At 43.8% G+C, this 121896-nt stretch overlaps 2 protein-coding genes across 8 annotated transcripts in view; one reads left to right on the top strand and one right to left on the bottom strand.

Annotated features, from left to right (window-relative positions):
- The first annotated feature begins 2278 nt into the window (after positions 1–2278).
- OCRL (OCRL inositol polyphosphate-5-phosphatase) lies at positions 2279–64760 on the top strand. 7 transcript variants are annotated; one of them, XM_072817393.1, is made up of 24 exons: positions 11415–11588; positions 11869–11939; positions 17621–17700; positions 21138–21176; positions 29745–29855; positions 30471–30557; positions 31214–31334; positions 31424–31585; positions 32757–32858; positions 33635–33749; positions 35042–35158; positions 35263–35450; positions 37657–37768; positions 39118–39227; positions 40910–41045; positions 46476–46586; positions 47228–47393; positions 47656–47891; positions 55824–55847; positions 58615–58731; positions 59625–59709; positions 60331–60458; positions 62007–62118; positions 62299–64760. In XM_072817393.1, the coding sequence occupies exons 1-24, from the start codon at positions 11550–11552 to the stop codon at positions 62418–62420; spliced, it is 2691 nt and encodes an 896-aa protein (XP_072673494.1). In that variant the 5' UTR covers positions 11415–11549; the 3' UTR covers positions 62421–64760. The 7 variants fall into 7 exon arrangements, with proteins under 7 accessions (XP_072673498.1, XP_072673497.1, XP_072673496.1 ...); XM_072817392.1 differs by having other exon boundaries at positions 11860–11939; XM_072817391.1 differs by having other exon boundaries at positions 11857–11939.
- A 49188-nt stretch (positions 64761–113948) lies between these two features.
- The window catches only part of APLN (apelin), an 8570-nt gene continuing 622 nt past the window's right edge, over positions 113949–121896 (bottom strand). Inside the window, exons 2-3 of the mRNA XM_072815363.1 lie at positions 115961–116132; positions 113949–115299 (exon numbers count right to left, since the gene is read on the bottom strand). Coding sequence (XP_072671464.1) covers positions 115966–116132 — 167 coding nt within the window. The 3' untranslated portion in view covers positions 113949–115299; positions 115961–115965. The remainder of the gene's footprint in view (positions 115300–115960; positions 116133–121896) is intronic.

Here is a 121896-nt window from a genome sequence, read left to right as displayed (position 1 = left end):
TATGATGGCTCTCAAAGAAAATGGATTAGATCTTTGTCCAGCGCCTAGACCAGTGGTCTCAAACTTTAACACATCAGCATCACCTCGAGGGCTTGTCAAAACACAGGTGGGTTGCCCCACTCCCAGAGTTTCTGAATCAATAGGTTTGGGGTATGGCTAGGAATTTGCCTTTCTAACAAGTTCCCAGGTGATAATGAAGCTGCTGGCCCAGGGACAACAACTTAGAACCAGTGACCTAGAATAGAGATCAGCCAACTTTTTCTGTAAAAGGCCAGATAGTAAATATTTCAGACTTCATGGCCCTTGAGGTCTTTGTCACAATAACCTCTGTTGTGGTAGCATGAAAGCAGCCATAGACAATAGGTAAACACATGAGTATGATTGGGTTCCAATAAAGCTTTATTTATGGACACTAAAATTTGAATTTCATATAATGAAATAGTATTACTCTTTTGATTTTTTTGAACAATTTAAAAATATGGAAACTATCATTAGGTTGAGGCGCATACAAATATTGGCATCAGGCTGTGCTCACTGATTCCTACCTGAAAAACGCTCATTATCTAAGGAAGAGAAATGGAAGAAAGAGACATAACAAAGCAGTAAATGTATGAGAAGGTGTTTAACTTCAATAGTCATCAGGAAAATGCAAATTGAAGCCACAATGAGATACTGTTACACATCCATTAGAATGGCTAAAATGTTTTAAAGATTAACAATACCAAGAGTTGATGAGGATGAGAAGCAATAGAAACTCTCATATAGAACAGGTGAAAGTGTAAATTGTACAACCACTTTGGAAACCAGTTTAATATAATTACCTAGAACTGAACACTTATGTACCCTATCACAGGTTGTGGTGGAGAAGCAGAGATATGTCACCCAGATTGCCCTTCAAGGAAGGACATTCTGCATAGGTATGGGGAATGGAACAACAAATAGCCTCCAGCTGCCAATTCCTTGAGAGTCTACCTTAGCTATAGAGAGTTGCTTTGCCCAAGGTCATGCTCATCCCAGGGTGAGTGATCAAGGCAGGAGAGTAACTGAGAGAGGTTCGACACAGAACACATGGATGGACACTACTTGTTCCAAAGCTCCAAGTCAAGTCAGCTCAAGCTTTGTCTTACTTGTATCACAGTTTATCTTCTTCTTCTGCTCAATCCTACTTCCTTCACCTTTCTTTCACAAGTGTTAGTGCCTAATAAACATCTTGCACTCAATACTCTATCTCAGCTTTTGCTTCTGGAGAGCCCAACTTGCAACACCTTTGTCCTAGTGATTCTACCAGGATAATATATCCTAGAAAATAATCATTCTTATGTACACCAAAATCCATATACAAAAATGTCCATAGCAGGTTTTATTTACATAGCCAAATACTTGAAACCATTCCAATGTCCATCAACAGGAGAATGAATGAATTATGATGTATTCATACAATGGAATATTATACATCAATGGAAATGGCAGTTATATACAGCTACATACAGGACATTATATTGAGTGAAATGAGCAAGACACAAAAGAGTGAATACTGTATTATGTCATTCATAGAAAGTTCAAAAACAGGCAAAGGCATTTATGGCTGCATCTGTAAGTGTGAAAACTATAAAGAAAAGCAACAAAATTATTATGACAGAAGTCAAGATAGTGGCTACCTATGTACAGGGGTGATCTTCAAAAATTTTAGCTGGTATGGCACAAGCCTTGACTAATCCAAATAGACAGAAGCTTTTACACCTCATCAGAGTATGTTGGCTCAGTACCAACCCTTGTTTAATTCTGGGTGGAAGAAGAAAGGGTGGTCAGAGAGAGAGGCATCTGCTTTGGGGGCATCTTCCAAAGTGCTAACAATATTTGCTTTCCTTTTTTTATTAAAGGTTTTATTTTTAAGTAATCTCTATACCCAAAATAGGGCTCAAACTCATAACCCTGAGATCAAGAGTCACATGATCTACCAACTGAGCCAGTGAGGCCCCCCCCGACAGTGTTTGATTTTTTGACCTGGTTAGAAGTTACATGGGCGTTCACTTTATAATCATTTGTTAACCTGTACATACATGTTTTATGCTCATTAAAGAAAGAGAAATAGGCATTCTATGGAAAATGTAACTACATGTTTTATAAACATTTACTTAAAAAAGTATAACTGCAACGTGCTGCAGAGATAGTGGGGGAGTGAAGATAAAAATTATTAGCACTCATCCTGTGCTTATTTGTCCTGTAACATTATGATACATGATAAGCCTTGAAAAGTTCCAAGAAGTTCTATAAGAGGTACACAGAGACACTGTTGTTGAGAAGAAGGAGTATTCTTTTCCAGCTGAAGGGTGACAGGGGAAAAGCTTCAAAAAGGAAGGACCATTTGAGGTAAGCATTGAAGAATAAATAGGATTCCAGCAGGTATAGTTGCAAAGAAAGTTGGGGAAAAGACACCATTAATAAGAAATTAAATAGCCAAATTGATTAAGGCAGCACTTCACAACTTGTTTTGATGCTTAACACCCTCAGGAAAATTCTAAATCACCCGTTATTTTCTGCAAGGGATAATTATACGTTTCACAGATACCTATTAAATAGCTACTGAGCTTGGTGCTAGGTGCTGGGTACACATTTATACCAAGATAGACAAGATTCTAGAGCTAACACTGCCTGTATCTGGACTTAATTTCTTTCTAAGGCATCATTCTTCCTGAGAGCAGAAAACAATCTAGCCTTATTCATGTAAATGAAATTCAATGTTTTGTGTGTGTGTGTGTGTGTGTGTGTGTGTGTGTGTGTATGTGTGTGTGTATATGATTTCATGTTAAACTCAATCAGATTTAAAAGTTACCTTTTCTGGACACCTGGGTGGCTCAGTAGTTGAGTGTCTGTCTTCGGTTCAGGGGGTAATCCTGGAGTTCCGGGATTGAGTCCCACATTGGGATCCTTGCATGGAGCCTGCTTCTCCCTCTGCCTATGTCTCTGCCTCTCTCTCTGTGTCTCCCATGAATAAATAAATAAATAATTTTTTAAAAGTTACCTCTTCCCTTTTTATGGCCCTCATGTTGATTTGGAACTCCAAAATTTATGCAAGATTGAAATAGTAATGGTGGGGAGGAGATGTCTACTTCTTGGGCTCTTGATATTTTCTGCACCAGCTTTCCTTGGGATATACAGTCACCCTCTTATCCATCCCTACTGCTGTTTATTAAGGTGGCCAACTCCCCATCAGGCCTCTAGTGGAATAGTCCCTACTGCTACCCGATGCTGCTTACTCTCATAGTAGCCAGAAGATCCCATCTTCTAAGTTCCTTTTTACTACTTGCCTTTTTCTCAGTTCTGAGGCTCTAATCTACTAGGGTGGAGGGATGGAGTAACATAACACATCTTGCCCAGCAAGTGTTCTTCCTAAATCTCTTATACCTTAGACTGAGACATAAAACAATAACCTAAAAACCAAGAGTATGCTCTGCCCTTCTTTCATGACACCTGTGTTGGAACTGAGACCAGCCTCATGTGTCATTGCCCTGCCTCGAGGAGGGTCACAGGGTTGAGGATAGAAGGGAGTTTAGGTAATCTCCATAGATCATCGCACTACATCTATCATAGTGTAGATTAAATGTCACAAATAGACAAAAACTCAGTTGAGTTTAGCCATAACTCTGTTTTCTCTTTTATAGTTTTTGAAGTATGTACTAAAGAGAAAGCTTTACATGCCATGTAAGAATTTTGATCAGATAAATGCAGTTTATGGGTCTGATGAGTATCACCTTGCAAATTTGTAGAATTTTTATCATTTTTATGGTCTGTATTTCAACATCAACATCTCTTTGATTTTTTTATGGATATATATTAAACAGCTTATTACCATTAAAAAAATTTAACACTCTATAAAGGTCAAGACCAAGATGACAAATTAGCAATATTCAGCTGAATGATCAATGGAATCCCTGAATCATGAGTACACCCATCTGATTGCCACTAACTGCTGCACATGTTCCGTTCTTAAGGAAAATCCTGTAGAACATAAGATTTGTAAAGAGTGGCCTTGGGAAGTAACTGGAAAGATATGTTCAGGACAGAATCCTTGGAACCTTAAATGCCAGGCTAATTTCATATTCTTTCAGTTCAGCATCTCCAGTTTCTGAGGGGAGAAGGAAAATAGGCCTGGGTGGGCAATGCCAGACCTGGCTATGGGATTCTCAAAGCAGAAAAGACAGTCTGGACTTAGAGAATGAAATAGGGGTGGTGGGCAAAGGAAATGAAACCAGCTAGGGTGGGAATTAATCAGCAAGTGCCAAATTCTGTAAGGAATGAAAAGTATAAATGGAAATATGTAAATAAAAATGAGTTCTTCTTGTGCTTCTTTGTCTGAAAAGCAGTATCTATGTTGGATTTGTGTATATGAAGAGTGAGGCTTTTCAACTAGTGGTGATTTAAAAATCTGTGAATCATTTATATTTCTGCTCAGCCTGCCTTTCAGCCTCTGGCTGCTGACTCACCTATGCGAAATCTTTCCCAGCCTCAATTTATGTTAAGCAGGCCTGTTTCTGCCTTTGCAGGCCCTAAGCTCTTTTACTTGTCAAGGCTTCAGCCAGTATCATATTAAACATATTAAAATGCATCCATGTCCTTCATTAAATATTTATATTTTTGCTATAAATTTTTGAAAGAGCTTTTGTAATTTTGCTCTTGAAATTATTTGCCTGTGCATAACTAATTCAATTTATAATGACTGTGATTATTCCATAATCATTATGCATACTCAGAAATTCTTGGGAAGTGAGAAGATCTAACCTAAAAATTGTTTTTGAAGACAGTGGATTTTTTTAATAAATAGAAATTTTAATAATTAATGAACATGATATGTTATATTTTGTAGCCATTTAATTAAATTATTATTTTTGAGCTTTCCCATTTTCATTTAGTATTTTATACTTTCTTCTTAAGGTCTCACTATTTTGTCTCTAAAAAGCCTATACATTCTAAGCTCTTAGTTACAGTTGCCTAATAGATAAAAGATAGGCACTGAGCACTGATTTGTGTGTGTGTGTGTGTGTGTGTGGTGTATGTTTGTTTGTGATGGTGGTGAAGATTGTGAGACTCATGTTTTCTTGAAGCTAGAATTTCATTTATTTGAATTTTGTTTAACAACCTGATTTAACTCTTTGCGTTGGATGTTTCTAGTATGTAAATAAAAGCATAAGGCATAAGACTTTTATTTAGTTAGGCAAAATGCTGGCTGATGATGATAGGTGAGAATGATCAAGGATATACATTAAGGAATTTACTATAGAACTAACAAAACTGGAGTTCTTGAATACTATCGATGAAGGTGAGCAGTTCACCAATAAACCTGAAGTTTCAAATTGGGGTGACTAAACAGTGGTATTATTCATAACCATAGCTAAGTCAGAAGGTGGTTGTAGATGAAATAATGATTTTAGGGACACCTGGGTGGCTCAGCGGTTGAGCATCTGCCTTTGGCACAGGGTGTGGTCCCTGGGTCCCAGGATTGAGTCCCACACTGGGCTCTCTGCATGGAGCCCGCTTCTCCTCCCTCTGCCTATGTCTTTGCTTCTCTCTGTGTGTCTCTTGTGAATAAATAAGTAAAATCTTTTTTAAAAGTGACAGGCACTGAGGGGGGCACTCGATGGGATGAGCACTGGGTGTTATTCTATATGTTGGCAAATTGAACACCAATAAAAAAGAAATCTATAAAAAAATTATGATTTTAACCAAGTTACAAAAATTACTTAACACCTACAGAAGCACATCAGCACAGTCCCTGAAGTGATTCTTAAAAAAATACAATAATTTGTTGCAGGATCAGACATAGGGAATGATCACATTGGTTAAGCTTGACTTCATTCTTTCTGCTGGCCCTAGGCTGAAGAGATACATGTGTTTACCTAACTTTGATTCCAGGATCAGCTATTCCAATGTATCACAACTGCTACTTTAGACTCCCTCACCCCACGACTTCTGTTTTGCCTGCTATACTAATTCCCAAGCTTATTGTACCTTCTTGGTATATTTTCTCTAGTCTTGCTTTTCATCTCCCAAGCATTGACAAAGAAAATAACAGACCTTTGCTGATTTGGACAGCCATAGAAATTCATGTTATCTGCCTCCAACTGGACTCTCTCTGTTCCTCTCAAACCCCTTATTTTTTAAAAAGATTGTATTTATTCATTTGAGAGAGAGAGAGCGAGTGAGCGTTAGTGGGGAGAGGGGTAAAGGGAGAAGGAGAAACAGACTCCCCAATAAGTGGGTAGCTGAACATGAGGCTCAATCCCAGGACCCCAAGATCAGGACCTTAGCTGAAGTCAGACACTTAACAGACAGCCACCCAGGCGCTCCTCTAAAATTCCCTTTACTTTTGGGCAGCCCCAGTAGTTTAGCAGTTTAGCGCCGCCTTCAGCCTGGGGCCAGATCCTGGAGACTAGGGATCCAGTCCCACGTCAGGCTCCCTGCATGGAGCCTGCTTCTCCCTCTCTGTGTCTCTGCCTCTTTCCCTCCCTCTCTCTGTCTCATGAATAAATAAATAAAATCTTTTAAAAAATCCCTTAACTTTTCTGGATTCAGTAGTACCTGTTCCTTCCTTCTCCACCTTATTCAAGTTCCCAAGCCCTCTCTCTCAACTTCAGTTTCATCAAATTAAATGTGATAATTCAGGTAAGGCAATTACCATAATGCCTGACACAAAGAGGGTTCTTGATAAACACTGTTGGTACTGTTAATACTGAATGAACAGCATAATGTGTTTGGTCAAATAGTTCGACTTTGAACTCAGACAAACATTAAGTTTGAATCTTGATTTTGACATTTACTAGTTAATGGGCAAGTTGCTTACCCTCTCCAAGTCTCAATTTTCTAACCTTTAAAATGGAAAACAATAATATTACTACTTTACAGGGATTTAGTGAGGATTAAATGAAAGTATGTATGTAAATCCATGCAGAGAGTGTCTGTCATATGAATATTCAACATTAACCACCAGGATTTTTTAAAAAGGTTTTATTTATTTATTCATGAGAGACACACAGAGAGAGGCAGAGATACAGGCAGAGGGAGAAGCAGACTCTCTATGGGGAGCCCAATGCAGAACTCGATCCTGGGACTCTGGGATCGCGCCCCGAGCCAAAGGCAGACACTCAACAGCTGAGCCACCAGGTGTCCCTAACCACAAGATTATTACTGTTAAATTACTATTGTAATATCCACTTATTACTTTTTCTGGAGAAATTCATCATCCCCCTTGTGAGAAACCAGTTTTAGTGTCCTCACTTCAATATATTTCCATTTCTTCACAACTTCTTATTCTTTACAACAAATATCTGAGTACCACACTATGTGCCGAGCACTGTTTTAGATGATGAGGAAGAAATCTCTCTCCTCCTCCCTAAAGTTGATTCCTCCATCTGTGGATCCTTATCCTTCCCAATCATTAGGGGATTTTTCTTTTTTAAAGATTTTATTTCTTTATTTGAGGGAGAGGGAGCACAAGTGGGGGGTGGGCAGAGAGAGAGAGAAAGAAAGAGAGAGAGGGAGGGAGAACAGGGACTTGATCCCAGTACTCTGAGATCATGACCTGAGCCAGAGGCAGATGCATCACCGACTGAGCCACCCAGGCACCCCTGGGGGATTTTTCTTGTAACTTTTCGGCTTCTCTCTTCTAGTATCTTAAATGTCTCCCTCTTCTCTGGCTCCTTACCCTTTGCTTTAAAATAGCTTCAAGGGGGGTCCCTGGGTGGCTCAGCGGTTTGGCGCCTGCCTTTGTCCCAGGGCATGATCCTGGAGTCCTGGAGTCCCGGAGTCCCGGGATCGAGTCCCACATCAGGCTCCTGGCATGGAGCCTGCTTTTCCCTCTGCCTCTCTCTCTCTCTCCGTCTTTTATGAATACATAAATGAATGAATGAATGAATGAATGAATGAATAAATAAATAAATAAATAAATAAATAAAATAAATGACTTCAAGTTTTGTCAAGAATTTCTGTTTGACTCTTCTAATTAATTTAATTAAAATTGTATTTCACTCCTTTGTATTTCCAAGCCACTTCAGTACATGGGATCTTGTTTCCATTTCCTCACAATATAGTCCCCTCTCAATTCCCTGTCATCTTGTTTCCATCCTCACTACTTACTGAAACTACTTGCTTAGTGGTCTCCAGTGACTTCCTTGACACATCCAAAAAGACTCTTCATCCTCATTTTTCCATGCAGCAGTTGACACTGCTAACCCTCCCCTACATATTACTTCTTTCTTTTTCATTTTCATCAATTACAATTTCAAATTCAGACAGCTGCATAAAATAATATAACCAATATATATACCCACCACCCAGTTCTATCAAATCTTACAACATCAACTTTCAGATTGTTTAAAGAAATAAATATTATAGATATAGTTGATATACCCTGTCTGCCCCTCCCTAGTCTCAATCTACTCCCTCCCTTGAATTTGGTGATGATTATGCCCTTTCATGTTTTATATACTATTACTATTATATCTATGTAGCCATAAGCAACAGATAATATTTTCAGACTTTATATAAGTAGTCTACTGCACATGTTCTCCTTTTTTTGCTCAACATTATATTTTGAGATGTAACTCTGTTAATACATAGTTCAAATTATTCATTTTAGTTTCCAAATAGTATTTAACTTCATGAATACTGTGATTTATTTATTCATTCACCTGCTGATGGACATTTAATTTGCTTCCCTTTTTTGAAAGTAGTGCTATAATGAACATTCTTTTTTTAAAATTTGAGAGATAGTGTGTGTGTGTGTGTGTGTGTGTGTGTGCATGTACACAATTGGGGGGAGCGATCAGGGAGGGGCAGAGGGAGAAAGAATCCCAAGCAGACTCTGCACTGAGTGTGGAGCCTGATGTGGGGATCGATCCCACAACCCTGAGATCCTGACCCTGAGATCACAATTGAGCTGAAACCAAGGGCCTTTGCCCAACCTACTGATTCACCCAGGTGTCCCTGCAATGAACATTCTTTTACATGTCTTCTTGTGCATCAAGTTTAGAGTTTTGCCCGGGTCTATACCTAGAAATGGAATTTCTGGGTTGAAGCATATTACATATTCAACTTTATTAGGCAATGTCAAATTTCTCTTCATAGCAGTTCTAACAGCTTATGCTCCTTTTAGCAGCAGATCAGTTTCATCAGTTCTACATCCTCAACAACACTTGGTGTTATCTGAATTTTAAAATTTTGCCAAACCAATAGTTGTGAAATCACCACAACTATCTCATCCTTTTAGTTTTCAGTTTCTTCAAATAGTAATGAAGTGAAACATCCTTTCTTGTCTTTTTTTAAAGTTTTTATTTATTTAAGTAATCTTTACACCCACCATGGGGCTCACAGGGCTTGAACTCATGACTCCTGAGATCAAGAGTCACATACTCTTCAGATTGAGCCAGCCAGGTGCCCCCATCTTTTCATGTCTTTATTGGTCATTTGGGTTTCTTTGACTATGAACTGCTTATTCAAAATATTCACGTATTTTGTCAATTTTTAAACTAGATTTCTTCCTTTTTCTCACTAGTTTATAGGAGTTCTTATATATTCTGGACACTAATTCATTTGTTAATTCAATCAATATTTTTAATATTGATTAAATTGGATTTAACAAATCAATATACTTAGTTGCAAGAATGGTTGTACGTGCTGGGAATGCAGCTATGAACAAAACAGACAAAATTTCTGCCCTCATGGAATTTACATTCTAGTGGGGGAAGGTAAACAATAGACAAAATTAATAAGTAAAATAAATAAAACAATAGAGAGTAATAGATCCTATGGGAAAAAATGAACATGGAAGATGAATGAAGAGGCATGTTTTTATGGAAGTGGATAAGGAAATTGTTGAATTGCATTTTTTGGAATTGCAATTTTATTTTTATTTTATTTTATTTTTTAAAGATTTTATTTATTTATTCATGAGAGACACGGAAAGAGAGAAAGAGGCAGAGGCAGAGGCAGAGGCAGAGGCAGAGGGAGAAGCAGGCTCCATGCAGGGAGCCAGACATGGGACTTGATCCCAGGTCTCCAGGATCAGGCCCTGGGCTGAAGGCGGCACTAAAAGGTTAAGCCATCTGGGCTGCCCTGAATTGTAATTTTAAATAAAGTTGTCTAGGGAGACCTCACTGAGAAAGTGACATTTGAGCAAAGACCCAAAGGTGGAGAGAATACAGGTAAACAGCAAATGCAAAGGACCTGAAGCAAGAGTGTGCCTAGAAAGTTCTAGGAATAACAAGGAGCAGTGTGACTACGCAGAGTGAGTTGCCAAGAGTGGTGGGAGAGAATTCTGTAAGGTGATGACAGCTAGAAGTGTAGAACCTCATAAGTTATCCTTCATCAGTTAAATGCATCAAAAATATCTTCTCTCAATCTATGGCTTGTTTTTTAACTTTTTTGCATTGTCTTGAAGTACATGCATTTTGAAATTTAATGTAGTTAAATGTATCTATCAATTCCTTTATTGTTCCTACTGTCTGGTGTCTTAAGTAGTCATTCTTATTCCTTATTCCAAGCTCATAAACATATTCTTCTATTTTCTTCTGAAAGAAGTCTTGCTTTCTAGTCCACTGTAGATTCTCGTGCAAGTAAAAACACAATTGAAACATTACTATGAGAAGAATGTTCTTATGATTATCAACAGAGCAAAATGGTCAAAGGAGAGATCACAAGGGCTACCAGTAAAGTGATGGGGGTGCAAATGGAGAGAAAACAGGGAATCTGGAAGTAATTCTGAAGAAAATATTAATAACGTTTGTTGACCAATTAGATACAGATAAATTCGGAGAAAGGAAGAAAGCACATGGCTTCGAAGTTTCAAGCCTGAGTGGCTGTGGTAAATGATGAGTTAGTTTTGTCATTCAGGATTGTGTTCACAGTGGGATATGTTAAGCAAGGGGGCTGGGCCTGGGAAGTGTAGTTGGTCGTTGTCTGCTTAGAGAGGACCTGGGGGGGGGGGCACAAAGGAAGAGCAAAGATCTGAGCTTTGGGGATTTTTCTATTTACTTGGTGGAAGGAAGAAGAAGGGGAAAACATCTGAGAGGTAGGATAACCAGTACGGTAGGTTATAACTTTAATGAGGACTTTTTTTTTTTTTCCGTATGATGTGGGTCCTATTGACCCAAAACATTTGAGTTCTCTCATAGGTATGGCTGTGTTTTGTTTCTGTGGCAATCTTCGAAGCCCACAGAACAATTCTGGTGTCACAGGGTAGCATTTAAAACGCACTCCTCCTTGGACGTGGTCGAGACGCCCCCGGTCCGTCGGGTCTCTCCCTGCAGTTCCGCAGGTTGGCCGCAGGGGGCGAAATCTGCGGCGGCCTGGAAAACCGGCGCGGGCGCGAGGCGCCGCTCTCTCTCGGGTCGGGCTCTAGGCTCTCGGCTCCGCTCCCGGCTCCAGGCTCCCGTTGCTCTGCGCGGAGCTGTTCCCCCAAACGACGCGCAGCCGAGGACGGTGGGTGAGGACGCTGGAGGCAGAGTCGTCGGATCCGCCCGCAGTCCGCAGCCCCACCGAGCCCGGAGTCCGCAGGGATGGAGCCGCCGCTCTCGGTTGGAGCCCAGCCCCTTGCAGTATCCGCCTAAGGGAAGGGGGAGGGGAAGCTAGCAAGGTGGGGTGGTGGTGGTGGAGTGGGGGTCGGGGGGAAGTGCAGAACGTGGTGGAGTGATTAGGGGGCGGTCGGGCCCAGAGGACCAGCCGAGCGGGGGATGGGGGCCAGCGCGGGAGGCGATGCCTTGGGCAGTGGGGAGGGCAGGCAGGGGGGTGGGAGCCTCCCTCTACCCCGCACCGCGCCACTTCTCCCTGGCCGCGCATCTGGAGGAGACCCTTGACTAGTGCCTGCATACTATCGAGGGTATGGAGATGAAGGGTACTCTCCGGGAGCCCTGCGCCCTGACGCTAGCCCAAAGGAACGGGCAATATGAGTAAGTAACCACCTGATTCCCACGGAGGAGGGGAGCCTGCCATTACCTCCCAACCCCAAACCGCGACAAGCCACCCATCCTCCTCCCCCTGAAGCCTTGTGGGCAACAGGTTCAGGCACAGGTGTGAAGTGCGAGTGCTGTAGCCTTGGGGTTTTGTCCCCAACTTCCAAGTCGCCAGATCTCTCCTGGCAGTGTGGCTCAGTGGAAGGACTCAACAGGCGGGCGTTGAAGCAGGAAGCCTGGGTTTTTAGTTCCTGTCTCTGCAACTGACATGTGTTGTGTAACCTTGGGCAAGTCAGTAATGCTTTCGGGCCTTGGTGTCCTCATCAGTTAAATAAAAACATTAACTGCCTTTGACTTAACAGGCTTTGAAGTTTTAACTGGAAGAATAAGAAATGCAAAAGTGGTTTGCAAAAAGTAAAAGTATTATAGAAACCCTTGGTTGTTAACCTTACAGAAGTGCCTTAACCCCATTCAACTGGTTCCTCCAGTCTCCCCACCCCCTTATTACACTTGCTTGAAGGCATTTATATTAATTCAGTAATGGTTTAGTGTAGGCCAGTAACTGCCTCACTTACTGACTTGACTGATAGAAAAAGTAATGAAATGTGTAGAAATATAAACAACCTTTGGCACTTTATCAGTGTGTGTTATCTTCCACTCTGCCTTGCATACAGAAGCTCAGTAAATACTGTTGACTGATTGAATAAAAGATTATTTTGAAAGGCTATCACTTTAGCTGCTGATCTCACTCCCTTTCCACTAATGCCTTATCCTGAAAGTATCCATGGTGACCACTTACATATCATAGACCCTATTCCTGTGTGCCCAAGCCACCTGCCTTGGTTGTTGATTGATTTCTCGACATCAGAGTTTAAAAATCGTTGTTCATTTATATCCCGTCTTCTCCCAACGTTGGATTCGGCCTAAAAGCAATTGTTCTCAGTCTCTGCTTTTAGATCATCCAGACTGAGTGTGTCTATGCTGTCTAATTAACACAGAAGAAATTCCTAACTAACTAACCTAGCCTGCCCTTTTCTGAGACTCTTGATCCGACTCTACCTGGACGCCAATTGGGCCTATGAAGTAGCTCTTCCCTAGGTCCTGTTCTGTCAGTTGTTAGCGTGGTAAATTCATGTTGTTTTCCCCAGATTTCATCAAACCCTGGAAGACTGGTTTAATAGTAAATGCAACAGAAATGTGAATTGAAAAGTGGAATACCAATGCCACTTCCAAAGGCTAGAATGAGATGGAGAGATGTGACCCTTGGATAAATCAGTAAATTTTTTGCACCTTGGTTTCCTCTTCTGTAAAAACAAAACGAGGAGTATTAAATAAAATTCTGTGGTTGAGAAGACCGCAGCCTAGGATGTGGTTCCTTGATTTGATAGGTTTAGAGCTCTAGTTAGCTATTACAGAAGTGAGCAGCTGGCATTGAGATAAATGCTTGGTTCTATCTGGCCTCCTGTACTTGGAGAACTTTTAAACTTGGAGTGGTAGCTCTCTTATTTGTGTCCTCTTCACAAAGAAATCAAAATCTTATGTTCCATTTCTGCTTAAGGCACGAGGGTATATCAACTACTAAGACTTAATGGCTTTGGTATCTGCCAGGTACTCTTCTAAGCACTTGCTTCTAAGCACTTCATTTAACTCTCCTGTGAGGGTTACTGTGAAATTATAATATTCTCATCATCATCCCCCTTTTCTAGATATAGGAATTGAGGCACAGAGAGATTAAGTCACTTGTTCACAGGAAGTAGCATACTTGAGATTCGAAGCCTGTAAAATTTCAGAATTACACTGAGAAGTTTCTTTTGAAAAATTTGTTGGGGACACCTAATACTGTCATACTGTCTATAATCCTCAGATTCTTGTCTCATGGATACCTTCCCTGATTTGGGTTCTTCTCAGAACTTTTTTTACTTTTGGTCTTTTTATCCCAGAAATTGAAGCCTGTTATAATCTTTGGTTCTGTAGTTCCTGCTGTCAACCATTGGAGAAATTTGGTTGAGGGAATAGAATTATAATTAAAAATAAGGGTTTTTTTGAGATAGAGAGTCAAACAGTATTCATTTTTTCTAAGGAAAATGGATTTTGATGCCACCTGTTGTTTCATCTTTAACATTCCTTGAACAAAGTAAAGTATTTCTTATGGATAATGCTGAGTCCGCGTTCACAATTTGTTACTCTTTTCTGTTTAACAACTACCAAATTCTAACTTCTATTTTTTTTGCCATATACCTATTATTTTTCATCTTCCTGTTCTGAAAGTAATGATTACATTTAGGAAGAATTTTTATACTTATTTTTAGCCCTATTCTTGTTGCAATTTATTTGGTGACTAACACATAGCAGAAATTAGGGAATTGACTTAAATTCCAAGTTTATCTTTGTTTTGTGATGGATTTTGGGGAAGTTGCATTTTTAAATTGAGGCATAATTGACATATTAGTTTCAGGTGTACAACATAATGATTTAATATTTGTATATATTGTAAAGTGATCACAATAAATCTAGTTAACATCCATTACCACACAGTTACAATTTTTTTCTTATGGTAAGAATTTTAAAAATCTACTCTCTTAGCACCTTTCAAATATGCAATACAGTGTTATTGACCGTTGTCACTATGCTGCATATTATATCCCCATGATTTATTTATTTTATAATTGGAATTTTGCACCTTTTGACCTCTTTCATCCATTTAACCCATCCCCCCCTGACAACCACTGATCTGTTCTCTGTATCTGTGATTTCAGGGATTTTGTTTTTGTTCTTAGATTCTACATATAAGTGAGATCATATGGTATTTGTCTTTCACTGACACATTTCACTAAGAATAATGTCCTCAAGGTCCATCCATGTTGTCTGTTTCATGATGGCTTTTATTTTTATTTATTTTATTTTATTTATTTATTTTTTAAAGATTTTATACATTTATTCATGAGAGAGAGAGAGAGAGGCAGAGACACAGGCAGAGGGAGAAGGAGGCTCCACGCAGGAAGCTCGATGCAGGACTTGATCCCAGGACTCCAGGATCACGCCCTGAGCCAAAGGCAGACACTCAACTGCTGAGCCACCTAGGCATCCGTCATGATGGCTTTTAACAGTACAATCCAGTCGATGTTTTACTGCTAATGTCCAATACTGTATTTCTCATCTTCATTTCTTTGAGATTTATATTGTTTTGTGTTCTTTTTCTCCAAAGTAAGCTCTTCTTCCTTCACTCTTGCCTTGTCAGTCTTTATCTCGTTTCTGATATTCATCTGGGTTTATAGAACTTTTTGCTCAACTCATGAACTTTGTGGGCTGAAAGAAACCTGCCCAAGGGCTCCTGGGTGGTTCAGTTGGTTAAGCATCTAACTCTTGATTTCAGCTCAGGTCATGATTTCATGGGTCCTGAGATTGAGTTCCATGTCCAGCTCTGCCCTCAGCGGGGGAATCTGCTTGAGATTCTCTCTCTTTCTTTCCCTCTGCCCCTCCTCCAACTCATGTGCACATGTTCTCTCTAAAATAAATAAATAAATCTTTTAAAAAAGGAGCCTGCCCCATATTCTTCTAGTCACCTAAAAATATGAACTCATGCAAATTAGATAAGCAGAATCAGAGCAGAAGGACAGCATTAATATTTTTATTTCCCTTAGTTTGTCTAAGCAATTACTTTCTCCATGATATCTCCTTTAAAGTTAACACATTTGAAAAAATTCATTAAGCTAAAATTCATAAAGCTGAAAAAATTATTAAATAAATAATTCATAAAAATTCATTCATAAATATATATATTGTGAAATGATCACAATAAATCTAGTTAACATCCATCACCACACAGTTACAAATTTTTTCTTGTGGTAAGAATTTGTAAAATCTATTCTCTTAGCACCTTTCAAATATACAATACAGTGTTATTGACAGTAATCACCGTGCTTATTTATTTATTTTAATCACCCATGACTTATTTATTTTATAACAGGAAGTTTATAGACAACAAACTAGAAATAAAACCCTTCAAACAGTGACATTTTTTAATGTCAGATTGAACAAATTATGTTAAGAAATTTATCTCTTTATAGTTTAAACTGGCTCATTTATTCAACCAATATTTATCAAGCATCTATTAGCAGGAGGCAAAACAGTATAGTAGGGTCTTTGTTTTCAAGGAGCTCAAATCAGTGAGGGAAATAAGTATAACTGCAATGGAGGGTATAAATACTCTATTAAAGGGGCAAACAAAGAGGATCAGGGTACTGGTTCCTCTTTGGGGAATTAGGAGAAGCTGCTAAGAGGAGGTGATATTTGAGCTAGGTCTCAGGGAGAAAAGAAGAGTGTTCCTGGCAAAAAGAACCACCTGAAGACTGCTTGATTTGGGGGAGCTAGGAGATGTTCAGAATGGTTGTTTACCAGTAGGTCATATCTCGAATCTGGGCCACTAAGGATAAGTACTAAATGAAAATTAATATTTCATGGGATCCCTTGGTGGCTCAATGGTTGAGCATCTGCCTTTTGGCTCTGCGTGATTCCGGGTCCGGGAATTGAGTCCCACATGGGGCTCCCTGCTAGGAGCCTGTTTCTCCCTCTATGTCTCTCTCTCTCTCTCTCTCTCTTCCTCCCCACCCCCCCTCCCCTCCCCCTCTCCCCTCTCCCCTCTCCCCTCTCTCCTCTCTCCCCTCTCCCCTCTTCCCTCTCTCCTCTCTCCTCTCTCTCTCTCTCTCTCTCTGTCTCATAAATAAATAAAATGTTTAAAAAAATTATTTCAGGAGTACATAGGAATTTAGAAGTCTTTTATTTCATACTGTGTGGGGAGGGCAAATTCAGTCATGTTTACCTAGAAATACCAGCATGAAGTTGGAAACCAGAGTAAAAACACAAGGAATATAAAGGCACTAGTTATGATATCTGCTACCTTGTTGGTCATGGGTTATTGTAACTGATCCAGCTGGCTGTGCACCTCTTCTTACTTCTCTCTCTCTCTCTCTCTTTTTAAAGAATAGACACTCTTGGATTTTATTTATTCATGAGAGACACAGAGAGAGAGGCAAAAGGAGAAGCAGGCTCCCTCCGGGGAACCTGATGTGGGACTCGATCCCAGGACCCCAGGAACACGACCTGAGCTGAAGGCAGACGCTCAACCACTGAGCCACCCAGGCACCCTCTTCTTACTTCTCCATGAACCTCTATACTTGTTTGAAGAGATAGAATCATTTTTTGGTAAAAGTCATGGGAATATAATCTGAAAGCTAATTTATGAAATTTCTAATTCATTTATTCAACAAACTTTAGTGAGTGCTAAGTGTCAGGCACTGTGTTAGGTGCTAGAAATACTATGGTGAAAAGACAACTGTAGTCTGCCCTCATGGAGTTCACACTTAACTACGCTTCACTCTGGTATGCATACTCTAAAGATGAATGCACTGTAATTCTTGCTTTTAAGATCATAAACTGTTTAGGACATAGACTGCTATATATGGCATAGGACAATGTCGGTATTCAGATATTGATCATTACTAATATCCTCTTAGATTTAGAGTAATTTCTAGCTGTCATGATGCTCAGATCCAGGGAATGAGATACAGTAAGTCTAATGAATATGGACTAGATATGTGTAACAACACAGCAATATATTTTGTTGCTAAATGTTTGAGTTTTTCAGTAGCTATTCGTTGATGCATTCTTCTGTTTCCTAGGCTAATAATCCAGTTGCACGAGAAGGAACAGCGTGTTCAAGAGGTCATTCCTATAAATAGCAACTTCAAATGTGTTCAAGGTACTAGCTTTAATTGCCTAGCTAGTTTTACAGTGTTTTTCCTTGGTCATTATTACATTATGTAATACCATACATATTTAAATTTGTCACTGCACATAACATGAAATGTATTACCCTTTGCATAAAATGATTACAATACTAAGCTACCATTGAGAAGATGGTAAATGCTTTGTAAGTGTTGAAGCGTTGCATTGAAATATGTATATAGTCTCATCTACTTCCCCGACTGGGAGTTAGAGATGTATGTAGTCTATTATCTGTCTAGGTTGTCTTTTATGCTTATGGACCTAATGTGGATTTAAATGACATTCTTGGGTTTAACAAACACACTGCTCATTGTAAAGTATCAAGGTCACTTGGATTCATACACATTCAGCATTTTCTCCCCACACTATTTGAAATTAAAACATTTGGCAACAAGTTTTACTAGCTTTTAATACCTTACACTCAATTGTGCTGATTCTCAGACCTTGACATTGGTGAATCATAAGAAAATAGACTCCAAGGAGGAAATACTTGGCTTCCTGCCCCCAAATTTGGGGACAAAGAACAGAAAATCTGTTGTTTCATCTGCTACAATGAGACTCAAAATTTGGGAGGTTTGTGTAGGAGGTATTGCTTCTGTTATCTCACATTGCTCTAGAAGGGAATTGATAATTGGAGAACAAATGCATTATGTTTCTAGTGGGTTCATTGGCTTCATCAGAAAGAAACATTCTGTATCAGCTGTAGCTTCTTGAAAAACTTGAATCTTACCTTGTGTGGATTTTTTGTTAATTTACATTAGACTTTTTTTTTTTTACATTGAACTTTTTTTTTATCACAAAAGTAATACATATATCTGTAGAAGGTTTGGAAAGAACAGAAAAAGTATAAAGAAAATAAGTACATTCCCATCCTTCAGAGGTAAACACTGAACATTTTCCTTTTTTCTACACATGTAACTTTTAGGGCAGGTAGAACTCACAATATGCAGTTTTTTGTGTGTTCTGCATGCCCTCATATTATGATTGCTTTTCCATGCTATTGATAGGCATATATTATGCCATTTTATGAATAGTCCATAATATAGTTATTCCTGTGTTTGACATTTGGGTTTTTTTTTTTTGCTAGTTTAAATAGTAATGTGATGAATATCTCTATACATAAATCTTCTTGCACATCTCTCGTTAAGATTTATTCCTGTAAGTAGAAATGCTAAATGGGTATGACTTTTTAATACAATATATATTAAGAATTTAAAATACTTGTAATGAATAGCATCCACATTTATAGAAGAATGAGATTATAGCCATTTAGCTTCCCCTGTGTGAAAAGGACATATTGAATGAGGCACCTGCATGCCATAGTAAGTTGCTGTGGTCATTTCACTTTTCATGGTGGTAGCACCCTTTATTACATACTAGCTCTTTAAGAAAGAGAAAAGCCAAAGAACACAACCTTAGGTTTTAGTATACTATTAACTATACCTTTTTGTACTATTTCTACAGTCTCCTTTACCCTATTTCTCTTAGTATTCTTTTTAATAAGAAATAGATAGTGATTGTTAGATTGTAATCTAAGAAAATGTGTGTACATATAGTAGTTCCTCATAACAAAAGAAATGGTTACTTCCTTGAATTTTCTTTTTTTTTTTTTTACTTCCTTGAATTTTCACATCCTTTCTGTTTCTCAACCTGTGCATCTATTTTGATAAGTCTATAAATACTTGGGTTTTAAAGAATTAAAGTTACTGAAGAACAGTAGGGAACTTATAGTACTTATGTACTGATGCACTGTTGTCCCTTGCTTCATCATGCTAGTGAGAATATTGAGGCTATTTTTAAATATTAGACAATTTAACTCCTTGCCAGTTGCTACTGTAGTAACTGAATAATGGGGCCAAATATACAATCCAGGCTTGTGAGGGAGGTAGAAAAGGTTGAGACTACTCCATCTGGTAGATCCAGGCTAATCCTAATGAGCCAGTACCCATAGTTCATCTGGCCAGGAGGGTCGTACAGGTGCTGTTGGCCAAATTCAGGGAAGTCAGAGAGGAAGAGATGGGTTGCATGTAGACACTGGAGGTAAGGAAGGTAGTCCAGGAGAGCCAGCTGGGAGAAAAGAGAACTCTGAGCTCAGAGACTGTGCTTTGCCCTGTTTTATGCTTCCGTGTTAGGTGTGATAGGCCCGACCTCACATATTAATTGTAGCCTGAAGGTCAAGAAGTTTAGGTATTCTCTGATCCTAAACAGGGCAGAGGCAGAGGAAATGAGATCACTGGGCAGTTTTCAGAGACGAGATCTGGAGTTAAGAAAGTAATTCACCTCTGGGCCTTTGGGGTCACTTCCCTTGGCTTTTATTGTTTTAGATTTTAAAAATTTATTCATTTTTAAAGGAGGGGGCAGAAAGGGAGGGAGCCCTATGTGTGGAGCTGGATGCTGGCTGGGCTCTGTCTCATGCCCCTGAAATCATGACCTGAGCTGAAATCAACAGTTGGATGCTCAACCAGCTGAGCCACCCAGATGCCCCGTGGCTTTCTTTCAGAATTATCTAGGGGCACTTGGCTGGCTTAGTCGGTAGAGCATGTGACTCTTGATATTGGTGTTATAATTCCTTTTTTTAAAGATTTTATCTATTTATTCATGAGACAGAGAGAGAGAGAGAGAGAGAGAGATCGAGAGAAAGAGGCAGGCATAGACACAGGCAGAGGGAGAAGCAGGCTCCATGCAGGGAGCCCGATGCGGGACTTGATCCCAGGACTCCAGGATCACTCCCTGAGCCAAAGGCAGATAGTCAACCACTAAGCCACCCAGGCGTCCCTAGGTATTATAATTCGAGCCTCATGTTGGGTGTAGAGATTACTTAAAAATAAAATATTTTCTTAAAAGATTTATTTTTTTATTCATGAGAGACACACAGAGAGAGAAGCAGAGATATAGGCAGAGGGAGAAGCAGACTCCTTACAGAGGGCCCACCCAATGTGGGACTTGATCCCAGATCCTGGGATCATGCCCTGAGCCTAAGGCAGATGCTCAACTGCTGAGCCACCCAGGCATCCCAAAATCTTTTTTTTTAAGAGTTAACTAAATGACACAGCTAGACTATATTAAATCAGTATATTATAGTTGAGGGGAATTAAACTCACCTTCACTTGGATTAACATCTTCTTACATTGCCTACTATTGTCATTCCTTGATTTGCTTTGAGGTATTCCATTTGGTTATTCGTTCAGTTTAGTTTTCTTATAGTTGAATTGCTCCTAATCTTTAGAAGCCAGTACTTTCAAAATCCATTTTTAAAAATGCTAAAGAAAAAAGGAAAGGATTTTTTAAATGTTTTCTAAGACCTAGGACTGGTGACTGAGAGAAGCAGTTATTTACTTAGGCATATACTTCTTTTAGTTGTAATGAGTGGTTTTCTCTTCCCTGATTCTGGTCTTTCTTCTTTTCCCTCAGAAGCAGAAGAAACTCTTTTGATTGATATAGCTTCAAACAGTGAGTACTATTCTGAATGGAATTTATTTTCACTCAACACATATTTAATTGAATACCCACTATATTTAAGAACTCTTTTGGCACGTTTTTATTTTACCATCTTATCCTGTATTCTTCATTTTCTTAAGGCAGCCATACAAATTAACTTTGTCCCCCCAAAACATTTAGACTAAACATAAGAAAAAGCAGGTGGCTGGCAAGAACCTTTAGAAGTTGAAGATGTGATCTGCTTCTCTAAAGCTGAACTTCTTTGAGCCATCAGTATTTTTGCCATTAGTTAAATCATTGCTGTGGAATTGAAATTGTAGGAAGGGCCAGAAAATGTTGAAAGCACATAAGGTTTATGAGTGGTTTTATGTTTTTTAAAAACTGTTATATTTAAATTTTTTTCTCACTCACTTTTTATTTTTGCATATTAAATCATAATGTTTTCCTTTATTCATTATATCATTTTGGGAGGCTATAGAGTCCCTCTTGTACTAGAGATGCCTTGCTTATCTTAGACTACTTTTTTTTCCTTAAAATAATTTTGGTCTTTTATTTAACTCTGTCACCTCAGGCATGGTGACAGAACATGGTCTTTCTCGCTGTTTCAGTTTTCTTATTTTTTATCTGTTTGAAGCAAATCATTATTGACTTTTTGTGCAAGCTGTTCTCTGTTTATCATCTAATTGTACTGCATTACAGAGAGGAGAAAATGGGCACTTGAATGCTACCTTGACTACTTGGTAGTTGCTATGGAAAAGAGTTTGTGACCACATGAATGTAAATCAAACTGCTTGCTTATCTCTTGGTTGAGTCCTTGGATGAGTGGGGTGTAGCCCTTAGCTTGGGGCCAAGGGTTATACATAATTTTGTTTAGAAACAGTCCCTATCCTTGCCACCATTCATTTATATTTAACAGTTTAGGTAGGATTTTTCTGGTTTGGGTCTTATTATTCTTTTCTTTGCTCATGGATTCTTGAAGTCTTAAGGGTTGATTCTGAAAAGCTAAATAAACCCAGCTGCTGCCTTGTGCAGGTATCCAAGAGAGCAAATAACTTGCTATTATCTATGTCTTACTGTGCTTAGAAAGAAGGCAGAAACAGCACTGAAAAAGCAGAATTTGAGCCCCAGCAGTTCAGTGGTGACTGACATTGCTGTCGAAATAAGATGCCAAAATGTCCTGTTCTTGCTCTAGAAATGGATATTTGATCCAGAGCCGAAAAGTTAAACTGAGCTGTGCCTTTTCTCTTATAAACACCTATTTATGGCATTAGTTCTATTGGTCTCTACTACATAGAAATTGGCCAGAGTTTGAGTTACTGGATCATAGCAGGTTAATAGTTGAGTAGCCACTTGAATACAATCCTTTGTTATTTCTCCCCATTTAGTAATGGTTGCAGTGAAACCAGATTTTATCTGGATCCTGGGGCTTCATACATAAACCTTTTTTTTTCATACATAAACCTTTAAAGCACATGATATGTTGCAGGAGGAAGGCCCTGGGTTTGCTAGGCAGGCCTGATTTTAATGTAAATATGTGTTTTCTTTTGTGTGGATCTTGATATTAAACATTAAATTTTTTTTCTGATTATTGATGTAATAAATATATCTTCATTATATATAATTTGGAAAATTGAGAAAAGTTTGAAGTATCAAATTAAAATTAAGCTCCTGTAATCTAGAGACCACTACTGTAGTTAACATTATTACATATCTCCTTCAAGTCTTTTATTTATATTTTTATATGTTTGGAATCTTTATATGTAACTTTTGTGCTATATTTTCATTTAACATTATATTGTGACCTTTTTCCATGTAATTTAAAATTATTTAAAAACATGATTTTTAAGAGATTTTATTTATTTATTCATGAGAGACACAGAGAAAGGCAGAGGGAGAAGTAGGCTCCATGCAGGGAGCCCAATGTGGGACTCGATCCTGGGATTCCAGGATCACACCCTGAGCCTAAGGCAGATGTGCTTAACCGCTGAGCCACCCAGGCGTCCCTAAAAACATAATTTTTAATGACTAATATTTCACCATAGGTATGTGCCAAATTAAGGCCTTTATAAAATTAAGACACTGTCAAGGAACATGGTCTACTAACTTACTCATAGTCCTTGAGTTTTAGATATTTATCTTTTATCCAGCCACTTTATAGAATTATATTTTTAAATTTTGGGGGTGCTGTTTGTTTTTTGGTTTTGATAGACAGCCCTAGTCATCTGCAAATAATAATTTTGTCCCTTTCTAGTACCTATAACTGTTAATTTTGTTTCATGTTTCATTATACCAATGAGAATTTTAAGACCAGTATTAAATATTGATGATAATCCTTGTTTAGCTCCTATTTTCAGTAAGAATGCCTCAGGTGATGCTTCATTGTTGAGGACATGATTGCTTGTTGATTTGGTAGAGTATTTTAAGAACCATATTCAGAAACTGCATTTATTTCTAATTTGTGTGGTTTTTAAAATCATAAATGTATATTCAATTTTATTAGATGTCTTTGCACTATTTATAGAGATGGTTATATTATTATTCCTTATTTGACCTGTTGATAGAATGTATTATACTAATTTCCTAATATTAAATCCTTCATTATTTATTCATTACTTAACAAGGATTTGTTGAGTGCCTTGTTTGCCGGGACTGTTCTAAGTGCTGCAGAATCAGTAGAGAACAACATAAATAAGATTGATGCTCCTGCTTTTGTTCTTGCTTCTGTGCTGTTTGGTACTAGATGTCTATAATCCATTAATTAATACTATAAAATATAAATACTTTTTATATACTAGGCACTGTGCTAGGCTCTAGGCATATATCAGAAAGCAATGTAGTCATGTTACATCATGAATCAGTTCAGTAAACAGGCTTTGAACGGATAGGCATAGATTCTTACATAATTGCAGTTTTGGTAAATGCTATCAAAGAGAAATACAGTTTGTAAGATGGTGGTCAGGGAAGGCCTCTTTAAGTGACATTTAAATTGAGACCAGAGGGGCTAAGTAAGAGAGAGGTAAAAATGGGGGGAGAGAAAACTATGCCGGGTAAAAGGAAACACATGTATAAAGATCCCAAATTGGGTAAAGATGTTGGTACTTTCTTTGAAATGAAAGAAGGTCAGGGTGGTTGGAACAAAGCTTAGGCATCAAGTTAGGATGGGCTAAGGCCAGATCCAGTGGGATCTTATAAGCCATGTTAAGGAACTTCGATTTTTACATTTAAAAAATGGGAAGAATATGAAGGATTTTATACCAGGATGTCATCATTTGCATGGAAGCCAGTTAGGAGGCTGTCAGAAGTTTAAGCTAGGGGGGCATCGAAGTGGCTCAGTCAGTTGGGTGTCTAACCCTTGATTTTGGCTCAGGTTGTGATCTCAGGGTAGCAGGATCTGGCTGCATAGCCTGTGGGCTCAGTGGGGAGTCTGCTGGAGATTCTCTCTCTCTCCCTCTGCCTCCCCCCAGCTTGTGCACACACTCTCTCTCATTCTCTATAATATAAATAAATATTTTTTTTTAATGTTTAAGCTAGAGAATAGGAGTATGGTGGCAGTATAAATGGAGAGAAATGGATAGATTTGATAAATGTTTTTGTAGGTTAAATCAATGGATTGGTTTAGACATGAGAGTGAGTTTAAGAGAAGTGTCAGAGGTGAATCTTAGGTTACTGGCATGAATGTGGATGATGGTACTATTTGCAAAAATAAGAACATTGCAGGAAGAATGAGTTTTCCTTTGAAGGAGTCATGAATTCAGTTTTGGCTATGTTTAGTTTGAGATTGCTTTGAGACATTTGAATGTAGATAATAAATTGGCAGTTGAATGTATGCATTTGAAACTCAGAAGAAAAGTCTGGGCCACTAGCGCATAGATGGTATTTGAAACCATGAAAAATGAAGTGATTGAAAATAGAGCTGTGCTGGGGCCCCTGGGTGGCTCAGCAGTTGAGTGTCTGCCTTTGGCTCAGGGCATGATCTTGGATCCCATGTCTGGGGATCCAGCCACACATCAGGCTCCCTGCAGGGAGCCTGCTTCTCCATCTGCCTGTGTCTCAGCTGCTCTCTTATGAATAAATAAATAAAATATTTTAAAAAAAGAAAATAGAGCTGTGGCATCAGATATGGTAGTTACTAGTTCCATGTGCCTGTTTAAGTTAATTAGAAATAAAATTAGAAGTTCACTTCTTTAGTCACACTAGTCACATTTCAAGTACTCATTAGGCACGTATGGTTATTGGTTACCATATTGGACAATGCTGATACCAAGTGAGTAAAAGGTTTTAGATTGAATTGTAAGGAACCCTGCTTTTTAAAGGTTAGCTAGAGGAGAAGATACCTCAAAGGGCACTAAAAAATTAGTGATCAAAGAGAGAGGCAAACTAAATAAGTACAGTATCATAGAAGCTTTCAGGAAAGATTATTCAAGAAGTGGTCAACAATTGATTTCTGCTGATAGGTCTAAGATGACTGAAGAGGATCCATTGGATTTAGCAACTTGGAGGTTATTGGTGACCTTAACAAAGATATTTTAGGGCATCCCAGGTGGCTCAGCGGTTTAGCGCCACCTTCAGCCCACGGCGTGATCCTGGAGACCTGGGATCGAGTCTCAGGTTGGGCTCCCTGCATGGAGCCTGCTTCTCCTTCTGCTTGTGTCTCTGCCTCTCTCTCTGCACCTCTCTGTGTCTCAAATGGATAAATAAATAAAATCTTTTTAAAAATTTTAAAAAACAGGGGATCCCTGGGTGGCTCAGTGGTTTAGCGCCTGCCTTTGGCCCAGGGCACGATCCTGGAGTCCCAGGATCGAGTCCTGCGTCAGGCTCCTGGCATGGAACCTGCTTCTCCCTCCTCCTGTGTCTCTGCCTTTCTCTCTCTCTATGTCTAGCATAAATAATAAATAAATAAATATTTTAAAAAATTTAAAAAACAAAGATATTTTAAACAGTTTTTTTTAAAAATTTATTTATGATAGTCACACACACAGAGAGAGAGGCAGAGACATAGGCAGAGGGAGAAGCAGGCTCCACGCACCGGGAGCCTGATGTGGGATTCGATCCCGTGTCTCCAGGATCGCGCCCTGGGCCAAAGGCAGGCGCTAAACCGCTGTGCCACCCAGGGATCCCAAAACAAAGATATTTTAGAAGGGTTATGGGAGCCAAGTCATGTTGGAATAGATTAACGAGAGAAATAGGAGGTAAGTAGTGACTGTTTTTCTTAAAAAAGCTTTACCGTGGAGGGGTATGTAGAGATGGACTGGAGTTGGAAGGAAATATGGGATCTAGGAAGGTTTTTTGTTTTTAAATAGGGAAGATTTATTATTTATTTTTTATTTGAGAGAGAGAAAGAGAGTGAGTGAACACACAAGTGGGTGGAGGGGCAGAGGGAGAAGGAGAAACAGACTCCCTGTTGAGCAGGGAGCCTGATGTTGGGCTCAAGCCAAGGACCCTGGGATCATGACCCAAGCTGAAGGCAACAACTTAACTGACTCAGCCACCTAGGTACCCCTAAAATAGGGAAGATTTAGACCACAATTTAATTTAATGCTAATGGGAAGGAGTCTGTGAAAAGGAGAGGTTAAAGATACTGAAAGGAGGTGTCTAGGGAATGATTATGATTTTAAGATTCCTGAAATAATCGGAGGGGTTATAAGTCAAAGAGGTGGTGGCCTTTCATAGAAGGACTCCTCTTCCTTATATCAAAAGGGAAAGGAGAAGTTGAGAACAAATACAGGTAGGTTTCCATGTGATGGCTTCCATTTTTTCTGAAGCATGAAGTGAAACAATCCACTTGGAATGAGAGGATTTGAGAAGAGAGATCCAAAAATTGAGGATAAATGAGGAGATGGGAAATGGTTGTTCCAGATAGTAGTGGGAGACTAGTTGACTGTAGAAACTTAGATGACTTTCTATCATAGAGGGCCCAATTGAAGTTTATAATCAGTTTATAATAATAGGTGTGTGTGTGTGTGTGTGTATGTGTGTGTACTCCCTCTGGAGTAAGCTGGATTTCTGAGGGTTGAAAGTTAACCAGGTAGGCACTGTGGAGGAATGGTAGGGTGATAAGGCACTTCTGGGCTTTTGCAGCAGAGTTTAATGATGACATCTGTTTGACAAAATATGAAGTGAAAGCAGGAGTGAGCAAATGGATACTGAGAAAGTAGAGGGATCAATGGGCTGGAGGTTCCCATATGGGAAAATAAGCTGGAAGTAACAAGTCAGAGTGGGATATTTGGATTAGAGATTTATGAGGTGATGGTGTTTCTGTGATGAAAAGGTTCAGGGTATATCTAAGGGAATCCCAGTAGGGATTGCAGGTCTTAGTGGCTGAGATGGTGGGGCAGGGTCATTGGATGAGGAAGTTTAAGATGTTGACTGTGTTTTCTGTGCTAATTTGGAAGGGACCCAAATTTAAGGCAAGAGTTTGAGTGGAGAGGAAGTCTTATGAGTCAGGTATAGAATCCTGGATTCAGAAGTTTTAGGGAAGATGGTACATGATCTCATGGAAGGAGGGAAGGGAAGAAGCCAGTATAGCCCAATGGATGAACCTAAAAGGAGAAAGGATTTGTCCTGAGGGAGGAGAAGAGAATGGTCTGGAGATGGCATTAGGACAAATAAGGACACCAGTCTTCAGTTCCATCGGGTGTGAGAGACCATAAACAGCATCCAGGGACCAGCCACTTGACAGGTGGCTTTTTGATTTTCAGTTTGGATGCACATTAGAATCACCTGCGGAGTATTTTAAAAATTACCAGTACTTGGGCCTCACCCCCTGAGATTTTGCTTTATTGGGCTGGGGTGGGACCCAAATGTCTATTTCCTAAAAATGCCTCTGATAATTCTAATACACTCATAGTTGACAATTACTGAGAGATGCAGGGAATGATCAGAGAAGTTTGAGGATATAGGAGTGTTTGCTGATCACAAAGAGGCTAGGGGGTTTTGGAAGGAAGAATAGTAGAAAGTTGGGTCATGGAGTAATTTGTCCTCTTTCCCACACAGCATGGTGAGAGAACATCCAGTGTTATTTTGTAAGCAATTTCTGGAATTTTCCTTTAAATGAGTCAGTGTATTTTTTATATTTGCTAAAATATATCTTTCAAGGATTGTGGGAGAAAGAGAATATGTGTTCTTGTTTAAGTTTCTATCAGAAACTGATCTTTTCTTTTCTTTTTAATGTAAGTTATCTGAGAAAGGGAAGACTACTTGTACCATGAAGGAGGTTTTCCCTGTATCTTCAAGGCTGTGATAATTGACAGCCTTTATTTATGCCCTTCGTTTTTTCTTCTCCCTCACTAATTTTCTTATCTGTGATCTACCTGAGTGCCGTATTTTTCATATTTTTCTCTATTTTTTTTATCTCTTTTCTTCTAATCATTAAATCTGTGAAGGTAGAAACATAAGGAAATGCAAAGGACGAAGAGAGATTCAGAAGTTGATTTCCACAATAAGAAATTAGGATTTTCATTTCATTTTCTCATCTCTTTGTCATTTCAAGTGTGAGGGAGTCCGGTTCAGCAGTCGCCTATTAAATGCCTTCTGTCTGTGAAGTCTGACAGCATTGTCACCAGTAAAGTCACCAACCATCCTGGTTTGCCTGGGACTTTCCAGTCTTAGCTTTGAAAGTCCCAAGTCCTGAGAAGCCCTTCAGTCCCAGACAACTCTGGGAGATCATCAAAAGTATTGTGTTGGATTACCTGTATGTGCAGCCTGCCTCTTGCTCTTGCTCTCAAGGAGCTTATGGTTTCCAGGGGCATGAGAAAGCAATATAGGTACTAAGTCGGTAAAAAAAAAAAGAATGTAAACAAGTATGTAGGTTTCCTGGATCACCATATCCAGATGATTGATACAAATCATAACTAGGGCATCAGAAAAAGGAATACAGTATGTTATATACATAACAAACTAAAGTCCTAGATCACTTTGCTGCTAATTCCACTGTTTTCCAATTGGCTGTGCTTGAACCAGACCACTCCTGATCATAGGTCGTTATATTGCTTTTGTACATTTTTCCAAGACATGCATTTTTTACTTGAGGTAATGAGGTATAGATGCTTCTTTTTAGAATAACTCAAAACAATCCCACCATTCTTTTCTTTTTAAATTAGTTTGTAAATTCAATTGCTTACATACAGTCTGTACCTAGGAGCAAACCATCTTGTTTTCTTTATTTCCTTTATGCTTCAGATACTCTTACTATGTGATCTGGATTTGAAATGGTAGGAATATCCAGCTAGGAGATGGGAGGATGATGGTTGGGGAATTGCCTTTTTGTTAGAATTTAGTCCCTACATTGACATTGGAGAAAGATATCAGAACATAGGAACACTGATTTTAGTATGTATCATACCACTCTAATTGGGCAGCTCCTTGACCCAGTTCATCAGCCCTTTAGATTTTTCTCCCTGTATTGTGTCCTCCACCACCCCCACACCAAATCCCCTGATCCTGTAGACGTATTTCCTACATTAGAGATCTTAGAATATTTGTGATCTGGACCTTTTCCTGTTAAACTGATAAGTTGAGAGTATGACCCCAAGAAAGTATGTATTCCATAGATATATGTGTGTGAATTTCACTTCTTTTTAGGTGGCTGCAAAATTCGGATTCAGGGGGACCGGATCAGAGAGCGGTGCTTTGAAATTCCTGATGAGGAACACTGCTTGAAGTTCCTCTCAGAGGTCCTTGCTGCTCAGGAAGGTAACTCAAGACTCAGCAGTTTTCTTTCTGTTCTTTGAGTGGCAGTGAAATGCTGACATGCTGACACAGAGGCAAGCAGCCATTAACAAAGTACATTACCCCTTCAGTCTTCGGTGCTGAACTTTCTGCCTTCAGGAATGAACCCAGGATTAGGTTAGGAAACAAGTCTACTCAGCTATAAGGACACTGAGCCATTTTCCAGAATCTTCAGTGTCATGCATGGACAACTTACTGAAGACTATATGATCCCAGATGATCCCAGAGTTGCCCTCATTTTCTTAGTCTCTTCCTTTATATTCAAGAATGCTCCTGGGGGATCCCTGGGTGGCGCAGCGGTTTGGCGCCTGCCTTTGGCCCAGGGCGCGATCCTGGAGACCTGGGATTGAATCCCACATCGGGCTCCCGGTGCATGAAGCCTGCTTCTCCCTCTGCCTGTGTCTCTGCCTCTCTCTCTCTCTCTGTGTGACTATCATGAATAAATAAATAAAATCTTAAAAAAAAAGAAAGAATGCTGCTGGCCCCTGCATTTGAGGAGTGCTGAGTGAATTTTGGTTATGGTAAATTCCATTCAGTGAAGGGCTCCCCTGTTTCTGACAATGACTCTTATCTCTCTAGCTCAGTCACAACTTCTTGTTCCAGAGCAAAAGGACTCATCTAGCTGGTACCAGAAATTAGACACTAAGGACAAACCTGTTTTTTCAGGTACTGGGACGATTCTCTTTTGCCTGGTTGCTATGATCATTGAAGAGTAAATAGATTTTATCTAGACAGATAAGATAAAATGGATTAATGTCAATCCTAGACACCTTCTCCTGTTAAGTGGTTTTACTGAGTCCATGCCCACTGACTACTGTTCATTTCTGATCATTTCTGTGGCATGTTAGCTCCTCAGGAGCCTGCTTAGCAGTGTGGTAAAAATTGCAGGCTCCAGGGCCTAACTGCTTGGGTTTAAACCCCAATTCTACAACTTGCTAGTTATGTATGACCTTGGTCAATTTACTCAACAATGCTGAGCTTCCATGTCTTTTTCTGTAACTTGGGAAGATTTTTTAATAATGCTGGCCTTGTGGGGTCTTTGTGATGATTAAAAGAGATAATGATAAAATCCCTTATTATCAGTCATTATGCTAAGTTTTCAATAAATGTTAGCTGTTATTATTCAGATTACGAATTTATGTAACTTGCTATTGTTCTAGTTAATATGTCAAGTCCTTCAGGATATCCTTATATTTGGTAATGCCATTGAGCAAATAGTGATCAAATAAAACCACTGATCAAAGTAAAGCTCTGTCTATCTTGAATAAGTTGAATATTATTTTTATTTTTCCCCCTTCGACTCTGGGTTATGTGTACTTTAGGGCTTCTTGGATTTGAGGATAATTTTTCATCTATGAATTTGGACAAGAAAATTATTTCACAAAATCATCCTACAGCAATTCATCGGGAACCCCCGCCCCCACCCCCTTCAGTGAACAGAATGTAAGTCCTATGTCAAAACATATTTCTCATTTTGGAGACCTTTTTATTATAAGGCAGTTTCACTTTTGAAATTCTCATTTATTTGCTAGGCTTCCACGTGACAAAGAAGGTTCTAACAAGGAACAACCCAAAGTGACCAACACCATGAGAAAGCTCTTTGTACCAAATACCCAGGCTGGGCAGCGGGAGGGTCTCATCAAACATATCCTGGCAAAGCGAGAGAAAGAGTATGTCAACATTCAGACTTTCAGGTTAGTCTCTTTTCTACCTACTGAGGTATGGCAAACAATGGCCATTTGTTATTCAAGGTATTTAATTAGCTTAATTAAGAATCAAAGCTTAATAATAGGAATGGTCAACTAGCTCAAGCCCCTGTCTCTATATTGGTCAATAATATACATATTCAACATAATGCAAATGCTACAATTTCCCTTGGATTTTCTATCTACTAATGATACTGTGTCTACTAATGGTACTAGCCACTCAGAACTAAATCAAGCTCACATGGATTAGAGAATTGTCTCCTAGCACATTCCTTAAGCAAGTGTGTTTATCTTTCTGGTCTGCTGAATTTTTTTTACTAATATTGGAAGATTAATGTCTGCCATTACCACTAGCTTAACTGACTTAGTACAGAAAATTTTACCCAGTCCTCTTGATTGAGAGATCTTAGATTCTTTGTATCATATTTTTCATTTCACCTTTACTTCTTGCATCTTTTCTGGACCAGGTGTGTGCGGTGTGGCATGGCGCATATTCCGGTGTGCAAAGCAGCAACACTTCTCTTTGTTATTTGTGAACAGCATGTACCCTTAATAGTCTAAGATTCCAGCCCCATCTGCTTGCTATCCCATTATGCCTCATTTGTTCTAATTCAATTGTAATTATATCTCTATGTTAAAACCTGTAGTTCCTTATATTCCCCATGATGCTTATTTTTGTATGTAAACAGTTAAGACAATTATGAGTTTTCCCTTCTGCTTTCCCCCTTAATACTATATCTACCTCAACAGAATTTCCTACACAGATGTCCTTGTAATCCTTCAGGAAATGAGTTTTTGGATTCAACTATAGCTCCTTATGGAACAGTTATCCACATTAGGTATATTTACAGCATGAAGATACCTTTTTCCCATCTACAAGCTCTCCCTTCAAGTATAAGTTTGGGTGGAACCATCAACTTTGTATTTTTTGAATGGAGACTTGGTCCTTTTTGTGGATTCACCTAATGTAAAATTTAGAGAATAAGCCTACTGCCTTTGTGTTCTACATGCAAGTGGTTTTTCTTATGTGCATAGCAAAACATTTTGAGAAATTATGTTGGCTTATTGTGAACATACCCTTGTATAAAAGTGAAGAGAGAACTTCATTGGTTCATACTTGAGCTTCATTTTAAAATAGTTTTTTGGTATTGTGTATTAGATTTTTTGTTGGAACGTGGAATGTGAATGGCCAGTCTCCAGATAGTGAGTTGGAACCTTGGCTGAACTGTGATTCAAATCCTCCTGATATCTACTGCATTGGGTAAAGAATACATCTGGAATTTCCTTTGGCTGTATGTTTGGTATTAGTTTATATGACATTTTGCCCTCCTTTTTTTCTTTTTTATCTATTTGGTAAAAAGCCACTGTAAGACTATATGTGAGAATTTACTTGTGGATCAAATTTGTGAGGTAAGAAAGGAATGATACCTGAAATGGTGAAAAGAAACATCTAGTCCTCTCAAAATGCAAAGAAAACTGCATTCTTAATACAAACTGAGACTTGAGGTCAATTGCAACAGTGACTGTTCCTAGGATATATTAAAAAAGCTCCACTGTTATCATTTGTGGAGGTTTTTTATTTGTTTTTTTTTTGTTTATGTTTTGCATAGTCTGTGCATATGCTTTTTTAAAAGATTTATTTATTTGAGAGATAATGAGAGTGCCTGAGTAGGGGGAGGGGCAGGGAGAGGAAAAATGTTTGAATTGGCTGTCCACTGAGCAGGGATCCCAGGACCCTGAGATGATGACCTGAGCCAAAATCAAGATTTAGCCTCTCAACTGACTGAACCACCCAGGTGCCTCTCCCCCACTTTTTAAAGATTTATTTTGCATAACATGTGCATATACTTATAGAAGGTCTTTTAAATAAGACACCTGCTTGTCCTTACTGATCATCTGGGTCAATAGAGCAGTTCTATAAAATTTTATCTCTTTTTCCATTTCCTTTTCACCTAATGTCTCTGAAAATGGGAGGTAGTCAGAGGTAATTATGGGATATGTATAGATCTCACATTTTCTTGTTTTGCTTTTTTGCAGATTCCAAGAGCTAGACTTGAGCACGGAAGCCTTTTTCTACTTTGAATCTGTGAAAGAACAAGAGTGGTCCATGGCTGTGGAGAGGAGTTTGCATTCCAAAGCCAAGTATAAGAAAGTAAGCTGCATTTAATTATCTTTTTAAATAGACACCTAAATAGAACTCACTAGAAGTTATTTTGTTATCTAGAACTTATTCCAAAAGAATGGTTTAATTGACTTCTTCCCTGTGTGTAATACTGCAATAGGCCAGACTAATCCTTTATACCTATTTTCTAGAAAAAAAATTTTCCTGAGCTTTCTGATCCTATATTTTCATTGCTTAGGTAGCTTTTAGGAGAAAAAAATTTTACTCTCAGAATGACAATTAGCTTAAAATAATTACTTGTAAGGTAACATTAAGAGTTTAAGATTGGAATTGTTCACTGACATGGTCAGAATGAGATGCTTTATGGAAAAGCAGTTTGAAGCATGTGGGTGCATAGGGTATGCTGTAGAATAAGCAAGAAGTATTGTAGAATTTAAATGAGTTCTAAAATTTGTTTTAAATTAAAAGTAGGGTTGACTTTAGTAAGGTGGGCCAGTTTGCTGGTCTTTAGAAAGCATGTGATAGAAGTTTCCAGAAGAGTTATTTTAATTACATGGCTACCGTAGTAAGCCCATTAAAAGCAGTCATCTGAATAATTTTCATCTACTTCTTCTAACAGTGGATATGGGTAATAAAAATCCTGAAGGTGTTACTCTCATAAAGGTCCCTGACTAACACATATTTCAGACATATTTCTAGCTCTAGTTCTCAGACTTAAAATAGTCAAAGTTAAAAAAAGATTGCTATTTTATAAATTTTAATTTCTTGAGAAATTGGAAATCAGAAACTAGGAAGGAAAGGCAAAAGGAGCAAGCTGGGATAGAGGTAGTATATCCTGGTAGGTTTAGACGTGATTAAAATAATTGGGATCCCTGGGTGGCGCAGCAGTTTGGCGCCTGCCTTTGGCCCAGGGCGCGATCCTGGAGACCTGGGATCGAATCCCACATCGGGCTCCCGGTGCATGGAGCCTGCTTCTCCCTCTGCCTGTGTCTCTGCCCCTCTCTCTCTCTCTCTGTGACTATCATAAATAAATAAAAATTAAAAAAAAAATTAAAAAAAAAGACGTGATTAAAATAATGGATCCTAAAGCTGAGTGTAGAACTTGTCCCCAAAGACTTTTAACTTCTACTGGTCAGAGTCAGATAAGAGCTTCCCCAGAGAGATTTTATTTCCTTTGTATAGGGTCCACTAGGAAATTAGAGAATTTGGACTCAGATTTGAACCTTATTAATATCTTCTTGGTGGAAAATTAGTTGTGGGATTAGATGTGTGGCAAAGAGTGGTATTAACATGAACCTTTTCTAACTCCCTGAAACTCATAGGTTCAACTAGTCCGCCTTGTTGGGATGATGCTTCTCATATTTGCCAGAAAGGACCAGTGGCGATATATCCGCGATGTTGCTACAGAAACAGTTGGCACTGGAATCATGGGGAAAATGGCAAGTTACTTTGGAAATGAGCTTGTTTATTATTTATGTCCATGTGAAGTTCAACTGCTAGTTGCATCTTTGTACTAACCGTGAATAATTACTCTTGCTAACAGGGAAACAAAGGTGGGGTAGCAGTGAGATTTGTGTTTCACAACACTACCTTTTGCATTGTCAATTCCCACCTGGCTGCCCATGTGGAGGACTTTGAGAGAAGGAATCAAGATTATAAGGACATCTGTGCACGCATGAGTTTTGTGGTCCCAAATCAGACCCTCCCACAGCTGAACATCATGAAACATGAGTGAGTGGTTAACTCTCCTTTGGCCTTTGAATAGTGGGGTTGAGAAGAGATTAAATAGGAAATTATAGAACTGTGAAGAGTGAAGGATTACCATTTAAGGATTGTGGTCACAAAGAGGGTTTTGGGGGAATAGCGGATTCCTTGAGGCAGAGAAATCAGATTTGTTATCGGAGGTAAGATAAGTTCTCTTAGTGGGCACCAGAGAGTAATGCTGGAGGTGCCTGTCAACTGGAGTCGGTTTTATTGTTTTTTTATTATAAAATAGAAATGTTCATTGTAAACATAATAAAAGATAAATGTAGAAATTACTCTGCTCTCCCCAGCCAGTCCCTCAAAGGAACCTGTTAGTTCTCTGTGTATCCTGGAACTATGCTGTCCAATGTAACAGTTAGTAGCCATAGGTGGCTATTGGATACTTGAAAGTAGGGGATCCCTGGGTGGCGCAGCAGTTTAGCGCCTGCCTTTGGCCCAGGGCGCGATCCTGGAGACCCGGTATCGAATACCACGTCGAGCTCCCTGCGTGGAGCCTGCTTCTCCCTCTGCCTATGTCTCTGCCTCTCTCTCTCTCTCTCTCTCTCTCTCTCTCTCTGTGTGACTATCATGAATAAATAAATAAAATCTTTTTTTTTAAAAAAGTAGCTAGTCCAAATTGAGATGTGCTATAAACATAAACTGTGCATTGGATTTCAGAGACTTGGTGGGAAAATTAAAATATCTCAGCTTTTCAATATTGATTACATGTTGAAATGATAATCTGGATATATTGAGTTAAATGAAATTTATCATTAAAGTGATTTTCACTTGTTTCTTTTACTTTTTAAATGTACCTACTAAAAAATTTAAAATTACGTTTGTGATGTGCTTTTTATTTCCTTTGAATAGTGCTGTTCTAGACCTTTCTCTATATGCATACAAACACATGCACTTTACTATATAGGACTATATTATCCTATTGTGGATCTCTTTTCAAGCCTGTGCGTGTGTGTGTGTGTGTGTGTACTATATTACATATATTAGTGTATATATTATGTATATATATTATATATATCTATATTCTTTTTAGTGGCTGTCATTAATAATAGGGGCAATGGAGATTTAGACAATGATGGATCAATAGAATAATATGAAAGGTTCATGGAGAATAGGACTTAATAAGGATAGAAGCAGAAATCAGTTGAGGGATGGGTTGGGTGGAAGAAAATGATTAGTTGTCAAGAAATTAATACTCATAATTGAAATTCTGAGAGTGGTTTGAGATGACAATTAGTAGGAAAACAAAAGATAGTTTAGAATATTAGAATCAGTAGAGTAGGGTAATTGAGGAAAGAGTATGGAAGGGTAGTAATATTGGCCTGTTACCATATTGTCTCAACAATTAGGATCATGTACAATTCTCTTTCATGGTAGCAAAGTCAAGGCCTTGACATTAATGGTCATAAAGTTGCCCTGAAATTCCTTAAATTTGTTTCCTCAGAATTCCAGAAATTTCGTGTTGCAGTTAAAATGAGCAAAGAGACCCATTCAAAACTTGAGAGAGCTCACAAGGAGAAACCCTTTTAGTGTAGTAATTTCAGGGTCTTCCCTATGGGGGTTCTCAAGACATCTAGGGGCCTGTTGCTTTGATTGGGAGCCTAAGAATCCTGGGGCAAGCCAGTCTCCTTCCTGCCTGGGACTTGGACTGTGGATCTGGGACAGGGGTAGGGAGATTGGCTATAGTAGAGAGCTGTGGACCTAGTTTGGCTTGCTAGGGTCCTGACTGGGAAGAGCTGTCACTCAGACCACACGGACCTTATTAGAGAGCCTGCAGAATGTCTGGGCTCAAAGAGGCAGAAAATGTTCAGATTCTCTTCCCCTGGAGACCTGGCAGGCAGCCAGACAAAATTTTGGCACTAGTTCAGCAAATAAACTACATGCTTCTTTTAGGCAATTAACTCCTTAGCTTCTGAATCCCACACATATGCTGTATTTCCCTGTCTTTGTTCTTTATGTATGGAGTGCCTATCTTCCCACCTATTTGGTAATCCCTAGTCTTTCTCATGTGTTGATAGTACTTCCCTCTGAAGGGTAAATTACAGCTTAAACCCCTTGTCTCAGTGATAAATAAATCGTTATCAATAATATACCTAGTTCTCTTCTCTCCATTTTCCCTGATTGACTTTTTATGCTAATTATTGCTACTTTGTTCATGTTTTTCTTGATTTTTCAGTGTTGTCATCTGGTTGGGAGATTTGAACTATAGACTTTGCATGCCTGATGCCAATGAAGTAAAGAGTCTTATTAACAAGAATGACCTTCAGAGACTCTTGAAATTTGACCAGGTGAGTAAATTTCATGTTATAGGTACTTTCCTAGATAGCAGATAAAATTGTTAGGTTTATGAAATATGTGTGTGGGAGCTGTGTCTTACTCTAGGAATAGATGGAAAGGTCTCATTGTCCTGGGAAAACAGTGTGACTGGTGATGCAGCGAATACCCACAAGGTTTGTAGTGCTTTTATTAAGTGCTTGTATAGAAATAGGGGAGATAAAAAGTAAATATAATATTTATTCATTGTCTTTTTCAAGAAGGTTCCAGAGATCTATATCCAATAAATTGGAGAATGGGTGGGGTTAATTGGAGAATACTTCCTGGAGGAAGTGGGCCTTCAGCTATGTTGATGTGGTTTGGCAGATGGAACAGGGAAAGTTGCTCTGTGATTACTTGGCAGGCTTAGCAGCAGTGTGGATGAAGGTAACAGAGGGAGGCCCTGGGAGGGGATTGGGAAGAACAGAAGAGAAGTGTGGGGCAAATAACACAGACTGTGGCCTAATGGGAACTGATTAAGAAGTTGGGGATATATGGCTTATAGATGTTAAAACCTGTGGGGAAAGCATTGATTAGGTAACATTTATATAAAACTTGATATTCAGGAACCTAGTTTTCTGTAAATTTGCTTTGGAACCTGGCACATGACTTGAATTTTTACTTCAGCTTGTGCATACTAGTTGCTAAAAGTGAATGCTTCTTAAGGGAAGAAAATGTTTCAACTTGATTTTAATGTCTTTAAATCCTTATGTAAGCCTTTTTGACCTTCAGACATGGTAAAAATTTAGGAGTTTTGCACTAGAATGGTTTTTCATAGTGAGCCTTTTTTGGCTGTATCTTTCTTCATATTGAGGTTGGCTGGTGGATTTCTTTTCATTTCTTCTTCTGTCATGCTTCCAAAGGGGGTACAGTTGCAATAAATTCTGAGTTTAGGTAATTTTAGCAAAGTATTTGAGTGAGCATAACTTTCAGAACGATCCGTAATAATTCACTGAATTTGGCTTTTGGAATTATCCATTCAACATTTGTGTGTTGTTTTTTTTTTAATTAAAATTGTGCTCGATGATTTCTGCCCAAATTTGGAGAATGTACAATTATTCATATTTCATTTTTCCATTTTACCCAATGACTATTAGCAATAAAAAATTAGCAGTGTGCTTATAATGAGCATCCTATCTGTGAATGAGTTAGATGCCTTGGGAATGGCAAGATTTTAATTCATAAGGTACGGAGATTTTATTTATGTATTCTGACATTTGCAAAAGCTATGGAACTAGATAGTTAGAAATGGCTGATCAACTTGATTATCACTTGTATTAAGATGGTGTTACCCTGCTTACATGATGCTTCTTTCTATCTCTAGCTAAATATTCAGCGCACACAGAAAAAAGCTTTTGTTGACTTCACTGAAGGTGAAATCAAGTTTATCCCCACTTATAAATATGATTCTAAAACAGACCGATGGGATTCCAGGTAAAGTAACAAAAACCTCCTTCTGGAGTGGATTCAGGCCTGGTCTTATTTCTTTCCCTCTGTGTTGGTAAAGGGCTAGGAATTTTTTCAGTCATGCTAGAAGGAGACATAAACTTAATGGCTCAGTGCTATTACAGAAGAGTTTTTAATTCATGTGTACTAAAGGTGAGCTTATCTTAAGAAAGTATTACTTATGTGATTAATTATACTGAAGTTTTATGGACTGCCTGCAATGCCTTATTTCTATCATCTCAATAGACTTACTTAGGTTTTTACTTTCCTGATCCCATCCCTATTTCCTTACCAATTATCCTGTTCTGATTGTTTTTTCCAAATTGCTTTGCAACTCTTTAACTCAGAACACCAGAAAGTGATCCAAGAAAGGTTCTTCCAGCACAGTGGTTCTCAATCCTAACTACACATTAGAATCTCTTGGGGGACTCTTAAAAAATACTGATGCCTGGGCCCAACCTCTCAACTGCCAGAGAAAGCTAAGAACCACTCTCTAAGGGTGGGGGGCTTTGATTTCTTAATTACCCCTAGTAAAGCACCCCTGTCAGTATGTTCCTAGTAACAGTCTTGTACCTACTATCTCTTGTTTCCTATGGTGTCCTAGCTGGTTGAGCCCAGAAGCTTGAAAGAGAAAGAAAATCTCTGGGCATGTTCAACTTCTTTAGACTCGGAGCACTGGGGTGGGGGTGGAGAGGAGTCTGTGTCCCTATGCCTGAGGGAGCTGGTTGGCCAGCAAGTGAAAAATGACACTGATATATCTTGTACACTTCACCTTGTTTCTTCCATCACCTGACTTGAGAGTCACTTGAAGAGCTACTGATAAGAACTTATTTGTGTCACCTTCTGGATCAGGTGTACAGGGTATTGCTTATTTTAATAGAATGATGAATAGGCTTTTTACCCTACCTTAGTAATCTATGGGCTGTTATATGTTCAGATTTGCATGCTGTTTAAATGTTAGTTCATCTCTATTTAAAGAAGCTAGACTGGTCATGAAAGTCCAGGTGTAAAGGAGAAATCTCTATTATTATTTCCAGAAATTAAGCCCAGTCTAGGAATATAGGATTGGATTTTTAGATTTTTTAAAAAGATTTATTTATTTATTTATTCATGAGAGACACACAAAGAGAGGCAGAGACATAGGCAGAGGGAGAAGCAGGGAGCCTGACATGGGGCTTGATACCAGGTCTCCAGGATCACACCCTGGGCTGAAGGCAGGCACTAAACCGCTGAGCCACCCAGGCTGCCTGGATATTTAGATTATTTATTAGTTGTCTGTCTGTTGTGAAATGTCATTGCAGTTCATTGAGCAAAGTGTGCTGAATACAATCCTGACCTTCTGAGGATATTTTAAGAAGGGGCTATTATATTTTCCCTGGGGCAATGTTGTTAAAGATGTAATGCTAATTTTGGGAGCATTGTTTATTCATTCATTAGATATCTATTCATTGAGCACCTACTTTGCCCAAGATAATGTGCTAGGGGTTGGGAATTCAGTGGCAAACAAGCAGACACAGATCCTTTCTTAAATATAGTAGGGAATATTATAGTTGGAATCATTAGGGAAGGAGAAGCATATAAAAGATAGCCTAACCCAGTCTGAATCAGTATGGTAGGTATTACATTCTTGTATGGTATGTTCCCTTTATACTTCCTTTCTTTATTTGCAGTGGGAAATGTCGGGTTCCAGCCTGGTGTGACCGGATTCTTTGGAGAGGAACAAATGTTAATCAGCTTCATTACCGGAGTCACATGGAACTAAAAACCAGTGACCACAAGCCTGTTAGCGCCCTCTTCCATATTGGGGTAAACACTTGTTTGTTCATTTATTTGTGTGTTAAGTATTCTTAGAACATCATTTAGACTCAGATCAGTAGTTCACTGAGCCATAAATGTTACCATAACCAAATAATCATTTGCAACATTGAGAAATGAGAAACCTCCCAAACGCTGTCCATATGGTTCTTAATGTGCTAAGCCTTTTAATGACACAGATGTTTCTCATGTTGCATAATGGCTGGGTGGTAACCTTAGCCTACTAAAGTTGTTATACATAAGGAATAATTAGAAGCTAGGTTTTACTTTTTTTATTTTTAATTTTTTAAAAGATTTTATTTATTCATGAGGGGCACAGAGAGAGAGGCAAAGACATAGGCAGAGGGACAAGCAGACTCCCTGCGGGGAGCCTGAACATGGGATTCAATCCCAGGACTCCAGGATTACAACCTGAGCCAAAGGAAGATGCTCAACCACTGAGCCACCCAGGTGCCCCTAGAAGCTAGGTTTTAAAGAATGAGTAGCCTCTCATTAGATAAATAGTAAGGAGGGGAAGCTCTGGGAGAGAGGTTTCAGGTGGAGGGGTGGGGACAGCAGGAGTAAAGGCATAGACTGATGAACATACAACCAAATCTGTATCTTACCTTAAAAGGCATGCTGTTGGGGTGCCTGGGTGGCTCAGTGGTTGGGCATCTGCCTTTAGCTCAAATCATGATCCTAGGGTCATGGTATTGAGTCTCACATTGGGCTCCCCATAGGGAGCCTGCTTCTTCCTCTGCTTATGTCTCTGCCTCTCCCTTTCTGTCTTTCATGAATAAATAAAAGCTTTAAAAAAATAAAAAGGCATGTTGTTAGCCGTAATTTTAGTGAAATTTTCCTGTCCTGGAGCATAAGTTTAAAATTTATTTTAAGATTTATTTATTTTAGAGAGAGAGAGCACGTGCACACATGAGCAGGAGGGGCAGAAGGAGAGGGAGAGAGAATCCCAAGCAGATCTCACACTGAGTGTGTGGAGCTTGATGTGGGGCTCAATCTCAGATCCTGACCAGAACCAAAACCAAGAGTCAGACACAACCGACTGTGCCACCCAGGTGCCCCCGAGAGTACAAGTTTTAAATTTTTCTTTAACTTTGTTTCATCCTGGGCTGGATTGATGGCCAGTTACTGAATTTTTATGTGTCTGTTGTGAGTAGTTTTCGTTTTCACATTGTATATTCTAGCTACATATTAATAGTATGTTAATAGTATGCAGGTTATGTCTTGGGATCTTATTGATTTATTACAGCTAGTATATTCAGATTATTTTGGTTTTTTTTAAAGATTTTATTTATTCATGAGAGAGAGAGAGAGAGAGAGAGGCAGAGACGCAGGCAGAGGGAGAAGCAGGCTCCATGCAGGGAGCCCAACACAGGACTTGATCTTGGGACTCCAGGATTACACCCTGGCCTGAAGGCAGGCACTAAACCGCTGAACCACCCAGGGATCCCCCATTTAGATTATTTTGTGTAGATTTTCCAGACCAACAGTCATGTAATCTGTCAGAATCTATATAGTGCTTAATAAGGTGGACTTGATAGACTGCTTGCATCCCAGTTCAACCACTTTCTAACTATGTAACCATGGGAAATTTATGTAACAGCCCCGTGCTTCAGTTTCCTCCTCTATAAAATGGGGATGACAATGGTACCACTTATGAGGATTAATGAGGTAAGACATGCAAAGAACGTATTAGGTGTATGTGTTGATTCTTTTGGCTTTTCAGATAGATTTTCGCCGATATATCTTGTGCTATTCCTGTCTTAAAGGGGGATGACTTTGGGGTATTTCCTTTATTTACAAAAGTAGGTCTTAGTCTTAGAATACAATCTAAATTTTACCGAGGCAATCATGACTTTTGTCCATTTTGAAATTTTAAAAGAATTGTAAATAATACTGTTTCTCAAATAATAGCTAGTATGTACCAGAGATGGTGATAGAGAATTTATACACATCTCATTTACTCCTTGCAGCAGTGCTTTGGGTTAAATATTTCTCATTTAACAGATGAGCAAATGGAAAACCAATGAGTTTAAATAACTTCTTTACAAGCATTCAACTAGAAGGAGAGCTTAGATTCAAATCTTGAATAACTCCTAAGCCTATTGAGGTTCTTTCCACCAACCTTATAATGCCTCTATAAGATCCAAAGAACTTATAGGCTAGATAAACCTTTAGATACTAATTTTAGCCCACCTAATTTCTCATTTGTACTGGCGGGCTGCCCTGTATTCTTCATTTGAGTTCTCTTAATCCATTTTTAAAAGGATGTCTTTCCCCAGACACTAACCATTTTGGTTTAATCAGCTATGCTTGGCTTTTTTGTTTGTATTTCTTTTCAGAACCTTGGAATGTTTGTAATATTACATATTAATCTAGAGCTCCTAGCAGGATATTTAAAAAATTTTCATGTTTCCTGTGTATTTTTGTATATCTTTGATAAAGGTCTACCTTTCTAGTTTTTAATACTATTTAAATTCCTTAGGAATTCAAAATTGCTTCTTTAAAATAAAAATGTAAGCAAAATCTACAGATAAGGCTGGAGTTCTTTAATCCCTGTTCTGTCCCCCACTCCCACCTTTGTCCCAAACCCCTACTTCCCAGCCAGGCCGACTACCGTTATGAATTTATGTCTCTCTAGACCAACAGTCCAATAGGAATAGGTCTTTCTGTGATGATGGAAATGTTATAGGTCTGTCCTGTCCAGTATAATACTACTAGCTTTAGGTGGCTCTTAATCACTTGAAGTGTGGCTAGTGTATCCAAGAGAGCTGAATTTTCTATTTAATTTGAAGTAGTGTAAATTTAAATGTACATTATGTGGCTTCTGGCTATTATCATGAACAACACAGTTCTAGACTTTTGCATATGCTTTTCTGTTGCGCCATACACATTAGAGTATTGTTCTGTGTTTTGGTGCATATATTATAAATGGTCTCGTACTGTATGTATTGGTCTGCAGCTTGCATTTTTAAAAAAAATTCAGTGGTGTGGCTTGGAGAACTATCCATGTTATTACATAAATATCTAGCTCATTAAAAAAAGATCTAGTTCATTGATCATCTAGCTCATTTTTAAATACTAATTTTGTTGGTAATTTCCTTTTTTAAAGGGTTATATCAGGTAGTGACATTCTATGGTGTTTTTCCCCTTCATTATCCTTGATGTACCATTAAGGAGTGTGATCTTGATAATCCATTGAGAAAAGGCTTTGAGTTTATTGAGTAACCACCCCATATTTTGGTCTCTTTGGCATGCTATGATTAGAGGTTTTAAAAACCACATTATATTTTTACCACCATTGTCATCAGTGACTGTTAAAAAAGAGACCAAATGTTCAATGGCCAATTAACTTTAGAAGACTTTCTGTGGGGTGGCTGAGATTAAGCTGAGATAGAGTTTCCACCCCAGTACTTGATAATAGGATCTGTTGCATTGGTTCTCAGACTTTGGTAGACATAGAAATTGCCTAGAGAGCTTTTAAAAAATGCAGTAGGCCAAGTCATCTGTATTGCCTACTTGAATTAATCCTGTTGTGTACCTGGTATTTTGGATCTTGTACTAGAGGTCCAGATACAACTTCTGGTATTAACTGTGGCAGTGAGCAACTTAGTTGATCTATTTGTATCTTGATATTTTCAACAATCAGAAGAAATCGTTGGTAGCTTTGGTAGCTTTGCAGGTTCTTGTGAAAAGATGACACATGTAAAATACTTTATGAAAACACAAGTTCTTGGGCAGCCTGGGTGGCTTAGCAGTTTAGCACCGCCTTCAGCCCAGGGTGTGATCCTGGAGACCTGGGATCGAGTTCCATGTCGGGCTCCCTGCATGGAGCCTGCTTCTCCCTCTACCTGTGTCTCTGCCTCTCTATCTCTCTGCATCTCTCATGAATAAATAAAAAATCTATTTTTTTAAAGATTTTATTTATTTATTCATTAGAAACAGAGAGGCAGAGACACAGGCAGGGAGAGAAGCAGGCTCCTTGCAGAGAGCCCGATGCAGGACTTGATCTTGGGACCCAGGGATCATCTCCGAGCCAAAGGCAGATGCTCAACCTCCTGAGCCACCCAGGAGTCCCAAAAAATCTTAAAAAAAAAAAAACACAAGTTGCAAAATTTTTTAAAAATTTTATTTATTTATTCATGAGAGACACAGAGAGAGAGGGGCAGAGACATAGGCAGAGGGAGAAGCAGGCTCCATGCAGGAAGCCCAATGTGGGACTTGATCCCGGGACTCCAGGATCACTACCTGAGCCAAAGGCAGACACTCAACTGCTGAGCCACCCAGGCGTCCCACAAGTTGCAAAATTTTATAAAAATACTTGAAAGTATAAAATTCTTCTTATAACCTAACACTATAGTATAGACTCTCATGACACTAGTGATTGCTTACTTCTCAGTTCTCCAGGCATTATGGTTTAGATATGTAAAAACCTTTCCAATCTTTGAGATATTTGGCTCAGCTTTGATACTCTTATTTTCCACATTTGATTTACAACCTCTTCTAAATGCATCAGTCCTTTTCTTTTGGCATTGAATTTGTGAAGTTTCCTTTTCACAAAAGAAACTGGGATTTCAATAAGTTAAAATGCTATGTTAATTATGACCCTTTTTTTGCATTGATCTGTATGAAGCTTTAATAGTGAAAAAACCACAGCTATATCGGGAAGCTGAAAGTGCTGTGTCAGATGGGAGATGTTTTTGATCTATTAGTTGAAATGATTTGTCCGTTGTCATACTTTTACTCTAATCTAGGGCATTTTGTATTGGCTGTTTTCTAAAATGGCCACAGGATCTATTTACTAACATGCTTTTATCATTATATAATCTGTGCATTGACATTATGATTTTTGGCATTATGCATAGCAGCTAATAGAATTTAATACTTTAATCATTTTTTTCTGCTGTTTCAATGCTTTGTGTTCAGTGTTAGAAATGGTATCAGGTATGTTTTGACACTTACTTTGTGCAATGCAGGAAATAATTTTTACCACAATTGTCACATTTCCCCCACCACTAAATAACTTAACATTGGATCAAGATAATATTCTTCCCAAATATGACTGCCAAGCTAGCACAGAGGTTTAACTTTCCCAGGATGTTACCCAATTAACCTTACCTTTACCATAAAGTGAGTAATGCTGTAATATTTACTTTAATTTATATTTGTTTTAGTGACATTTTAAAAATTGTTAGACTCTTAGAGATTCAGGCTGAGAGCACACAAGACTAAAATAAGGATCTGTTTTCTTTGAGGTAAAAGTTATGTATGGAATGATATTTAAGAGAGTATTTGAGGATGTTATTTACACCACAGTTTATTTTAAATGACTGTTGTAACAACCCATTTTAAATTGTTAGGTAATCTCAAAAAAAGATGAGCTAGGAACATATAAGACTGAAAAGAGGGTTTGTTTTCTTTCAGGTGAAGGTTGTGGATGAACGGAGGTATCGGAAAGTGTTTGAGGATATTGTACGCATTATGGACAGGATGGAAAATGACTTCCTTCCTTCCTTAGAACTCAGCAGGAGGGAGGTGAGCAAAAATACATGGCTTCCCCATTTACTGGCCATCATGTTTAGTACAGGGGAAATCATGTTTGTTAGAGGAGGCAGCACAACAAAATGGTAAAAACCATGTGTGCTGAAGTCAGACTGCCTCCATTCTGATTCCAGCACTGTCATTTAGTAGATGTGTGATCACAGGTACATGTCTGACTCTCTCAGAGCCACAGTGTCCTTTTCTGGTTAAAGGGGTGGTTGTGAGGATTACATGAGTTAATATATGTGAAGCTCTTAAAACAGCTCCTGATACAAAGCCCTCAGATGTTAGCAGCTCTTATTTAATATTTCAGACTTGCTGGTTAATTCATATTTCAGGAACTAGGACTTGGTCATGGGATGAATGTCCTGAACCCTAAGGTTCAGTTACCCTCTTAGGATCTCAGGAACAGTCAGAGAAGTAGCAAGAGCTGCCAAATTCCGTCTCTGCTGGTGTGAATACAGTAATAAATGAAAGGGCATGGTGTACAGCTGGCTCAGTTGGTGAATGCATATAGCAATTGCACACCTGGTTAATAATTACCTTATTCTTTATTCATATTCTCTATGGAATAATCCAACTGACATACCTCCCCTACTAGTGATGCATGTTTGTGTCTGTCTGTTATTCCCCAGTTTGTGTTTGAGAATGTGAAGTTTCGGCAACTACAAAAGGAGAAGTTCCAGATCAGCAACAATGGACAGGTTCCCTGCCATTTTTCTTTCATCCCTAAACTTAATGACAGCCAGTACTGCAAGCCATGGCTTCGGGCTGAACCTTTTGAGGGCTACTTGGAGCCAAGTGAGTTGTCCCTTTACCATTGTCTCTGCTTGCAACGTTCCATCTCCCCATGACTCCCATCCCTCCCTTTTTTAACTTCTTGTTTTCTAACCACATGTCTCTTACCTTCACTGTCATTATATTGGGGAGATATCTTTTGTGTGTCCAGTCTCTCTTCCATCACTTGGTGATTTTTAGAGGACACTACTTCTGTTGGTGCTTCTCTCCCTTTTCCTTTTCCACCAGAAGTTTCTGTTACCATGTGTCATTTCTTACATTTCAGATGAGACAGTGGACATTTCCCTTGATGTGTATGTCAGTAAAGACTCTGTGACCATCCTGAATTCAGGGGAAGATAAGATTGAAGATATTCTAGTCCTTCACCTGGACCGAGGCAAAGATTACTTCTTGACCATTAGTGGAAATTACCTCCCAAGTTGTTTTGGTACATCCTTGGAGGCCTTGTGCCGAATGAAAAGACCGATCAGAGAAGTTCCCGTCACCAAACTCATAGACTTGGTAAGAAACATCCTAAGACATGGAACCTCCTCTGGATGTAATTTTCACAATACTTAAGGAATGTCCTCATTGTCTCTGTGCTTTTTTCTCTTTTGTCAGGGTGGGGGGAATTGTCAGGTGAATAATAGCAAGAATGTTGCTTTACTCTAGCATTACTTTCATTAGATTAAGCCTAAAAGGAAAGAGGAGAGTGATCTGTAATTGGCTGTTGTCAGGAATATAATATATAATACTAAGTTCACTGAATTAAAGGCTCCCTTCTCAAAGGTCTAATGCTTATTTGTTATGCTCTTCATACTTTTGTAAAAATTAGCATGTATGCAAGGAACAGTAAGTGGCAGGGGGCAATATTATCCTCATTAAACACATCAGAAAGCTGAGGCATGGAGACGGTAACTTGCCCAAAGTGGAATAAGTTAGTGACAAAACTGTCCCCAGACTTTCTTTTTTTTTCTTTTTTTTAAAGATTTTATTTATTTAATCATGAGAGACACAGAGAGAGAGAGGCACAGGCAGAGGGAGAAGCAGGCTCCATGCAGGGAGCCCGATGTGGGACTCGATCCAGGGTCCCCAGGATCAGGCCCTGGGCTGAGGGCAGCACTAAACCACTGAGCCACCGGGGTTGCCCTGTCCCCAGACTTTCTGATTCTCAGTCAACTCCTCACTGTATCATCATATCTAATCCCAAACTTGGCTGCATGTTGCAGCCCAGACTTGTAAGTGAACCTCAGAGTACTCATCATATCTAATCCCAAACTTGGCTGCATGTTGTAGCCCAGACCTGTAAGTGAACCTCAGAGTACCTGTGTCAGAATCCCCCAGGGGTCTTTGGACAAGTACAGATCCTTCCCCCTCCCCCTGCTCACCTCTGGCAATGGAATCACAGTCTTGGGGTGCAGGGCTTAGGATCCTGCATTTTATCAGCATCCCAGATTATTATAATGTGCACTGAAGTTTGCTGCATGTTTAATGGGACTCACTTAAAAAGGGAAGGAGTAGGATTTCCCCTCCCTGACACCAACCTCTAATATCAGTGTCCTTAGGGAAGAAATGCTTATTATCTTCAGTAACATAAACTGATTGAGTAACAAGTTCATTCTATTAAGAACTTTTCCTCTAAATGAAAACATTGCTGGGTTTGTATGTGGACCTCTTTGAGCTATAAAAGCATACTCTTTGGTCTTTTACCAAAGAAAATGAGGTGATGTGACAGCCATACTTTATCATTAGTATTAGTATTCATGTTGATCCTTTCAGCCTCACCAGAGCAGTGACTTTATCATCTAGCAAGGAGGGCTAGACCAGCGGGTAAGCTGCTGGCTCGTCTGAGAGTGATCTGTTCTGTTGCCATGGAATTGTTTTAGCTATGACTCAAATGGCAGATTAAAACACTTGAGTCCAGTCCCAGCATTCTTTCTTGGAACTATACTTGTTTCCCTAGAGCCCTCATGACTGGGTGTATTACCTCTATTTAAAAGAGAACCATTTTCTTCAGAAATTCACATCCTTACATTCTATTATTTTTATACTTTTTTTTTCTCTTACCACTATATTCTGTCTTTCAAATTTACTATTTCACCATTTAGGATATATTCTAAATGAAGTTTCCTTTTTTTCCCTACCCCCATCCCTCCATCCTAAACACCATTTTCCAGCTTTCTTTTTCCCAAATTTTAATTATGAAAGTGGCAAATATGCAGAAAAGTGGAAAATAACAGTACAATGAACTCCTATATGCCTTACATATATAGACGTGTATTTTTTTTCTTGCTATACTATTTGCAATGAAGTAGTGATAAGTTATTTCACTGGTGAACATGTTAGCCTGCCTCTCAAGAAAAAAGACAATTTCTGTATTATCACAATACCATTATTATGCCTAAGAAAACTAGCCACTCCATATTTCAATTTTTCCAGTTGTCCTAGGAATTTTTTGATAGCTTTTTGAAGCCAAAATCTCATCTGGATTCATGTAATACCTTTGGCGAGGTCTCTGCAGTCTCTTTTATTTATTTATTTATTTTTAAAGATTTTATTTATTTGAGAGAGAGAGAGAGGAGAGCATGAGTGGGGGGAGGGCAGGGAGAGAAGCAGACTCCTCTCTGAGCAAGGAGCCTGACACGGGGCTCCATCCCAAGACCCCTAGATCGACCTGAGCTGAAGGCCGATGCTTCACCGACTGAGTCACCCAGATGCCACTCTGCAGTCTCTTTTAGAGTAAAACAGTTCTCATCTTTTATTTCTTTAATGACATTGACTTTTTAAGAGTCCAGAATAGTTGCCCAGTGAAGGATCCTGTTTCCTAACATTGCCTGTTTCCTCTTGGTAACTGTTTAAATTTAATCCTTTCATACTCCTTCCATCCGCTTTATTTCCTGTAAACTGGAAACTAGTTTTATTTTTGGTCAGAGTTGGCAGAGGCATTATGATACCCTTTATTGTAATTGTTCTGTATTAATTAGAGTGATTGGAAGGAGGCTCAACCAGTGTGAAAACGTTTCATTTCATTTGAAATATTATCAGATAATTCAGTGTTTGACCATGAATAGGAAGTAGCCAAAATCCTTAATGGAGTTAGTAGAATGGATCTGTAGGAAGCACTTTTCTTTCCTTTTTTGTGCACAAATGATTGAAGGTTTAAAAAATAGAACCCTGATAATTTTTCATTATGAAATTGCTGAGTTCTTATTAAATTGTACGTTTGTGGTCATCATTGATTCTTTTAAACTAAGCTATTATCGGTAGGGTATAGGGTTCTGATTTTTTCCAAAGCCTGTCACATTTTAGTATTACTAAATTCTTGTATCTCATTGATGAGGAAGTTATCCATATTAGCATAGGGCAATAAACAAGAAATCAAAGATTATCTGTATGCCATTTATAATATCTCCTCACTCTGTTTTGACTTGATATTGACTTTCTGCAATGCTTTATTACATTTGTTCATATTTGTTCCAAGACCTAAAATGATATTTCAGATACCATGAGATGATGCTATTAATAATGATACCTGTTATCCTTGATTGCATTATTCATTCTAAAATTTTGGTGAAACCAGAAATGAGTTCAGTGCCTATGTTGACTTTCCATGTACTGTTTGAGAAAGATTGTTATGTAACACCATCTTCCCACCAAATGTGGAGTGAAATAATTGGCATATGTCCTTTTCATTCTTCTTGTCCTTCTCAATGACAGTGACTTTGCCATTATTAGAATAGTTGGAATTAGCACAAGTGGTGAGCAGAGGAGAATTTGTTTGCAATTATCTTTATTCTTTTCCAGAATAAAGATTGATTTTTCTGGTTTGTTAACTAGCATATTAACCAGCACATAATCATCAATATTTATTCATTACACATTGAATACAAAGTATTATGGAGTTTATGTGGGTTCCTGGAATTTAGTGGTGATAAAAGTTTACTTATATATACAGTGTGGCTGAATTCTAAATCAAAGTTAATAGGGAATTTGGTTAAAGGTAATCTAAACATATAACTACTTTTACTGGCTAATGTCCAATGTGTTTGGTAAGTCAATATTTTGGAAAGGCATTTAGAATGAGAGTCGTGGAGCTTGTAATTTGTATTAACAATAGATTCCTGTGCTTGTTTACTCAAGCCTTATATGCTATAAAAGCTTATTGACCAGCTAATTTCTGTAACAATCAACCTCAGAACCAGCCTATTTTGGCTTTTTGAATATTTGTTTTATGTAACATTAACAACTAGAAACAAATTCAGCACATAAGAATAAAGTGGACTAGAAAAGTGATTTGGGGTTCATCATAGAAGTGTTTTGAGTCAAGTCCAAGTACTCAAGAAATATGTATTAACATATTGGGTGAGCAGGTTCTTCCAGGTATAAGGGACATAATGAATAAAGGCTAGGTGAAAGTAAAAAAGACCATGTTTGAAAAATTTTAAGATTTCCCTAGGAAGAGTGAAGATTAAGGAAAAAAAGAGTATGTGAGGCTGATTGGGTAGGTTAGGAGCAAGGGATAGAGAGTCTTGAAGTCAACAGATGAGTTTGTGCCAAATCCAGAGGCATCAACAACTATCAGAAGGCTTTTATGAGTAGTATGAGGTTGTAAATTGACATTTGAAGGAATAGTCTAGTGTTGCTTATAGATTGGACCTAATGGAGAGGCCAGGTTTGAATTTACCAGATCTGGTTAAAGGTTTTGCTGGTAGATACAGGAACAAAAAAAGAGGTTGAGGGATGGGTGGACAGACTATATTTGCTTGGAGACCTGTTTATTTCAAGATGATATCAAAGTTTGAAATAACAAAAATAACAGCTTGGTGATTAATTCGTCCCCAGTGATCTTTTCACTAAGTATTTACTTCATCTTACTGATCCAACCACTCATTTCTTATCCTGTTAGGTGTATGGTTTGTGTTTCTTCTCTTTATAGTTCACATGAACTAATCCTTTCTAGAACTTTGATATTCATTCAGTTTTCTGTTTTTTATTTTTAAATTTGAATCTGCCTCTAAATGACTCTTTTACATTATTTTAACTGCACTTACTACTGGCAAAATTTCTTATGGATGAATGTTGGAGTGAATAATGATTTGCAGTGCATTTGTAGCATACCTATGTTGCTCCACCAGGGAATCCTGAATTAGGTTCCCTTTTTGAATGTGATCAACACACAGCCTTTTGCAGAGTAGGCAAGTCAGTTGAGCTAAGTGATTATCAGCAACCTTAGGACTACCTTAGGAGTATGCTGTTTATTAGTGGAAGCTAAGTGGTGTTTTTATTTTCAGAATCCAGCCTACTGTTAAAAATAAATATTTACATCTACTATATGCCTGTAGCCAGAGAAGTAAACTCTCAATGTAAATGTGCTGCTCCTCCATCAGTATCTAATCAAAGTCCTTTTGATTCTTTTTTGTTTTCTTTTATCCATTCATTTAAAAAATATTATTTTCCCATCATTAAAGTGTTCTCCTTTTTGACCTACCTTGATAGCCTTTTAACAATTCCCTTTGACTCTATCACTACCCTTTCATTTTTCCTCTTCAGGGCTGTCAGACTGATCTTTCTGTAATACAGCTTTTGGGCCTATCACTTCCTTAAAGGTAGTGCGTGGCTCCCCCATGCCTACTAAATATAATCTGGATTGCTTTACCTGTCATTCAAGTTCCCCCAAAGTCTGACTTCAACATTCCTTTTCATATTTATTTCCCATTACTTATTTTAAAAGATTTTATTTATTTATTTATTTATTTTTTAATTTGAGAGAGAGAGAGAGGGAGCAGAGGGAAGGGCAGAAACAGAGGGAGAAGCAGATTCCCCACTGAGTAGGGAGCCCAATGTGGGGCTTGACCCCAGGACCCTGAGATCATGACCTGAGCCGAAGACAAACGTTTAACTGACTGAGCCACTCAGGCACCTCTATTTCCCAATAGTTTTCTCAACATCCTCCCATGCTCCCTGCAGAATAGATGACCACTTTTCCCTACTCTCATCTTGGGATTTACCTTCTCTGAACCTTTATTTATTTTGGCCCCTTCCACTTGTAGTGTGCCCATCCCATCTCTACTCCTTTAAAATCCTATGAATCTTTTAAAGGCTAGTTAGGTCCCATCTCTATTGTGAAAAGTCCCCTGATAGCCCCAGCTGAAAGCCATCTTCTTCCTTTGAACCCCAGTTTTGTTTGTTTTCCCTATTAGCCATTTACTGAGAACCCATATGTGTGAATTATAACAATATCAGGCTATAAATTCTGAGACTTCTTACTCCAACTCAATTGCAAACCCGAGTCAGGGACCATATTGTTTCTTCTATATAGCCTCATTTTCATCCTCCACCCCAACACTCCCCAAAGGCATGCTTTGCACTACTAGTAGATGGCCACTGAAGAAAACTTCCTTGAGGGCCTGGTTTGATAGGTTAGTATATGAAAACTCTACCTAGTTTTATTCATCGTGTCATGTGGCATTTATTCATGGAAGGAAAAATAGAGAAGTCTGTTAGGCAAGCAGGTTCTACTATTTCTTTTTTTTAAGATTTTATTTATTCATGAGAGACACAGAGAGAGAGAGGCAGAGACACAGGCAGAGGGAGAAGCAGGCTCCATGCAGGGAGCCTGACATGGGACTCGATTCCAGGTCTCCAGGATCAGGCCCTAGGCTGAAGGTGGCACTAAACTGCTGAGCCACCCAGGCTGCCTTCTACTATTTCTTAATAAGTAGTCCTAAATTTTAAAAAAGGTCATACTCCAAAATTGTGTTAAATTAGATGTTTGGTGCTCAGAATTTAACTTTTAAATTAAAAAATATTGTAATTACAATACTATAAATATTGTATACTTCATAAAGCAATATTACTCTGATTATTTTTATTTCATTTCCTATGTTATATATAAAAGTGTAAATAAACCTACAAGAGCCTATTTAATTCAAAATGTAATAATACTAAAAAATCTATCCACCATATATATAAGAGTCATTTATAGGAAATGCATTTAGCATTGCTATTTGAAACATGAGGGAACACACTCCTCCGCCTCCAGCCTCCTGCACATATTTCATAGTAAGATAGGACTTCCCCTTTTACTATCAGACCTGAGAAGTATGATTTATACTCAGGTTCTTGGTGGCCCATGGCAGAATTGGGAGGATTCCAGTTGGGAGTTGCTGGGGAGGTGCTTGCATGCTATACTACCACTGCCCTACCATGCCTGGATTTTAGGCTGCTTCCTTGACCTTACAAAGTAGATATTATTCTCTCTGTTTTGGAAATGAAGAAGCTGAGACTTTACAAAGTTTAGTAACTTTCCTAATGTCTGTACAGAAGCAGAACAAAGATTTGTACCAGGTCTGTCTACCACCACTGCCTGTGCTCTCTCCTGCTAACCATGGTGCTTTGTTTCTCACTGTCTTTTTCAGTTTTTCCCTGCCTTTGTCCAGGAAACAGCCAGATTGTACTTTTTGAGTTGTCTAGGGGACTATAGTGGTAATTTCTGTAGTCTCAGACCTGAGTTCTGATCCTGATCCTGCCACTTAATGCCTAATAGTGTGACCTAGGGCAAACAGTTTCACCTCTCAGTGCCTCAGCTTCCTCATCTGTAAATGGGAATAATATTTACGTTACACACTTGTGCAGACTGAATAACACTGTATATGAGCACTTTACATGGTTTCCACTACATGGTATATGCTAAGTGATGTCAGTAGTTATTGTTGTGGTGGTTGTTACTGGATTTTAATAAGAGCACAAAAGACAGAGACCATTAAGAAGGTGCCTTCTTCCCTCTCCCTTGCTTCTCCTTTTCCCATTATACCATATATAACACAATAGGTGATAATGATGGGTATTCTGGTCTACAAAGGTCTGGAATGAAATAAATTTACATTTCAGTGGGGACTCCATATTTGGGGACTCTAGGGTCCTTTGAAGAGGTGAGTGGGTATGGGGCAAGGGCAAAGAGTGTGAGATACTGCTTAGGGGGCCAACTAGGGTGAGAGGAATTGCAGTAGAGAGGGGAGAAGCCAGTCGTCTCCTTTTGAATGGCCACTATCAGACTCACATTCGCCCATCAGGTGGCATTAGGATGAGGTAGGAAGCTACAGAGTGTAGCAGCACAGCCTGCCTCCAAGCAACATGGATCCGTCACTGGGCATTTGGCCAGGTCAGCTGGCAGCTGCCAAAGGACACAGAAGTCTAGGACTACACATGTATGTTTCTTGAGTAATAATCTCAATAAATAAACTGCATGAAAATTAATATGTACAATAGAGAACTTTGCAAATGAGAACATGTTGCGTTTTCAACAATAATGATTTACTTGAAAAATATAAAGCTGTTTAAAGTGGATGTATCTAGTAAGCTAGTGAGTTCTATTAATACTGATCTGTTTCTAATTCTGTAAATTCTAATAATTTTCTGTCTGTCAATGACTTTCTTTTCCTGCTCTGCTCTCAGGAAGAAGACAGCTTCCTAGAAAAGGTAATACAATTAATTGGTGGTTATGTGTTTCATGTGCCTGATTAAGACTTAACTGGTCCCTGGAATTTGTCCCTAGTCTTTCCTGTATCAGATACCTCTGACTCCATGAGAATCTACCAATGTCCTGCCAGCTGTTTTTAAGCGTGTCTGAAGTATGGAAAAGTATTTGTTGTACTGGTCATCATTGAGACCTAGTACATAAAAGCAATAGTACTCAAGGTTCCAGATTTGTATTTTTGAAATGAGAAGTAACTAAAGAGCTACTTTGATTTATCTGAAAGCTCATGAGGTGGAGGAGGGTACTGTTCAGCTGTCCTACATTTCCAATGATAGTAAAACCTGAAGTGGATTTCTGTTGCTTTAAGAGTAAGTTGGGGTTAGTGACCATATTGATTACCGAACGAATGCATAGATATATGGTTAAGAAATAGAACATAGAATTATCATGCTGAACGAGATCATAAGTGGTCATCTGTTCTAGCACTCTGCCTTCATACAGGGTAAGGTGTTTTCTCCATTCTAATAGACAAGATAACCAAGGCCCGAGAAGGTTGAAACACTCACTAAAGTCATACTGCTCCTGATATCAGAGGTGTGGGACAGAAGGGACCAGAACCCAGTTCTTCTGAATATCTAGTGAAGGAACCTAGTAAAGCACTCCTGCAGTGCTTGGCCACCTTCCATCTTCAAACTGGAGGGTGTCTGACTCCATACATGGCTCTCAAGTAGAGAAACGTGGGCTTGAGAAACGTTCTTAAAGCACTGTCATACTGTGTAATGTGATCTCCCCATTTTGGTGGAGTTTAATGCATTTTGATGGTGGGAATGATGTACTGTTTTCTGTATTAGTTATCAGCACTAAGGTTGCAAAGTGTGGGCTTATCAGGTACCAGATGTGTCTCATTAAAAGAAAACAAAGTGTGCCTGATTTCCCTTTGATAATTAGAGTTCAGGATAATTTGTGGACTTTTGAGAAAGTATTGTTTCTTGTGCATGATCTTTCTCTAGACTTCAGAGACACAAGTATGACATTTCGTATGATCACACATGAATTTGAAAATGGATAGTGGATGATGTATATAACCTACTGACATTTTATTAACCTTTTTAAACCACTAAGGATTGGGACGGTTCTGCTTCCCAGCCCTTCCTTGTTAATAGCAGGCCATGTTGTCTTTTCATCTCAGACAGTGACTTGTGTTGCTGTAATGCCTTAGTACAGGAAAAGCGCCAGTTGGATGTCAAATTTTTAAAAAAAGTACATGAATCAGTGCTGAATAATTTATATGTGGTAAGTTTGGAGGCATCTGCTAAATCTATACATGTGTTTGGTTCAGAAAGTGAGCAGAGTGCATTATAGACAGTGCTTTGGTTCAGATACCATGTGGATGCCTGGATTTAACACTTGCAACTGGAAAGAAGTTAGTGGATGAGCCACTGATAGAAATTCTGGCAGCTATAGGGAACATGAATATCAAATGATAGAATCCCAGGGAAAGAAAGAGAGAAAGCAAAATGAATGTGAAGAAATGAGATTTGAAATGGTAATCAACTGTCATGCTCTTTTCCTTATTCTCTTAGAAAGGTACAGTGACTTTAAAAGGTCACCAGTGCTTATTGAAGAACATAATGTTAAGCAGAGCCCTCAGCTTGGCTCTAGTGTACAGTCTCTGGAAGTAGTGAAACACTTCTTTTCTTTCCCATGAAGCAACATGGCTGGGGTTTGGGATGGAATCTATAGAACTTCCTAAAGTTGAAAGTACACAATATATATATAACCTTAAGCTGGAAGTGGAGAAGTGAGGAAAATGAAAAACTGGGTCACCGTTTTCGACACTGGGATTTTTCTGTAGGCTGCCTTCATATGACTTTTAATTTGTTTCAGGCACCTTTTTGATATAATTTCTATTTGACTATATAAACATAAGATAATTGAGTTTATTTCCCCAGCTATTTACAAGTTCAGATTTAGTCATTGTCACTTTTGGGTTTTTCCCTGAGATACTTTCAGGAGAATCTAACAGAGTAGAAAGATAATATGAAAGGGGTCACAGCCCTGAGAAATCTCTGCTGGGTTATTAATATAAAGAATAACTTCTGGACTCAGACCCTGAACTTCTCACAGTATTTCTGGCCCTTGGTATGCTGTATCTGGTTTACTAATTTTGAATCTTAATTGTTATGAGTTTTAGAGCCTTAAGATTAGGTCTTCTGTTGAGCCCAAAATATTTGCAAACGTAGGTATAATGTGGAGAATTGCCTTCAGTTTCTGAGGACCAGAGAGCCTTCACTTAAATCAGCAGTGAAAACTGTAATATTTGTGGTAAGACCTGACAGAATAGTAAGTTAAAAGTCAACTGAATCCTAAGTAGACGCTGCCCTCTCAGAGGATCATATAGTCCATTGTACTGGAATAGTCCCCAGATTTCGAGTGGCATGTGACCATGCTACTGCAGCACTGGTTCTCAGTATCACCCCTGAAAGGATTTACAACACACAGTGCATCCATGTGGTAAACAGAATGATCCCAAATGGAGTGCTTAACTATTAAGTGAAGCATTTGGAAGAGGAAGGCGATCTGCCTTAACTGTGACAATCGGTATCAAGTGCCTTCTGACCAGGGGTGTCTCCAGTAAGAAAAAAAGGAAAAAAAATCCTAAAAGATGAAGACCAAATTGTACCTACATAAGCAGAATATGAAGGAGATTAAATTACACACAAGTTTTTATTGAGACCGCTTTGATTCTCCTCCTTTTTTATCTATTAGGAGAAATCCCTTCTGCAGATGGTTCCCTTGGATGAAGGTGCCAGTGAAAGACCCCTTCAGGTCCCCAAGGAGATCTGGCTCCTGGTAGATCACTTATTCAAATATGCCTGTCACCAGGTAAGTAACTGTGGCCTGCCTTGCAACTTGGAAGGTGTGTGAATCCAGTGGGAAATAATAATACTTCATGTCAGTAATAGGGCTTATAACTTTCCCAAGCTACATTCACAGAGCAACACTATCAGGTTATCTGGCAGATGGAAGTATCCCTATTTTACAGATAGGAGAATTGAAGCCTGCAAACTAAGTGATTCAGCTAATACCACAGCCTAAGGTAATGGTGGAGTGAGGCCCAAACTGAGCATGCCTGTTTCCTGGCTACGCACATTTTCCCCTGGACTACTGTGTACCTCAGTCTATAATGCCTGCTTTCAGTCTCACATAGACATTGAAGATTTTAAGTCCAAAGCAAACTTCAAGCCCACTTCTTTAATTTGATTTTCATTTTTTAATCCTATCTAAAATGCTAGCTTCCTCCAACCCAACTCCCCAGATAGAGAAATTCCTGGAACTAAATTGAAGGAAAATGTTTTCTTACCTACTGAAGAGTAATAGAACTTGAAAGCAAGGTTTGGTGTGGGCATGCCATTTATTCCTGCCCTAGCATTCCCTAGTATCAGTATCTGAGCATGATTCAGCTGTTTGGACTCTGCCTTCTACTTGTCAGGAAGCTAGAAGTGGGAACACCTCATCTCCCTAGACAGCTGGTCTTCTGCCATCTAAGGTATAGGGTAAAAGCTTTGAAGATCATTTTCTGGCTTGAAATAAAATTTCACGCGGATTTTACAGATGATAAATGGAAAAGATGCCATTGTCATACCTCCGTTCCTAATCACAAGTATGCATATTACCCTTCCATTTGCATCCTGCTACTCTTTCGATCCCTGGGTGGTCTTCAGAACTGTAGGGCCGATTATCTTGCCTTGTTCCATTCATTGTGACCTCTCTGGTAGGAGGACCTGTTCCAAACCCCTGGAATGCAGGAGGAGTTACAGCAGATCATTGATTGTCTGGATACTAGCATTCCCGAGACAATCCGTATCCTTTTTGACAAAGGCTTATTAGGAAGCCGGATAAATTCTTTACCAAACTTTCCTTTCCACCTGCATTTGAGTTTTGTGTTTCCGTCTTTACTTTCGTTCTGTCTTCTATTATAAGGTAATCATTGACTCTGCAGTTGTTTTTCAATTCCTTTTAGGAACTTTTGACTTCTCTCTGTATCAGACTCATACTGAAAGGAATCAAGGGGTAGGTAACAACGACTTTTAATAAACATGGAACATAGGACCCACAGCACTGGTACTGTTTTGCTTCAGGCCATTGATCACTCCTGCCACCACATGTGTTGTCACTAGGACACAGAAGAGGATGGGAAACATTGGTGACTAGTTTAAAGGACTGATCAAGTGTGAACATCATTCTATATGCCATATTCCCCTGATTCTCACACGTTGAGCCAAACCTCCCAAGAGGTTGATAAATTCTGTAACAGCTCAGCTGCATACCTGGACCACTAAAATATCAAACCCCAATTAGGATTAGTCTGCCCTGAATAATAGGAAGGAAACTGTCCCTGAGGGAGCTGGAGGAAGAAAGCAAATCGGGTCTCTGTGTGGTTTTTTTCCTGGAGCCACATTCCCTTGACTTAAGGTAATCCAGCTGGCAGTAATCACTCTGTGGCTGAAGCACTGCTCATTTTCCTGGAAGCCCTGCCAGAGCCTGTCATATGTTATGAGCTGTATCAGCGATGCCTTGACTCTGCTCAGGATCCCCAGAACTGCCGACAGGTGAGTTTTACTGTCCTGTGTGTCTGAGGCAAGTGCCCCCATAGAGAAATCAATTTAACAAGGCCAGGTGTATATCTAGCTGTGTGGTAGGGTGGATCTGAATCTGTTATTCATGACAGGACACCAGCATTGAGAGTTGGGACTTTTAAATTTTAGGTTGTGTTATTTCCTGTTATATTTGCCACACTTTTCTAGTTGGCCTATTGAATAGGGCAGATACCTCTGCTCTGGCATAGGATTGGTGAAGCTGATCATATATAGAATTCTGGCTGAATTACCAGAAAGGGTCAGTGATGCTTGTGAGCCTTTCTCCTTTTTGTCTTCTTGGTGTTTTTTGGTTTGGTTTGGTTTGGTTTGGTTTGGCGGTTTTTTAGATTTTATTTATTTATTTGAGAGAGAGAGAGAGAGACCATGTGCACATGACTGATGGGGAAGGGCAGAAGGAGAGAGAGAGAGAAGCAGACCACCTGCTGAGTGGGGAGCCTGCCACAGGGCTCTATCCCAGGACCCTGAGATCATGACCTGCGCCAAAGACAGATGCTTGCTTAACTGACTGAGCCACCCAGGCGCCCCCTTGGTGTTTTTTAAAGATTTTATTTCTACATAATCTACACCCAATGTGGGGCTCGAACCCACAACCCGGAGATCAGGAGTTGCACACTCCACTGACTGAGCCAACCAGGTGTCCCTTCTTGGTGTTTTTTTTTTTAAGATTTTAAAAATTTATTTATTCATGAGAGACACAGAGAGAGGCAGAGATATAGGTAGAGACTCGATCCCAGGACTAGACCTAACCCTAACTAGGACTAGATCTCAGGAATAGACCTGAGCCAAAAGCAGATGCTCAACAATTAAGCCACCCAGGCATCCTTGGTGTTTGTTTTTCTTTTATTTTTTTTAATTTTTAAAGATTTTTATTTATTCATGAGAGATACAGAGAAAGAGGGGCAGAGACAGGCTGAGGGAGAAGCAGGCTTCATGCAGGGAGCCCGATGTGGGACTCGATCCTGGGACCCCAGGATCACACCCTGAGCCGAAGGCAGACGCTCAACCGCTGAGCTACCCAGGTGTCCCGGTGTTTGTTTTTAATTCTGAAATAATTTTGATGCACAGTAGCTAAGAATACCTCTCAGTCAGACTAGTGAGTATTGGGAGGAGCTCCCATCTATGTTAAATGACATTGCAGAGAAAACCATTGAGCTTGGCAGATGCCATGGCTACCTGTCTGAGGAGACTGAAAAAGACCAGATTAATAGTAACCTGCTTGTAAGGTGGGATGTGTTTGTGTAAATGTGTGATGACCACATCACACATGTGAATATGGCCTGGTCTTTGAGTGGACAGGGGCCAAACAGTATGACCATTCTGACTTGGAAGTTATCATTTGGCATGTACTCTGTTAATCATGAGGAAATAAAAGAGAGTCGTGTCAGATAAATGGGGTCCTGTATGGGTTGAATTATAAAGTACTGTGGCAGCTATGAGCTCTTCTTACTCCCTTCTTTCACTTGTTCTCCTTACTGCCCACCCCCCTTTTCTTAAAAACAGGTGATTTCCCAGCTTCCAAGATGCCATAAAAATGTTTTCCATTACTTGATGGCATTCCTTCGAGAACTCTTAAAATTCTCTAAGTACAACAATGTCAGCGAAAACATGATCGGTAAGAGTACTTCATTAAAACGACAGCATGAGCAGGAGGGTGGGCTGGTTGGGACAGCCTTCCTGTCCAGGTGCATGGCCTACTGCCCTCATCCAGTGGTCCCCCAGTTCCCATTCCTGAAGTTTTGCATAGATTGTATCTGACAAAGGGTTTTCCCCTTTCCTTTTTCTCACCCTCTAGCTACTCTCTTCACTAGTCTTCTCCTAAGGCCTCCACCCAACCTTATGGCAAGACAGACTCCAAGTGACCGTCAGCGTGCTATCCAGTTTCTTCTGGGGTTTCTTGAGAGTGATGAAGACTAATAAGCCTTTTCCTCTTACTACTCTCCGAGATTCTAGAGGTGGAAAATCTTGGGCACTAAGTATTTCAGAATGAAATGAAAAGTCATGCCACGAGAAGGGTCAGTTGCAGAATTTTGAGGCTTTTGGCATGAAAAGGTTATTTCTAGTACAAGAGGAAGAGAGTTTCCTAATCCCTCCCTTACCATATCCTACACAGCAAAATACTTTTAGACTTATATTGCCAAGCCAAAGGTACCATATTTTGGTGGTTTTGTGTTCTCTCTTTATAAGGCAAAGAGATCTGTATTTACACTCCTTTATCTGGGGATGTGTTTGTTGCCCTCCTCCCCAGCTGTCATGATTGTCCTTAGCACCTAGGCCTAGATTCTGAGATGTTCCTATTCTAGGCCTACATGCACTACGTGCTGTAGCTCAGACTTGTCTGTAGTCCTTCGTCTAAAGCACTTTTGCCCGACCCCCTCCCATATCACCCCTTTGCACTCTACTCGACTAACTCTATTACATCGAAGGAAGTCTGAGTGAAGCTAGTAACTATTCAGATGTCCCCAACAGTGAGTTTACCATCTTCATGTGGTTGTGACATGGCATTTGTGCATTTCTACTACAGTGGCATTTGTATGTCTCTGTAACATTGGCCTTTTCATGGATCTGCACTGGGTGGAACCGTATTCTTTTGTCTCAGACCATGTTTACTAGCAGAACTTTAGAGATTACTAGAGATGACATCCCATTGATGTGAGAGAATCATGATCAGAGTGGAAGCACTTTGAGCATTTTAAAAGTGAGAATATTTATGTTTGACAGGTCTTGCTTTCTACCATCCCTTTCTGTTCTTATTCAAATTTCACGTGAGAACTAATACTAGTTGTCTGGAGGATCCATTCCCCACTTAGAAATCCACCTCCAGAGCAAAATCCACCTCCATCACAGTCAGAAAGGCAGTCTGGACCTCAGTTGGGCCTTTCTGGTGATTCTGCTTCTTCCCCCAGCAGGGTATTGTGGATAATCCTTAGAACACCCTCTCTGGTCTCCTGAAATACCAGGGGGTAGATGATGCCCCCTCCCTCATCAGGGCTGGCTCTGGGTTCTATGACCAGCTCCCCTTGGCTCCTAGTCACCTTACCCAGTGTTATATAAAAGAGACTGTGCAGTGGGACCAACGAAGCTCCTTTCTCTCCCACCCAAGACAACCCTCTGAGCTTTTCATTTACTCAAGTTCTGTGGGGCAGCATTCTTTTTTTAAATCATTCTGTGTGTTGGTCGGCAAACCAGCCACCAGCCATTGACTGCAAAACTGCCTGCTGCAGTTGGCTTCTTCCTGGGTTTCTTTCATTAAAACCACACTAAGTCAACTCGTTCTTGACTGTTAACATTAAATCCAAGGAGCCTAACATATGGACTCTGTGTCTGGTCTTGGGTATTGACTCCTGACTCCTCTAACATATTGAAGGAGAGGGCCAGGGGAAACACAACTGCTGAATGGTTCTTCGGTTCCCCCCATCTCTCGTAAGTTGAGTTCTGTGGGGGAAGAAAAGGTATGTATCCTGTGATATACTGGTTAAATCCTTTCCTGATTGGGAGTTCTAGAACGAAGAGTCTAGGTCTTAGTGCCAAATAGTTGCAGATCTGCTAGATCAGAACTTCGTTAATGGAAGATTATGAGAAGACTGCTTTTGCCATCTCCACTAGGCCAGAAATTGATCATAGAAGAGGCAGATTATAGAAGCAGGGGCAAGGTCATGACACAGAGACAGGGAGATGCCTGTCCCGGGCACATTGTCTAGTATGTTGCAACCTGGGACCTTTGGGTTGTCAAGGATAGGGTTGGTAGGGAATGTATGCAGCATCCTAGCTCTTTGTTCATAAAGCAAATGCATTAAATTTGTTTACTGCCTCTACATTTTTCCAGCTCTGGTCCTGGGATGTACACAGCATTAAGGGTTTGAGACAATCTCTAGGTAGGGGAGATAGAAATAGAGTAGATGTAAGAAGTCTGCTCCCCCACTGTGCCTACTCCATCACGCCAACCTCCAATTCCTGAGTAACTCTAATGTGCTATTTATTTCATAGCTCCTCTGAAGTAAGGAGTTCAGATCCATCTGATAGAGAAGAACTCTGCATCTATATTGTTTTAGGGAAGAAATGGTTTGAACCCATGTGGTGATATTGCATTAGTTTCCCTTTCACTGTTTTCTGATTCTTATTCTGTAATTGTTATATTTCCCAGAAATGTCTTGGTCACTAAGCAAAGCTGCTAGTGGGATTCTGTATTTTGTGTCATCTTTTTTATTATAATTTATTGCAATTTTTCTGAATAAATATATGTTGTGTGAAAAATAAGTGTGATCTTGGTAAGGAGGAACTGAGGGGGGAGGCTTATGTCACTGAGTCCCCCTTGACTGTAGTCCTCACAGATGCAACTATACTGTCATTTCCTGTCTTAACAATAAAATATAAGAATTCTCACTATATTTGCCCTTGGAGGGGAGAAGAAGCCACATATTTTCAGAGGCTCAGAAAGAAGTCACATGTTTCCAGAGGCCAGCCCAGGATTCTTACTGTAACCCTGGGGATCCAGGCAACAAAATAACACTGTTAGGAAAAGAGATGTTGATTCTTTATGCATGCAAATGTCACACTGTGTCAGATCCATGATCATCCCACCCCCAGAAATCCGACAAACCCCAACATACACATCTTGAGAGGACCCAGTGTTCTTGCCAGTGTAGCCTTAGCAGTTTAGACATGCCCCCACAAAGAGCCTGTTTCCACAGGATTCATTTGACAACTTTTGAAAGCCAGTTTTGAACTTTTACTACCTCTTGAGGGGATGAAGTCCATAAATTCAGTACTTTTGGAGGGGTCTAATTTGAACTCTAGTATTTTAAGAGGAAACCCCTAATTTGAGCATGGTGCCTTTTATTCTGCTGCCGGTCTCCATTTTGGTTTAATTCCCTTTGAGGCCGAAGAGGCCTGAGCTAGAGCTTTCTTTGCAACCAGGGCCCTCTTCCAGTTCCGCCTAACTATGAGCTTGGCCCTGATGAATGTGCTGATTCAGTGTTGTCATGAACAGTTTTTTTAGCCCCACCCGAAGCCTTGGCAGAAGAAGGTGTTTCCTTGTGAGAGAGATTCCCCCCAGTGGATGGAGACTGACACCCAGCAGCTTTTACACAGAACAGGCAGTGTAGCAGAATAGCCTCAGTGATTACCTTTCCAGAGGTTACAAACGCCTCCGTGGCTGCTGCTACAGGACAACCACTAGGGTCTTCCAGACCGCAGGGCAAGTGGAAGCCCTTGCTCTTGGTGTATCCTAATAATTAAAAGCTATGCACTGCCAGAGTGGGATTACCAAGTGTTAGGGAGACAACCTTAGTGATGATCTAATCCAATCTCATTGTTCCTATGGGCAGTCAGGCTCAAGGGGGCAATGAGGGATTCAAGGTCACCTAGGTCAGGGACACAGCATGACAGAGTGGAAAAATCGAGTCTAAACTTTGGTGTTAGACCTAGTTCTTTTTTCCAACTTTTTGTTTCAAAATCTTTCAAACATGTAGAAAAGTCACAAGGGTAAAGTGAACACCCGGTACCCTTAACTCGCCACCTGTTAACATTTTGCCACCGTTCATCTCAGAGAGGCCTGATCTTCAGTCTGGATTCCACCACTTCCTCGTGTGTGACCCCGCACCGGCTACCCTGTAGTTTCCTGGCCTATAAAATTGAACGGGCATAGTACCGCACTTGGATGACTTAACTACATCTCACTTCCCTCTTAAAAACTCCCCAGTGACTTCCCAGTGCCTTTAGAAGGAACTCCACACTTCCCATGGCCTAGCAAGCCCTGCATTACTAAATGAGAAAGAAACGAAGTGGCAGGCACAGTACCTGGCACGTAGTGGCTACTATGTAGATGTTAGCCTATGCCCTGTGCCCCTTAGCTCTTCCCTATATTTCATGGACTCTCTTGCGCTGCCAGAGGCTTTCTGGCTTTCATTTGATGTTAGCCTTGTCAACTAGACACCATCAGACCCCATGCTCAGCTTACTCCACTGCCATCCTTCCCCCAGCACAGACTCACCACCATGCCACCTTCTGCACTTCTCTGTTTTGCCCTTCTGCTGCACTTCTGTGTTTGGGGAGTAGGGGTGAGGTGTACATTGAAGGATGAATAATGAGATGCCATCACCAGCATGTAACACCTGGCTGTTGTTGAGCCCCAGGAACCACACCCCCTTTCTTGCCCATCCCCACCAGCAGGCTCCTTTTGCTCTTTCCTGTGCTTCTGTGCCTGGTTCCTAGCCCTTCTTTCCTCTCTCTGCCTTGTAGATAAATCCACTGCCTGCTAGTTCCCACCTTAGCTGCTCCTACCCGAATTGGTTCTTACCCAGCTGATGCTACTTACCTTCTCTTTCGCCTGTCCCGTGGAAGCTCCTCCCATCCCCTAGCTCCCCAAGTGGAGAAGAGGGGTTTGCCTTTTCTTTCAGTCACACTTTGAAGTGGTGGTTTTTCTGCCATTTAATAGCCTATCTTCAATTTAGATGAGTGATTTTCAACCCTGGCTACTCAGAATCATCTAGGGCATGTTTCTCAAAGTGCAGTCCCCAAATGAGTATTACCTGGAAACTGGTCTAAATCAGTGGTTCTTAACCCTGGCCACATGACGTAAGGTTTAAAAAAAAATACCAGTGCCTACACACCCTACCTTAGAGTGTTTGAATGCTCACCAGTAATGCTTGCCTGCCTCCACCACTATACTCTGACACTGTCCTTTCACTCCTTCCAATTAGCTAAGCTCTTCCCCCACCTCAGGGCCTTTGCACATGCTGTTTTCCTCTACCCAGAAACCACCTCTCTCGTGCACTTGGAATAGCTCAGCTTCCATCTTTGCCATGCCTAACAAAGTCACCACCACCCCTGGCACCTCCATCTCATTTTTTTTTTTTTTTTTGCTCCCATTCCTGGGCTTCCCGGCATAGCCTGGTGACTGGCTGACTGCTCCTAGGGTTCATATATCATTCATTCCACAGTCCTCCTCTTCCTCTCTTACCCTTCATAGACTTGCACCTCAGGGATTGAGAGGCAAGAAATTGCTGTGTTTCTTTGCATAGGCTCCAACAGCGAGATTGCCTGAGTTCAAATCCCAGCTCTGCCACTTCTCGATGTCTAGCCTTGGACAAAAGTTAATTGACCTCTCTAGGCCTCAGTTACTACATCTTATTTATTTATTTGAGAGACAGAGCAGGGGCAAAGAGAGAGGGAGAGAGAAAATCCCAAGCAGACTCTAAGCACAGAGCCCAACTCAGGGCTCCATCTCACAACCCTGAGATCACGAACTGAGCTGAAATAAAGAGTCGGACAGGGGCGCCTGGGTGGCTCAGCGGTTGAGCGGCTGCCTTCAGCTCAGGGCGTTATCCCGGGATCAAGTCCCATGTCGGGCTCCCTGCATGGAGCCTGCTTCTCCCTCTGCCTGTGTCTCTGCCTCTCTCTCTGTATCTCTCATGAATAAATAAAATCTTTTAAAAAAATAATAAATAAAGAGTTGGACACTCAACCAACTGAGCCACCCAGGAGCCACAGTTACCACATCTTAAAATGGAAGTAATAATAGTACCTTTCCTCATAGGATCGTCATGAGATGGTATCAGCTAGTACGTTTCAAGGGCCGGGAACAGTGCCTGGTGTGTAAGTGCTAAACAAATGGCAGCGAGTATAATTATTCCAAAACCTTCCACTGGCCTCAGGCCCAGGCCTCTCTATCTCAGCCCTTTGGCTCTTAGGAGGTGGCCACACACTTTACTTTGTGGAAATCTCAAATCGGTAGAAGGAGCAGTCCTCAAAGCCCTGTTCTACAAATCAAAATGTCACAGCTTTACCTCATCCCTCTCCTTCCTGTCTGTGTCAGAAATAAGTGGTCTTCCTTCTTACCTAGGCTAATTCTTCCACTGTGCTTTTAGCCCATTTCTTCCCACCCTCAGTGGACTTGCTCCCATCATTTATCACTGCCACCACCCCACATTGCATCTTCAATATCAGCCATTCACTCAACTGGTATTTATCGAGGCCTCCTGTGTGACAGGCGCTGTTCACGGTGCTGATGATAGAGGTGCCACAGTGCTTTCACTAGGAGGGTGGGGTGGGGTGGGATAAGCAGACAGAAATAGTGCACAGGGTAACTAGAGAGCATGACAAACAGTCTGGAGAGAATAAAGTAGGGCAATGTGCCCAGCAAACAGACTCGGTCAGGGGAAGGTTGCTTTGAGGAGATGACGTTTGCTGAGACCTAAATTTCAGGAGGCCAGAATTTCCCATATCTTTATTTGAATGATGATCATACAGTATATATGCCCCTGCCTCCCCCTGAAAAGGCAGCTATACCAGATCTGGCAAAGAACATTCCTTAAAAAAAGAAAAAAGGATTCTATTTATTTACTCACGAGAGACACACAGAGAGAGAGGCAGAGACATAGGCAGAGAGAGAAGCAGGCTCCATGAAGGAAGCCCGATGCGGGACTCGATCCTGGAACTCCAGGATCACTCCCTGCGTCAAAGGCAGGTGCTCAACCGCTGAGCCACCCAGGTGTCCCAGGCAAAGAACATTCCAAGCAAAGGAAAGTGCAAATGCAAAGACCTTAAGGCACCAAAGCAGCTTGCTGGTTTAGGGAACAGCCAGGCAGAACCCAGGGGGCAGGGGTAGGGCTGCTGGACAAGAGGCCAATCAGGCCTGTGGAACCCGGGGAGGGAGGCTGCCTTTTATGCCACATGCAACAAGAAGCTGTGGATGACTTTACTTGGAAATGACATAATTTATGCTTCTCCTAATCTTAGTAATAGTCACTAATACCTACAGCTATCATTTACCCCAGACTCTGTAACTAATATATTGAACCTCACTTTCAGCCTTGACAACCACTTTATTAAGTACTACTTTCATCCCCCTTTCATAGGTGTATAAAACAGGCTCAGAGAGACTACTTAACTTGGTACTTGGTTAGTGGCCAACTAGACCATAACCCCAGACCAAAATTTGTGCTCTTTCATATAGCCAGCATCTCCCAAGTTGGAGTGGGGATAAAAATGGGAGTGCTCCTTGGACTCTCTCTTTAGGCTACACCCCAAGATTTCAGGTTAACTAGATAACCTGCCAGAAGCTCTAGTTAACCTAACATTAACCCTCACCAGCTTCTCTTGGCATCTTCCTCTCTCCCATCAGCCAGGCTTGATTGGTTGACCTTTGCTTATTTTTGGTCCTTGCCCCACCTCTAATCAGTCACCAATTGCAGTTGAACAAATATTTATGGAGTACCTGCTAAGTGTAGGCCACTATGCAAGGTTCTGAAGGAAATAAAAATGAGTAACGCTGAACATCATAAGGCATACGTAATATTTTTTATAAAGAAGGAGGAAGAAAATAGGGAAGGAAAAGGAGAGAGGGGGAAAAAGAAAGGAAAGGAAGGAAGAGGGAGAAGAGGGCAGAAAAGATGTGATGGGACATTGTCAGAAAGGGGGCCAAATTCAGGTCATTCATGGTCTCGTCTATCTGGCCCCTCCTTTCCACTGCCCACTTCCCACGCCCTGCCACCAAATTCAAACCCTCATTACCTCAGGCCTGGCATATTCTGTTTAATCCCTTTCCAACTAATTTTTCAGCTCCCTTTCAGTGTATTCTACTCACGTCACTGCCATGCTAATCCTCTCAGTGCACAGCTTTGATGTCATCCCCCTAATCAAAACCCCTCAGAGTCCTGAGTCTCCACTTACCACAGAAATTCCAGTAAGATAGTCCAGCCTCATAGTAGAGCTCTCCTTAGAGTCTTCTGCCCGCCTTTCTGGCCAAAACTCCCACTCTTGACCTTGTCATGCCCTTACCTTCCCTAAACTCACATACACTCCACTTGGGCTCAGTCTGCATCAGCCACTTGGAACTCCCTGGCCCCTACCACTCCACCTGCCCAAACCCTATCAAAACCAAATGTTACCTCCTCCAGGAAGTCTTTTCCCACAACTCTCACTTCCTCTGAACTCTTAGAACCTTCCCTTTGTACCACTATTTTAACACTTCCTGCTTCCTCTGAACTCTTAAAACCTACAAGTAGTGGTACAAAGTGATGCTTCTAGCCCATCTGGGACTAGAAGCAGGGCTAGAAGCATCATGAGAGTGGGAACCAAGCTGGGCATATTTTGGATTTTCCCATAATACCTCAGACCGAGTAGGTACTCAACAGTATTTGGTTAATAAATAAAGATTGTCCTTCAAAGCACTTAAAGACACAAGCCTGTATAAAATAGGTATTTCTGAAATGTGAATACATTTAATTATTCACACTGAGCTCTATTTAGAGGAGTTCACTTGTGCGTGTATGTACTTAGTAAATTATATTAATGGCATCCAAGAAGTTAATAGCTTTTCACAGCCATCCAATACTATTTTCTATTGTTTTGTAGCCAACAAAATCGGCCTTGTTGAATTTGCTTTTTAAAAGTGAATGCTCAAGGTTCCTCAAAAAAATTAAAAATAGAACTACCGTATGATCCAGCAATCACACTTCTGGATATAGGACCCAAAAGAATCGAAAACAGGGACTCGAACAGATATCTGCACACCCACTTTTAGCAGTGTTATTCACAATAACTAAAATGTGGACGCAGCCCAAGTGTCCGTTGACAATTGAATGGAGAAACAAAATGTGGTATCTGCATGCAGTGGTGTATCACTCAGCCTTAAAAATGAAGGAAATTCTGACACATGTTATAGCACAGAAGAGCCTTGAGGACATTATGCTCAGTGAAATAAGCCAGTCACAAAAAGACAAGTACTGTATGATCCCACTTACATGAGGTGCCTAGCATTGTCAGATTTATAGACAGCAAGTAGATGGTAGTTACCAGGGGCTGGGGGGAGGGAGAAATGGGAAGTTGTTGTTTAATGGGTATAGAGTTTCAGTTTCGTAAGATGGAAACATTTTGGGGATCTGTTGCACAACAATATGGATATATTTCACACTACTGATCATACACTTAAAAATGGCTATAGTGGTACATTTTGTTACCTTTTTACCACAATTTTAAGAATTAAAATGGGTTTTTAAAATATTTTATTTATTTATTCACGAGAGACACACAGAGAGAGATAGGCAGAGACATAAGCAGAGGGAGAAGCAGGCTCCCTGCGGGGAGCCAGATGCAGGACTCGATCCCGGATATGGGACATGATCCTCCACCCTGGGATCACACCCTGAGCCAAAGGCAGACGCTCAACCGCTGAGCTACCCAGGTGTCCCAAATTTTTTTTAAAAAGTGATTCTCAAAGGGCAAATTTAATCACATCACCCCTCTGTTTAAAGCCATTTAGTGGCTTCCCAGAACTGGGACTCATAAGGCCCTGTAGATCTGAGTACCACTGACTCAACCCTCCTCCCACATCCTGCCACCTCCACTCTCTGCTTCAGCTACACGGGACTTGTTCCTTGACTGCTCTCAGCTTCTTCTCACCACAGAGCCAACTCCTCCCATGCTACGCTGTCCCCCGGAGCATCATCACAATGTGTACTTATTCATTATTAGATCAGGCCGTTCTCCCATTGGGTCAGGAACCGTGGAGGCAGAGACCATGGTTTATTTCCCTTACTATGGTATTCCCAGCGCCTAGCCTACAGTCTGGCACCCAGTAATTTGTGTCATCCACGACTTCAGTGTTTGTAGAGGCAAGGGAAAACGTGTGTCTGCTGCTTGTTGAAGGGTAAATGAGTGTCACCTTTCTAGAAGCAATATGGTCATATGTATCAAGAGCCTAGAAACACTCATAGTAGCAATTTTGCTTCTAGGAGATGACCCTAGAGGAGCAAAAAGGGTAAATCCACAGAAGTTCATCCTAGCATTATTCATTAGAGCAAAAACCTGGCAACAATCTACATACCCTTCAGGACCAGAAGATGGGTAAATACATTATATATTTTATGGACAAAAAATCATGCAGCCTTTACAAATAGTGTTGCTGAGGAATGGTGACAGGGAAAATGCTGAGGTAACATTGAGCGAAAAAAGCAGGCTTCTAAGTTGGTCTGTACCAAATGTCCCTAATTTAAGAAGTCAGATATAAAGACAATACATAAAGATAAACATGCAATGTATATAGCATGGTGAATATAATCAATAATACTGTATAATATATTTGAAAACTGCTAAGAGAGTAGATTTTTCCCCAAGTTTTTATTTAAATTCAAATTAGTTAACATATAGTGTAATGTTGGTTTCAACAGTGGAATTTGGGGATTCATCACATATATAACAGCCAGTACTCATCACGAGTGCCCTCCTTAATGCCCATCACCCATCTAGCCCATTCCCGAACCCACCTCCCCTCTGACAACCTTCAGTTTGTTCTGTATCATTAAGAGTCTTTTATGGTTTGCCTCACTAAAAGAGTAGATCTTAAAAGTTTCCCCTCACAAGAAAAAAATGTGTAACTCTCTGGTGATGGAGGTTAACTACACTCACTGTAATCATTTCATAATATATACAAATACTGAATTATGTTGTACACCTGAAACTAATATAATGTTATATATCAGTTATATCTCAATAAAAAGGTAAAAATTTAAAAAGATAACAGACACAAAAATAGTGGAAGTCGATGCTGCATTATGTAAATAGCAGTCACCCCTGTGGGCCACCATTGTGGGCAGCCCTGGCTCCAGAATGTCTATAAAGGAAAGTTTAGAAGCCATTCAGAAGGAGGCTAGAAACTTTGTCTTGAAACTGCAAGCTGTATTTGCATAGCAAGCAGAGTTTTTCCTTAAATTGCATATATATTTGGAATTTCTTTGGGGGTGCTGCTAGGGGTTAAGGTAAAGCCCCCAAGCCACCCTCTGATGCCAACCTAAATTGTTTTTTTACCTTCATATTTGCCTGCTTCTCTAAATATTTTACAATGAGCATGCACTACTTTTTATCTCAGAAAAAGATTTAAAAAAACATTATTTCATAAAAGAAAGAAACGTCTGTGTTTTGGAATGAACAGACACAGTGTCCTGCTCAGGCTTGTAGGCAGCTGGAGAGGGCCTCTCGGGCACGGAGCCCGGCCCACCCCACACCACTCCGTCACATCCCAGACCGGCTCTGTCCCTAGCGTCTGCAAGCTTCTCCTCTCTGGCTTCTGCAGGCAGAGCAGCACACCCCCGGCAGCCTTGGGGCTCTCCCGCCAGCCTCGCAGCTCTCTGGGGCATGATGCTCCAAGCCACAACCCGACACAAAGCACACTTGCAAGGGCCATTTGGTGACCATGGGCCACTCCTCTACCTCCAGTGGTGAGTCACCCTGGTTGGAAAGAGCAAGGGTCATTTATTGATTGTAGCTGTGGCCAGTAGGTGGCAGAGGAGAGTTCCCAGTTGCAAAACATATTTAAAGCCGCAGTTTTCTGGTTTCGTGATTTATTTCTATTTTGAGGAACTTTATGGACTGTTCCCCTTACAATCTCTTACTTACGGCCTAAAAAGTCAGCAAAAACAAAAACCATTTTTTGGAAATTATCTAAAGGCCATGGAACTTTCAGCCCGTTCTCAGTGAAAACAGGCAGAATTAAAAAACATTTTCCTTTCTTGCTTCCTTCACCATCCCTCAAATGTTGCAGGTTATTTGGAAAGTTTCAACAAAGGTGGGAGGTCATATTGCTGCAAAAAGTTGATGAGTTAGATCTTCTCTGGAGAATGGTAAGCAGGGAAGGAGGGATGGAAGTGATGAGGCAGCTAGAGGAGGGGGAGGCACTGATGTGAATGGGAAAGAACAGAATAATCAATCCCTGGCCAGACAACTGGAAAGGAAGTGGAAAGAAAAGAGACCAAAAGGCTTCTTATAAGTTGAATTGTGCTCCCCCCCCCCAAAAAAATTATTATTATTATTAAAGATTTTATTTATTTATTCATGAGAAACACAGAGAGAGAGAGAGAGGCAGAGACACAGGCAGAGGGAGAAGCAGGCTCCATGCAGGGAGCCCGATGTGGGACTCGATCCCGGGACTCCAGGGTCACTCCCTGGGCCGAAGGCAGGGGCCAAACCGCTGAGCCACCCAGGGATTCCCCCCACCCCCCCAAAAATATGTTAGGGTCCTAACCTCCAGTACCTTAGCTGTGACCTTATTTGGAAATAACATCATTGTAGATGCAATTAGTGAGGTAAAATGAGGTTATTTTGGAGTAGGGTGTGCCCTAATCCTGTATGACTGATGGCCTCATAGAAAGGAGAAATTTCGGGGCAGCCCAAGTGGCTCAGCAGTTTAGTGCTGCCTTCGGCCCAGGGCCTGATCCTGGAGACCCAGGATCGAGTCCATGCGTGGAGCCTGCTTCTCCCTCTGCCTGTGTCTCTGCTTCTGTGTGTGTGTCTCATGAATAAATAAATAAAATCTTAAAAGGGGGGGGAATTTCGATAGAGATGCACATACACAGGGGGAAGCTCATGTGAAGACCAAGGTAGAGATCTGGATGATGCATCTACAAGTCAAGGAACACCAAAGACTTCCAGCAAATGACTAGAAGCCAGAGGAGAGGCCTGGAACAGAGTCTCCCTTGCAACTCTAAGGAGGCACCAACCCTGCCAACCTTGATCTTGAACTTCTGGTTTCTAGAACTGTGAGAGAATAACTGTCTGTTGCTGAAGTCACCCAGTCTGTGGTACTTTGTTATGGTAGCCCTTGAAAACTAGGCTCTTGGGGACAAGGTTCTAGGAAAACTGGGATGATGGCAGAAAATGGTGGAATTGCTTTGCTCGCCCCCAGGACTGTATGCCCTGGTCTGAAGGGGTGATGGCTGACTGAGAGAAGCCTTCCTGCTCTACCAATCTGTCTCCCACAGCCATACTTCTCAAAAGAGTTGTCTCCACTTACTGTCCCCACTTTGTCACATTCACTGGCAACCTCCCTGTTTCCAAAGCCAAAGGTCATTTCTTAGCCCTCACCTTCTGTAACTTCTCAGCACTTCACCATTTCTGGAACACCCCCTCCGCTAGGCTGCCAGGGCCCAAACTCCTCCTGCTTTCTCTCCCACTTCACCCACCATTCTGTCTCAGGCTCATCTTCTTCCCTGGTCCTATCGCTAAATGACAGCACATCCTAGCCCCTAGGCCTCTGGCTTGGGCCACTTCTCTTCATACTCTATACTTGCTCCGTAAACCCCACTCACTCTTCTGTCTGCTGTTGCCACCTAGCCACTAGTGAATCCCAAAACTCTGAAGCAGTGTCCCTCTCTACTGCCTTCTACTTCAGACACATTTACAGTGGCATCACATCCCATTCAGGATACACTCTACAATTACTTCAGGCAAAAATTGAATATACCCAGAAAAATCCCTTAAGTACCCCCAAAGTGAAATAATGCTCCCGGGAAGTATGTCTCTCTCTCTCTCTCTCTCTCTCTCTCTCTCTCTCTCACACACACACACACACACACACACATACACGAACAGCTTTATTTTTTCCTCTTTTTTAAAAAAGATTTTATTTATTTATTCATGAGAGACACAGAGAAGTAGAGACATAGGCAGAGGGAGAAGCAGGCTCCCTCTGGGGAGCCTGATGCAGGACTTGATCCCAGGACTCTGAGATCACGCCTTGAGCTTAAGGCAGATGCTCAACCACTGAGCCACCCAGGTGCCCCGAGAAGCTTTATTTTTTTTAAAGATTTTATTTATTTATTCATAGAGACACAGAGAGAGAATGAGAGGCAGAGACACAGGCAGAGGGAGAAGCAGGCTCCATGCAGAGAGCCTGACATGGGACTTGATCCAGGGTCTCCAGGATCACGCCCTGGGCTGCAGGCGGCGGTAAACCGCTGCGCCACCGGGGCTGCCGGAGAAGCTTTATTTTTTTATAAAGATTTTACGTAATCTCTCTACTCAATATGGTGCTTGACCTTATAACCCCAACATCGAGTTACATGCTCTACCAACTGAGTTGACTGGGCACCCCACAATAACAGTTTTAAATACGTGACCCCTGTCAACCCAAAGAGATGGTCATACCATGGCGGGAATGGAAGAACAGACTCACTGAAGGAGCAGCAGACCCACTTCTTTGTCTCACTTTATTCCAGAGTCTAGGCTTACTTAGCCAAAGGGCAGGTGGGATCACTAGAATACTTTCTGTCGTCATCTTTTCTTTTTTTTTTTTGGCAGCATGAGTAGACTTGAATTCAGGTAAATCAAGTGCTTGTGTGAAACCACCTCCTGGACATCTCCATTGGGACATCCCACAGCCATATTAAACTCAACATAGCCCAAACCAAAGTCACTGTACCCCTATAAACCTCCTTATCTTCTGTGTTTGCAATGAATGGCAGCACTATCCCACTCGCAATCCTCACGTCCTTTCTGTCTTTAGGCAGGGAAAGGGGTGGCCCAGGTTGACTGGTGGTGTGCTTGGCATCAGCCAGTGAGCTAACACAAATGGTTTGGTGCAGGCAATGGACCAATACCTACGTGTAGTGGTCTTGGTTGAGATTTAGACTTAATTCAGTGATAATCTAGGAGACCCAGGATGCCAGGATGGCCTGCTCTATGAGGGTTGGCACAGGACATACTATTGAGGAACCTAAGCCAAATGCCTTGTCCACCTACCCAGCCAGTAAGGCTCTAATTAAGATGTCCATGAAGACTCTCAATGACCGTATGTTTGATATGGCACTGTCCTGTGTGATTGATGTGTAATTTGCCTTTGGAGAAGTCTTGTAGAATTATGTCTCAGGTGTTCTCAGGGGTTGGGAAACTATGGCCCACCATCTGTTTTTGTAAAAACGGTTTATTGGAACACAGACATACTTACTTCTTTACATGTTGTCAATGGCTGCTTTCGCCACACAAAAATGTTTGCAACAGAGACCATATGGCCTGCAAAGTCTAATATATTTACTATCTGGTCCTTCACAGAAAAAGTTTGCTGACCCCTGCTCTAGGCTGGTAGTATGAACCTCCCGTGAACGGAGGCTGGGCTCCTTAAAACAGAGCACCCACAAACCTGGAGGTTGGCCTTGATAGTAAGTACATATCATGTAACATTTAACTTTTAGGAATTTATGTATAATTTAGAATATATGTATATGCTCAGAACCAAAAATAAGATAAAAAGATGATTTAGTGCAGGGATTTAGGTCTCCTACCACTAAACGAGCACATACCTAAAAAGAGCATGAGCTTCATGGGGGTTGTGAATCGGCTGTTCCCTCAGTCGCTGTCCCTACGTGCTTTTCCCTGCATGAGCATCTGCCTGTGTTGGGTGTGATTCGACTGTTTATTCTTCAACGAACCACATTGAGACAACTCCAGAAGAAAATATAGTTGGATCCAAAGCTTACATTTAGACAAGGCAAATGCCCCTTAATCAGGGACTGAGAAACTCCTCCCCTGCCCAAGGAGGCCACTGGCAGGATGGTCGGGTTGCACACCTCGCAACTCAGAGACTGCAAGGAATTTGGGTATTATGGAGCTGGTCTGCAGCAGGTGGAGCCGTTGGCTGGACAGAAAACACCCACCTGGGCTTCTCAAATGTGTATGTCTCAGCGACAGCCAGGAAGTAGGGCTATAGCAGACAGTCTAGGATGGAGCAGGCCGGTGGCTCATGTAAAGTTTGGCCTCAGGAGCATATCTTGTTGTCCTAAGTAGACCATAGCCCTTCAGCCCAGGAAGTCGGGCAAATTCTTGTTCATTAGTTACCAAAAGATTGCTGGAGTGCTGCACAACTTAATGACCATGATGATTGGTCTCTCCAACTGCCCAACCTACCTTGATCCACAGAACCTCCAGAGGTCCTCATTCTGGAAGAGCCACAGCCCATGCAAAAGATGAAGCAATTCCTGTTTCAAGTCGACAACCGGAGACTCAAAGGGAAAGGAAAGGGAGAAAGTTGAGTCACTTTGTACCCAAGCCACATCAATATCCTTGCAGGGGCTCAATCTCAGACCCTGAGAAGTATTAATCACAACAAACAACAAAACACTTTAGGGGCACCTGGGTGGCTCAGTCAGTTAAGTGTCTGCTTTCAGCTCAGCTCATGATTCCAGGATCCTGGGATCGAGCCCCGCATCAGACTCCCTGCTCAGTGGGAACTCAGCTTCTCCCTCTTACTCTGCCCCTCCCCCTACTCGTGTGCTCTCTCTGTCTCTCAAATAAAATCTTTACAAACAAACAACGAAGCATTTTATGTATATTAACTCATGTAGCCTGGGTGACCACTCTATGAGGTGTTATTATTATTCCCATTTTACAGATGAGACACATGATAAATTGTAGATTTCTTCAAAGTCATAGACCCAGGACAATAGAGTCCATGGCCCCCAGGAGCCATGACAAAGGCTGATGGCTAAACCCTGCTGGGAGGGAATGCCATTTCTTGGGGATAGCTCACCATCTCTAGCCAGACGGTGCAGGAGACACCAGGAGTGGGTCAGTGATCACCTCAGCCTCAAGGATACAGCCTGGGGTGTCTGAAGACCCTCATGGCAAGTTCCTGGAGTCAGAAGGCAAGGAAGGGGGCTATATTTCCTGAGCCAGTGTCCTTAGAAGACATTTTCAATTACTCCAGGCCAGCCTCATGCTACAGCACAGGATCATCTGATGTCTCTCAGCTCCCCAGATTAGGGCATAGAATGTGGGCTCTGGCCACACACTCACAAGCTCTGGTGTGGAGGGCAGAGAGGGTGGGGCACTTGGTAGGTTCTTTCTGACTAGGTAGGTTCTCTCTGGCTATAACCCCAGAGAAGGTGATGGCATGCTGGAGAGTGCCCAGGTCCACTGTTTGGCTAGCAACATGCCTACCATGGGGAGTGCAGTTATGAGACCCACTCTAGTTTTCTGAGTGGGAATGTCCACAAGCCGTTGTGGAATGGACCTCAAACACAGCTACTTTTAGATAGATATCAGGAGTGTATCTACCAGATATGGAAGGCTGGGAATTTTGAAGACTATGGCCAGTTCAACCTGGAGCCCAACTTCCTGAGTTCAACCAAGAACAGAGACCTCAAGGCCTAGTTGTTTAGTTCTTTGGATGCCATCTTGGGCCACCTCTCTACCAGCAGATCCACCACACAGATGTGTTGTTCAGATTCATAAGAGCCGAGGAGTATCATGGATGGATAGCCACCAGCAGAAGCAGGACCCATGTGCCCTGCCAGGGGAGAGAGAGGAATGTAAAGCTCTTCCAGTGGTCTGCACACCAGTCTCACATCTCACCGTGGCCTGCAGTGTGCTGTGTGACCACTAGGCGGCACTGTTGGGTCACAAAAGCTCTGAGAAACCAGGCCACCTCCTAGCCCCAGCCTTCTGGAGGTGAAAAAGCCCCTAGGGAAACCTGTGGTGTTCTGGGAATGTTTGGGATTTTCCTCCCTGCCAGGAAGGATCTGTTCTAGTCAGTCATGGAGGCCTGTCCTGAGCATCTCATGCTAGCTGTTGCAAAAGGTGAGGCAAAGAACAGAGGCCTAAAGCGCCATAGCTTGATTCCAGGCACCAGACCTTGACCAATTAGCTGGACCGAGTAAGGGGTAAGATCAAAATGCAGAAGCAAGCAGGTGTAGAACCAAAAGGAGCCAGGTAGGAGGCCAGCCAGAGCAGGGGAGGACAGGGGTATGGAGGCTGTCCTGGCTCCTGGGTTCAGAGGTTCTCTGGGGTGTTTTAGGAAAGATCTTTGACCTCAGGTTATGTGTTAACTGGGTGAGGTGCAGTTAGAGGACCCAACACAGAATAAGCAGTCCAAACAGGAGATTTCGTGTTATGTTTGACACCTCCCTCTTGCTTTTTCTCATCCATGTCATCTCCAACTTCTTCCATTTCTATCTCCTGAATACCCTTTGAATTTTTCTACTTCTATCCAACCACACTACCTCCACTCTAGTCCAAGCCCCCATCATCTCTCCTTGATGGCTCTAAGATAAGGTTGCCAGATAAGATATGGGATGCCCAGTTAAATTTGAATTTTGAATACACAAAGAATAAATTTTAGTATATCTCATACAATATTTGGGATAGACTTATAGTAAAACTTGTGTATCTGAAATGCCAATCCAGTGGATATCCTGTTTTCTTTCTTTTGTTTGTTTGTTTTCTTTTGTTTCTACATCTGGCAACCCACCCAAGAGCCTCCCCCAGGCTTACCCTTCTACAACTCATTCTCTACAAAGTGGCCAGAAGAAACTCGCAAAAATTCAAATCTAACAATGTCACTACCCCGCTCAAAGCCTTTCAAGGATTCCTGATGACCTAGAGATCAGGTCAAAGCCCTCCACATGGCACGCAAGGCCCTCCAAGACCTGACCACCAGCCGTCTCTTAAGTTCATCTCCTGCTGTCTCTCCAGATGCACACTATGGCTGCAGCAAACAAAACATTCTACAGGCCTTACATGTGTCCCCAAGCCTTCACATATACCCATCTCTGTCCAGAAGACCTTTCCCTCCTAAAGAACTCAAAGTCAATCAACCAAACTCAACCACCACCTCATCTTGCCACACTCTTCCCGACATGTCCCCTGCCTCACCTAAGCCAAGAAGTCCCTCTTTTGCCACGTAATGACCTTTAACAAAATAAACGACCTTATTTAAATGCATCAAATTGATCTTTTTGTGTGTTTATCTGCCCCACTAGACTACAGCACCCTTCAAGGATGGGTCTCTGTACTATTCATGTTTGTAGCCACTGTGTATGGCACAGCGCTTAGCCCAGAGTGGGGCACTTAGTAAACGTGTGGGGCATGAATAAATGGTGAGTGAATGAACGTAAATGCTACTAAATCTGAAACCTAGATGGACCAGTGGCAGTGACTGCAGTGACAGAAGGAGACACCAGGGGGCAGAATTGCCTTAGTTTTGTTTGGCTTGTTGGGGAGTGGTACAGAAAGCCGCCTCACTGGCATTGGTGGCTCCCTCTCCCCTATGGGAGAGCCTGTCTGATCTGGGCCTGTCCATCCCAGTCAAGGACGGTGCCGTGCTAGCCGCAGATCCCTAGATCCTCAGCACCCAAGGCTAGACTATCCTCGTGGACCTGAAAGGTTCTGTGAATCCCAGAAAACCGCTGGGCCCTGGCCCAAGCCCCATGGCAGCTACAAGCAGGACTGGGATGAAGGTGAGGCAGGTGAGGTGCCTAGGGTGCAAAATTGAGGAAGGTGCTCACCCACTGCAGGGTCTGGCTCACCCAGCCAGATCAGGGCTGGACAGTGAGTACCTCCTGACAGTTTGTGCCCCAGCCCTGGGCACAGCTTCAAAACAGAGACCTTGATCTCCATCCAGCTGCCAAGCCCGCCTGACCCCAGAGGAGCCACAAGGAGGCAAGGGCCATGGGAGCTCTTTGAAGGCAGGGCAGATGGATGGCAGGTGTTTGGGGACAGCGTTCCATGCTGCATAACTGGTTCATTGGATCTTAACTCAGCGGGGTCCACACATACCATGATTTTCTTCTTCAGTCACTATCCCCAACTTGGGAGGGGTCTGGAGGCCTCCCCACTCCAGAATTCCCTGATGTGGGAGAAGCTATTGAGCCACTGCTTTTTCCAAGCAAGCCCCCTGCCCTCATGCCCACACTTCTACACACTTGCTGCCAGTGTATTGCCAAAAGCCTTTGCTCCCAGGGTCCCCTCACCCAGTGGCCAGTCATCTTGGGTAGTATAAGGTAAAACAACTCAAACCTCACTACCTTCTGAGGCATCCACCTGACCTGAGGAAAGAGCCACGAGTCTGCCACGCAAGCAGTTGTCCAACCAGGAATGAGATGCCATTCTGCTCTCCTTGTGGGCCCCCCAATCTTTTTTTAAAAGATTTTTATTTATTTTTTTCATGCGAGATACACAGAGAGAAGCAGAGACACAGGCAGAGGGAGAAGCAGACTCCCTGTGGGGAGCCCGATGCAGGACTCAATCCCAAGACCCTGGGATCACAACCTTAGCTGAAGGCAGATGCTCAACTGCTGAGCCACCTAGGTGCCCCCCCATCTTGATGGCATTCTCTTGGAAGCTCCTTACCTGGCTGGGGGCCTGGGAGAGAGAGAGAAGCTACAGCACCAGTCCAAAGCTTCCGGATCCCAATGATGCCCCCCCTTTTGCTTACATAGATGGGGTGGGGGGACTGGGAGCAGTGGAGCCTGTTTGGTAGGCTCTTGAGAAACTCTACAGAGCATGCTGGCCCCCCACTGCTAGAAGTCCCTTAGCAGTTCTCATCTGGCGTCTGACCTCAGCTTTAGGCCCTAGTTCCCAGCCCTAGAGCTGCAAGAGAGGTCCCACTCACATCCTCTGTTGAATGTCAACTATGTGACTCTGTACACCTGTTTCAGCGACCCAGGATCAGAAATCAAATGAGTGACTTTATCAGTCCCAGATATTCTCAACTGGGCAGAAATGAGGCATAGAACACCTCCAAGAGAGGAAAGAGGGATTAGGTAGTGCCCAATTCACCAGTGAGAGGCACCTTAGGGTAGCAAAAAAGTGACTGGTTGTCATTCATTGGATACATGCCTTGTGTAACTCGTGGACCTCTCTGAGTCTCAGTTTCACCTGTACACTGAGAATAACACAGATGTCTCAGGGATGGAGGAAAGATCAGGTGACACCAAGTATGTGGAAGCCCTATATAGACTGTGAAGTGCTGGTCAAAAGAAAAACACTAATTATTAACCAGTTAGAGGAAACACTTTCTACCCTCAAAGAGCTTGTGGGGATTGGAGAGCAATTCAAAATCTATGATAATGGAGGCTGAGCTGTCAGGAGCAGGAGATATCAGTGGTTAGAGCAGGAGGGGGTCTTAGAATCTGATAGGCCTGGGTTCCAGCTTTGCCACGTAGGAGCTGTGGGACTTTGGGTAGGTCACTTCCCCTCTCTGAACCTCGGTTTTCCTGGGTGTAAATTAGGGATGTAGGAGGATCAGATGAGATACCACACAAGAAATATGAGCTACAGGAGGGATTAGTACATCGTGGTATAATAATAAATGTTATAGTTATTATTAAAAGATCAGCAAGCATGATGGTGGGAAGGGGTGTCAGGGAAGTTTCCATGGGAGAGATTAGGCTTGAGCTTGGCTTTGCAAAAGGAGAATTTGGGAGGTCAGATGGGAAAAGATACTTGTAAAGATACTTGTAGGTAAGGCTTGCCAAGCATTTAAAAAAAAAAGCCAAGACACCAAAGTTCACTTCCATCCCCTCTCCTAGATGGTTTACAGAAATGGTCCTACGGGTAGCCCACACCAAGAGGGGCATACCAGGGAGAAGTCATAGGGAAACGGGAGGAGTGAGATGACCCTTCTGCTCCTGATGAAATTCAAATCCCCTCACGGACAGAGGATGGATAACCCTGGGCCAAGCTGTGTAGTCTGTCTCCGATTTGTGACTTGGGATGGCCCTGAGACCCCAAGGCCTGTCCCTTTCCCTGAGAAATCAATCCTTAAGAAAGTACCCCCTCCTTTTTTCATTAAGACGTTGCCAAAGGCAAAGAAGGAAGCCCCAGTCTCTCCCAAAGCTGAAACCAAAATAAAGGCTTTGAAGGCCAAGAAAGTGCTGCTGAAAGGCATCCACAGTCACACAAAAAAAGAAGATCCGCACATCACCTATCTTCCAATGGCCCATGACACTACATTCCTGAAGGCGGCCCAAATATCCTCCAAAGAGCACCTGGAGGAGAAACAAACCTGACCACCATGCCACCATCAAGTTCCCTCAACTACCGACTCAACCATGAAGAAAATAGAAGACAGCAACACACTAGTGTTCGTTGTGGATTTCAAGGCCAATTAAGCACCAGATCAAACAGGCTGTAAAGAAGCTCTATGACATTGACGTGGCCAAGATCAACACCCCAATCAGGCCCGATGGAGAAAAGAAGGCATGTGTTTAGCCCCTGTGATGCTTTGGATGTTGCCAACAAAATTGGGATCATCTAAACTGAGTCCAGCTGGCTAAATCTAAATATAAATTTTTCACCATAAAAAGAAGAAAGTGCCCTTTGGTTGTCAGAGGATGAATGAGTGAGCCCTTGCAGGGAACTGGTATGTGTTTCAGTGGGGGCTTCCTGGAGACAATGCCTTATCGCTCACGTTTCCCAGCTGTTTTGCAGCTGGAGCTCTTGCTTTCTTATGTGAAACCTCAATGGATTCCTTGAGCTGTTTACATCTTCATCGTGGGCTGAATCCCACAACCCAGGAAGCACAGTTTGCATCTGTCTGAATATCTAGGAGTCACTGGTGCTGGTGGTACTCATCTGCTTTGGCCCTTGTTTGGATAAACATGATATATACATGTCCTTTTCTCTGCCACCGTGCATTGGTTAGGTGAGCTAGGTTATGCTGTAGTAACACAGAGACCTTTAACACAGGACAGGCTTATTTCTGGCTCACACAACAAGCCAAGCTATCTGGAACATGTGATCTTTGAGATCACCATAGCAGGGAAAGAGGGATGAAGAAGGATGTGTCTTAGGTTGGGCTGCCATGACAAAATACCACAGATGCAGTGGCTTAAACAACAGGAATGTATTCCTGGCTTGCAAACTGTCACCTTCTCATAGCATCCTCATGGCAGGGGGGTGGGGGAGCGGGGGAGGTGAAGGGGGGGAGAGGAAGGGAGAGAGAGAGAGAAAGAGACAGATCACTTTCATGACCTCATTTGGTCTTAATTACTTCCTTAACATAAATACAGCCACATTGGGGACTGGATATTAGGGCTGCAACAGATGAACTTCGGGGAGGGGATGCAGTTCAGTCTGAGCACATACCACCTCATAACAACCTTAGCCCAGAAATGGTGCACAATACTTCTGATAAATCCCCCTTGGTCAGAATTAGTTATGTGGCTCACACTTAACTGTCAGGGAGGCTGGGGATGTAGAGCAGCAAATGTGTATTTGTTGAGCACAATCTTTGACACACTCTTCTGGGCTGAGCTTTGCTGGAAAAAGAAAGTCTTGAAGGTCAAAACAGCTCTGAGATATAAGGAGGGAAAGCACATGGCTGGGACTGTCTACCAGGCAGGTTCAAAGAGCCAAGATTCTGAATAGGATTTTGGGGGTTGGGCAGGAGAGGGTAGGTAGGAAGCTTGTGCCTTGCTTGGTATATTTTGAGCTTTACTATGTCCTGCCCAGGATGTGAACAAAATGTCTCATCACAGATATATCAATAGATGCTCTGGAAGTTATGAACTGGGCAGAGAGCAAGCTTTTGATTCAATTTTTAAAAAGTATTTCATTTATTCATTCATGCAAGACACAGAGACACAGGCAGAGGGAGAAGCAGGCTCCATGCAGGGAGTCCGATGTGGGACTCGATCCTGGAACCCTGGGATCATGACCTGAGCCCAAGGCAGACGCTCAACCACTGAGCCACCCAGGCATCCCTTGATTCAATTTTAAAAATTGATATATTGAATGCCCTCCCACCAAAGCTGTTTTTTATTTTTTAAAATCATTTGGGGGTCCTCTAGGCGGCTCAGTTGGTTAAGCATCCAACTCTTGATCTCGGTTCAGGTCTTGATCTCAGGGTTGTGAGCTCAAGCCTCATGTTGAGCTCCACGCTGGGCATGGAGCCTACTTAAACCCCCCCCCCCCCAAAAAAAAAATCATTTTCCACTACATGTCAATAAGAAAAAGGATGACAACGTACGGCCAAGTCAGAGTCTTCAGAAACCTGCTTTAATGACTAGATAAGCCTGCTCTGTGAGCTGCACAGCCATAGTTGATTTCTAATTTGCTGGAGAGTCTGTTCTTTTAAACAGATCAGCTCTGCTTCATTTGGTGGCATTTGGGAGGCAGTATAGCAAACCCACTACCTCATAGCCCAGCCTCCATGTGGACTAGTTCAAAGTTTGAATTGGTGAATTCCAAAATAGATAGGGTTTGCTGCTCTGAAATGTCTATAACCACGATGAGGAAATGCGTGACGTGACTGGGCACCACATCATTCCTCTTTTCCAATAAAATGTGGATGATTGTGCAATATGTTTTGACAGGTTGTTTTAGGGAAAGCTCTGCATCAATCATCTGGAATTATTCTCCAATGGCTTTTCTTACTGTGGCTTACGCCCACACCTGCCTCTGTGACTTCACCCCCTTGTTTAATGGCCCAGGCCTGCTGGCCCTCATTGGGTTCTAATAGACCCCAAGCCCTTTACTGTCTCAGGGCTTTTGCACTTGCTGTTTCTGCTGCCTAAAATGTTCTCCTAGATCACTGCAGTCTGCTTCCTTTCCATCTTTCAGGTCTCTGCTAAAATGCCACCACTTCACAGAAGTCTTACTAGTTGTTTAAAGTCATAAAGTTTCCCCTCTTCTCCCCTGGCCACCCATATATACATATACTCTTTTTTTTTAAATTTTTTATTTATGATAGTCACAGAGAGAGAGAGAGAGAGGCAGAGACATAGGCAGAGGGAGAAGCAGGCTCCATGCACCGGGAGCCCGATGTGGGACTCGATCCCGGTCTCCAGGATCACGCCCTGGGCCAAAGGCAGGCGCCAAACCGCTGCGCCACCCAAGGATCCCCTACATATACTCTTTATCATCACCCAGTTTATTTCTTTGGTAACAGTGGTCACAATCTGCACCTATCTGTTTCAGTTACTTGCTTATGAATGACCTGGACATGATTTCTGAGGGCGAGACCAACTAGACTGGATTTCCTCAGGGAAAATAGGGACTGCGGTCTCTATATCCTTCTTCCCCCCAACCCCACAGGAGGGAGGGGCCCTGCTGACTCGTATTTAAGAATATTTGAGTCCTAAAGTAGCATATGAGTTACCCAAGCCCTGGGTGAAAGTCGCATGAGAGTCAACTGGAGCACCTACTGTGTATAATTTTAGTACTCACTGTGTTCTAGGACTCTAGAAAGTCACTGTTTCTGCCTGACTCATGGAGCTCACAGTTCTTATGGAAGACAGACAAATCAAGTAATTACACCAGTCCTACTCCTAATCATCATCATCATCATCCTGATGTCAGTAGTAAGAGCTGACACTTGTAATGTGCTTACATATTTTGTTCTGTTCATGGGGGGATGGGGAAACAGATCCTCTCCTAGAAATGCTCACCATCTAGAACTAACAATACAAATAATAAGTGACACTTATATAGTGCTTATTTTGTGCCATGCCTTGTTCCAAGTACCTTACGTCTATTAACTCATTTACACTTTACAGTGGCCCCATGCGACAGGCACTCTAATAATTCCCATTTTTACAAAAAAGGACACTGAGGCTCAGAGAGGTCAAGTCAGTTGCTCAAGGTCACACAGCCTTTGAGTGTGAAATGAGTTATTAGTCAGTAGCTGGGGAATTACCCTGTTTCTGTTGTGGTCATTGTTGAACCAGGTTGCTTAGGAAGCACTACATCAACCCCTACTGCAGTTTAGATCCCATCTGCTGATAGTCATGGTAAACAAACAATGCTATAGGAGACCTGTGTGCACCCAGAGCACTACTGAATTTTCTCATTGATTTTGTATGCGATTGAATAGCTTTGAACCTCAGTCACTGAGGCCCTTCCTCAAGAGTGACTGTTGCAGTAACCGATCTTGGCAGGGAAGTCATGTTTATACAAGTTTTTCTTTGTTCTAAGTTAGGATCTCACACTGGCCAGTTTAATGGCTGTGCTCCCAAATGCCATGCCTTCCGCTCAGGGATGGCTGAGAATGCATGACAATGGAAATATCACGTTTTACATAGTGCTCAAAAAGAATTGAAATCAGTGTATTCATTCATTCAACAAATTCTTCTCAAGGACTATTTTTGGTACTGGGACACAGCAGTAAGCAAAACAGCCAACACCTCCCAACCCCCATCTCTATTGTCCATATCATGTGCTAGACAGCAAAGATGAATAAGTAAAAAAAAAAAAAAAAAAGTCATTTGATGATAGATGCTACCAGAGAAAAAGAAAGCATTAGAAGGGGAATATGGAGAGCTGGGGATGGGTGCAATTCTAAAGAGAGTGGCCAAGGGAGGCCTCACTGAGCAAGCGACCAGTGAGCAGAGACCTGAGAGGGGTGGGGCAATTCCTGTTTCCTGGAGACTAGCCCAATGCCCTCGTATATACAAAATCCTGGACATCATTGGGATTGGGACTTGCCAAGGCCTTGGAGATGGAGCTCCTCTTTTATTTTCATTTATTTATTTCAGGGAGAGACAGAGCCCAGTGGGGAGAGGCAGAGGGAGAGGGAGACAAAATCCTCGAGCAGGCTCTGCACTGAGCAGGAACCTGACATGGGGCTGAATCCAGGACCCTGAGATCATGATCTGAGGATCCTAAGAATGTGACCTGAGCTGAAATCACGAATTGGACGCTTAACTGACCTAGCCACCCAGGTGCTCCTGGATCTACTCTTTTCAAGTCTGTTCCTGTGTTCTCCATTTGTCAAGTGGAGCTTGGCATAAGCAGCTCAGACCAAGATCACCCACCTGTCCACCCAGCCAGGCCTTCAGAGGCTGTTATGCTAAAATAACCCTGCCCCCATGCCCCTCCTTCCACCGAAGGGACATCTGGACAACCCTGAGGCCCCCCAAAGTCTCAAAGGGGCAAACCCTTTCCCTAGCATTTTATTGGTTCCCTGCTGAAGACCTCAGTTGCTATCTGTCCTCTTGCCTTTGTACTGTTAGTGTGAGAGCAGCCCTGGGATAGGCCCTCTCCCCCTTCCCCCAAACCCTCAGCAGCCTATGCTCCACAGAATCACTTCCCTGTTGGAGATCGTAACATTTGCACTAAAGAGATGTTCTCAAAGCCTGGGTGTGGGTGTATGCACTGCAAGGAGGGATGTGTCTCAGAACCCTCACATTTCATTGATTCGTGTCTTTTGCTTCAGCATAGTACTAATGAGGTCATAGTTGTAGGTTCTGGTTTCTTTCATTCACGAGTATATCATACAGTTAAGAGCCTGTGTCTAGCATGAGATAGACTTGGACTTGTGTACTAGTCCAACCATATACTTGTTCTGCGACCTCAGACAAGTCACTTTTAACCTCTCTGAGCATGCATTTTCTCATTTATAAAATGGAGCTAAAAAAAATAAAATAAAATAAAATGGGGCTAAAAAAGCAGCATCTTCCTCATAGGATTGTCAAGACAAAATGAGATCATCTTTGTCAGGTGCCTAGCACAGTCCCTGGCACATAACAGGTGTTCTGTAAATGGCAGCTGTTATTACTGTTAACTAGCGAGGCCTCGCTGAGCATGCAGTGTGTGCCAGACACTGTGCTAGGCGCAGGAGAGTGTGGAGGAGGAATTTAAAAATGAGTCAGACAAGGGCCAACTTAGCTCTGTTCCTCACCTAGCCCCCAATCCAGCTGCCTCAGGCATGAGACCTTGCAGCCGGATGTGTGAGCACCTGCTGTGCATCCCACAAGGTCCAGGCCAGAGTGTGTCACCGGCTCAATGCACGAATCACACTCGCATTTCCCACACCCATGCCACAGCTGAGTGCCAGTTCAAGGCCAGCAGCAGGGCAACGTAAGACACAGAGTAGGGTGCCAGCACTGTGGAGATCATGACTGGATCACCAATTTTCTGCTTCCCCTCCTCAGCTTTTTGGCCATTGGCAATGTGTCACGAGTCTCTCCCTTTTCTTGAGAAATGGCTTCCCCTCCTTGTCAGGGACTCTGCCTATTATCTTTTGTGTCTTTTTCCTTTCACCACCTGCCCACTCTCCAATTCCTGTCCTCAGTCACTACTGGCCTCAGTGATCAGTGGATCCTTCATGTCGATGAGGAGGCTTGCTGGATCATATCAATATGTCTTACTGGCCCACAGGACATGGCCCATTGTTGGGTGTTTTGGGGAAGAGGAGAGGAGGGGAAGGGAGGGGAGAGATGAGTCCTCGGTCTCCACCCTGACTGATGGAGAGTGTCATCTTGTGCAGGAGGGAGGGAAGGAGCCCATGGGGTATTGCATACATAGCCCAGTGTGAAACTATGCAGCCCATACTGCACTTTACTGTACTTTATGCCATCAAAGAAGGGAAGAGCAGTGAGGACCACAGCACAGGATGTAGGACTCAGGCTTGAAGGAATGATTTTCTGTGCCACTGCCCCTGCCTTCTCTCCCTTCTCTTCTTGTCATCACTGTCCTCCCTTCTTCGAGTCTTAGTTATTTCATCTGCACAATAAAGGTGCTCATATTAGAGGCTTCTGGTATGACCTCTCCTGCTTTCTGTAGTTAAATTTGATTAGTAAGACCTGCTTCCTTAGGGCTGTTCTCCCAGGCCTGAGCCCTGCAGGCTCTGCGGATGTGTCCCCGTGGTGGAGAGGCATGAAGAGCCAGGCCTGGGGTCCTCTGCTCCTGCATGCTGGGGTTTGGGGAACAAGCCTGTTTCACTTTGCACCCAGGTTAGAGACAGACAAGGATGCCAAGTCTAGAAATTGCTTTTCTTCCAGAGTCAAATGACTTCCTCTCAGCACCAGTCCCTTTAAGATGAGAGGGAAACCAAAAGAGGAGGTCTTTGATGTTGTTCAATCAAGAAATCCATCAGGTGGGAGCAAGCCCGGAAATGCGAGAGTGAAGGGCTCTGTGGTTGTTGCCTTGGTAGGGGCGCTGCCTGGACTTTGTTTTTTGATAGCAAATGTTCCCTGACATAAACATAAACACAGGCTGAGCAGGGAATAACAACATTCAGTCCCCAAACAAACAAAACAGGAATGAGACCTGCCTCCCAAGGGGGGTGGCTCTTGATGCAGTGTTATTTCCTGTGGTGAACAGGATGGATTTTCCATTCTTGTCCCAGAATGAACACCCACCTTGTAGCTTCATCGCTGCCAGTGGGGGCTCAGCGAGCCCCCTGGAAACAGGCAGCACTGCCTCAGCTGGGCCTGGATTCAGAGGGTCATGCCTCCCTTCACTAGTCAGGCCCAGGGTGACGGCTGCTACTGCACCCCAAAGCTCCCCAAGACCCATTATCCTCAGGGCCTGAAAATCTTGTTTGAAACCACCTTCCTTTTCTACCTCACCTTGGACTACTCAATCTCCATACACCAAATACTCTAGCCCTAACAGACTCATCTCTGCTCTCCATGAGGAGGCCATGTTTTCTTACATCCCTGACTCTCTGCTCATTCTATTCCTTGGATCACTGGGCCCCTACGTTTCTATGGATTATGAGTATGTGGTTATGAGCATGACTATCTAGGTTTGATTCTGGGCTCCATCACTCACTATCTGTGTGGCCTTGGGCAAATCAATTTCTCTGTGCCTCCATCTCCATAATGTTATATGGGGGTGGTGATGGCCCTTACTTCATAAGATAATGGTTAGCCCAAATGAGTTACTATTTTTAGTGCACTTGGAGGAATATCTGGTACATAGTGAGCACTGTATAAAGTGTTAGGAACTGAAATCCAAATCCTACCCTCTTTCAAAGTTCAATTCAAATGCCACCTCCTTCATGAAGTCTTCCTGACCATCCAAGTGGAAATTCTCTCTCCCTCCTCTAACTTTCCATAGCTTTTTAGCTGATTCTGTCCTGGAAACTTAACTAGTGGGTGTTGTAACAATGTATGCACAGGTATCAGCTACCGGAGGGCTGGCACCCATTCTGTAACTTCCACAGGGCCTTACACTCAGCAGGTGCTCAGTAGATGCTTGGTGAATGATTGAATGGAGCTGAGAAGGATCCAGAGGGATAGTACAGCTGCTCTTCAGCCATGGTTGGCTTCCCTAGGGGAGGGTGAGAGACCCATTGCCAGCCAGTCATGTGCATAACAATGGGCCAGCTCTTATGGATCCACCTCTACCGCCTGATCAGGCCTTCCTTGTGAGCATTGGTAAAGCTGGGATTCAGTCAATGGGACAGAGCAAAGGGATGCACCAAGCTGCCTCCATGTTGTCCCCTGACAGTAGCCATGAAACACACTGGATCAGATCTGGGCTCTGCTTTATGCCCACTCTGATCCTGGTATTCTCTGTCAATCCAGAACTCAGAACAAAATGCCACATATTTCCTTCCCCCAAAATGCAGCTCGCTGCTCCTCTTCCCATATGATTGACCTGGTTTCTGCTGACCTTGGACCTCCAGAGTCTGCCCATTTTCCTGCCCTCCTGGACAGGGATTATGGACATATCCAGCACTTCCTTGAGTCAGGCCCATAAAAGAGTCCTACTGGGGTACTGAGCTATTTCCTTGATACCCCAAGCACCCTTATATACTTTTAACTACTCTACTCTCTGATTTGTTCTTTGCCTACCCACCTCTTGCTGAAGTGATTTCTCTTTGGGCTTCAAGTGACCATAGCTTCTTTGTATATTTCACAGCACCTAGCATGGCTGGGTGGAAGTTGGCCTTGCATGTACTAGAGGCTTCCTTAATCCTATTTGGTTCAGTTGCTGAATTAAAGGGTGGGAGGAGGGAAATAAAACTACAGTCACTCTGATCATGCTAGTGGATCCATGAATTACCAGAGTCCTGCATGACCCTTGAGATCTAAATGACATTATTATGAGCTGCCTCCACCCCTGCCCCATGATTTGTGCAAGTCAAGAACCCTGTCCAAGGTATTGGTAAATTTCTTGGGGTGGAGGAATAGGGAAGATTTATATTCTTTTTTTTTTAAGTCAGCTCCACACCCAGCCCGGGGCTTGAACTCACAACCCCTGAGCTCAAGAGTCACATGCTCTACTGACTGAGCCAGCCAGGCACCCCGGAAGATTTATAACCTTGTAGCTTCCTCTGCCACCTAGATTTCTGTGGCTTGGGCCATGATCTGTACTTACACTGCATTGACCAATGCATGAAAAAACTTGACCCTTCCTCAGTTTTCACCAAGTAAAGGAGAGTAGAATTTGCTGAAGGTCTGTGGTGGGTGGACTCCCGGGGAAGAAGTGATATCACACGCAGATCACAGACTTTCTTCACCTCTTTGACTCCTCTGTCCCTCTTCCCCTCCACTGCTTACCCTTTCCCTTAAAGGTTTCTGAGGTTACTACAAATTCATCCCCCACTTCTGAAGCCTTGGTGCCTAGTAAGTATGTGAAGGTCAGGGGTAGGGATCACTTTCCTCAAGAACCTATCTGAGTCCTTTTTACCAACATAGGTAGTTCTTGCCCTGTGGATTCCTGCCACTAAGTAAGGAAATTTTCTCTACCTCATTACATGAGCAAGCTCCTTCCCCTCTCTGGGCCTCAGTTTCATGGTCTGTAAAATGGACTATAACCACTAGATCAGTCTTGTCCAATAAAAATATAATGCAAGCCACACATGTAATTATAATTTTTCTGGGGTGCCTAGGAGGCTTAATCAGTTAAGCGTCTGACTCTTGGTTTTGGCTTAGGTCACGCTCTCTGGGTTGTGGGATTGAGCCCTACATTAGGCTCTGCACTCTGAGGGAAGTCTGCTTGAGATTTTTCTCACTCTGCCCCTCCCCTTGCCTGTGTGCTCTCCCTCTGTCTCCCTCTCACAAATGAATAAATAAATGAATAAATAAAATCTTTAAAAATAAATAAATACATTTTCTAATAGCCACATTAAAAAATAAACAAGTGAAATTGTTCTTTTTATCCTCTGGGGTAGCAATGGGGGAGCTACCCATTTTTAAATTTTAACAGCATTTTTGAGGAGTCATTGACATGACTGCAACATATGTAAGGTGTACAGTTAAAGTTTTGACATATACATACATCTGTGAAACCCTCCCCATGATCCAGATAGTGTCTTTGTGCCCTTTGTAAAGATATGTTTAATAATATATTTTGTGACTCACTATATCAAAAATATTGCCATTTATATATAAGTTCAACATGAAAGTTATTAATGAGCTATTTGATATCCTTTTTTTATGTGAAGTTTTCAATTCCAATGCGTTTTACACTGACAACGTGTCTTGTTTTGCAATAGCTCCATTTCAAGGGCTCCATAGTGACATGGGGCTGCTGGTGACCATTGCTGACAGTGGAGCTCCATAGGATGTCTCAGCACCCTTCCCTCTCTCTTACTGAAGGGCTCCCCATGTCTGCACCTTTCCCGTGCATTTCTTGAAGTGTGTCGTCACCTTCGGTCTTCAGGGACTACAGTGCTTCTGTCCCTAAGTCTTTGGGCTGTGCACTGTGTACCTAGGGTGTGGTGAGCAGGCTGCTCAAGGTGGCAGGAACCAAGTGCTGCTGCTGTGTGCACAGCCCAGGAACTTACTGGAGCCTGCCATCTGGACCCTACTGCAGCCTGCCATCTGGACCCACAGTCCTCCCCATCCTGACTGAGACATTCCAAAGGGGGCCACTGCCTGGAGCCCCTCTTAGGCAATCGATTCCAGAGCCGGCTCTGGAGGGAGCCATTTCTGTCGACCACAGAGTTATGGCAGATCGGTTATGAGGTATATTACTAATAATAAAGTCTGCCAATGAGTGACTTTTTATTATAAACAAGGTTGAATTCAGGATTATTCTTACATATAACAATGGAGTTGGGTTACCCTAGGACAAGGTCGTTTTCACTCCAGCAGGCCTTAAATGGGAGACGAAGGGTGAGGTTCTAGCTTCATGCAGGGATGGCACATGGCCCCCGCCTGGCCTGTCTCCCCCAGGCAGAACCCTGGAGTTGCCATGAAGCATCCCTAAGACATGTGGCCGTGCGTCTTACAAATCCGGGGTGGAGAAGTAGTTGTTATTGCAATCTGAGGATGGCAATGGGAGCACATTTAGAGTGTGTCGTGGTGCAAAGAAGTTTGAGAAGTTCTGGAACTTCTGGTGGTGGGATGGGCTCTCCAAAGAGCGGCCTCAACTTATCTGGGGCCCGGTGCGATCTTCCAGACCCCAGTGCCCTCAGCCCCAGCTTCTCTCATTATAAGCCTGGGGTCGGCAGGGAGAGAGCTCTAGACAATCACCTTAAACTCACAAAGGGCCCCATTAGGTCCCATTCACTATGGCTTAGGGGAGCTGCCTGCCTCCCTCAGGGACAGGGATGGCAGCTGGGAGTGAGGCGGCCAGGGGCCCGGGGCTCCCAACCTGTAGGACAGCCACTAGGAGCCAGAGGGAAGCTGCAGTTTTTGCTTTTGCAGCTGCAGCGGCAGTGAAGAAAGCGGGAGGGCATCCTGAGGCGGGAAATGCCTCTTGGTGTCATCCCCAGCTGCTTCCGGCTTCCTCCTTCACGGATCCCCACCCACCCACCCCCCATGCCCCAGGTTCTGGCAGGCAGCTGTGCACCCTCTCGGGGGTCCGCACGTCACAGGTCCGCTGAGCGGCTGTCCGCTCCCCATTGTTCTCAGGACTTCTCCGGCATTCCTTTGGCTCAGGAGGGGAAATGCCTGAAGCTTCCCCCCACCTCCTCCGAGATGCTTGGCCAAATAGTCACCTCCATTCTTGGCTCCTCAAGGGACACTCTTGAAAGAGTCTGGCCAGGCTGGCTGTACCATAAGCACACCTGCTGGAGGTCAGAGATGGAATCTGGGGGGGCTTGGACTCGCCCTAAAAGCCCCAGGAGGTCATCTTCCCCCTCCCTCCTGAGCACATACACAGTTACTCCACAGTTAACACACACATACACTCCCTATTCCCAATCCTACCCACTTCCACATAGTTCCACACATGCTCTCATACATAGGCCCGCACACAGCCCATTTTTCCAGGGAAGATATCATATGGGACAGAATCAGAAACTACTTTTGCTGTGGGTGTGGAGCGAGACTTTTCCAGAACTCTTCCTTGATGATAGGTACACTTTTCTGGATGGAATCTGCCCCCACTTGCCAGGCTTATAGAATACACCAGACAAAACCCCTGCCCTCCTGGAGTTTACATTCTAGCATGCAGAGAGGAGAGCAATAAATAAACAAGTCAAAGGTAGAACATTGTTTGGGGGGGGAAGTTTATGGAGATGGTGGCATTTAAGCAAATATTGAAGTTTGTGAGGGACTAGACCGTGCTGATATTCAGGAGAAGAACATTCTGGGATAAGAAGTAGCAAGTACAAGGATCCTGCTGTCAGCCACCCTCAGTTCCTGGCCATGTGTAATGCTCCACAGGGCAGGTCACAACATGGTGGCCAGTTTCCTCAGTGCAAGCAAGCTACAGATGCTAAGAGAGAGTGTGAGAAAGACAGGAGTTAAAGTCTTAGGATCTAACCTTGGAAATGATAGCCTATCACATTTGCCACATTCTGTCCATGAGAAGCGAGTCACTAGGTGTCACCACACACTCAGGGAGTGATTGAATGAGGGTGGGGATACCAGGAGGCAGGGATCATGGGGACCATCATGAAGCTGCCTACCACAGAAGCCAGAGGACTTAGATGGGTGAAGGATCAGTGGGATCAAATGTCTGCAGCAACATCAAGGAGGATGAAGGGTGAAGTGGGTGGAGGGTGGAAAGCAGAGAGCAGGAGCAGGAGGATGGGCTATGGACAGAAGATAAAGGCAGCTGGCAGAGACCATTTGTCTCACAACTTCACTGCTGTATGTCAGTGGACAGAAGCTCCGAGGACGTAGGAAAGCCAAGGGGAAGGCAAGGAGCCAGAGCCAGCAGGGAGGTGAACGTTACAGGTAGTAGAGGGGAAAGGTAAAGCATGGAGCCGGACTCCTCTTGAAAGAGGCAGGGCATCTTCTCATCCACCACTGAGCATTTATATAACATGTACTTCAATATACACATTCTCATTTGATCCTCACACCCGCCCAGTGAGGTTGGCAGAGCAGGTTATGGCATCATCCCCATTTTACAGATGAAGAAACAGGTACAGAGAAGGGGAAGTAACTTTCCCAAGGTCATACAGCCAGTAAGAGTCTGAGTCAGGACTAAGAGTCGGGTATTCCATCTCCAAGTGTTTCAAGTCCGGGGCTGGCTCCTCAGTAAGCCCCAGCACTTGTAGCATGCTATTCCACTGCTCCAGAATCAACCTTGGCTCCCGTGTGCCTGTAAAGTTGAGGAACTTCTCTTCACCCCAAGGGAACTAAATGAGGGGCTACAGTTTCAGTTAAAGCAAGGCAGACTACAGCTGGAAAGGAGTGAGAATTCCTTGACTGTCAAGGGGCTGTAGCTCAAATTGAGTGACTTTGGAGGAGGGGGCCATGGGGAAGCCCCTGTTCAGTAGTCTGGTGAGGTGTATGCATCACGGTCCACAGGACTCTGATCAGGCCCAGTGAGGCAGCACATGCAGGAGAGATGCTGAGTCTATATGGGCCAAGCAAAGGCCCTTGGGGGAGGCTCATGGCTCAGGGAGCCATCCCTCACTGTGGAGGAGCTGTCCCCATGAATTCCTCTTCTAGCCCCTCCATGCCACCGGCTCTCCAACCACCTGTAGAGACCAGGGAGTAGCTGCTTTTATCGAGCTTTGCCAACGCCCATCTTCCCCTTTTTCAGCTGGAGCCTGGCCAGCTTTAGGCAACATTTGGGAACTCACTGGAGAGGTGGCAGCCTTCCTCTGGGAATCCCTGTCTCCGGCCACACCCTCTCCCTCACCACAGCCTTAGCCCTTCCCCAGGAGAACAGGAGCACCCCACCACTAGGGGCTGTGTCTCTTCCAGCTGGCAGGGAACCCAAGCCCTGCCATTCGTGAGCCCAGGACACACACAACTCACCCTGACCCTGGGACAAGGAAACAATGATGACCGGTCATCTGGAACCACCTGAGCTATAAGGGTTCTCAGAGACCTTCTAGAGCCTCATTTTTTAAAAAAGGATTTTATTTATTTGACAAAAAGAGAAAGAGAACACAAGCAGGGGGCGCGGCAAGCAGAGGGAGAAGGAGAAGCGGGCTCCACACTGAGTAGGGAGTCCGATGTGAGGCTTAATCCCAGGATCTGAGATCTTGACCTGAGCTGAAGGCAGAGGTTTAACAGACAGAGCCACCCAGGCATCCTGGGCCTAATTTTTTATATAGGGAAATTAAGGAGCAGAATAAGGAAGAGTTTGATCCAAGGTCACAGAGCTACTGAGAGGGGGAGGGGGAGGACCACGGTTTGAAGGAGACTTGAAGCTAAGGAAGAAAGGATGGCTAGGCAGCTGATGCAGAACTTCTTTTAAGGAACTGATGAACCCACGCTTGAGAAGGCATGGGAGTGGCATGCAATGAGTGCTTAACAAACGCATTGTAAATAAGTGAAAGTGATTGCTCCTGGAGAGATGGGGGAAGGACCATGCCATGGGGGTAGAAAACGCCGCCCTGCTCAGGGTCTCCCTGATTCCAAATCAGTGAGACTGGAATAGCCCAGAAAGACTAAGCTTTCTTCCCATGGGACTTAACTCTGACAAGACACTGGGGTGGTGGCGATGAGGGGGTATTAGAAGGAGGGAAGCCCCACCGTCACTTGGGATGGAGACTTCCCCCTTACTTTCCTCTTCAATTCTTACTCATGTTTCCTTGGTGCCAAGCAGTATTAGAAACACACACACACACACACACACACACACACACACACACGCTCAGAGGACCGGCATACAAGATCCCTATGAGGCAGACGCCATCAACACATCCATTTTACAGATCAGGGAACTGGCTCTGATAAGTTCAGTAGCTCGCCCATAGTCACAGCTGAGAAGCGGCCATCTGACTCGAAAGTCTGTGCTCCTAACCATGAGACTACCCTGCCTTCTGTCTGAGAAGGGCAGCTCAGAGTGGAGCCACTGGCCCTGCCAGCCAAAGACCGCTCATTCAAAGCCACCTTGGCCTGGCGGTGGCATCACAGGGCACCAGTTGGGGTTGCCAAAGTCCCATGTGATTCCACATGGCCTGTACGTGCCATGGGGCCAGAGGCGCTCCAACAAAGGCCTGTTAGGCCATTGGCCCAATGGGGGCCTTGACTCAAGTCTCTCAGACCTCTGCAGGTGTCTGAGGGGCCCTAAGGAAACTATACTAGGGTAGGAAAGTTTCAAAAGCAAAGGAGAAAGAGTGGACCCGGCCACCTGTCGCCATCTCTGTTCCTTTAATACTTCCTAGCCACCTACTCTGTGGGCATGCTGGGGGCCCGGTGGGGGGCTTGCCCTCTGCAGTCACACAGCCCACAGAGTCTAAGGAAGGAGAGCAACTAGTGAACGGTTACTCTTCCATGTCATGGGGGCCATCGAGGGGGCGGCCAGAGGCCTGGGGAGGCCCAAAAAGAGCCCAAATTGACATTTAATCCAAACTGGTCTAGGATGCCAGGGATAGTCTTCCCGAGAACTTAACTCTTTCAGTGGATGTCTTGCCCGATCCTTGCCACAGCCTAGTTTACGGAGAAGACAACTGAGGCCCAGTGAAGTAAATGAGTCACTGAGCTAGGAGCCAGGGTCAGCACTTGGACTCCTTGTCACAGGCACTTCCCACTGCAGCAGACCAAGTAAAGACAAAGAAGCTCCAGTGGAGGCAGGAGGTGGTGCAATGGAGGAAAGGTGTGAGGCAAGCAGGCTGAGAAGGAAAGGGATCCCACAGGAGGTGGATTCTAAAGGAGGGGAAAGATGTCTAGAGAGAGGAGCGACCTGAGGGAGCTCAGTGCCCCCTGAGTCCCAGTGAAGTCCTGGCAAGCTTTTCACCCAAGCCCACACACTTGGCCAGTTCCTGGGGGTGGCCAAAGTACGACCACCCCCACCAGGCCCACCACCTGGGGACGGAGCTTTGTATGCTGCAGCCCTAGACTTTCCACATGACAGATGTGGTGTCCCTCACACCTTTCCCTGAGTTTTCATGGAAACTAGGAATCACCCCTCCACCCTGCCCCATCACAATTCAAGATGTTCTGCCCATTGTGTTGTGAAGAAATCACACGCCTGGCCTTCAAGATTGAATTTACCCTTCAGTCGTCTCTGATGGGGCAGTTAGATATGGATATTAGTGGGGGTGGGTAGCCAGGAAGGGTTCTCTAATGTTTCCAATTCATCCATCTGCTTCAGCTCAACGTCACCAGAGATAGGTTATGGGTTAGCATTTATCCCAGAATCTCCTGCTGGATCAGTAAGGAGGCATCTCTGCTGAAGAGATCCTCAATGTTTAGTAGATCCAAGCTTCAGATAACCCTCAAAGCTTCCATTTTCCTGCCTGCTAACTGAAGGTCATTATGCCTATCTAAATAGCTTGTTACGAGGAAGAAATAGGATGATGTCTAGCACAGAATGCATGTTCTAACCAAATGTCTGACACATAGTAGGTGCTCAAATATGTCAATCTGGAGGGTCCATTCTAAACATTTTGCCTGCCCCTACAATGTATCCTCTCCTCTCCAGATCCTTATCATAGCCTCCCATGAATAGGTAGGAAGACAGAAACCCTAGTGGCCTTTGGGAATTCGAAGAGCCCAAGTTAGACACCACTTGGAAGGTTCATAACTTCCTGGTTTATGGGGAGTGACCCCACCAGCGTGAGTCCTGGATTTTAGTGCTGGCTATACTAGTGACTGGCTGTGGGGCATTGGGCAAGTCTCCTGTCCTCTCTGGTCCCCAGTTAGCCTCTACGTCCTGACTGTGAGGGACTGGCCTAGGCCAGAGGTTTTTCAGATTGTGCTTCACAGAAGGCTAGGGCTTTGGGAGACACTGGTAGGGAGAGGGATAAGACTGAATGGATGAAACTCCAGGCCTCCAGACACTGCTTTGATGGAATTCATATGTGCCACAGCTTTAAAAGTAGTTTGATTTGAAAACTCTGGCCCCATGCTTCTGGCTTTGCTAGGGGGAGGTGGCCCCTGGCTTCTTCCTCAGCTCCAGAGTGCATGAGCCCTGTGGCATGGGAGCATCCCTATCAAGAGATTTTTCTGACCCTAAAGTGGCCCCAAAGTTCCATTTTATTCCATGCCAACCAGCCCGAGCCCTCTTCCTACCCACCCCTTCTCCCCGACAGTCTTAACTGCCTGAACTCAGATTGCTTCAACCAAACACCATGAAGAACAGTATGGCGAGGGGGGCTTGGATGGGGGAATAAGCCCTGGCTAGTGCTCAGTCTTGGGAGGGAACAGCAGAACACTGGGCCAGTGGCCTGCCTCCCAGGGTGTTCTTGCTGAGTATGGATGGTGGGGTCTAATCTGCATTTGGGACAAAGCCTACCCTGGTGCTTGAATGTTGTTGTCATGGAGACTCAGAAAGGTGTTATTAGCATCTTTTCAACTCACTGGCCCTGTGTGGTCCCGTCCCGTGCAATCTTAGCAGTAGAACACCATCACCCTGGAAACCCATTACCCTAGTGTTGTTACCATGGAACCCCCCCCCGCCCCCCCGCCCCCCCCGCCCCCCCCCCCAAGGTTGATCAGCCCAGAACTTCCCGGAGGAGATGTGCACTGGGGGATCCACCCATGGCAGTGCACACTCTGCAGGTCTTCCACTTGATAGTGACCCACTCCACAGACACCGAAGGTAGTTTAGGATCTTTTCTGGAGCGAGTTCAGAGTCAATGAGACAGGAAAGAATTTGGCCCTGAAGAGTGGCAAGCTATGCCTCGTTACCATGGAAATGCTGCTTTTAAGGATCTCAAAGCACAATGCAAAAGTAACTCTTCCAGGAGCTTGAGGTTGGCAGGAAAGGAGGCTGTGAATCTGTTCTTCATCACTTGTCCACTTATTCATTCAGGATTTATTGACCACCTGTTTTTTAAAAGATTTTATTTATTTATTTGACAGAGAGAGTAAGAGAGAGTACAAGCAGGGGGAGCAGCAGGCAGAAGGAGAGGGAGAAGCAGGCTCCCTGCTTGACGTGGGGCTTGATCTCAGGACCCAAGCCAAAGGCAGATGCTTAACTTGAGCCACCCAGGCACCCCTTATTGACTGCCTATTAATACAATGAGCACTGTGTATGTCCTGGGCTCTAAGTATAGGAATGCCTATACTTCACTCACTCTCCTCAACTGAAAGACGGATAGTGAGGCGAAGGGAACCACCTTACTTCCTGCTTCAATCTCCATTTGAGGAGAAGGTGTGGGCAAGCCAAAGGAAATGGGATCAGAGGGTCTGGGTGTGTTGGGGTACAGGAAGAATATTTGCTTTCTGTAGTCTTCTGTCTGTAGCCTTCCTCCTGCTTGAGTCTTCAGGGAATTGAGATCTTTGTGTGGTCTGGATCACCAAAGGCTTGCAAGAAGATTCTAGCAGCCACAGCTAGAACAGGCTACCTTGAGAAGTGATGAGCGCCCCACCACTGGAGGTATGCAAGCAGAGGCAAAAACAACTGCTCAGTGAAGACCGCATAGAATTCATGGAGCACAATGATTAAGAGCATGGATTCTGGAGCCAGACTTCCAGGCTTCAAATCTTGGCCCAATTGACTAGCTATGTGACTGGACAGTTTACTGAAGCTTATTGAGCCTTGGTTTTCTCATCTATAAAATGAGGATAATAAGAGTTTCTAGTTCATGGGGTTGTGGGAATTAAGTGAGTATAATAATATATGTAACACACTTTGAACAGTACCTAGCATATAATAAGTCCTCAACAAATATTAGCTTATCGGATCTAATGATGGCTCAACAGAGGTTCTTGCCAACACTGGAATCCTATATGATTGCTGTTTGCAAATCTACCTGAGCACGCTGGAGGTGAAAACAGGGATTCTGGCAAGAGTGAGACTGCCCCACTGGGGAGCTGACTGAGGAGAGCACCTTAGAGCTTTGCATTCATCCCTTGCATGCTTCCAGCAATGTTTTTTTTTTTTTTTTCCCAAGCGCTTTGGGATTCAGTGTCTTAATTGAGCCTCAAGACAACTCAGGAGATACAATTATCACCCCCATGTTATAGATAAGGGAGGTGAAGCTTACAGGGGGAGAGTGAGGCAGCTACCAAGTGGTAGAACTGGGAGGGCAGCTTCCCCTGGATCATACATCAAGCAATCCTTAGGGCATATGGGGAGGACAGAAGGTGGAAAGGGCAAGTCACCAGCTGGCCACAGAGGAGGGGTTCCGCCCAGCAGTCACCTGCGGAAATCGGAAATCGGCTCCCCCAGTTTGCATTTCTCTCAGGAAGAGCTGAGGCCAAAGCCCAGGGAGCAGAAGAAGGTGTTTCCTAGAAATGCTGTGGGTGTGGCCAGTGTGCCTCACCCATGGGCAAAGGACAAGGCTAGGCCTGCTCCTGAGCATTCACTTGAACCTGAACTTGAATCCTCCAGAGCTTCCTTACTTCTGAGCTTACTCAGAAAGCTGGGCCTTTGGGTAAAGCCCAAGGGAGTCATTAGACTCTGATCTGATACTTCTGAACCCAACCTAATGACTCCAGTATTTAACTGATGGCTGATGGCCTCACCAAGGAATTTTGCCTGCTGAGTCTACTAAGGTGAACTAACATTTTCTTGACATTTGGAGGGGTTAGGAAGAAGGGCTTAAAACACCCTCCTGTCAGGCTTGAGAACTAGAGAAATACCCCAAGTCATGGTCTCCTGAAGCTCCAGATTAAAAAATATATATGTATATTGGCAATGTGGGGAGTGGACAGGGGTGCCATTAAAAATCTTTAAGAAGCAGGATGGCATGATCAGCACTGACTGATCAGAATGTTTGCAGGCCAAAAATATCCAGGAAGCCTGCACTATCACTTCAAGCCTCTCCCATGAGCACATGCAGAAATCAAATTTGCTTATTGCCTCCAAAAGCAGCAAGATTTCCCCCAGTAGCTGTGAGGATGTAGGTGTGTACCTGCTAGCAAGGCACTCTGGCTGGGACAAAAAATATTCCTTGGAACAGCCCAAGAGCCAGATAGCCTAGGACCATCTGGTACAGATGCAAAGAGAGCCTGGCTTGGATTTAGAGGGACAGCTGCTGCCTTTTTCAACCACAAGCTGGATAACTTCACCCCTGGTACCCTTGGTTGGCAACTTCTCCCCCCACACACACCATACGTCATGCACAACCATAGTTAACGTGTACACACACTGTAATACAGTACACATCTTGGAGCAAAGATGTGTACCTGCCCCAGTCAGTGTACACACACACACACACACACATAGCCCATCTACACTCATGATGTAGACACACCCTTGCACCCGATCTCTTAAGTCATGACACATACATTCACACCCAGAAGATCATTCACACTCAGAATTATGCAGCGGAGGCAACTATGAGAGTTAGCTTCGAATAACTTCGATCAGCCTCCCCTCTGCACCCACCTCGGTCTGCTTGTTCTCACAGCTCCTGCAGAATAGTACAGATGAGCTGACCTCAGGAGCTTCTTTCCCTTCAATGGTCCAGATCAAGGCCCGGCTCAGGCAGAAAGAAGTCCCTGCAGTCCCCAGTATCGGCCAGCAGGGGGCAGCCTCTCATGCTCTCTCCCCGTGAATTTCACCCAGAGACTAAGGGAACTAACTGGAGGAGAAAGGGAGGCAGAGAGAAGGGAAAGTGGGGCGTCTAAGTTTTCAAAGTGCCTCTCTAGCCTGCAAGCTGGCCCAGGTGCACCTAGCCACCCGCTTCTGTGGGTGGGAGCTTCGGTCCCTCCCATCCAGCTGGTGAACCTGAGAGAGCATTGGGCAAGTTATTGGAAGAGGACGTCTTAGGTGCCATGGCAGGCCCCTGCTCTAGCTCTGCCCAAGGCCTGGAAGAGAATCAGCGGGCACAAAGGAGTTCAATGGAACCTCTCATTCTTCGAGTCATAGCCCCTGCCAGGACCCACGCCCTGTCTGTGAAATGGGTTTAAGAATAAATCACTCCTGCTCACTCCCTTTTTGGCGCTTGGATTCAGGCGCAGGCTCCCTCCGCCAGAAATTCCCATTCTTCTGCTTACCCTCTACTCACCCTGAGGTCTCAGCTGCCACTTCTCCTCAAGAAAGCCTCTCTGAACCCCCTCCCCACACTAGACTTAGAGGTCTCTCTATACTAAACTTTCCTGGAGCCCTGTGCTTTCTCCCGGAGCCTTTACCACAGCTACAGTCAGAAATTCCTTGTGATTTTTTAATAACATCGATCTTCCTCACCAGATTGTAAGAAAAGCGGCACATAGTAGGCACTCAATCATTTGTTGAATGTTGGGAAATGAATTTCTATGGCACTTTGCATGTGACAAAGCACTTTCCTGGGCAAACTGGAAAGTGTGCATTTTTCTCCCAGTTCACACAAATATGGCACTCTTCAGTGTACCAAACATTTTAACTTCATTTTAACTTCACTTGAGCTTTACTACAAGCCTGTGAGGAAGCTATGGATTATGATTTCTATTTTATTTATTTTTATTTTAAAGATTTTATCCATTTATTTATTTGAAAGAGAACAAGAGTGAGACAGCACAAGCGGGGGAATGGCAGAGGGAGAGGGAGAAGCAGGCTCCCCATCAAGCAGGGAGCCCCACTCAGGACTTGATCCCAGGACCCCAAGATCATGACCTGAGCTGAAGGCAGATGCTTAACCAACTGAGCCACCCAAGAGCCTCACGATTTCTATTTTATTTTATTTTATTATTATTTTTTCTTTTTTTAATTGGAGTTCAATTTGCCAACATATAGCATAACACCCAGTGCTCATCCCACCAAGTGCTCCCCTCAGTGCCCATCACCCAGTCACCCCAACCTCCCGCTCACCTCCCCTACCACTACCCCTGTTCATTTCCCAGAGTTAGGTCTCTCATGTTTTGTCACCCTCACTGATATTTTCACTCATTTCCTCTCCTTTCCCTTTATTCCCTTTCACTAATTTTTATATTCCCCAAATGAATGAGACCATATAATATTTGTCCTTTTCTGATTGACTAATTTCACTCAGCATAATACCCTCCAGTTCCATCTACGTTGAAGTGAATGGTGGGTATTTGTCATTTCTAATGGCTGAGTAATATTCCATTGTGTACATAGACCACATCTTCTTTATCCATTCATCTTTCAATGGACACCGAGGCTCCTTCCACAGTTTGGCGATTGTGGACATTGCTGCTAGAAACATTGGGGTGCAGGTGTCCCGGCGTTTCACTGCATCTGTATCTTTGGGGTAAATCCCCAACAGTGCAATTGCTGGGTCATAGGGCAGGTATATTTTTAACTCTTTGAGGAACCTCCACACAGTTTTCCAGAGTGGCTGCACCAGTTCACATTCCCACCAACAGTGTAAGAAGGTTCCCCTTTCTCCACATCCTCTCCAACCTTTGTTGTTTCCTGTCTTGTTAATTTTCCCCATTCTCACTGGTGTGAGGTGGTATCTCATTGTGGTTTTGATTTGTATTTCCCTGATGGCAAGTGATGCAGAGCATTTTCTCATGTGCATGTTGGCCATGTCTATGTCTTCCTCTATGAGATTTCTCTTCATGTCTTTTGCCCATTTCATGATTGGATTGTTTGTTTCTTTGTGTTGAGTTTAATAACTTCTTTATAGATCTTGGAAACTAGCCCTTTATCTGATACATCATTTGCCAATATCTTCTGCCATTCTGTAGGTTGTCTTGTAGTTTTGTTGACTGTTCCTTTTGCTGTGCAGAAGCTTTTTATCTTGATGAAGTCCCAATAATTCATTTTTTCTTTTGTTTCCCTTGCCTTCTTGGATGTATCTTGCAAGTAGTTGCTGTGGCCAAGTTCAAAAAGGGTGTTGCCTGTGTTCTCCTCTAGGATTTTGATGGATTCTTGTCTCACATTGAGATCTTTCATCCATTTTAAGTTTATCTTTGTGTCTGGTGTAAGAGAATGGTCTAGTTTTATTCTTCTGCATGTGGATATCCAGTTTTCCCAGCACCATTTCTTGAAGAGACTATCTTTTTTCCAGTGGATAGTCTTTCCTGCTTTGTCGAATATTAGTTGACCATAGAGTTGAGTGTCAAACAATTTCTATTTTAGATACAATACAACTGGCCCAGGCTTAGTACTTAGAGGAGCCGGGGTTTGCTGTTTTTTTTTTTTTTTCCAGATACCATGCTGGAAGGCACAACCATTATATTCCCTGGTCATCATCACTGTGGGCATTGTCACCTCCACTGTGGTTACAGCCATGAGCAGTCTGGCAAGAATATGGTTGGCAAGCACACAGGATTAGGAGGGAGACACACCTAGCTTCCCATCCGGGCATCACCTGCCATGACCTTCAGAGTAGAGGAGCATCCTGTAAGATTTCCTGGGGGAGGCTGACTTGGCTGGCACCTGGAGGATTTGGAGAGGCAGGTGGGGGGTGGCTAGGGAAGGGAAGCCTGGATAGACTAGAAGAGTTCCAAGAAAGGGGAAAGAGGTACCTTAGGCTGAGACCTTCGCAATTTCTGCTTCCTGAAAGTTGTGGGTGAAAACCCACTCCTGCACAGCAAATGCTGGAGCCAAGGGTGCAGCAAGGGGTACAGAGGGCACAGTGGAAGCCACAGGCAGCAAGGGCTGTCACACTACCCCACGCATCTTTCCCCTCAGCCTTCCAGGGACAAAGAGAGGAGCAAGTCTCCTCTATTGTCCCTCCTCAACGATCACTCACACTCACACAGGATAAGGGCAGGCAAGATGAAAGATGGGCTTTTCTTATGCTTGAGTTCTGAAAACGTTAGCCTCAGTTGAGGGGAAACTTGCACAAGCCATGGGACCTGAAGCTTGTTGGCAGTTTGGGAGAGGGGATGGGGCAGGGAGGGAGATGGAGCTGAGGTGGGAGGTGGTCCACAGTCGGGTGGGGGAGGAGGGAAATCAGCCTGGGACTCTGGCTGAAGCAGTGTCTGAGATCTCTGGTGGAGGCAAAGGGGCTGAGTGGTGAGCTTCCCTCACCAGCCCCCTCACCAAGACCCCTCCTCCAGCTTCTCTCTAACCCATGGGATCCTTGCCTCTGCTTTGTGTATCTCTCCTTAGCTTCCCACCCTGCCCACACCCGAGGAGTTGGGAGTTCTCTGAAGGAGGTGAGAGAACTCTAGGCTCTGAGCAAGGTTGGATGCCTACAGACAGGGGATGAAACCTCATCACTGTGTCCCAACCACTGGCCCCTGTCCCCACACTTGCTGGGGAAGGAGCCAGAGACTGCCTTTATGGAAACCTGGACTTGGGAGGAGGCACATCTCCCCTGGTCCTGCATATGCAGCACTTCTGCTGTCCAGGGCCTGGGGGCGCTAGAGTGAAGTCCTCCCCAGAGGTGACAGGTGACAGCCGCCCTTGACTGAATGCTTTGCATTTCAACACTGCCTTTGAGTGGGAAATGTCAGAGAGGGTGACAGAACATGAGAGACTCCTAACTGTGGGAAACGAACAAGGGATAGTGGAAAGGGAGGTGGGCGGGGGGTGGGGTGACTGGGTGACGGGCACTGAGTGGGACACTTGACGGGATGAGCACTGGGTGTTTTGCTATATGTTGGCAAATAGAACTCCAATACAAAATATACAAAAAATAAATAAATAAAGCCACCTGGGGCACCCGGGTGGCTCAGTGCTTGAGCATCTGCCTTCGGCTCAGGGCTCAGGACGTGGTCCCTGCATCCTAGGATCCGGTCTGGCATCGGGCTCCCCATGGGGAGCCTGCTTCTCCCTCTGCCTCTCTCTGTGTGCCTCATGAATGAATAAATAAAGTTTCAAAAAAAAATAAAGTGCCTTCTCTTTCGTTTTTACACACCACAGAGGATCCTCAGATAGACTTAGGTTCTCCTCAGCTAGAAAATCGACTTGTGATGGAGATGAAGTCAGGACAGGTGATGTCCCAACAGGGCTTGGCCCGTAGGAAGTGCTCCAGCATGTTTGCTTGCACCACCTATCTGTGGCCCTTAAATGAGCCACTTTCGTTTTCTGAGTCCCACTGGGGGACTGAATGACCTCCCAGTTGCCTGCCAGCTTTGTTCTTCTAGGATTCTGTGTGTCTGAGGTAGGGTAAGCAGAGATTGTTGAGCTATGATAATAGGTGATGAGGGGGGACTGGGAGCCTCCCTAAAGATGAACTAACCTGTTAAGGGCCACACAGCCAGTTACTGGCCAAGATGATGTTAGGCTCCAGAGTGCTAAACCTCTAGTTTCAGGCCATTGGGCTGGCTAGGCTGCACCCAGGGGAGATTAGAAAGCATTTTGCTTTCATTCTAAAGAAAGTACAAAATGGACTTTATGGCAGCCTTTGGGACCAAGGGAAGGTTGTACGGACCTGCATAACACCATGGTGGCCTTCCTCACTGGCCAAGGTTCCCATTTCCTGCTATATGTCCATTTCATCTCCAAGAGCTCCCCAGTACAGGTCCTTGAGCCAGGCTCTGGATTCCCTCTGGAGAGTGGCTTGAAGCATCCTCGCTGTTTGCTGGGACCCAACAAGCAGGTGCTTCTCATTTCAAGGAGACCTCACTTCAAGGGCAGGTGAGGAGGTAGAGGCCCAGAAAAGGCAAAGGAGAGACTTTGCCAAGCTACCCAACAAACCCTGGGCGGAAGCAGATTCAAAACTGGGACTTGGGTTTCTGGGCCCCTGGCCTTGTGTAGAGAGGAATGAAAGGGCCAGGTCAGCCTCCCAGAGAATGAGCCTGGCTTTGAAATCCTATCCCAAGTGCTTCAAGAACTATCACTGCCACAGAGGAAAGTGCTGAGGGCCCAGTCTGTCCCTAGGGAGGCCCGATGTGTTGTCTGGGACACCAGAAGCTTCCAGGGGCCGAGGCACACTCACAGTGGGGAAGCAGACCCCTAGTGAGAGCGTGACAGCTGACCCCAGCTGAGAACAGAGCCAGATTTGAGGCTTGACTGGTCAATTAGTGGCTCTGTGAATTTGAGCAAGTGACTTGACCTCCCTGAGCCCGTTTCCCCCCTCTATAAATAGGAGATAATGATGACTGCCCTGTCCACTTCTCAGGTTTAGAGGCAGGTTTAGCAGAGATAACATTAGATCCTGCTAGTGAGCTTGTACCATGGGCCGGGCACGCTGCCCAACACTTTCCCCGCATCATTTCATTCAAACTTGACCACTGCCTTGAAAAGTAGGCAGAGCATCCTGCCAGATTTGGAAACAGGGCTCATGGAGATCAAGACACTGCCTTTTAAGTTCTCACAGATAAGTGAACAATGGCACTGGGATTTGAACCTGATCTGACCCAGACTTCCCCTTCCACTGAAAGCCCTTTGTCAGTACGATTATTATCAGATTAGCATGGCGCAGAGGCCAGCTCATAATCAGTTTATGAAATTCCCTTCATTCTAGATCCTACTGGAGAATGTAAGTCTTCTCTTCAGGCCCCAGGCAAAGGTTCAAGGGCAGAGTTGAGACAGGATTTGGCCAACTGTGACCTGCCACCTGTTTTTATAAATAAAGTTTGGAAAAAAAATAAATAAATAAAGTTTGGTTGAAACACAGCTACATCTATTCATTTACATTTTGTCCGTGGTTGCTTTAGCACTGCTCACTGGGGTAGTCGAGCCCGAGATGGAATGGCCCCCACAAAGTCGAAAATGCTACCTGGCCCTTTACAGAAAAAGTCTGCTGACCCCTGATTTGAAACATTCAACGACATGTTCTGGATACGGCTCTGGTCGTTGCCTAAAGACCTCGGGGGGCCATTAGGAGGGAAGCCCCTTGCTGGGCTCCTTTTGTGGGCACTGGCCAGTTATATCAGGAAAAATGGCTTTTTCAAAGGGGCTCTGGAGAGGCCTTCCATTTGGGGGTTCCAGGGAAATGCTGGCTGAGTCTGCAGCCCCTTCTAGGGTTGCGGAACATAGTGAGTCTTCTCTGCTGTTGCCTTTCATGGTTAGCTGGCCTGAGCTCACGCTGGTCAGAAAGAAACGTTGGATTGAGCAATTCAGTTGAAGAACTTTTGGGCCCGAACAATAAAGTTATAGAAGTACTTCAGAATGGCTGCTATGGGCCAGGCCCCATAGCTCCCTCCACAGTGGGTGAGCCCAGCCCCAGTTGGTGGTACTGAGTCAGCCAGGGCTTGTGGGAGAGTCTGAGAAGTTAGGCTTTGGAGGGCTCTGGCTCATTTGACACCACCTCTGGGTGCCTAAGAAGTCGTGTGTCTGGGCCTGGGTCTGTTTGCCCCCCGAATCTCTGGCACTTTGGAAGCCACCTCATTTCCAGGGGGACTTGAAGTACTGTTGTTTCTCAAGTTGTCTGTCCCCCACCCCCACCCTTCAACCTCCTGGTCTAGGACTCATGGTCCAGGAACAGTTAAATGAGTGCCTTTTTCTCTTTACCTCTGCATTTTCAAAACAACCCTCTATTCTGATTTTGCTGTGTTTATTTGGTCAAGATATTGCCAAAGGGTGGCAACCCATATGTCCTGCTTTCTTTTGGTTTGATGTCTAATTACCTTCCCAGAAGGCTATCAGCTCACCTTTCCCTCATTCTCTGCCCCAAGAAGATCAGACTGGCAGTCATCTGTGACCAGCATCCAGTGGGTTACCTATGCCCAGAGGACCCAGGTGGCTGCTCCCTGTCCTGTCCTCACCTCCACTGCCCACTGTCCTCCTGCCAACTTATGCAAATGCGATTGGACCTCTGGAGGCAGTGTGAGTGATGCCACCAGTCTACACCATGCCATCTACTTCTTCTGCACTTAAACTGAGAATACCAAACACATTTTGTACTTAAGTCTTCCCTGTAATTGGGGAAACTTCTATAGTGCCATAGAAAGAATTTGCCTTCTAGAATTCAAAGTCCAGATTCTAGGTTCACTTGCTGGCTTCACCTCTCTGAGCCCATTTTCTCATTTCTCACTTGTGAAACAGGAGTTGGGGGACTGTGTCATCCAGTCATTAGGATGATAAAATGAGTTATTTTTAAAAAGAGCTCTGAGGGATCCCTGGGTGGCGCAGCGGTTTGGCGCCTGCCTTTGGCCCAGGGCGCGATCCTGGAGACCCGGGATCGAATCCCACGTCGGGCTCCCACTGCATGGAGCCTGCTTCTCCCTCTGCCTGTGTCTCTGCCTCTTTCTCTCTCTCTATCATAAATAAATAAAAATTAAAATATATATTTCCTTATTAAAAAAAAAAGAGCTCTGAAAGCTATTGAAGGGTTGCACACTCCTAGGTCAGTATTAAGTTCTCCGGCCCTGCCACCACCCCCCTTCTCCTTGGTTTCATGGAAAATTAGAGCTTTGGGGGTGATTAGGGAGGTAACAGACCAATCAGCATGAAGCCAGCCCACCTAAAACCTCTTTGCCTAACCAGTCACTCTGACGACTAGTTTGCCTGAAAGTCAAAGTAGTAATTTTGAAAGAAGGCATTTTGTACCAATTTTCCTAAGAGGCACTTCCAGCATAATGTCATATTTTTAAATCATATGTTGCAATCTGCAGCATTTTGTCAATGATGAGATTATTTTGTATGCTTGTGAGTTGTTTTTTCTATTTTATTTCCTATTGAGCAGTTTTATGGCTTTTTGGCAAGTTTGTCTGCAGACCTTTCCTTAAAATTATGTCTTTATATATTTTTTTAAATTATGTCTTTCTAGCCCGAAATACTTGTCAAATCTGTAGAATATCCCACAAGATTTATCAAATGCACCTTTTTGATGATTATGTCTCCTCACCGGGTTGTACTCTGCATTGTGTATGACTGTGTGCACCTAATGAGTTGATTAACCAAATTAGCATGTGCCCATGCTCCTCTCTGTTCGGCAAGATACTGGCCTTTCGATAGCAAACATGAAGAAGTGAGACAGATGGGGCAGAATTGTATTGAACTCCTTGCGTTTTATTTTTCAGACTTTCTCATTCATCAAGCAGCTCTATATTGTGAAACATAAAATGATACATACAAAGTCATTACCAAGTGTACTTATTGCAGGAAACAATGATTTTCGAAAAAGGCAAACTGGCTAAAAAGTCCCGAAAGTGTTCAGAAGTAGATAAAATTAGAAGACACCCACCAAGGATATAAAACAAATTTTAGTAGGAATCCCACCTTTAACCAGAATGTCCTTAAATCAATTGCTTCGTAAAAAGCTTTAAATGACATTGAAGGGGGGCGGGGAAGGACACCCAGATACCAAAACACTTAAAAGCAGGCTGAGTGTTATGTGGACCAGTCATTAAGTGCAGAGATTCCTTTTACGAGTTTGTGGCAAATTGGTTCGAGGCCATTTGACCTGGAATTGATTTGGGATGTAGGCACTTACCTCCGTGCAAGTGCAATATGTGGGCATGGGGACAACCATGGGCCTCAGGGGACAGGAATGCCCCTCCTGAACATGACCTCCAAGAGAAAGGGTGAATTGTCAGCTTTTAACTCTTTATTATAAAGACATATTTACACAGAACAATCTTTACAAACACAGTGAACACAATTATGGGAAGGGGACAATTTCTGAATGAAAAGGGCCTTAATATCTTTGTATAAATTAGTATAAGAATCATACACAACCATTTTAAATAAGACAGGCCCCCAGCTCCCCCCCACTGCCCCCTTCTGCCCTGTGTCTCTGGACTTTACCAGCTTACCCCCTTTCCCCAGGGGGCCTGGCAGCTGATGAGGCAGGAGACGCAGAGAGGAGGAGGGGAAAGAAGGCCCAGTCCCTGGTGGGGGCATCAGTGACAGAAGAGGCTTTCTGGACCCTGGCCAGTCCCCACATCCAGACCACGGGGTGTGGGGGAAGCAGGTGCCCAGCTGCCTCCTCAGGGTGGGCCTGGAAGCAGCAGCAGTAGCAGCAGCAGCAGCAGCGTTAGCAGCAGCAGAGGTGAGGGGGAGAGGCAGTTAGGCAACGTCGGGGTTATTGTGGGACTCGGAGGGCCCTGACTCCCCCGTCCCCACACATACATAGATGGCCATCAGGCTCTTGTCTCCCCTTTCCTCCCTCCTGGGAGGTCTCTGAGAAGGCAACCTGCTCAGACCTATACTTCCTCCCTCTTTTTTTCCTTCCTTCCTTCCTTCCTTCCTTCCTTCCTTCCTTCCTTCCTTCCTTCCTTCCTTCCTTCCTTCCTTCTTCCCTCCCCGGAGGAAAGGCCACTGGGAAAGAAGGTCCAGTCAATGCAAAGGGAAGGCCAATTAAGGCTCCCTGCTGGCTCCCAGAAATCAGTGTCAGTAGGGGTTGGAATGAAAGCCTCAGTACCTGGGTGGCCCCTATGAGAATACCAAGGCTCTGGAAGTGCAGCAGGTGGGGCAGCTGGCCAGTGACCGGACCTTTGCAACTCAGGTTGGGGAAGGACAGGCAGGGGCAGACTGGGGAGGCAGGAGAAGCTGGGTCCCCCCCACAACCGGGCAGTTCATGGCTGCCCCTCCTTCTCAGCCCCGCCCGCCCCAACCCCAAGAAAGGCACTTAATGTGTTGCGAAAAGATATCATCAAGAGGGAAGAGGACATCATCAAGTGGGAGCAGGGAGACCTGGGTCCTCATTCTGGCTCAGCTGTGACCCTGAATAGATCACCGACCCTCTCCAGGCCTGCTTTCGCAGGAGTTTGCATAAGGGGTCTGAGCAAAGTGATCGCCAAGGTTCCTTTTGGCTCTGACATTCTGTGATTCTTGGCAAAAAACACCCCTGCTTGGCTTTAGCTCCTGAGCGAGAGAGCTTGAACTAGCGGGCAAGGGAGGGAGGGAGTTGGGAGGTGGGGTGGGGGGCAGTGTTAGGAGACAAAAAAAGGTGACAGAGGTGACAAGGTACTTCACAGCCCCTCTCCTTTGTTTCTTCCTTAAGCCAAACACGGCCCGGGGAAATGGCCACAGCAGCTAGTCTTCCTCCTCCCCAAAGCTTTTCCCCTCTCCCTTTTGCCAGAGGACCGAGCCCCATTGCAATGTCCCCCTAAGCACCCCGTCTGCGTCGCAATGCCTCAGCCCTTCCAACCGGCACCTCTGGGTGAGGGGCCAATGGGACTCCAAAGCCTGGGACTGGCAGGAGCCCATTGAAGAAGGCGGTGGCCTCCCAACCCCCACAGTACCACCCCCCCTTCCCAGGCACACAGGAGGCAGGAAGGGTTATGGGCGGAGCTTGGGCTGCTGGATGGGAGAGAGGCGGGGACCAGAGAAAGGGGAAGCCTGGTCTCCAAAGTCAGTCCAGTGAAGGGCCAGGAAGAGGGGCTGAACGGATCCGTGGGAGACAAAGGGAATCATCGCTGAGGCAGGACTGTGCCTTTGGGGAAGCCGGTGGGTGAGAAGAGCTAGGACCATCAGCAGCGAGGACAGGTGCGACAAGAGAGGCGAGTGGAAGTGAGGGCTCCAGAGAAGCAAACCAATCTATGGAGTAGCCAGAGTTGCAGGAGGCGGCGACTCGGGGGCCCCTTCCATCCTAAAGAGACAAAAATGACAAGAGAGAAGTCACTGGCATGTCCTAGGTCAAAGGAACCAGCCGGGCAAGGAAAGGAGACGGCCTTTGTTCCCCTCTCCCCACAACCCTGAACCTAAGCCCAAGGCCCGGGAGTTGATGCCACCTTGTCCAGGCTGGAGGGGTGAGACAGCAGGCCCGGCCACAGGGGCAAGCAGGCCTGTCTTTCTCTGCTACTGCTTGCATTTTTTCTTTCTTTCCTATGGCTCTGGGCAACTCTCTTTCTGTTCTCTGCCTGCTGCCCACCCACCACCCCTGCAAGGCTCTCTGCCTCCCTCTCCCCTCTTTGGTAAAGATCCACCCTGCACATGGGTCGGATACCCTGAGGCCCCCCTCTCCAGCTCTCAAGGCCCCCCAGGACTTCTAGAACTCTCCAAGTGGGCCAGCCTGCACAACCCCAGGTGGAGATTGGCCCCAGGCGGCCAGCTCCTCTCCAGGCCTTGGTCTCCACATCTGTAAAATGCAGGGGTAAGATGGGCACTCTGGAAGCCCCTATGCTGTGTGCCGGCCCAGAACTGCTTGGTGCAGGTGTCTGGCCAGCAATAAGCAGCAGGGTCACTCAACTTCCGGGCTTTCCCTCCCCTGCTCCTTCCGCTGCCCACTGACTAGAGAGAGGCTCAAGTACCTGCTTCAGAAAGGCATGGGGCCCTTATGGGAGAGGCGTGGCCGCTGACGGCGAAATTTCTTCCGACCGCCCTGCCAGGGCCCCGGTCCGTTTCTCGAGCCTCTGGGCTGCACCAGGTGGCGGATATTGCCTTCCTCCAGCGCCTTGCCGTCAGAAGGCTGCAGCAGCGGCCCTGCAGGAAGAGGAAAGCCTGTTAGCTAGGGAGGCTGATGCGAATGGACAGAGGGCTGCGGGCTCACGGTAGGGGCAACGTCTCCACGAGGTAGTACTCATTGAAGCTTCCCTTTGGTTTTATCTTCCATCTTGGTGAACAGTTTGCAATTTTTACACTGGCCTGGGCCAAACCTACTACTCATATCTCGTAATTTATGGAGCTGACTTTATGTCCTTTTGGCAGTTCTACCACGTTTCTGGCAGGGACAAACGTGTTCTTCATTTAGAACATCATTGGGGGGGTACAATCTGGAGCATATGTCTGTACTTGGTTAGGGCACAGCAAGCAAGAACTCCCCATGGCACCCTTATCACAGATGCACTTCAAACATTTCACGCATACAATGAAATGAATCCCCTACCACCACATACCCATCACCCGGGTTCAACAGCTATCCAGATGGAGTCACATATGCATTAGTTATCCCTTTTCTCTTTTTTCTTAGTGGAAGTATTTTACAGCAAATCCAGAACACCACGTCATTGTGCTCTGACATCCTTCAATAGGCAGGTGACCCACTTTGAGATCTCCTACCTCACCCCTGGGCACCTCATCAGTGTTTCAGCCTCACTAAGGCTCCCTTGTTCCCTGTCATCTCCCTGTGGGTATGGCTGGGGTGGGGAGTCATCTCTGGTTCTGTGAGCCTTAAGCTGGGTTCTATTCAGCCTGTGACCAGATTTAGAGGCCAATAAATATTATCAGAATGAATGAGTGACCCAGTGAGTGGACGGCCACTTGAAGCAGCAAGTCTGTGCATCAGGAGGGGTGTAGGCTACTGTTACTGGCACTTCCCCACCGAATGCCTGTCTCCTTTCATCCCCAGATCACACTTCTACCCTGTGTCTGATGTAAATTCCTTCCATTTAAATTCCAGTTCTCTTCTACTCTCTGGGACTCTGCTCTACATCTGTCCACATCTGGCTTAGAGTAGAAGCCTCCAAATGCCAGGCCAAGGCCTGACAAGAGAATCCAAGTGGTGCTGGATGCTCTTGAGTGTAGTGAGGGAGGCTCTCATAAAGGCTGCAGGACAGCCACGGAAGGTGGGCTTGCACTTCAGAAACACGCCTGGCCTCTGGAAGCAGGAAGAACAGGCAGATGAGATGGTGTTGGGCAGAAGGTGGACTTGCAGGGAACTTGTGCAATGCCAAGTCCAGGGCTGGCCTGCAGAAATATGGCTTCTGAGGTCAGTGATCGCAAATCCCAGTCTCTCTCCTCCCACACCACCGGATTCGCCTTCAGCTGTATCCCTGCCCCTAAAGCCCCATTTCCATCCATCCAGGCATCCCCACAACTAGCTCACAGTTTCCATATAACCACCCGTTGGCTGCTAGCCCCCCAGTCATGCCCCTGGCTGCTCTTCCTTTCCCTCCTCCTGTCTCCAGCATCCCCATGCTCTGGTTCCTCTGTTGGCTCCTTGGCTCTAGTGATTCCTCCTCCGTTTGCACACAATTTCCAGGCATTTATCCTCCTCTTGGGCCAAAAGCAGGCGAGGCTTGTCCTTTGGGCCCTCCCCACCCAGGCTCCCAGGGCCTGCTGCTCTCTCAGACACGCAAGCCCACTGCGCACATGCGCACACTCTAGTCCTCCACCCACCTTCCCCAAGAAAAGTCACAGGCCCATTAGGATCCCACTGCTTGCCAGCCACACTTCCGTGCTTCTGGTTGGGGTAGGTTAATGTGTCAGCTCATCCCCTAATAAGAATTAAAACCCATCACCGCAAATGAGACAATGAAAACACAAATTATATTCGCACTTTGGGGAGGTAGGGCAGGAGGCCACTTCTGTCTGTCATAAAGCCATTTGCAAAAGGGCTGGACTGGGGAAGGAGAGAGGAGGGAAGGGCCTTCACTAAGTGCCTCCCCACCCCACTCCCAAACTCAGGTGCTACAGCTTCTGCCTTGTGTTTTGGGGTCCCCTCAAGGCTCTCCCTGACAACTGAGGGGGATAGGAATGATGCTGATGAGGAGTCATACTCAGGGTGGGAAGGACTGTGCTGAGGGTGTGGCCAGGCACAGGGAAGGACCCTAGGGGCCTTGGGTTCTTCAGTTCATGCCCTCTACTACTGGGGGTGAGTGAGGGTGGGCCGATGGCACAGGCACAGCCCCACGGGTAGAGTGGGCATGGAGAAGAGGGTAGGGGAGGACATTACCTCAAAATATTCAGTACTTAGGACTGTGAGTGTTGCTGGCAGTAAGGGAGGGAAGGCTAGGGTTGAAAGGCCTTAAGTGGGGGAAGGCCGAGAACCAGGATGGAGAACAGGGAGAGTGGCTCAGACTCTGGCCAGGGAGACATCTAGACTTCAAGCCTGTAGAAAACCCCCCTGAGCTTCCTGAACAATCAGCCAACCCCCAGAAAGCAGCCACCCAGAAAGCCCCTGGCACGTTGCATCCCATCGGGTGGGGGGCTCACTGTCTTCTTTGTAGCCTGAAGTCTGTAGCTCCTCCCACACCATGATCCCATCACCCACCTGTTTCCTCCTACTTTGGATTCTGAGTCTGGTTCACCCTGAGATAAGCTGACACCTGAAACCCAGGCTTTATCCTGTCCAACTTAGAGGCTGTTGATTCTCATCACTGCAAAGGTCCTGGCTGCCCCAAAGAATCTCCCCTCTAGAAACAGGGGCCATTCTCAGTATGCTTCAATATTTTCTTCTAACTCATTTGCTACTTAGAGGGAGGCTGGGGCAACTCCCTGGAAGAATCTGAAGCCCAAAGGGCCTGGAGCCTCTGCTCTCTGAAGCACCATCAGAAGGAAGCCTGAAGGAAGCCTCAGCAGCTCTCCACGGAGCACCACAGCCAGGGGTGGACAGGGTTTGATGGTTGTGCAGTGTAAACTCCCAACCCCGCCTGCCCATGCACAAAGAGGTGTGTGTGACTTTTCAGGAACATGCCAGCCTCACCAGGAATGACGCACCTGTTTCTCCTCTTGCCGTCCAGTCTATCTTGTGACTGCTTTCAAAGCCCACATGGGTGCTGTGGCAGGGACCCCGCTGACTATGCCCCCTCCACTGTTCTATGTATGATATGGCAGCTCTCTCCAACTGAGGCACCCGTCCTTGGTCCGCTTAGCACCGCTGTCTCCCCCTTGGCCGGAGCTATCTTCCCATGCCAGCTCTGCTGCCCTTGGACACACCACATTCTGGCAGCCTGGCCATTCACTTCACATGCATTAGTCTTTTGCCCCAGAGGCCTGACTCAGGTTACAGGAGTGCTTAGCACTTAGGGACTGGGGATGGAGGAGAGATGCCCCCTCCCTGAGAGGGTGAGGTACAGTAGGCTGTCTTCACACTAGCACTGTGACTGCAGGCTTGGAGCTATGGCTGAGGAGGTGGGGAGAAGGCGGAGGAAAAGGAAGGGGAGAGAGGGGGGCAGGAAGGGGAGAGAGGTGCTCAGACAAAGACCAAGGGACACTTGGCCCTGGCCCAGCAGCTCTCCGACTCGGAAGAGCAAGGTGTATCCCAGGTCAGGAGGCAGTGGAGGAGTTTGAGTGTGTTCAGTGAAGGGAGAGGGGGACATTCCAAGTTGGGACATAGTGTATTGTGGAGGAAGCAAGATTTTCAGGTCTGGGACTATTTTAAAAACTATTTATTTGAGAGAGAGAGCGCAGGAGCAGGAGAGGCAGAGGAAGGAGAAAGAATCTCAAGCAGACTTCCTTCTGGGCACAGAGCCCAATAAGGGGGTGAGAGGGCTTGATCTCATGACCCTGAGATCACAACCTGAGCAAAAACCAAGAGTCGACCACTCAACCGACTGTGCCACCCAGGTGCCCCTGGGCCTGGGACTTTGACTGGAGACTCTGGCTGGGGAAAGCATGCAAGTCTGGGCTGAGGGCAAGGTGGTTCTGGGGTCCCAGGATAGGAGGCAGGAGGAGCAGGACATGAGTACCTGGACTCTTGGCCGGTGGCCACCTGCACAGAAGGGTCCCTCCTTGGCTCCTAAAGATGTCATGGGGTGGAGACAGCAGTGAGAGCCTTGGAAGTGTCCAGTGCCAGGCTGAAGCAAAATGTGAAGGCAACAGATTTACCCACATAAGGGCACGAAGCTAGATGATCTAATGAAGAAGGGTGACTTACAGCAAGAGGCAGTGGGGTCTGGGCCAAACACAGTGTTCCCTCCCTTGAAACTGGCTGTTCCCTTAACCAGCTGGACCCCCAAAAGGGTCCTAGTGGTGGTCAGTTGCCAAAGGGTCCCCACATAGGCTCTGGGGGACCACCAAGTATGCAGATCAGGAAGCCTCAGCTTCCTCTGGGATGCCTTCGCTGTACCCATTTTTTCTTCCCTGAAGGTACAACTTTGTACTGTTTGCCAGTGGTGGTGTCATGTGGGTGTCTCGTCTTGCCAACTGCATTGGATGGTAAGTGCCTGGAGGGCAGGCCCATGTGGTGTCCTTCATTCATATCTTTTGCTCTCTCTTTGCCTGCCTGACAAGAGTTTTTGAGGAAAAGCCTGCTCCCTTCTTACCAAGGAAGAGGCTGACCCAGCACTTGGGTCCTGAAGAAGACCACTGGATAGCTAGCTGAAGGAAGGGGGGCCAGAGCCAATCAATGTACATTCCTGAGAAGCCAGGCAGTGCTCCCAGGGCGAGGGCAGTGCCAAAAGGCAAGAGCAGAGAGAGGAGGCAGCCTGCAAAGAGAGAGAGGTGGAGCCCCGCCAGGCCCCTCAGAGGCTCCTGGGCTGCAGGCCACCGTCCTGCTCTGGAGGGTCTGGAAGTAAGTAGGGCCCCATGCTCTTCATCTAGGAAACCTGCTGCCCTGCCTTCTCCTTCCCTCTGCTCCCACCTTCCTGTGACTCCAGCCCTGGCAGTGCCATTAGTCCACCTGGTTGTGGCCTTTCCCCTTCTGTGTGTCAGGCAGGCAGCAGTGACAGCCAGATCACAGGACTGTGGCACCCCGAGGTAGGAGCTGACAGCCCTAGGAGACACTGACTGCACAGGGAACAGGCAGCCTGGGCTGGGGCTGCCAGGGCATCCGTGGGGCCAGGTTTGGGGAGAGCAAGGGAGCACTAGTGCCAAGTATGCCAGGTGGGGGATGTGGGCAGGTGGGGGAGAAATGTCTCCCCTCCCAGGATTGCACGGAGGTGTCCAGTCAGGCGCATGCTTCCTGGTTTGGTGCCTGGAGACAAGGGGACTAAGGTGAGGGGCGCCTGTGCCTGGGGCCGAGTAAAAGCCGGAGCCAGGATATCGGAGAATGAGTCCTTGGGGAGGCGCGGAGTGTGTGGGGAGAGCCTCCTGTGTGGGAGCAGGAGAGCAGAGCAGATAGGACCTTAGGGCGAGGAAGAGAAGACCAGCTTGGCCAGGCCCTGCCTCTGCTCACATGCAGGCTGAAAGGAGCAACAGCTGGGCTCCACGCCGCCGCCCCCGCCGCGCGCTCCTGCCTATGCAACAAGTGTCACGTCTGCATCTTGGCACATCATCCCGAGTGGCCCGCACCCCGGGCCCGGCGCGCAGCCCCTAGCCTCCAGGGGCCGGAAAACCTTCAACTCGGGAGGCCAGCCCACCAGGCTCAGGTCAGCTCCCTTCACTCACTGATTGATCCATGGGGAGCCGGACATGCTCCCCAGCTTACCCACACCCACACATACCCGCCACCACGTGGGGTGCGGGGAGCGGGAGCCCGGGCGCACACCCGCGGCCGGCAGCTCCGCGGACTTCTCGCGGCCGCGGAGAGGGGCGAGGCACCGGGCGGGTGATGCCTGAGACCGAGCGGAGCACCCTCCCCGCCAAC

This window comes from Canis lupus, chromosome X (genome assembly GCF_048164855.1).
Source record: "Canis lupus baileyi chromosome X, mCanLup2.hap1, whole genome shotgun sequence".
Lineage (NCBI taxonomy): Eukaryota > Metazoa > Chordata > Mammalia > Carnivora > Canidae > Canis > Canis lupus.
This window is presented reverse-complemented; position numbering and strand designations above follow the sequence as displayed.

What these genes read in the sequence shown, in the direction of transcription:
- OCRL (XM_072817391.1), top strand. Translation starts at nt 11,550, where the DNA reads ATGGAGCCGCCGCTCTCGGTTGGAGCCCAGCCCCTTGCA. An exon ending in GGACAAACCTGTTTTTTCAG is followed by an intron (nt 30,558 to 31,213) that starts GTACTGGGACGA and finishes TGTGTACTTTAG; the next exon opens with GGCTTCTTGGATTTGAGGAT. An exon ending in AAGACAGCTTCCTAGAAAAG is followed by an intron (nt 55,848 to 58,614) that starts GTAATACAATTA and finishes TTTATCTATTAG; the next exon opens with GAGAAATCCCTTCTGCAGAT.